The sequence below is a fragment of the Eublepharis macularius genome, chromosome 2 (assembly GCF_028583425.1).
Source record: "Eublepharis macularius isolate TG4126 chromosome 2, MPM_Emac_v1.0, whole genome shotgun sequence".
Lineage (NCBI taxonomy): Eukaryota > Metazoa > Chordata > Lepidosauria > Squamata > Eublepharidae > Eublepharis > Eublepharis macularius.
The window spans coordinates 61040454-61184632 of NC_072791.1; positions in this window are offsets into that span (position 1 = coordinate 61040454).

Here is a 144179-nt window from a genome sequence, read left to right on the forward strand (position 1 = left end):
CTCTGCCACTCTGCACTCTTCTTCATTCTAGCCAGCCTAGCTGTCTAGAGGAATCCAGACCAGGCCACCTGCAGAGCACAGGACAGCTTCTTACACTGGAAATTAAGGACAGACTTGGTATTTTGCTAGTCTACCAGCCAGTAAGCACCCTCTCTGAGTTGGTAGATGTGCTCTCAAGTGTGGTGCTGGAGACACCTTGGACTTAATCTTTTACTCTGAGCCTTAAAGGAAAGGTCTTTTGGGAATGGAGATTTGGCCTGAAACATGGAGTGACCATTATCTGGTGAAGTCAAGGGTGCATATGTCCCTAAAATTGCGTAAAATGGGAGGGGCAGCTAAAATGGTGTGCTCATGGATTCCTAAACGCTTTGGGGGATTTTAAAATTCCAAAACACAGGCTCTGTGTTGCAGTGGAAAAATGGAATGTGAAGCTCCTTCAAGCTATAGACTAGATTGCTCCCTGTTGACCTCTCACACCCTTGCAGCAGAAGCCAGCCTCATGGTTCACTGCAGAGGTGGGTAACCTAAAAAGAGCTGAAGGTGCCTGGAAAGACACTGGTGGAAAATTTATGCTAAATTTGATACAGCCCACTACAGAGCTTATTGGAAGACTTCTGAAGCAGCAGTTAACAACAGTTATAGCAGCAAAGAAATCTTACTTTTCTGCGACTATTTCATCAACTGGTTTTCATCCATCCCAGCTGTTTAAGGTATCTTGACATCTTTTGACTCCTAACTCTGAACCTTTGCTGGCTCAAGAACAATTAGCCATGACATGTTTGCAATTTTTTTGCTGATATAATAGCTCAAATACTCTCTGATCTGGATGCTAGTTGCAATATGAGTGAGGCAGAAGTAATGCTTAACACACCATCTGGTCTGCTTCTGAATCATTTGACCCAGTTATAGTGATGGAATTGACAGAATTCTAGAGTATGAAGACCACTACTTGTACACTGGATACTGCCCATCTTGGCTGCTAAAATCTTGTAATGCCACATAAAGGAGCCCTTGATGTCTATCATAAACCATTCACTAATTCAAGGCATCTTCTTTCAGTCTCTCAAAGAGGTGGTCATCCACCTACTACTTAAAAAAAGCATCCACAGAAAGAAAATAATGTAGCCAATTATCTCTTAGTCTCTAATTTGCCTTTTCTGGGCAAAGTGGTTGAGAAAGCAGTAGCTGACCAACTCCAGGCCTTCTTGGGCAACTCTTGTGCTCTGAATCATTTTCAGTCTGGTTTTAGGCCAGGTTATGGGATAGAGACATCTCTGATGACTCTAGTTGATGACCTTGGTCTGAATGTAAACAGAAACCATGCTTCATTGTTGCTCCTCCTGAATCTATCTGCAGCCTTTGATATAGTAGACCATGCCATCCTATTGAGGCATTTGGAGACAAGACGGAAGTGGTACTGTTTGGAAAAGCAGAGATCTTGAAGGACATTGTGTTTCCGAACTTTGATGGGGTTCAATTTACCCTGGCTGACATTTAAAGTCCCAGGGGTTATACTAGATCCAGCACTACTGCTAGAGAAGCAAGTAAATACAGTTGTTAAAAAGGCCTTCTCCAAATTCAGGTTAGCCTGGAAGATGAACATGCACCTCGACACAGCTGATCTGGCCATCAGGACCCATGCCATGGTAACATCTAGACTACTATAATGAACTTTACATAGGTTTCCTCTCAAAGTCAACTCAGAGACTCCAGCTGGTGCAGAATGCTGCAGCACGTTTACTCATTCTGCAGTCACTCCATTGGCTACCCATCAATTACTGAGCTCATTTCAAAGTCATGACTATCATATTCAGAGCCCTTCATCACCTGGGCCCCTCTTATCTGTGCAACTGCCTCTCTCCCTTTGTTCTGCCATGGCAGCTTTGTTCATCTGAACAGAATGTTCTGCAGATACCACCCTGCAGTTGGCAAATCAATAATGTCCTCTACAAGAGGGTTTTTTTGTGGTAGCCTCCATCTTATGGAATGGTCTTAATCCTGAGAAGGTCAGGAAAGCTCCCACTCTGCTAGGTTTCCACAAACTAAGCAAAACTGAATTATTCAGGATGGCTTTCTACTCAGATTATAGGGTTATATTGTAAGAAATAGCAAAAAGAGATACCGTAGTAAGGCACAAGGACTATGCTATTGAGTATTGTCTTCTAATGTAGATATACTCCTACTGGATAGTTTCTATGTTGCTAAAGATGTCATGTAAATTACTTATGCTATGTATCAGAAAATTTCATCTCTAGCATTATGCTTGTTTTCAAATTTTCTGCTACCATACCCTATTGTATCTGTTCATTGAATGTCCTATTTGTTGACCATTTTGTATTTTGCTCAGTGAATATCCTAGCTGCTAGTTATATTGTATTCATTGCACTGTGTAATCTGCAATGGGTCCCAGTGAGAAAGATAGGCTATCATTAAAGAAAGAAAAAAATATGAGTAGAGATGGACACGAACCAAAATACGAACCAAAGTTTGTGATGAACCAGGCCGGTTCGTGGTTTGTGAACCAGCAGTTTGTCAGAGCCCATTTCTGATGAACCTCCACTAACTTTAGGCTGATTCATTTGGTTCGTTTTTTGGTTTGTCACTGTAGGCAGCCTGGCTCCAATCAATCAGTTTCCTAGGCAACAGGGGATGGACTTCCTGCAGACCTTCTGCTGAACCAGAAGTGGCCTTCTGCTGGCCCAGAAGGGACAATTTGCTGACCTGGATGTGATGTTTTCATGAACCAAATGAACCAGTTTGTGAACCGGGGCAGGTTCGTGAAAGTTCATAATTCATGAAATGCAATGAACCACGAACTGCACGGTTCATTTTTTTCCCAGTCTCTAATGATGATTGTTATAGCCTAGATTATTTTGCCAGTGTACTTCCAGCTGCAGTTTATCTTTTGAGCTTTCTCCTAAAGCAATGAAAATGTTTGGAGATGGCACTTAGCATCATCAAAAAAAATTGTTTTCCTTTAGCAGGGTTAAGAATATCTTGGTGCCCAGTCATAGTTCTTCTGGGACATTCAGTTATTCTAGTCAAAGAGCAGAGTGCATGACATCAGCAATGGGGCCTGAATTCTATCAACAGCATCCACATTCATATTGGTTTGTGAAGTACAGAATGCTATAGAATCAGCTGCTTCCTTCTCTTCACCAGGTTTTGAGGGAGGCCTTTTACCCTGAAGTGATTATCTTCCATTCTGGAGAGAATGACCTGGTCCAAACATGTGGTTTGAACTTCACATTATAGTCCCTGAGGTGTCTGGAAACACTATTAATGTGGACCAAGATTCTCCATAGATAGTCTGAAGGGGACAGTAAACCCCCCATTTAAAGGAATAAAATAAAACCAGTTGATCTGGCTAGGCAGAAGGTCAATGGAGCCCTGAGAAGAGTAGTTGGAAGGAGCAGGAGTTTACATTTCCCATCAACCATCAGACCTGATATTCCACACCTGTATAGGGATAACGGCCCACCTCTCCTGAGTTCTGTGATATCTGTCTTGCCAATCTGCATCAAGATCTACAAGATGATATAGTTGAAAGGTGGGGCTGGAATAGAGTGGGTTCCTTATTACAGTCAGGGTGAAGTGGAGAGCAACCTGAGATATCATGCAATGATGGAAGGATGTAACTGAACAGCCCATTGTTTGGTCTACAGAAGAGTGAGTTTCTAAAGGAATGCGCTCAGTACTGAGCAGCTTCAACTAAAGCCTTAACTGTCTGTGTGACATGTTGAGAGAGGGAGATGAAGCTGGGCACCTCTTGGCACAGCAAACATGAAGGTGAAAATAAACAGATAGCAAGTAAATGGCTGGCTGTATTTGGAACCAGGGTGATGTTCCAAAATATAAATAGCCATGAATGGCTGCTTAGAACACTCTGGCCTTAGGTAATACTTTATGACGCTCATCAGCCCCAAGTTCTGGTTGTCTTTCAGGAAGGGTGCTGTCAACAATTCCCCATTAAGCCAGAAATATGCATGCAGAAGTCTAATTGCAATTCTGTGTGAGTTTCATCCTTGCAAGGATCAGAATATACGTATTTATGCATGATGGATCTGCAGATAGTGTATGTGATAGATCTATGCTATTGATACTCCATTTCTCCTAAATGCTGGACATTTAAAATAAATTGAATATAACCTGTGTACAATACTAGTAATCCAGGTAACTTTTACCCAGCCAGGCCAAACATGGTGATATGTGGTTACTTAGATTGTATTTTGTCTGGAATTAAAGGGGGACAATATCTATGATTCTCAGTTTTTGTACAGTATATGAATGCAGAAACAGAGAGGACTGTACACACAGGTAATTTTTTCACTGCAATTCTTGGAGGAAAATTAATCCATTTTAGAAAGCAAGCAATGGGCATGAGGGGAGTCACAAAATAGGAAAGATTGAATTGTTTTATCAGAAAGTACTTAACATGGATTTTAAAACTGGACACTTCCTCCCTTTCCAGTGAATAATGCAATGATCCTGTGAGGCATTCTAGTTGACAACACCTGTGATGAATTATTTGTAAATGTAATGAATTACATTACTAGGGGCATGTCAAATTATACGTCGATAATGAATTTTTGGATGCATCTGCTGTGTAATTGTTCCCAGCGGACATGTATTCATCTTCACCTGGCATTATTTTCCTGATTTTTGTGCGTTTTTTTTAATTATGCATTTTCATTCCTATCATAATTGTTACCATGATCCCTGTTCCTTTGTTCTAATCAGGTCCCTTTAATGCATTGCATATTCTGAACAAAAGAGGAGGGGAAAACACACACACACAAGGATATTGTCTAAACAAAATACTGGCCTTTATGTGTTACTGTGTAACTGCCTGCTTGGCTTCAGAAGGTTGGGTGGTGTTGACAAGGGGATCAGTTGTTTTCCTGCCTCTATCTGCCAGCTGCTGCAGCCGTGTATTTTGAAGCATACGAAATGAATAAATGTTAAAAAGCTGTGTGCTGATGACAGATATGCTCGTGCTGCCTATACTTGGTCTATCTTTGATTTTAATAAGGCAAATAAAGCCAATTGGGAAGTGTAAACCAGCCCACGTCTCGCCCTGACTTTGTTATGGAAACATTCTCAATGAAAATATCTTTCGTCGGTTTATGGTTACAGGGAGCAGCAGTCTTGTATTAACCATGTGTGCACAAACTTCTCAAATAAGATTGCGGTTGCTAGCCAGAGTTCATACCTACTTGGCAAATTTATTTTATTAATTCATTATCACTAATGTCAGAGCCAACATACTCAATATTCCTTTTGTGAATAATATAGCAGTGTTTCATAGCCTCCCTTTTAAAACAGATATGCATTCAGTTGTTGACAATCTGTGAGCCAGTCTATAAAGAATTGGTGAATATGTGAGAAATGGTATGATGTAGTGATTAGAATATTGGAGTAGGATCTAATATACCTCAGTTTGAATCCCCATTCTGCCATAGGAGCTTGCTGAGTGATCTTGAGTCAGTCACATACATTCAGCCTAACCCACTTCACAGGGTAGGAAGAAAGGAGAAGGAAGTGAATTGCTTTGGGTCTCTATAAAGGCAGGTAAAAATTACATAAATCAATCAGACTGAAGTCCACTTGTATCCCAATTCTAACTCATCAGGTAGAATCTGATTTATACATAGTCCAGTTCTATTCTGTAGGATGCTATCCATGTTAACAATGGCATCCCTGTGCATATTCAATATCTCCTGCAGTGTACTGGAACTACTGAACGGTGGTAATTATGTACAAGTAAGAATTACAGTGCCACAACTACAAAATTTTATCTCTGGATTACAGACATAAAATAGGATCTGCCATGGATTGATAGAATCTGAGGAATGATCAATAAAAGCTGGGGAAACCCCCAAATAGCTGTGTGCTTTTCAAGGTAATGAAAATCAGTTTTTTACTGCTCAGATAGACTGCCCAAACACCACACAGACTGTAATATAAGAAAAGAGAGAGAAGCTCCATTGACTGCTGCTCTCCAGTCACAAGGAGTCAACAAGAATGATATGCTTCTGATTCAGATTGTTGATCTCATTGATTCCAATAGGTATTAAGAATTAACTCCAAGTAAATGTGCAACTTATGGATGCTGATCGCTTTATAAGCGTCTTAACTTAGAAGGCAAGTTTCTTCACTGAAACAAGCGATCCCTGTGAAAGCGAACCCTGTTCTATATACTGAAGATCTCTTTCTTAGTTATATGACACTAGCAATCCTACAAAATTCTATTTGCTTTATTAACTTTACTACCCAGTCACAGTGCTTTTATTTTAAATATATAATTGACATATGAAAATGTCCTGCATCAAATCAGTTTGGGTTATTATTGTCTACTCTGATTGGCACAGATCTTTTCCAATAACTGCAACTCAAAATCCTTTCACTAGAGATTGTGACTCACCCTGCGGCTGCTTGCAGCTCAAGCAGGGAGTCACTCTTTGCAGCCCTGCTGGAGGAAAGGAAGCAGGCTCCCTTCCTTCCCGGGCATCTGGGGCTTTGCCCGGGGGGCGGAGCCAGGAGCCGTTTTCTGGCGGCTCCGTTTTCCTCCGGCCGCAGTTGAAGACACGCTTGGGAGGCAGCAGGAGCGTTTTTACTGCTCTGCTCTCTTCCTCGAACGGCGTCTTGGGCGGTTGACAGTGTCAGCAGTGTTGTGTGGCCGTTTACACGGCCACTTCGACGGCCTTTCTTTCTTTTTCTTTTTCTAAAAAAAAACAAGGGGAAAGGAAAGGCAGCGTCAGCAGCGCTTGGGCAGCCGCTTTCATCAGCCGTGTTTGCACGGCCGCTTTTCTGGCGGTGGTATCGGCGGTGGCATGGGCGCGACGGCTTTCCATGGCTGCTTTTACTGCCTGCCGGCTGGTGGTCTCCCTCGCCTCACTTGCCCCTGCCCTATGAGGAGGTGAGGAACAGGGCATACATAGCGTGCTGCACGGCCGGTGGTAGGCGGCTGTGCTTCTCCCCCCCCCCCACTCCAGTTTGGGATAGTGGGGGGTGGCCAACGTGATTCTCGGCCCATATTAGATGGCCGTTATTCTCCCTTACCAGGCCCCTTCCCCCCCACCTCCAAGTAGGCCTTTGCTGGCCGCTATAGCAGCCTTGGTCTTCTTGAGGCTGGGTTCAGTGTGGGCTTATTAAGGGGACTCGGGGTGTCCCCCCCTTAGTCCAGCGTGGCCGTGGCTGAGGACCATTTAGCATAAATGGCCACACAGGGTTCCCGCCTGGTTCCCGCCTGGTAGCCATTTTACATTGGCTTCTTGGTGGAGGCCAATTTTCGGTATTGGCGCCACCCAGTGGCTGCTCTGTGGCTTGACTGGGCTACTGGGGAATAAATGCCACCTGGTGGCTAGCCAGGGCTGCTGCAGGACTTGAGTTCTTTGCGATTGTAAGTAAGCGCCACCTGGTGGCTAACCGGGGCTGGTATAGCAGTGCCCCATGGTGCAGAGTGGTAAGCTATAGTACTGCAGTCCAAGCTTTGCTCACGTCCTGAGTTACGGTCAGCTGACAGGGTTTTTGCTTTAGGATGTCATGCCACCTAAGAAGGGTAGCGGGCCATCCAAGGGGAAGCAGCTGGTTAAACGGCATGCACCAAAGAGGCCACCCCCAGTGATTTCGTCCTCAGATGATGAGGACAGCGGTCCCACCAGGAGGGAGCTCATGGAGCATATAGCAGCGTTATAAGGTTATAGCAACCGTTGCTGGGTTGTGCCACCGGCCGGTGCTGCTAGCCACAGGCACAGCCCCCCCGCTTTTGGGGGTGGATTGCCACTTGCGTCAGTGGGCTGGCCATATGGGTATGGCTCCCAGTTGGGGCCTTCCCCACCTGTGTATGGCACTGGTCCTGCTTATGGCACTGTTCCGTATAGTGCCTTGCCCCCTGGGGATACGGCATTGCCGCTGGGTGACCATTTGACACAGCCCACCAGAGAGAAAATTATATGGGGTGAGTACGTGGACGTTTTTACCCTTCTCTTCAGGGAACTGGAGAAGAAGGATAAAGATGATCTTGACGACAGGGATAAGGAGAAAATCCGCCGGCGGCGGATTGACAGGTCCTGGGCTCACTGGTTGCCTGGTTGCCTGGCCTATGCGGGGGGTTTAGCCAGGGCGCAGCTGCATAGGGCCCTCCCCCTCTTTCAGTATATGAATATCATATACAGGGGGTATACAGATTTTGAAGGGGTCGCTTGGCTGCACTATGACGAGGAGTTCCGCATGCGTGAGGCCTTGACCCCAAGTTTTCCCTGGGACAAGATCTTAATTCAGCTTTGGGTGCAGGTTATGGGTCCAGCCAAGTCCACCATCGGGGATAGGACCGACAGCGGTCACATGATTATTCGGCCCGCTCCAGGTCTCAGTTCCCGCACCTCTGCGGGGCAGCAGGTTCAATCACGGCTGCTCTGTTGGGACTTTATGTCCAGAGGGGTGTGCAACAGGAGGGTGTGCAGGTTTAGGCACGAATGCCCAGTGTGCGCGGGACCCCACGCACATACGGCTTGCCCTAGGGGAAGACAAGGCAGGAAACGCTTTGGGGGTGGCAGTGGTCAGCAGGGGCCTGGAAAAGGGGCCCAGTCCAGTAAGGCCGAGGGTACTTGAACAGCTGCTTCAAGTATACCCAAGGCGCAGGGACGCTGACTTTTTACTGTTAGGTTTTAGGTTTGGTTTTAGAATCTCTTTTCAGGGCCCCAGAACACCTTTTATGGCAGCCAACCTTAGATCAGTGGCTGGCATGAAAGATGTGGTCCGGCACAAGATTTTAAAGGAGTGTGCGGAGTGCAGGGTCTTAGGCTCTTTGATGCTCCTCCAGTCCCGTCCCTGAGGGTCTCTCCCTTGGGGGTGGTGCCAAAAAAGGCGCCAGGAGAGTATCGCCTCATTCACCACCTGTCTTTCCCCAAAGGGGGATCGGTGAATGATGGCATTCCAGACGATCTCTGCTTGGTGCACTACACTTCCTTTGACCAGGCCGTCAAGGTTGTGCGCCGGTGTGGGGTGGGAGCTGAAATGGCTAAGTGTGATATCAAGTCTGCCTTTCACCTGCTCCCGGTTCACCCAGAAGACTTCGATCTCCTGGGTTTTGCATTTGAAGGCAAGTTTTATATGGACAGGGCCCTTCCTATGGGGTGTTCCATATCTTGCTCTGCTTTTGAGTGCTTCAGTTCCTTTTTGGAATGGGAGTTGCGTCGCTGCTGTGCCTGCCCAGACACTGTTCATTATTTAGATGGCTTCATGGTGTCTGGGCCTGCTGGCACTGGGCAGTGTGTCAGGTTACTGGCAGGGTTCATGGAGCTCACTAAGGAACTGGGGGTTCCTCTGGCTCATGAGAAAACAGAGGGACCAGCTGTTGTCCTGACATTTTTAGGCATTGAACTTGACCCAGTTCACCAGACCTTGAGGTTGCAATTGGAGAAGGTGGTAGACCTTAGAGCCAGGTTGGAGGACTGCTTGAGTAGAGACAAGGTATCTCTCCTTGAGTTGCAGCAATTAGTTGGCCATTTAAACTTTGCCTGTAAGGCAGTTGCGCCTGGGAGGGCTTTCCTTAGGCGGTTGTGTGATGCTATGGGGAACTTGTGGTTGCCCCATCCACTTACAGATTAACAAAGGTATGCGGGATGACTTGTTGGTGTGGAAGGAATTCCTGGACACCTTTAATGGGGTGACTTTTTGGAGGGAGGAGCTTTTTCTAGAAGCCGAACTTCAAGTCACCTCTGATGCCTCCGGGTCTACAGGCTTTGGAGTCTTTTTTAGGGGGCGTTGGTGTGCTGACCAATGGCCCACAGGTTGGGTAGCCCAGGGATTGTCCAAAGACCTTATGTTTTTGGAGTTCTTTCCCTTGTTAGTGGCCGTGTGGCTCTGAGGATCACAATTGGCGAACCAGGCAGTCCACTTTTGGTGTGACAACTTGGCTGTAGTGAATGTGGTCAACACCATGGCATCTAGATCCCCCAGGGTGATGAGGCTGGTAAGGGCCTTCACATTGAAATGTTTGCAGATGAACATTTTGTTTAGGGTCAGGCACGTTCCAGGAGTTAACAATTGTGTGGCAGATGCTTTGTCTTGCCAACAGATGGAACGATTCTGGCAGCTTGCCCCCTGGGCCAACAGGCAGCCAGTGAGGATGCTCCAGGAGCTATGGGAGCTTGGACAGCGGAAGTAAATAGAGCGACCAGCTGTCCATTGCCCCCAGTACACGCCGGGCCTACGACTGTGTGGTAGGGCAGCTTTACCAGTTTAGGGTGTCGGTGGGGCTCCAGCAGTCATGACCCATCCTACTGGAGCACCTGATGCACTTTTGTGTAGTGCAGAGGGGGTGGGGCCTGGCGGTGAAGTCTACCAGGGGACAGCTGGCTGCTTTAGCCTTCGCCAGCAAAGCACGTGGCTTACCTGAATTCATGGGTGTTTTCAGGATTTGAAAGATGCTGGAAGGTTGGGCCAGGGAGATAAAAACTCCAAGTGACCCTAGGCAGCCCATCTCCCCATCAGTGTTGAAGGGGTTGGGGACTGCATGGGTGGAAGTTTGCTCGTCATTGTTTGAGCGGAAGCTTTTTCATGCTGCTTCCTTAACGGCATTCTTTGGGGCCCTGCGAGTCAGTGAGCTGGTGGCCTCATCACGTACGGATGCATCTGGCTGGGCCTTGACTGCCCAGGACATTAAATTTGTCGGGGACAAAGTATCCATTGGGATTAGAAGGTCCAAAACAGACCACCAGCAGCGGGGGAACACCTTGCTCTTCGGCCCCTGTGCTGAGCAGGAGCTGTGCCCTGTTAAGGCCCTCAGGGAGTATGTCACGCTTCATGGGGATGACCAGGGGGTTTTATTCCGCCACGAAGATCAGGCCCCATTAACTAAGTTTCAGTTTTGGGCTGTGACAGAGAGGGCACTTAAGAAAATTGGCTTGTCGGGGGTCAAATTCAGCACTCATTCCTTCCGGATTGGGGCAGCCTCTATGGCACCAGCCATGGGGTACCCTCAGCAGGTAATACAGAGAGTGGGCAGGTGGCGGTCAAGGGCATTTCGGTCCTATATCCGGCCCCTGCCTCAATTTTAAATGGCGAACTAATTGCTCTTTCCTCAGGTGCCATGTCGGGCCATGCGAGGAAGAGGATCCTGATTTGTGGCCACAGCATGGTGTTCTGGGCAGCCCACCAGGCCAGGAGAACGCCGATTGGATCTCAACTGGGTTTGAGTGCTGTGGCCATGGTGGAGTGGCAGGGCAGACATGGCCTCAGATGGCCCAGCCTGCTGCCCCTCTTGTTTCAGGGACGAAAGGGTCCTCCCCTGCACATTTTGGTCATTCACCTGGGTGGTAATGGCCTTGGGCTTATGCGGGGCAAAGCCCTGTCACTGCAGGTCTTGGACTGCACCTATATTGTGTCTGTATATTATAATTGTGAACAAGGCAATTTAAACCCTGTATAGGAAAAGTAGTGTCATAGGATGTCTGACCAGTAAATGCACTTTAATTGTAATAATTATAGCACTTGGAGCACGTGACACTTTAATAGAATAATTACAGGACGTCTGAAATGCCTATATGATTGAGGTTAAGGGGGAGTGCAATATGTGGTGCAGTTCTTGAATGTGCTAAGAGAGATAATTTGAAATACAAGTTGTTTAATATACCCCTTATATATTGGTGAATAAATAATTCTGGAAATAATATTACGTGCTTTATTGTTGATTGTGGAGGCATTATAGTACACGGGAATTGTTTCTTGTCTGATAGCAGTATTACCGTGTTGCTCTATATTTTGGGACACTGCAGGTAGCTGAGGACCTGAGATTTATAGGCAGCCGATGGCCGGGCATGCTTATAATGTGGTCAGAGACGCTACAGAGACGGGTTTGGTGGGAAGCCTTAGATCCCAGGGCAATTGAGAGGTCCCGGCGTAAGGCTAATCACACCATTAAGAGGTTTTTGGGGCAAGGCTTGGGCATTTATTTGCCACACCCCAAGATTAGGGCCAAATTTGCCCACCTCTACAGAGGTGATGGTGTACATATGTCACCAGAGGGCAATGAATTATTCATAGATGACCTGCGGCAAGGGCTTCGGTTGGCTTTAGGCCACCTGTGGGGTGCGAGGGTCTAAGCCGAGGCTTGGCCCTGGCATTGGCAGGAGATTTTGGGAATAGGGTGCGGGATGGTGAGCTCCCAGTGGCGCTTCCCCAAGGGTGGGGAACAGGGTCTGCCATTTATTGTGGTATGCTTGTTGACAGCTACCGTAGCACTGGCAGAAGCCTGCGGGGATCCCCAAACACAAGGCCTCCCCTCATACCGTACGGCTGCAGCGTTAGGTGCTTGATGGGGGGATCCATTGCCTGGCTGGCCGGGTTGCAGCCATTCATGGGATGGCCTACACCCGGGGCGTTGGGGCTCGCCCAGGCAGGTCAAGGCGGAGGTCCGGAGTTGACCCCAGGGCTTGACCTGTACCGCTTAGTTGGCCGTTGCCTTGTTAAGTTATGGTCATGTTAATAAACGGCCCTTTAATCCAAGCCTGTGTCTGCCTCTTCATTCCGGTTGGGGTTGCAAATGCAAAATCTTACCTTTTGGACATAAAGAATGTATGCTATGCTTGAGGTACCTAAGATACTCTTCCCACTAGTATCTGGCTTTTTCTGATGCATGGCTGGAGAATACTAAAAGTAAGTAGGTTTGGGTCTGTGCCTGGATGAGAGCCTTCCTGGAAACCCCTTTTTAGCAGTCTCAACAAATGAAGCATAGGATATGAAATAAAATGAACATTTTTCTGCTGCTTCTTTTAATGTTTTTTGAATATGTTGTTAATGAATTGTTATTTTGTTGGGGAAAACATGTTTTATGCTTTTTTAGAAAATGAATGTTTCTGTGGGTATTCATTAATAGGGAAAACAATTCATACATTTTATTTTCACGCACATATTTTATGCCAAAATTGTTCAATGCAATCCTCTTGATTACAGGAACAAGGCTTCTGCCTTCAGTTTGAAAACTACAGCCCTTATTCAAGGTGGCGTGAGCTCCCCAGCAACCAGCCTCTTCCTTTGCTGCTCAGCTCCAGACACTGACTCCTCCCTACTGGAATACACCCACTAGTTCACTTATGCCCTTTGCTTTTGTCTACTATTTCTTATTGTACAAACCAGATGTGTAAAAAATGCAGCTTCATTGTACTACCACACATCCAAAGCTAACTAGTGAAAATTAATAGGGTTGTGGCTCTTGTGGTGCAGAATAGTTAATCTTTTTGTTCAAAGCCGTGTCAGTTGGCTTTGATTTGCTTACATTCATGTATTCTTTTTAATATTCATAGTTACTTCAAGAGCTCTTATGACATTATATTAGACTGAGATGTTTTGGCTAGCAACTACATCGGTCCCATTATAATTCATGATCCAGCTAGCACTCTTCCTGAACATCACTCTCTTATTTTAATGAAGCTTGAAAACAGGCAGTACTTCATTGATTGCATCCCTAAAGTCAACTTTCTTTGGCTAGAGACATTTGACAAAAGAAATCCATCAGCAGTGATATAAAGCAGTCCATCACGCACGCACCTTCGTTGTGTACATAGAGCTTTCCCCAATGTTGAAGAGAATGGGAGTTATGCTATGTGGAGTTCAGTGTACACCTCAGATCATCTACATTGACAGTGAATGGCTACAGTGACTACTGTGAATGATTACAATCCAGTACACAGCTATTCACATGTCCCACTAAAGTCAACAGAACATGATCCTTATGTGGCTCTGGATTGGTTATCATCGATGGTAGTTATGAGGTTTTGGAAGACAGAACAGACGTGATATTTTAAGGTATATGATATTATACATCCATCGATGCAAGATGGAAACACCACAGGATGATTACATCACTTTACACATGATGATTTGCAATAGAATCAGTTCATACATCCATCACTTAGGAGTCCATGTACAGAATAAAAATATTATTATTTTCTTATTTTTATTTATACCATGCTTTTCTCCACAATCCATAGTAGCTTATTATGTTCTCTCCTTCTCCACCTTATCCTCACAACAACAACCATGTGAATATGCATGGAAATATTTATTTGTTTGTTTATTTATAGTCTGCCTTTCTCAGTGAGATCCAAGGTGAATTATGCAGTGCAAGTGAAACACAATAAAGTCAACAACTAGGGCATTCACTGAGTAAAGCACAATAATGAATAACCATTAGGACATCTAGTGAAAAGATACAATAGGGTGTGGTGGCGGAAAATTTGAAATCAGTAGGCAGTACCTGACAGGGTAGATATAGTCCCTGTCAAGGCACCTCTCTGAGCTATGACACAGCCTTATAATCCTGAATAATTCAGTTTTGCATAATTTGCAGAAATCTATATTATTTTGTTTAGCCAATTTTAGGGAGCTCAGGGCCAAAACAGATGTGATGCTGGAAGTTCATTTCCCAGTATCACATGTGTTTTGGTCCTGAGCCTCTGTAAAATCAACTGGACACAAGAATGTGGAGATGCACTGACATTAAGCCATTCCAGCATTTTCTAAAAGGTAACAGCAATCCTTGTAAGAAAAAAAAAGACTGAGTCTCTCCCACTCCCTTTTAGAGCTGTGAACATTCGGTAGCCATTTCAGTCAGCACAGCCACATGGGAGAGGAAGAGCTAGACCTCCTTTTCCCAACACTAAAGGAACTAACAACAGAACACTGCTGGTTGTCACCTATAGCTCCCAGCTCAAACCCATCCAATGTATCATCACTGAGCTACAACCCATCCTGGAAAATGATACCTCTCTCTCAGAAGCCCTGGGTGGAAGACCTTTCCTTGCCTACAGACAGCCCCCCAACCTTAAACAACTTCTCACTTACAATCATGAATTGGCTAGCAGAGTCACCAGCACAGGTACCAGGCCCTGCAACAGACCCAGATGCCAGCTCTGCCCCTATATCTACCCAGGGAATATAATTACAGGACCCAATGGCATCAACTACACTGTCTCTGGCTCTTACAGCTGCTCATCCTCCAATGTGATATATGCCCTCATGTGCCAACAATGTCCTTCTGCTCTCTACATTGGACAAACCAGCCAACCTCTACACAAAAGAATAAATGGACACAAATCTGACATTAGAAATGGCAACGTCCAGAAACCAGTGGGAGAACACTTTAATCTACCAGGACATTCCATCAAAGACTTAAAGGTCGCTGTAGTTCAACAGAAACCTTTCAAAAACAAAATCCAACGGGAAGCTGCTGTATTGGAATTCATATGCAAATTTGACTCTGTCAAGCTGGGACTGAATAGGGACTATGAATGGTTATCTCATTATCACAGGTAACTGATTTCCTTTACAGAGGCGGGGTCAGGGGGAGTCCAGTGGCACCTGGCGTGGGCTTTCGAGGACCACGGTTCTCTTTGTCAGATGCATCTGGCGGGGAGGAGTGTGGTTATCGAGGGCTTGTGCTGCAGTGCTGCTGAACTCTTTTTGATTTTGCTACTACAGACTAACACGGCAAACTCCTTTGAATCTTTACACAAGCAAACTGATCCCCACACCAAAAGGAGCTGTCTGCATCTCCATATCAAAGGAGTTGTTTACATCCCCCCTCTCCTCCTTCCCCCCTTCCCCCCTCCTCCTCTATATTTGGCCAGTTTCCTTCTGCCCTCCATGCATCTGACGAAGAGAACGTGATTCTCGAAAGCTTATGCTTCAATAAAATTGGTTAGTCTTAAAGGTGCTACTGGACTCTTTTTGATTTTGCTACTACAGACTAACACGGCTAACTCCTCTGGATCTTTTCCCAACACTGCAGCTCCAGTCCAAACTAGGATCCTGCACAAACTAGGATTCCCTTTTTTTAAAAGTCTCACAAAGATCTATGATCCAGAGGAGTTAGCCGTGTTAGTCTGTAGTAGCAAAATCAAAAAGAGTCCAGTAGCACCTTTAAGACTAACCAATTTTATTGTAGCATAAGCTTTCGAGAATCAAGTTCTCTTCGGATCATGCATCTGATGAAGAGAACTTGATTCTCGAAAACGTATGCTACAATAAAATTGGTTAGTCTTAAAGGTGCTACTGGACTCTTTTTGACAAAGATCTATGTACCGGCTTTCTGTTTTAGTTAGGATTTCTTTAAACTGGCTCCTCTATCTGTTCCTTCAATATCACTTTGTTCTGCAGCACTTATCAGTTATTTATCTCTATTTCATAGAAAGCTTCAAGTTCATATTTCTACTTATTAAACAACTGTTAAAAGAACAGAGCAGTTTTTCACAGGTCAGTTGGCAGCCTTAATTTCAGTTCTTACAGTGCCTAGTTTAAGAACACATGGTTTATGCATTATAATTGGACCACTGCCAATTATTTATTGTTAATAAACTATCTTTGTATTTTTTTGGGTGATGTTTAGTATGTCTGCACCCTCTAGACTAAAATACTACATGAGATATGAGTAAGTGCCTTTGAATGTGGATGTATATTATGGGTATCACTGAACACTGCAGACTAACCTTATTGTTAGTTACCTAAACTGAGTGATATTACAGTCATTATATTGTGAGCGCACTGCCTCCTTCTCGAGGTGATTGTTGCTCTTCGTGAAGGAGGAAATTCACAATCCAATGAGGTCTACAAAATATTAGAGGGGAGAAAAGCAGCAAAGATACAGACTGGCTGGTTTTGGTGACAGCCATGTGATCTCTGTAACATCTAATTTCTGCCTGAGATTTTAGTGACACTGCCTCATTTTTTAAATATTCTAATGAGCACTCAAGATTGACAACAAACACATTCTCTTCTTATTTTTCCCCCTCAAAAGTCACTGGCACTTTTGTTGTAAACCACAACAGAAATAGCAATACCCAAATGCATTAGGTAAGGCATTTGCCATTAAAATAAGAAATATTAAAAACCATTGTTTTTAACCCTAACCCTAACCCTAACCCTAACCCTAACCCTAACCCTAACCAGTGTCCCATTGTATCACTGTTCTTTCCATATTGGAGGTTTAAATTGCAGAAAAAGATATGGATAAATAATGGCCTGAAGAAGAAAGTGGGTTGAAATGAGTGAAAGTGAAGGAGACCGGTTAAGCTCGTCGCCGTGGATATTGCCCTTGCCGTGGACACTGTTTTCAGTGAATTTAGTTGCCACAATTGGCAAATTGTGGCATTGCTGCTACCATTAGTACAAATTAAGACTGGAAGAAGAGAGACAGTGCAATCCTAGGAAAGCTTTTCTCAGAATAAGCCACACTGTATAGACCTGAGGAGGATTTTAAGTAGACCTGCTCAGGACTGATCTTTGAGTTAACAGAATGAACAGAAAAATAGGAAGCCCATTTTTAGACATTATTGGTAGAATCAGGGCTTTTTTCCAGCCGGAATGCGGTGGAACGGAGTTCCGGAACCTCTTGAAAATGGTCACATGGCTGATGGCCCCGCCCCCTGATCTCCAGACAGAGGGGAGTTTAGATTGCCCTCCACGCTGCTGAGCGGCACGGAGGGCAATCTAAACTCCCCTCTGTCTGGAGATCAGGGGGCGGGGCCACCGGTCATGTGACCATTTTCGCTGAGGGCAACCCACTGAGTTCCACCACCTCTTTTCCCAGAAAAAAAGCCCCGGGTAGAATCTTATACAAACTAACCAGTGAGTCAATAATATCCTTAAATTAAGTGAACCTTACAATTATGTAAATATCAGGGATGTACAAATATGTCCAATTTCACTTTTATCTGTTGTCATTGTGAGCCTTTTTATTCTGCCCATGTTCATGACTAGAGTACCCAATGTAGCTGTTTCTTTTAAGCCATTTTAATGCCACTTTAATGCCATTTATATGTTATATGCTGTTTATATACAATGGATGGAAATGAAACATTGAAAATATGTAATGGGAAAAAAGAAGAATCCAGAAAATGGCATAACAGATTCATGGGCTCAGTTTGCACAATGTTAAAGCAAAATCTGAATGGAGTTGAAAGGAATAAGTTTTAGACTTTTAGAGTGTTAGACATACTTGTGAAGGATAGGCTCATCAATGCCTACTAGCAAACATAACTAAAGGGACTTCAATATCGAGAACCTCTTAAAAACTTCTTAATACCAGTGCTAGGAGCACAGTTGCCAGGTCCACCAATATAAAAATAAGGGGAGGTGTGCAAGGGCTGCTGGCGTAACAAATACTTACCTGTATTCATGCACAAAGTGTCGGTGCCCAAGTCCCTGGTCAATGACCATTTCCAAGGCAACCCAGAATCAATGGTTCACACCAGACCAATTCAGTGAAACTTGGCACTGGTGTGACCTGTTGCTACTGGGTTGCAGCAGAAATGACATCATTGATGCAGGTACCTGCATCCCCTGCCAAAGTTCTGGCCTGCCTTAATTTTAATTTAATTTAATTTATTATATTTATATTCCGCCCTCCCTGCTTTCGCAGGCTCAGGGCGGATAACAAATACAAACATGTTTAAAAACATTTAAAAACATTAAATAATACATTTAAAAACATTTAAAAACATTAAATATAACAATTCATGCTGCCCAGTGGTTCATACATGCCTCTGTGTTTGCATAGGGGTGATGGTTTAACCCCCCCTTCACGGGGGGGGGGGCGGGCACTGCCCGGCGTTAGCCATATGCCTGGCGGAATAGCTCTGTCTTACAGGCCCGGCGAAATGCAAGCAAATCTTGCCGGGCCCTTGTCTCGCAAGACAGAGCATTCCACCAGGTCGGGGCCAGGACTGAAAAGGCCCTGGCCCTGGTCGACGCCAGGCGGGCCTCCCTAGGGCCAGGGACACTTAAAAGATGTTTTCCGCCAGAGCGGAGAGTCCTCCGGGGCTCATATGGTGAGAGACGGTCCCTCAGATACGTCGGTCCCAGTCCGCGTAGGGCTTTGTAGGTTAACACCAAAACCTTGAACCTGATTCGGTACTCCACTGGCAGCCAATGCAGCTGGCGTAGCACCAGTGTAATATGCTCCCACACCGGTGCTCCAGCAATGACCCGCGCTGCTGCATTCTGTACCAGCTGTAACCGCCGGATCAGGCCCATGGGAAGCCCAGCGTAGAGCGCGTTACAGTAATCCAACCTAGAGGTGACCATTGCTTGGACCACTGTAGTCATGTCACGGGGAGACAAATAAGGGGCAAGCTGCCTGGCCTGCCGAAGATAATAAAAGGAAGACCTGGCAACTGCAGTGATCTGGTCCTCCATCTTCAAGGAGGAATCCAGAATCACCCCCAGGCTCCTAACCCTCGGGGCCAGTGTAAGTGCTGCCCCATCAAGTGTAGGAAGCCGGGGTCCCAAAGCCATCTCCCCACGACCCACATACAGGACCTCCGTCTTCGTGGGATTCAATTTCAGCCGACTTTGTCTCAACCAACCAGCCACAGCCTCAAAAGCACGCTCCAGGGCATCAGGGGCCGATCCAGGCTGCCCATCCAACAACAGATAAAGCTGGGTGTTATCCGCGTATTGGTGACACCCAAGCCCGAAACTCCGCACCAGCTGGGTGAGGGGGCGCATATAGATATTAAATAATAATGGAGAGAGTATCGCTCCCTGTGGCACACCACAAACCAGTGGCCTACGAGATGACACCCTCTCCCCGAGCGCCACCCTCTGTCCCCGATCGTGGAGAAAGGAGACCAGCCACTGCAGTGCTGTCCCCTGAATCCCCACATCGGCAAGGCGGTGGGTCAAAAGCTCATGATCGACCGTATCAAACGCTGCTGACAGATCCAGCAAAATTAGCAGTGCTGATCCGCCCTGATCCAGATGTCTGCGGAGATCGTCTGTGAGGGCGACCAACAATGTCTCGACCCCATGTCCCGGGCGGAAACCAGACTGGAAGGGGTCTAGGGCTGAGGTCTCCTTCAGGAAATTCTGCAGTTGCTTCTCTGCCGCCCGCTCAATCACCTTCTCCAAAAACGGAAGGTTGGAAACTGGTCGGTAATTGAGCAGGTCAGCAGGATCTAATGATGATTTCTTCAGAAGAGGCCGTACCACAGCTTCCTTCAGCGCCTTGGGAAAAACCCCAGAGCTCAAGGACAGGTTTATAATCTCCTCCAAGGAATTCCGAAGCCCGTCAACACTGGCTTTCACCAGCCATGACGGGCACGGGTCCAAGGGGCACGTGGTAGGCCGTACCACCTGCAGAATCCTGTCCACCTCTTCCCCGAAAAGAGGGCTGAAATGATCTAATATGGGTCCCGAAGACGGCCAAGTGGCCTCTAGTTCATTTACTGTATCAACTGTGGCTGGTAAGTCGCGGCGGAGAAGCAAGATCTTATCAGTAAAAAAGCTCGCAAAAGCCTCACAGCTTATCTCCAAATTCAACTTTTGATGGTCTCCACCTGATTGGGAGACCAATGAACGGACCACATTAAATAATTTAGCTGGGCGAGAGCTAGCTGATGCGATGGAAGCTGCATAATACTCTTTCTTCACAGCTTTCACCGCCATCTCATAGGACTTCATAAACAGCCTATAAGATGTTCTTGCTTCCTCGTCATGAGATCGCCGCCACACGCGCTCAAGTCGTCTTAGCTCCCGTTTCTGTTGCCGCAGCTCCTCTGTATACCAAGGAGCCCGGCGATTCCGGCAGCGAAGAGGACGACGGGGGGCGATTTCATCGATGGCCTCAGAGAGCCGGACTTGCCAGCCCTCCACTAGCTCATCTAATGAACCACCGTGGAGCATTGGTTCCCGCAGAGCATTCTGGAACCCAATTGGGTCCATCAGTCTCTGCGGGCGAGCATAAATTTGCTCACCGCCCTTGCAGGAGGGGGGTGGCACGCCCAGCCGGGCCTTCACAACCGCGTGGTCTGACCATGGCACCAACTCTACTTTATCCAGAACCACATCCAATCCCATCCCGAAGATCCGATCTAGCGTGTGGCCTGCTTCATGTGTGGGTGCCGATACAAATTGGGAGAGTCCCAGTGTTGCCATGGCTGACACCAGGTCCGTGGCCTGTATCGAGGTGGCATCATCTACATGGGCATTGAAATCCCCCAGCACCATCAACCTGGGGTACTCCAAGGCCCACCCAGCAACCACCTCTAGCAGGCGCGGTAAGGCGTCTGCTGGTGCGCTGGGCGGTCGGTACACCAAGCAGACAGCCAAACTCTCCTCGGCATTCCACACCAGGCCCACACAATCAATGCCAGAGATCTTCGGGGCGGGAAGCGGCTTGAAGGAGAAACCCTCCCGGACAAGGATTGCCACCCCTCCCCCCCGACCCTCAGTTCGTGACTGATGAAGGACCGCATAACCCGGGGGGGTCAGCTCACCAAGAGCAACTGTTTCTCCTTCCCTCACCCAAGTCTCGGTCACGCATACCAGGTCCATATTAGCTGCCATAAAAGTATCATGCAGCATACTGGTCTTATTATTTATGGACCTGGCATTGCACAACATCAGTGTCGAAGGAGGATTTTTCCTAGCTCCAACACTGGCATGCCTCGGGATGGGGCGTAGGTTAGAAGGGCACCGAGCCTTTCCACATCTCCGTGACCTTCTCCCTTTAAACCAGGCCCCACCGCCATACCTCCCCCGTCCCCAGAGGACTGGTATCCCTGGCCCTATCTCAGATGCCTTCCTCATATCCTCATATCCATCCCCTTATCACAGCATACAAAGTTCCCCTACCAGTCAGGTGAGCAATGGGCCTGGGGGTGGTAGATCCCCCACCCCCAGTGAGAGGCTGGCAACCCTGGCTAGGAGGCAGCCTCAGAGGGATGCCTTTGCCATCTCTTGTTATCTTAAAGTTAACAGCATACCTAAGCACATCTACAAGTGGAATGTTCATCTGTATTTTGGGATAATTTTTACCTCCATCAAAACACCCTGAATATACCTGCAACAAAGCACCAGCTTTGCTGCATGCTTTATTAAAGCATTTACATCCTGCTTCCATATAGTTCAGTATTTCAAGTTAAAACCAAAAATAAAATACAACTCCCAAATCCCTCCCTCCTAGGGATCCCAGGTCCCCTGTTGGGGGCAGGAATCCCCTGCTCCCACCCTCCACACACACCCCCCCACCATTCACCTAGCCAGTGGGGGGGGGAGGCAGGAGAATGAGCCTCCTGGATGTGCTCTTGGCACACCACGATGGCATAACTTCTGGGAGCAATGTCATCGTGCCTCCCCTAGATTGCTCCTGTGCTCTCTAGCAGACCGATTTTGGCCCTCTGAGAAGCGTGTGTACACGCAATAATGTCATTTCCCAAAAGTGGTGTCATCACAGAGGCGCAGGGATGTGCATGTGCTTCGCATGTGCAAGGAGCACACAAGAATCGAAGAGAAGGTAAGCACTGGGTCCCCCCTTCCTGCCTGGAGGGTAAGGGGACCTGGCAACCCTACTACCCCACTCTCTTAAAAGATGCCTGCCTGTTATGACCCCCTTTCTTTCTCTAGTTAGATTTTGCCTTTAACCCTTTTCTTCTTGCCCTCTCTGGGTAGATTGCTGCCACCAGGAATTACATTCCAAAATAATTTAAATTTCCCCTTTAATAATGTGCCCAAGTGTCAGGCTCCTTCTTGGTACTATGTGGTTCTGAGAATAGGAATGGGATACAGGAATAACATACCCTGGGATAAACAAAAAAAAACCCAAAAGAAACTTTTATTTTACAAGAAGCATATCGGTTTCATATTATTTATTAAGCTTGATGGTTTCAAAGAGTATTAACTGTTCTTAAAGTTTCTTTTCATAGACACTGTCACTCAGATCTTCTCTCAGGCTGCACACACAGTTTGCCTGCTTCAGATATCAATTTCTCACTCAAAATACACATAAGACTTTTCCTCAGGCGCACACACAGTTTGCCTGCTTAGGTAGAATGAATGGGTTTCTCTCAGACACACAGAGTTCAGATTCCCACACAGGTTATATTTCTCTCAGAAATGCTTAAACACACTCAGGCAGCACACAGCTTGCCTGCTTTCCTCAGACTCAATATTTCTCTCAGAAATGCTTAGACTTGCTCAGGCAGCACACAGCTTGCCAGCTAAAATCAGACTGAATCTTTTCTCTCCACTCAGTAACTAAAAACTGCAGTTCACTCCACCCACACTCTCAGTCATTAACCAGTCATCTCACTCACTCATCCCTCTCTTTCACTCCCACTCTTCATCTGCACCACACCAAGCATTTAAAGACACACACACACACATTGATACACTGCTATTTATACTCCCTCAAAAGCCCTGGCAAACAAACAGGACTTGCAGCACTCCCTGACTATCTACAAAGAAAGGGCTCACCCCGCCTCTCCTGGGGCTCCATTCCCCAGAGCCGTGATAGAAAAGGCCTGGGCTCTGATTGATGCCAGGCAGGCCACAATAAATGGTGGGATAGCTGCCTGGGGATCATAGTTGTAACATAGTCGTAGTATTCATTTGATATAATTATGGCTTCTTTTTTCTTGTGCATTTTTCCTAGTCAAAAGTATTTTGAATATATTTATTTATTTTACATCTCTATAATTTTCTATCATGCTGTGCGTAGCCTGGGGGCAAATAAAAGCACAAAGAGCACAAATAATCTTGCCTCATCTTTATACAACTTCTTTTCACACCCATGTAACTTCAACTGCTAAAGTTCTTCCTTTTCATAATTTGACCACCATACTTTAAGTCTACAACTGGTGTGTGTTTGGGGGGGGGGTATTTCAAAATGCTCTTGGAAAGCCAAGAGCTTGCTGAGACAGCAAGTTCTTACATTGCTTAGTCTCAATTTTGCATCAGTTATAAATAACAAAGGGTTTTTTTTAAAATCAGTTCCTCATTTTATTATGTTTTCACACCGTTATAGTTGGTATGTCACGATTACAGGCCATTAGTATCAAAACTTTAGAATAAACAAGGTTTGGTTGAGTAAGGTGGCCTCCTTTGAATGAGAAAATAATCCATATTTTGACTCATCTGGGAATTCTTCAGTGCTAAGAGGATGTTGTCTGATTGTGTCTGAAACCAATAAAAGAAAAATCAAGTGGTTCAGTTGACAAAAGCTGTAATGAAATAAATGCTACTTTCTTGATTATGATAAACCAATTAAATCTAATTTCTGTTCTGTTTCCATACATAAGCAACAGCTGTACACGCTATCCATGGGTAATTAATTGCTTCCAACTGCCTGCCAGTGAAAATGATAGTTCTTTACATTGATGACACAACACAACATGTGCCCCTAAACACATTAGGGTGTATCATATGATTACACAATATGCCATAGGGATTTACAGAGTAGGCAACAAATTTAGATGGGAACGGGAAAAAATGCAAGCTTTGTTCAAAGTGACTGGCAAAGGCTAAATATGTTCTTCTTGAGACAACAACAAGCTCCTGCATTTCATCAGTACTGATAAACACTCAAAGATGGATGCCTTTAACACATTTAGGACATGCCTTTGATCCTTTGATATTGCCATTATAAAATGTCAAGAAAATTGAGGGTACTTCCTAAGTTGAAACAGTTTGGCAAAATATGGCCTCACAGAAATACTATTTATTTTAATTCATGCTTTTCTTGCTGAGACTTCATTCCCATGCAGTTCTAGCAGTATCATCACATTATATGGCCACTTGTTTTCATAGAGGCTTAATTGGCCCTATCATCTATCAGCATGTTTTCAAAATGAATAAATGAATAAGTGTATTTGTTTACATGTACAACTTTCTCCCTCCACCTGTATATGATTTCTTCTTCAGCTTTAAAACAGCTTTGAAGGCCTTTCTAATCTCCAGGTGCATTACAGTCTTAAGCCATGGATGCACATTACTGATACAGATGTGGTACTGGCATAGGTAGTTGATATCATACTCTGACTCTCAGAGAATAACAATGGACACCACCCACATGGAGCAGCATACTATTGATGTCCCTATGTCAGCTAGACATGGGCACGAACAGCATTACAAATGGAAAAAAACCACAAATAGCCCCTTCGTCTGTTTGCGAACAAGCCGTTTGTGAGGCTCCATTCTAAACAAACAAGTGGTCATTGCAAGCCTCGTTGGTTGCCTTCCTCAGCCGTTCGTCAAGCCAGACAGTCTGGGGCCTTTCAATCAATTCCCCTAGCAATGGCAGGGACTGAACTCTGTCTAAACTCCTTCTGGCTTTCCTTCTGGCTTTAACCCTTCAAAGTACTTCCAGCAGAGACTCCCGTTTTTGCCACTGTTAAGAGAAAATGACAACAAAGGGATGGACCCATGGATAATACCTTTCCTGGGGCACAATCTCTCTGAAACTTGGGGGGTCTTTGGAGGACAGTGAGGACTATGTCCCCGGAAAATTTGGTGGGTATTGGACATTAAGAAGGTCAGTTTGTAGCCCCTCAAATTAGCTGCCTTCCAACAGGCAGTTCCGTTTTTGCCACTGTGAAGAGAAAATGACAGCAAAGTGGGGTTGGACACATGGATCATGCCTTTCCCGGGGTGCAATCTCTGTGAAACTTGGGGTGTCCTTGGAGGACAGTGAGGACTATATCCCCTGCAAATTTGGTGGGTATTGGACATTGGGAAGGTCAGTTTGTAACCCCTCAAATTAGCTTCCAGCAGAGAGTCCCATTTTTGCCACTGTGAAGAGAAAATGACAGCAATGGGGGACACACATGGATCATGACTTTTCCGGGATGCAAACTCTCTGAAACTTGGGAGGTCTTTGTAGGACAGTGAGGACTATGTCCCATGCAAATGTGGTGGGTATTGGACATTGGGAAGGTCAGTTTGTGGGGTGTTTATAGGGCCCTGTCCCTTGCACTTGGCAGGAAAGGGCCCTTTAAACTATCAGCTGGCAGGCGGCAGGGGGGAATTCCCCCTGCCAGCTGATAGTTTAAAGGGATCTTTAAGGGGCCACAAACAACAAACAATGAACATGTTTGTGAACAGGGTCATGCAGGGCTTTTTTCTGGAAAAAGAGGTGGTGGAACTCAGTGGTGGAACTCAGGACCGCACAATGACATCACTTTGGTCAGCTGAAACAAGGGGGGAGTTTTTTAAAGTTTAAATTGCCCTCGGTGAAAATGTTCACATGGCCGGTGGCCCCACCCCCTGATCTCCTGACAGAGGGGAGTTTAGATTACCCTTCGTGCCACTGCACAGAGGGCAATCTAAACTCCCTTCTGTCTGGAGATTTGGGGACAGGGCCACTGGTCATGTGACCATTTTTAAGAGGTGCTGGAACTCCGTTCTACCGTGTTCCTGCTGAAAAAAAGCCCTGGGGTCATGTTCATTACTGTTCATTGTTCGTTGTTCGTGGATGGCAATGAACAACTAACAGCTTGTTCATGGTGTTTTTTTCCCCCGTTAGTGCCCCATGTCTAATGTCAGCCACACATGGAATCAACCAACCAATGAATTGTGTTGCTGGCATAATTCCCTGATGTTACTTGTCACCACCCACAGAATACTGAATAGTAAAGAGCCCAGTAGCACCTGATGAAGAGAGCTGTGATGAAGAGTGCTGCATCTGACGAAGAGAGCTGTGGCTCTTGAAAGCTTATTCTACAATAAAGTTGGTTAGTCTTAAAGGTGCTACTGGACTCTTTACTATTTTGCTACTACAAACACGGCTAACTCCTCTGAGAATACTGGATGGAAATGATAGCATCATTTCACATTTATTAACCCAACAGTCTTCAAGAATTTCTGTTCCTATGTCTCTCATATCCCCCAAATCAACCAGGCAGATAGCCAAGGCACTCAGAGGCAGGATGTTGCTCATGTTCTTTACCCACAGTACTACACAGGCCACAAGCAGACTCATAAGCAACATCCAATAGGAAGCCATCTTTTTTAGTATGAGAATGCTATGTTTTGGTTCCAGCAGGGCTCCTATGCCTACTCAGAATGAATGATAAACACTAATGTAATGGGTGCAGTGGTGCTCACCATAAAGATGCCACAATGGCATCTCTTGGGAGTATGCTTGTGCCTTGTGTATTGGGTAGGATGACTTCACTGTAGTTTTCCCACTGTCATGACTAATATGGGGAAATTACTGGTGAACAAGATCATTCATGACTGGTAAGTAGCAGTATAGTTGCATAATCTTAGAATCTGGATATCTGTGCATAAAATGGGTTCTGCTTTTTAAAACTGTATATTATTGTAATATGCAAGTGCCATTTGGAGACACTACAAATTATTATTATTACACCTAAAGAGTAATGTAAGATGTTGTTATGAGTTCAGTATGCTGCAGCCCGGATTTGTGTGAGGCCTAACCAGAGGCTTGTGTGAAGTCTTTTTGTAAATCACATGAGACATGTGCTTTCTGTAATTTATCTGAGAATTATTACCTTTTTCATACTGTGGGTACTGTTTATTATTAACCTTGGCCATTAACCCTATATGATACAGATAAGTCTTCTGCTTGCCAGTTTACATTTACAGAGCATTCACTGTCAAGTAAGCACCACTGATTAAATATACTGTGACAGCAAAAATAGAAATATGCAAGGCAAGGCCAGAGCAAGACTCAGATCTGTTCTTTGTCTAGAGGCTGAAAATAGCATTACTTCTTCTATGCAAGGTCTATTCCTGAAGTATGATCAATGGGTCATACTACATAGTTTGCAACATTCCAGCACACAGAGCAATCTATCCTAATTCTATCCCAGCATTTTTCAAAGGGAATTGGGGAAAGGGGGAATTCCTTATGAACAGAGCTTACAAAACCTCAGTTCTGACTTTGTGTGCCATTAGGATTCTAATGGTGAGCTACTAAACAGGTTCTGCCTTCAAGGAAACTCACTGCCTGACCCTCTTTGTGTCCAAGGGTATTATTTAAGCAGAGCAGAGAGAGCAGTCTCTCTTTTTCACACGCTGAATTTCATGCCCTATTCTTAGATTATTCCAAAATATAAAATATAAAAAGTTGAATATATCTAAGAGCAGTCCCATCAAGCTTATTCTGTCTCCCCACAACACTCACATATGCACACATACATCCAAGTACTGAAACCTGGCACCCCTTTTTCATGAAGCTCTAAAAGAATAACTTCTGTGAAATTTAGATCTGGAAGAGAAGCTGTGTTTTGTAGGGAAACAGTGCTGCTCTCCTGACAGCCTATCACCACCACCACCCCCTCCTTCTCCTTCCACTCTGAAGTGATAACACCACATGTGCCTGCTGTTAAACTGTGATCGAAGGAGAGGAATTTGGATACAGAACACTTTGATACTTGTGGAAGGTCTGTATATCCCTTAAAACAGAGGTCCACAACCTTTTAGAGCCTGTAAGCAACATTGGAATTTTGGCAGGGTTTGTAGTGGCTATGGAGGAGAGAAGAGGGAATATAACTCTAAGGCAGCAGCAAACTGGGCTTAGGATTCATTTCATTTGTTCTTACACTCTACTTCTATGCCTCATGTGCATAAGTGGGTATGTGGGCCCTTTTCTCTGAAATGTCCAATTCCACACACTAGCCCCACCATGCCTCTTTTATACCCCCAACACCCACAATCAGCTAAATGAGTGATATGAGCTTAAAGGTATTGGTAGCATGTAAGCTGCATGCCCCTACAGGTCTCTTGCTTGGACTCTGTAAGAATGCTACTGCCATGTTGGAGAACCCTGCCTTAAAACATACATACTACCACCAATAACAAAAACCAATATGCGTGCTTCTGGAAATGTGAATAAACATCTTTCATGAAAACAAAAACACTCAAAGAAGAATACTTTCTGAAGCAAAGAGGCATTGCCCAATAAAAGTGTGACAGTTTGCTCAAGTTCTTCATCCTTTTTCTTTTATTATGTGCCTATGCATTCACTTATATTATGAATATAATGCTCTCCGTGGCCACTTTGGAAAGTATAAGAGAGACAAAAGGAAAAGTCATTAGCCTTTTATTAGAAAGGTCTAACACAATTCATTACTGAGGAGGAGGGTCTCTATCCATTGTCAAATCATATGCATTATCCAATAGGAGTCAAGAACGGTACACAACTGCAGCTGTCCTTAGAGAACAAAAGCAGTGGTAGCACTAACATGGAGGAGAAATGCATTTCGTCTGAGGCCTTCAGTTGCAGAGTGATTGCTGGAATCCCATTAAATGGCAAGAAGACACCTGCAACTAACACGTGATAAATGAGATTGATAAGAGTCAGAAACTGACACAACTACATAAGTCCTCAGCACACAGTAAAGAATTCTATCTCAGTTCCATTCATGTTTATGTGCTTTATGCAACCAAACAGTATTCAGGATTGCAGGCGAGTACCATCATTTTATTGCTCCTTTGTGCCTATATCTCTAAGTATACACATACATGCTAAAAGAACATCCTCCTCTTCAAATGTACGTTTTCTCCTTTGCTCTCTGTAAATTACACTCTGTGTGTGCATATAAGCCACTGTAATGTAGTTATTTACTGTGTGCTACAAATGCCATAAAATGCCACTTTTCAAGAATACAACTGAGGCTTAAGTCAGCATTTTTATGATATCATCTGTACTGGCAAAACATTAAAGGCTCAATATTTAATAAACATAATAAACATCCCCATGAAACAAATTGTTCATAAACTACCTGTTTAATTTTTCAGGGTTCCTGAACCACATATTTTCTTATTAGTCGTGAGCCTGCTGGGTTGCAGGATAGATAGGGCCTGTCAGGGATAGAATATAATGTAGCGGTTTTATGAATTATTTCTGTGAGGAAAAGCCTATTACAGCTGACAAGAGGATGATATTAGCCCATCATCATTCAGATGGCACCACCCTTCCCCCTTTCATCCATCAGGCCTCTTGTATGGAGCTGAAAGCCAGGCAGTCTTTGCATAGCCAATACAAAGACAGATACTTCTTTCTTTTCGGAGTCCATGAAACATTTAGTATTTCATTTTGAATCATGGCAGATGACAGTAACAAATGGCCTAATGAATCTCTCTCATTGTCCCCGGTGAATCTGAAGATGAGAGAAAAGTTTTTTAAAAAGACTCTTTCCTAGGGTTGGATTTGTTTGTTTGTTTACATACTTGGCCTGCATAGAAAGGGTTTCCGCCAGATTTGAAAATGAATTCCTGGGCTGTCGGCAATTAGCAAGCAGCAAACAAGCAAAGCAAAGATCAGCTCCCTTGCTCTGACCTCCCCCTTTCCAGACTGTACGAGAAAACACAATTAGAGGGAATAGATTTCAAGCATCTTTGCAGCAAAATTTTAGAGGGTCTATTTAGGTAACTTCAAAGGTGTAAAAAAACACCCCAGTTTGCAAAAACAAAAAAATAACATGATGTAACAAAGCTGCATATTAGGTAGTACCAGTAATACATTAGGAGGTATTATGAATTATGCACTTCTTTTTATTGCCTTTTTGTTTTATTTAAAGGGAGACTACATTAATAGTGTTTGAATTTTTCAGCATGGATATAGCAGAGCTATACAAGTTTTATGTAGGATTGTTTTCTAAATGTGCCTTTCAAAGGCAGAAGTCCCCAGCAGATGTGTGAAGGAAGGAATTACTCCCATGGTACCACCATTGTTTTAACAGCTTTTTTCTTTGCTAGGACATTTTGTTATCCCTGGTTTTCTACACTGCATGATCACATGGACCTGCTTCATCAAGAGTCAGACCACTGGTCTATCAAGGTCAGTCTTGTATACTCTCATTGACAGTGATTTGCCAGGGTCTTAGATGGAGGTCTTTCATATCATCTGTACTGGGATTTTTAAATTTAAGATACTGGGGAATGAACCTAGGGCCTTGTGGGTGCAAAGCAGGTGCTTTACCACTGAGCCATAGCTAGAGTTGCCAGGTCTTCTTACCCTCCCGGTGGGAGGGGGGAACCCAGTGCTTACCTTCTTGGTGCTTGGAAAGTCTCCTTGCCCACATGCAACCACATGCCAGCATGATGACATCACTTCTGGGAAGTGACATCATTGCACAGGGCTGGGGCGTGTGTGCATGCTTCACTGTGGGCTGATTTGGGCCCCAAATGGGCTGTCTGTTTGGGTCCCAAATTAGCCTGTAGCAAAGTGCAGGAGCACTCTTGGAGCAGAATGATGACATCAGTGATACTGTCATACCTGCTTCAAGAATGCTCCCAGGAGGTCCTTTTCCTGCCTCCCCCCGCCCCCACTGGCCAAGGAAGCAGTGGCAGGGGGAGAAAGATGGGAGCAGGGGATCCCCTGCCCCCACTGGAGGAATGGGACCCCTAGCCATAGGAATCCCAGAGGTGCCACCTCTGATGGCACCTTTTTATCTTACCACATTGTTTGTATTACTTGAAGCACTTCAAATAATACTGGGGAACACCTCTCAAATCATATACTACTTCACTTCTGCTTCTAACAATATTGCTGTTCCAGGTGGTTGCATGAACTGCTTATATTGGCTCTGATTATTATTATTATTGTACACCAGTGAAAATTTACCAGAGGCAAGTGACTGCTAGGTCCATAATGTCATGGATATGGCTAGAACTATAGGGGAAGAATAGCTGGATATGACCAAGAAAATTGTTCAAGACACCTATGCACACAGAAAAAGGCTAACCTGACCCCATAACTAGATAAGCCACAAAGAGAGTCTAGAGGCCTAGAATAAAATGGCCTTGGAAAGGAGCATAAAAAATAGTTACACAGTTGTGTTGTTGTTGTTCCATTTCTATACTGCCCATAGCGTGGGCAGTTTACAACAAATATAATACAATAAATAGGCATTAAAATTAATATAAAATAATGTAAGAACGTTAAAACAGTAAAAGCAATAAAAAACAATTTATGGACAATAGGTTTCTGAACCATCACAACTAAATGGAACCTCAAGGGTCAGAACGAAGCACTATCCTTCTGACTACTTGTTGTTTGTGGAGATGTAAAATGTGACTAGTTTGCTATGAGCTTCTCAGAAGCTGTGTGACTATTCTTGGAAACATGATATTGGACAAGATGGATCCTTGCTCTATCCAAACAGGTTTTAATTATGGTCTCCCTCATTTGCCTTCTTCTGGGAAGTGCTTGAACTGCTTATTAAAATATAATTTAATAATCATTGAAAAGTAAGCAATATTTTTTTTCATGCAATGGCCTCTCAATCCTCATCTACAAATGATGAATCAGAAGCACATGAAACTGTACTTGTCGACTTTTACCCTCTTCTCTTGCCTATCCAATCTACTCCCCTCCCTTCTGGCTGATGTTTTTTGCCCTTGCCTCTTCTCTTCTTCCTTGACTCTCCCAATGCCAAAATAGCGCCTAGAAGCTCTTTGAGCTTTTTGCTTGTTACTCTACATTGCCATGTACACTGATGGTACATTATACCATTGCATACCATAACCAAATGGAAACATTTTATAGAGCTGAAAAAAGCAAAATATGTTTATAAAAATACATGAATTTTGGAACATTTGATTTCCTCACCCATTATTGTTAAGCAAAATTACTCTATACTTCTTTACACCAGTTTACTTACAGCCATAAGATTCAGTGATTTGACTGGGTGGTGCACCTAGATTGCTTTACAAATGCCCCAAGTCCTGCTGGTGTAGGTGCTCAAACAAGTCAGGGGAGTGGGGTGGACAAGGGTGCAGAAGTGGATGGAGCTCAAACAGTGCAATCCTAAGCAGTCTAACCCCTTGCCCTTTTATTATTCTGATAGGTATAACTTGAGTTTCCACCATCAAATCAAGTACCTGCCAAAATATTTACTGTACAACATTGTTGTGAATATAAATATGAAATGATAATGAACATTTCTTTGGATCCTGCTAGATTGGTTGCCGTGGGGAATTCAAAGACTTGAGCAGCACATACTATAGTCTAGCCCTAAAGCATTGGAGGAAACTTATGATCACTGCATCTCCTCCTGTAACATTCAGGCAAGATTGTCTGTGCAACAGACAGAACCATCTGTCCTGTTGTGGAAATGATCATTTTATAATAAACAGAGACAGACAGTGCTTGTGCTTATTCTTTCCCAAAATACTTTCCCCCTCTTTAATTTGTCAACTACAACCCATCTCCAACAGAATAATTTTCAATCAGATGCTTTGCATGTTCATCTTTCATTATATACAGTGGTCTTCCCCCGCCCCAATGCAACATACAAGGTAAGTGATGATTCATTTTAAGTACAAAAATTCTGAATGGTCATGATCAAGAAGTGCCTGCTTTGGCTTTTCTATGAGGCCAAGACAATCCTCAAACACACACATACCCCACACGCAAACACATTCACATTTTTTACTACAGCAGGACTAGAAAGTGATACAACGGCAACAATATGGTGTTTAGATTTGCTAATTTGGGACACAAAATAGAACAATAACTTCAAGATATTACATTGATGTTCCTGCTGCAGATTTTGTGATAAAGTGGGAAATGCATGTTCTTCAGAGGCACCTGAGATAGCTGTTTTATTCATAAAAAAGTTTTGTGACAGCTGCTTTTCTGTGGTTGCATACCACAGTACAGCTGCAATGTTTAAATGCCTACCACCATGTAGGTGAGACAAGTACGCGGGCCTTTACCAACCAGTTGGAGCTCTTGATCTTGACCAGGTTGATGATTGCTTCGGAAGAACCAACAAGAATTGGCCCACCCATGTGGTGCAAAGCCTGTAGGACAGAATTGTGAGTTATTCCATGAGAAAGCAGTTTCCCACAATGCCATTGTAATGTGTAGAGGAATTTAAGGTGATCTCACACCATGTGTCTTTTAATATAATTCTCAACATAAATCAGAATTAATACATCATGAGTTTCCTCATCTCTGCCAGTGAAGCCATTGCACTATATCAAGGCGTAAGAATGGCTCTGAATCACACACTGAGCTATATCATAAAATACAACTGAGGTGATGGGTCTGATACTGTGAGTGATTCCACACACGTTGGATAATGCACTTCCAGTCCTCTTTATAGATCATTTGGAACCGATTTTTTCATGTGCAGAACAAAAAATCCACCTCAAATGATTGATAAAGTGCATTGAAAGTGCATTATCCAACATGTGCGGAATCACTCTATACAGGCATATACCAGCTCAAATACAGAGTCTAACGCAAAAGCCTAGATGGTGGAATGAGAACAAATTCATATGACAAGGTTTTTATTCTTTTAAGATTGGTTTATAGACTCGTGTAAAAGGAAATCATCATGCATCTGTAGATGACTGACTCGCATCTCCAAAAGTGTCCTTCCAGCCCCGCTATCTGGTCTGAGCAATGTTTGAGCAGCCAAGAAATGCTCACAAATCACATGACTATTACTAACTCAGAAGCCCTGTGTAATCTATGAATGGCAGTTTCTCAAGTAACGTATGCTGTAAGATTGTACCTATAGATGTACATTCAGGTATCTCCCATAATGCCTTTAACCTACACACTTTCATGATCAACCATAGTTATCCAAGCTCTGATCACAACGAGGTGAGATTATTGCAGTCCATTTACAAATGGGGCTGCCTTTGAAGACTGTTCGGAAATGTCAGTTGGTTTGAAATACAACAAGATTGCTGGTTGGTAGGGATGATGTGCAACATGTTTCAGCAGTGTTGAAAGAATAGTACTGGATACCAATATATTTCCAGGCACAACTCAAAAGTGCTGGTTCGTATCTTTAAAGCACTAAGTGGCTGGAACTTGGATATCTTCAAATCGATTTGCTCTTGTATGAGACAGCCTGCAGTTGATACCTGACCTATATGCTCCACTTTCCAAGTAAAGGTAACTGGCTACTTACAGACACAGCATCTTCTGCTTCAGGGCCTAACCTTTGGAATCACTTTTCCATAGTGACTCATGAGGCACAAAGCTTCTTGGGTTTTAGGAGGCTGCCGAGGATTTTTTCCTCAGGCATTTTACGGATAGCTGTTTTCGGTTTTGTTTTGTTTGTTTTGCTGTGTTGGTTTTTATATTTACGTCTGTTTTTATTTCTGCGAAAGAGATGATGCACAAGGAAAAATTTATGGTCTTACCTTAGTGGCTTTTATTCAGTTGATTTTCTTACCCTAAACAGGAGATCTGCTTGTCTTTTCTGAAGAGGGAGGCTGGTTATTAAGCTGGAGGGGCAAGGAGTTGGAATGTACAGTGAAAAAGATTCTAATAGCAGCCCAGAAAAAGGAGGGCTAAGAGAATCCCTTAAAGAACTTTCTGTGGAAAGGAGCCCAGCCTGAGTGTGCACTAGGAAGGATAAGAGAAGAATGCAGAGAGGTGGATTAAGAAAAGCTCTGGGTCAATGCCCACAGCACAAAAAGAACTGTTTGAACAGTGAGGCAATGCTACAGGAACTCATCCATCTTCTGTCTGCATCTCCACCCCTTCTTCTTCCTTTGAAATAGCACTCTTTCTTGACCTTTTCATACCTCTCTGAGCTCCTATTTTGCCATAGATTTTTCTAAACTAAGACTGTGTACAAGGTCTCAGACGATGTACCCTGTTGAGTGATAAAAAAAAACCTTGCAAGTACTTAAGACAGCCATCTCTTCTAAGATCAGTGAAGTCAATAGTTTGCATCCTATCACATGGCTGTGGAATTTTCCTGCATTTCTTTCTGATCCTACAGCCCATTCTAACTCTGAGAAAGATGATCCCCAGGGTTGTGGTCCCCATATGGAGGAACAGCCACATAGACTGGGGAGCTGGAGAGAAAAAGGACAAGGTGAAGTTGCACTTCTGTACTGAGGAAATGGGTCAATTTCAGTCCCTTCCCTCCACAGGCTCCTCCTCTGCACAGATTCTACAACCCCAAGAATGATCTTTCCAGGAGTCAGGCTGCAGAAATGAAAAGGAAAAATCTGTACGCCTTCTGTGTATTGATGGCTGGATACATTTTATTGGACTTAGAAACGTGTAATTCTGCTTCAGATATCACCATAAATTTCAAACATCACACTATGATGTAATCCTAATGAATTTCGAAATTCACATAAAGGGTAGCATTTATCCGTTCATTAAAAACATAGCTCTTCAATGACATCTTAATACTAATAAGTTGTATATAATTTTTTGAATGTTCCTTGCTGTTTCAACAGTTTATGTTGCGAATGTCTGTAAAGCTAGCATACGTACCCGGTAAACAGTCCCAAGACATCATAATGATTGCCCAGAATCCCTGTGTGTTAATAATGCCTTTGAATCTCAAATCCAACTTAAAAAGTACAGCTGAGCAGAAAGCTTTTGTTAAAAGTAGCATTTTGAAATGCTGTCAGTAACTATCATAAATATTTGAGAAGTTAATATTTTAATCTTCAGCAATCACACTGAAAACATTTTTAGTGACAGACAGTGCTTCATTAATAGAGTTCTGTATGTCTAATTGCTTTAGGCAAAGAGAGTTGCTTTATTTTGACACATGACATGCAATTAGTACATGGTCACACGGCTAAAGGGAGATTTTACACCTTTTTCCCTTCTACATACAGAGCGAATAATTAGCATATTTTTTCTGCTGAGAATAATCATCAGAGCCTTAGATCAGAAATTGCCTAATGAGGTAAAACTCCAGTTGTTGACATTAATACTTGTGACATATTTTTTGTCGTTACAAAAAGTAAATCTACTGCTTCACTTCATTTACCCTTTCTAAGGTGCTCAGAAGAATTCAGAAGCATTTGCTTGCTAGGGTATAATCTTCAAAAAAGAAGGAAACCAACATTTCTTGTTGATTTGCTATCACATTTCTAAGTTCATGAGGCTTCAAAAAAGACTAACTTTGGCTATGACCCAAATCCATGCAGGAAACAGCTTCAGTTGTTTTAATTCACATCACAAACAGTGATCACAATATTAATATACTTCCTAGGTTTGAGGTTCACATCTTCTTCTTTATAAAGCTACATACATACATGAATTTTGTATTGTTTGCTTGTCAAATGTTAAGCAGTTGATTTCACATTTTGAATGTATATTTGTGCTAGCTGTTTTGCTGAAAATATGCCTTGATTGCACTCTGCCTGTTAAATAAAACAGACTTGATTTGGTATAAGCAGCCTTAATTGAGTAGTTTATAAACCCCAGACACTGGAGGCATCCAACTGAATTCAAGCCTTGAAAGTCAATGCAACCACACCACATACATAAACTGAGACTAGTGCTTGTATACCAGTAATAACGACTATTTTAACAGTTAATTTTTTAATTGATTCATTTTAAAAATTCATTTTGTTCGCCCTTTACATTAGCATTTGAATACTGGTGCAACATGCTGGCTTTAAGATTAGAGATGGGCATGAACTGCAAGATGAACTAAAGTTTGTCACAAACTGGGCTGATTTATGCTTCGTGAACCGGTGGTTCGTGGAAGCCCGTTTTCCACAAACTTCCACGAACTGGTCTGCCAGTTCATTCAGTTCATGTAAAAGCCCAATACCCCTTTCTGTGCTGCTGTGAAGTGGCACGGAAAGGGGCATTTAAACCCCCCAATCAGCTGCTTGTCAGGGAGATCCCCAACAAGCATCTGATCCAAGCCTGCAGGGTAAATTCTCCTTTCTGTGCCACTGCAAAACAACACAGAAAGGGGCATTTAAACCCCCAGATCAGCTGCTTGTCAGGTATTTCTCCGACAAGCAGCTGATCCAAGCCTGCAGGGGTGAAATGCCGCTTTCTGTGCCGCTGCAAAGGCAGGGAAAGGGGCATTTCACCCCTGATCAGCTGCTTGTCAGGGATCTCCACGACAAGCAGTTGATCCAAGCTGGTGGGGAGTGAAATGCCCATTCCTTACCACTGCAAAGCAGAACAGAAAGGGGTATTTAAACCCCTGGATCAGCTGTTTGTCAGGGATCTCCCTGCTAAGCAACTGATCCAAGCTGGTGGAGGTGAAATGCCCCTTTCCATGCTGCTTCACAGCAACATGGAAAGGAGTATTTAAACCCCATGAACCATGAACTGGTTCGCAAACTGGGCAAATTTGTGAAAGTTCGTGGTTCATGAAACAGGATGAACCACAAACCACACAGAGAGTTTTCCCCCCAGTTTGTGCCCACCTCTATGATCATTTCTACTTCCCCTGTTATAGGAAGACATTGCATCCAGCCTCTCAGTTCATAGTGAGATGTTGTGTAACCAAAAGAGGAGCAGGATTGCATAGTGGCCTTCTGTAGGTACCACTCTGCAAACAGACAAAATCAACAGTTGCCAACACTCATACATTTTCTGCCTCAGCCCCCTCCTTATGGAATGGCATGCCTGACAAGGTATGACAAGAAGACTCTTACTCTCCTGGCTTTCCACAAACTGTGCAAAACTGAATTATTTAGGAGTAGCTTGAAAGATAACCTTGCACAGAGTGTTTTGCCCAATGTGGCACAAAAACAAATTTCAAAGCTTTGTACTTATTCAGTGCAATCCTGAGTGTTGTGGAAATTTTGGGGTGGGGACCCCTCCTTCTCTCTCCCCTTCTGGGTCCCCCTGGCAGCCCCTTGGTTCATTTGTTCTGGAGAGCCACTTACCAAGGCTTGTGAGGTGGGAATGGTGTAACCCTTAACCTAACCTCGCTCTCCCTATTGCTGGTCTGTCTTAGTGACATAAATAAGCACCTCTGTACAGAGAAGATCTTAACTAGTACCAAGGTTTATTTTGACAGCAAGAATGTTACATTTAATGTCAAGACCAGGCGCCACTGGGCCTGTCTGTCCTTGACTGTTACAAGTAGTTAGACAAATAGGTAATGGTACAGAAATACAAGCATGCAGTTAGTAATATCATAACCTATGAACCCTATAACAAAGAGAGCTAAAAGAATATTTAACCTTAATGATATAAACCCCTCTGCAAACCTTACATTAATTCTATAGTAAAATCCTTATACAATCCTAATCACTTAATCCTGAACCTATACTTATTTTAATAAATAAATCCTTATACCTATAAGCAAATAATACTTTAAACCCTTAGAGCAAAGTTACTAACCCCACAGGAAGCCTCCTGGCTTACCTTGGAAAGCCCCTGGACCAAAGTGGATCCTTATGGGTTTCCAAGAGGAAGCACAATGGCCACCAGTTGGCAGACATAAACCTCTTGTGTCTTCCCAAGGACTGGCAAGGACCAGCCCCATGGGTACTCCTTTAATAGAGTGGTCACTGGCCTTCTGATTGGTCAATGGCCCTCTGACATAGGTGGTCACATGGCTCGGTGCCATATATGGCCATATAGTCCTTTGTTCTATCTCCGGTCTTCAGGTGGGCCTTGTCCTTGAGCCTACTTATAGCATTGTTTGGAACATTTGCTTCTCATGTGACTTGGAATGTATGCATGCTATAGCTTATCAAATATACATTATTAAAGGGTCAGCATTAATTCTAAGGTCTAATGGAATGTCCTGTTCTGATTGGCCAAGAAGGTCAGAGAGAATCTCTTAACCCTTATATCATGGCTTGGGCCTCTTACTGTCAGTCTTATATGTCAAAGCTGAATACCTTTACCCAATTTAATGCTCTTTTATGGTCCTTGTCTGGTTTGTGTCAAGGGGGGCTGCTGCAGACTTCTGCCAGCTGTCACATAAAATAAGTATACATGAACCAAAGTGGGAGCCTTTGGAAGTTGCTTCTTGGGCCAAGACTGGTTCTATATCATGGGTTTGGGTCCAGATCGATCCAAACTCCAGAATTCTGACCACACTGAGCAGAGTTACATCCTTCTAAATCATTTGAAATTAATGGGTTTAGAAGAGTGTAACTCTGCTTAGCATTGAAGGAAAAAGAAGTATTTGGTATACTTCAAGACTGCTGCTCTTAAACTTTTTTTCAGATTCTAACTTATTATCCTTTTATCAGATTGGTTTTAAAATATAAACATCTTTTTCCTGTTTCAAATGTTAATATCATCATCAGGAAATCAGTTTTGATGAGCAAGGGGTGAAAGGTTAAAACTCCTCTCACCTTCCTACGCTATACAAACCATTTTGTGTCTGTGTGTGCACAATTTGACTTTTAAAGACTAAATGAGATACATAGTTTTTTGTCCCATCTGTTTCCAGGGCTGTTGAGAGGTAGAGGAACACATAGAACATTTTTGTGGCTCTGATCACCCAGAGGACCCTTGGAGTTGGGGAACTCATGTGGTTTGTCTTCCTGTGATTTGGGAACTGGATCTGGATGGTGCGAGGAGACTCTTGAGGGAATAATGGTTTGGGGTCTCATGGTGGCTCTTGGCAGTCATTTTGGACACCCCTATTCGGGTAAAACAACACAGCTTATCCCTTCCAAGCTATTCCATTTTGCTTATATTTTAGGAATATATCCAGTAATAATTACTGAATCCCATTTTACACTGTTTTGCTTAGACAATGAAGTCTGTAGTACGTAACTTTAACTTTATCTTTGTAGGAAAAAAGTAGATATTTTTGTATATTGACTTGAATGATAAATATGTATATATTAAAATAAGGCAAAAAAGAGAGCAGATAATCATGATATATGAAAAGACCACATTGTGTGCATCAGCAGTGAAAAAGACACTCAAATTTGTAGCCTAAATTCATAGTGATATTTAAGTCTGTGGGAGACTCTTTCAAGAAATACATCAAACATTTAGTGTCCCTTGTAACAAAGGGCTGACTTAAGCTTGAACATAGTAAAATACACTTGTATTAATATTCAAGATCCTTCCGTTCATTTACATTCATGTAGGAATGAATTGCATTTGTGAGTGAATATAAGCTCTACTCCCATCTTGAAATGTGCACTGGACATTTACTCAGCTTTGTATAGGATAAAGAAGCACCAGATAAGTAAACTATAGAACAACTGCTTGGTTATATAAGTCAAATCATGAATCAACTGACCCAGATATTGCTTCTTGTGCAAACATTGTTCTTGTCAATGAAGGTTCTCTTCTCTTCATAGTCTACTGATTCTTTAGGTAAGCATAACAACATTCAGAAGGTAGCAGAACATATTGTAGTGAAATGACACCTCACTAGACAGGTATCTATATAAAAAAAAATCATCATTTTGGAAGAGAAATGTTTTATATTCAGTATTATCTGTCTATGCTCAGTAGTTAAGTTAAAACCATTTTTTCTAATAGGCAAAAGACTGCCAAGCAAACGTTGAGGGATTTGGGGGTTGTTACTTTATTTTGGTTTTAATTGCAAATGTTTTTAATCTATAATCCACCTTGAACTATATGGAAAGGCAGAGAATAAACAAACAAACAAACAAACAAACTTTTGCTTTATAGCCTCCGGTTAGAGAACGGGCTTCTATATGCTTAGAAAAGTAGCAAACACAACAGAAGAGTTGTTTCCTGTGGACTCCAAGAAATCTCTTAGAGCAGGTGATTTTAAGTACCTGGGAGTTACTTAATTTTTTGAGGAGGCTTGGGAGCTACTTGTCACAAAATGGCAACTTGGTGGCCAGTTTATACAACAATTACAGTGTTTCAGAGCCAGCTTGTAGTAGTTGGATGAGGAAACCTTCCCTTACATATTCACAAAGCAAATCACCACCATCCCAAATACAAATTGGCCTGCAGGTAGGCTTGCCAACCTCCAGTAATTTCAGTTGATCTTCAGATGACAGACATCAGTTCCTCTTGAAAAAATGGCACACTCTCTGAGGCTGGATAGGTGGCAAACCAAGAAAGGGCCTTCCAGGTTGTGGTGTCCAAACTTTGGAACTCCCTAACCAGAGAGATTTGTCTGTCTTCCTTATCGTTGTTTTTCACCAATGGGTGAAGACTTATTGGGTTTTTTGGCATACCTTCAATAACTGTTATTAGCCCTCCTCCATGTATTTGTAGGTTTATATGTTTTTATTCAATTATTTTATATGTCATCTAAATGATGTTTTTAATGTTGAAATTGTTTAATGTTTTGATGTTTGCTGCCTTGGGAACCCTATTTGGGTAAAAAGGTGGCACAGAAATTTTTAAAATAAATAAATATTAAATAATTTGAAATAAATAGCCTGGAAAATTCTGGAGGGAGGGTCTTCAAGAAGAGGCTTTAAAAAGACAAAAATAGTTTTTTTGCTTCTAGGAGACTAAAACAAAATTTTCTTATGGCAGTAGTGCTAAAAGGAAGCTTACTACTGAACAGGGTGGAATAAGGCTGAAGAGAACTCCACATTAGGGTTGTTTCAGGTGGGTAGCTATGTTACTCTGCAAGAGAACAGCAATATTTGAGTCCCGTAGTACCTCTGAAGAAGAAAGCATTGACTCTTGAAAGTTTATACCCTTAAAATTATGTTGGTATTTTAAGGTATTACTGGTCTTAACTAGAATCCTGCTGTTCTGCTCATGAGTAGTTTGGGATATGGACCAACTGACCAAGTTCCATATCCTCTGTGGAAGAATGATTGACCTGCTGGGTGTGTTTTTCCGCATGTCATCATAATCCAATGGAAACAAAAAAGAGAGAGAAACACTTCTGAAAAACACACATAGAAAGTGCTTCATACTTCAAAGTGGCTTCTAGTATCAAATACTTTTCTGTGTGTATTATAATCCAATTAACATGTGAACATGCCCTAGTTAGTCCTAATTCCAGAACATGGAGTTCTGTGTATGTTTCATTTATAGATGTTTCCCACTAAGGAGCAGGGAGCAATTTTTGAGCAGTTTAGCTGTTCAACAGCAACTGAAGCCTGTTCTTTACATAAATCCACTTTCTGTGGATTTATATAAAGAGTGAGCAAACTAGTTATAAACCCATAAAACAAGCAAACTAGTTATAAACAATTTTTATTATAATTGATTATTTCCCATTTTGTCATATTATTTCAGGTGGGTAGCCATGTTGGTCTGCTGCAAGATTCATGTCCAGTTGCACCTTAGGGAGCTTGGAAGAAGAGAGGTTTGACTCTCAAAAGCTCATACCCTGGAAGTCTAGTTGGCCTGTAATACTGACATTTTGGGGCAGCAAGCTTCTTGCTGCAACTAACATAGATTCATAGGAACGGCAACCTGATTAGGGGGTATGTAATTTCTCATAGCCAGTACGGTGTAGTGGTTGGAATGCTGGAAGGGGATTTGGAGGACCCAGATTTAAATCTCTACTCTGCCATGGAGGCTTGCTAGGTGACCTGGGGCCCACCACATACTCTTAGCCTAACCTACCTCGCACTTTGGTTGTTGTGAGGATAAAATGGAGAAGTAAAGATAAATTCACAATTAATCCTGGAAACCATCAAGTGGACAAACAATAGAGTTTTATTCAAATTAGGTATGCTGACATTTTATCTAGATCATGAATTATAAGGGAGAAAAATAATCTAAAACCTCTCTCCTATTTCTAGTATTTCACTTCTTAATTTTGATTTCTATCTGCCACCATTGCAAACTGAAATTAGGTTGTAGTTAGCTCAACCATAAACTCAGAAGGGATGTGACTTTTTATTTGAAAAGTCACAATTTATAGCTGCAGGGTCTATTCTTCTTTCAAAGTGCACATATTACACTAATTAAAGGTAATGGGAGTGACAGATCTGTTAAGACAGAGGTTTAACAGAAATCGTCTTCAGCAACAGCAGTAGTAAGGAAAGGATGCAGACCCATTCTGAAACACATATAGTAATCCCTTAGTCTAAAGGGCACATTCCATGCCACATGGCATTTTGTCCACAAGAGTCATCTGCTCTTCAGTATTTTTTGGAAGGGAAGAAGATAGGAAAGACCAACCTTCTCAAGCTGCTTCCACTTGCTGCTCCATGGGATCTAGTGCAGTATTATTACTTCTGGCGTCTCTAGACATTCTACTAAATTAAAAATAAAACAATCTTTGCATGCAGGCTTACAATATAAAATTGAAGAACAGAAATACAGTAAAAGCTTTGTTATCTGGCACCCAAGGGAAATGGGGGTTGCTGGTTAATCAAATGTGACAGTTAATATAGCTTTATTCCTATGATTGCTGAATTTTTCTCTGCGTGCAAAAATGAATTAGACAATTAAAACATTATTAAAGCAGTGTATCTACCATTTATAAAAAGCAAATCAGATACTAGCTTTAGACTATCTTTATCTTACTTTACTCTCTGATATCACATGAGGGAAACAGCTCCTGAGAGAAGTGGAGTGCTGTTTTGTCTGGCAAGCCTATTGCTCTGGATCTAGGGAGAGTACATTCATGTGGACACACACGAATTCCCAGCTCTGGACCTCTTGGGACCTGAGCCTTTATATACGCAGATTGTAGATAGGTGGGGTATTTTCCCATAAAACAAGGAAACCATTGTTTGAAAGTGTTTAAATTTTATTCACTACAAATTGATAGATTGGGGCAAGACAAAAAGGAAATTTGAAAGGCAGTTGGCAATCAAAATACTGGTAAATCAGAATAATCTACTTTGGCAAGTCCTAATCATCAAACAATTACTAAAATCTTTGGTTAGGATGTCACTCATGACTTACCCATGGGTAGTCTATGCGAGAGTTGCATGAAGGTGTGCATGTCTCTGGAGAACCATGAGAAAAGGAAGGTTAAATGACAGAGGGAAAGGAAATGGAAGATAATGGGAGGAGGAGATTTGGGGAGCAGAGAGCCTGACAGGATCCAGACAAGCAGGCAGTCTTGAAAGAGGCAAAAGGAGACTCCATGGCAGGAACAAGGAGCAGTGTCAGAGCAAGGGGACCACAGCTCTCTTCAGCAGATGCATCTGACAAAGAGAGCTGTCAGATGTGACACTGAGAGATCTCTGTCTTTTGGTGCTACACCTCTGAAGATGCCAGCCACAGCTGCTGGCGAAATGTCAGGAACTACAATGCCAAGACCACGGCAATACAGCCTGGAAAACCCACAACAACCATCATTCTCCGGCCGTGAAAGCCTTCGACAATACATAGAGCTGTGGTTCATGAAAGCTTATGCTACAAATAAATGGACTAGTGCTATTGGACTCTTTACTATTTTGCAACTATAGACTAACATGGCTAATTCCTCTGAATCTGAGAGCAAGGGGAATGTGTGAACCATGGGCCATTGTGAGACAAACAAAGAGAGTAAGAAAAAAAGAGAAGTTAGGTCATACCTAGCAATCTTGAAGAGCAAGTGCCCTGAATGGCAAATGTAGGTTAGATGGAAAAATCTGATATGTTTTGTGGCTATAAGCCCAGACCTTATATACCTAATTCCCGTGGGGGAAAGGAGGCAGGTTGTGTCCTGTGACCATTCTTTGAGTCAAACTAAATTCTTATTTGCTAATATTTGTTTGGGGAAAAGCTAACTGTGACTTGATATTGTGACTGGATATTTGCAGATGTGTTGGGACTCAAGAGATGAGTTTTTTAGCTTTATAATTAACTTAGGATGGGGACTGTTGATATCTTAGGAGTTGTCTTAAAATCTCTCTAAGTCTTCTTTAAAGTTTGCCCTTTGTTGACACAAATACTGACCACTGTTTGTGATTTGAATCTGAAATCTTAGCAGGTCAGGATTGTTTGCTTTTAGGATGTGCTTTCTTGAGAAGGGTAACTCGAAACCTTGTTCTGCATTTAAACAAATGTTGGTCTTTATTTCCTCTGAGTCTGATCAAGAAAAGTCTGAGGACTTTTGGCATCTTTTCTCTTTGCATGGAATGGGGGGGGGGGGGTAGTTGCTCCTTTTTTCCATTTTCTAGAGTGGCCGGAGGTTACTCTAGACAACAAACTCATCTAGACAATAAAGCCACCCAGATGATCTTGCTGCACTCTACAGCATCTTTAAGGGTGCCAGGTCCACAGCTGCAAGCCACAGCACTATCAAAACGGTCAATTTGTTGCTCAACCTTGGCAGGAGCTTTGGCCTTAAATAAGAGAGTAAATTAGTAGTGGAACTCAAATCTATATACAGGGAGTTTGCAGGTGGTTTTCCATCTAGGCAGTGAGCAGCGAGGCCTTCCATAAGTTCAGCAAGGTAGTTTGAATAGCTATACTCTAGGCCCCAAAAATGTGCTGATAGATTTTTTTTTAACCAATGATTTTAATTATGTAGGCTGCTTTGAGCATATTACTGGGAAAGTGTCCTATACATGTCAAGTCAGTAAATAAATAAATATTTTAAAATAACAGTGTAGTAAACTGAAAATATTCCTTCTAATTGAAACTGAATAAAGTTTTCTTGGATGCAGTTGAATGAGTTTCATGTAGTTTTAATTTAAAAGTTAATAGCCCACAGACATGGGCCATGTTGCACTGAAGTGTTGTGTTGATGAAACTATGGAACATTAATGACCTATCTCAGACATCATTCAGCTTTTGAAACCATTGTGAGCAGCTTTATGATAGATACCACGAAAGACATCCTATTCTATTTAGGAAGCAATTCAAACAAGGTCTACTTGGAAGTAAGTTCCATTTTATTTGTTTGTTTGGAAAATTTCTATGCTACCACTCCTGGGATTCTGCCTAGGATGGCTTGCAAAATAAAGTATAATAATAACATAAAATACCATAAAAGTTATTAAAACCTAACATTCAAAACCAGCAAGAGCATAAAACAACATAAAACACTGAGCAGCTTAAAACTGATCTTAATTTCAAGCTAAAAACAGACCACAAAATGATTTTTTAAAAATTGAACCCCTTAATTAAAAGTCTAGATAAATTCAAATGTTTTATCCTGTTGCCTAAAAGGCTGTAATATAGGCACCAAGCAGGATTGTCAGGTCCTTGGGGAGACAAACCAGGGGATTAGGGGATGCAGGAAGAGTGGCATGGGGGGCACTTATCTTGTGTGCTCACACTTCAAATCACCCCCACATGCTTCTGTGCCATGCCAGGAATGACATGATTCTTGGCTGATGTGGAAGTAATGGGTTGCACAGGGGCTGATTGAGTGAAAATTGGCCACAAACACTAAATTGAGGGGTCGATTTTCACTCAATCGGTCCCCAGCATGACCCATTACTTCTATGTTGTGCCAGGAATGATATCATTCCTGATACAACGTGGGAGCATGCACTGGAGTTCCAGAGAATGTGGGAGGTCGCTTCACCACCTCCACTTTGTTTCTGCACCTATCTTCCCCCTGCCAGCCAGATGAGAGGTGATGGGAGATGGACAGGTATCCCCCACCAGTGGACTGGCAAGCTGAGCACCGAGGGGAAGGATATTGCACTAGTGGGGTGCCACCACTGGAAAAGTCCTGTCTCTGGTCACCACCCACCTCACCACAGAAGGTAGGGGTACCTGGGGCAGGGCTTGTGAGGAGGATCTTAGCTCATGGGTTGGCCAGTATGCATGGAGGATCATTTATGTACCCTGGCTACAAGTCCATTAGGGCCTTAAAAGTAAGAATCAGCACTTTGAATTGTGCCCAGAAAGAGATGAGCAGCTAGTGTAGATCTTTCAGCACTGGAAAGATACAATCCCTGTATGCCCTGTTTATTTAGTTGGGCTTTAGGGTTGCCAACTCCAAGCTGGAAAATTCCTTGAGATGTGAGGATGGAGCTTGGGTAGAGCAGAGTTCGGGGAGGAGAAGGAGCTCAGAAGGGATGTGACATCATAGAATCCACCTTCCCAAACTGCCATTTTATCCAAAGGAACTAACCTCTACCATCTGGGCATCAGTTGTCATTCTGGGAGAATTCCTGCCCTCACCTGGAAGTTGGCAACCCCATTGGACTTACTTCCAGAAACATTTTGTTACAATTGCACCTTCAGTTTCATTTTCACAAGTCCTCGATTACCTCTCTATTGCTATTAATACAGTGAAGTTTTATTTAATATAGAAATATGGGAGTTAAAACTTTTTAAAAATAAAATCTTTGCATAAATTATTTACCGTGCTCATTTTGGAAACCAGTGGTAATTACCATGACTAGTTAATTATAGCTTCTTCAGAACTTGACAACAATGCTAATAAAGCAATTGAAGAGGTGTGTGTAGTTGATCTTAATTGGAGCAGATGACATTATTTACCAGAATAAGCGATGGTACGTAATCTCACGTTCCTAATTATCAGTGACGAACCAACATCAAAAGAAGTGGAGGATTCAATCTTTCGGCTAAAGACCCACTATATGTCTAAATTATTCAAAATTTGTATTAACTACAGCATACAGGTCAGCATTTTCTCTCCTTTCCTGTCCCACTACAATAATTGTATTCATCTTTATAGATACAGTTTCATGCTTAGCCTGTACACTGACACATGAAGTGGCATTTGGGCTGTTCTACAAGCCCTGGTGCTGAAGCCTGGGACTGGATTAAGTATTTTATAGAATACACTAGTATGAGAACTTGACAAAACATCAGGCCCTATTATGATTGTATTTCTCCAACTTTATTATCCTGTGACCTAAAGGAAGGGGTCACTACCTCTAGTTTTCTTCAAAGCCCCAGCTCAGATTCACCTGGGGCCCTGTTTGTGGGCTGTGGGATGCAGGTATATGTAGAACGGTGGCTACCATATCCTCAGGTCCTGGCAGCTCCCAGCAGCTTCCACAGTGTTATGCAGCCAGCCAGCAGTTTGAATTACTCAGCCTGCCAATCAGTGGCAGGCTGGTAGGACTTCTCGGGGGCTGGCCCAGCTGTTGGATCTGGTGGGTGCAGTCTTCACTCTGGTCTACTGGCTGCCTATAAATTGGGAGCTGGCTGAGCCCTCAGTCACCCAGCTCTGACCTGGCTTGGGAGCAACTGCAGCTTTGTGAGCAGAGTTTTGTTGGTGGCTTCAGTGGCAGTACAGTGGCCTTGGTAGCAGTGAGGTGATTTCAGTGGGAGTGGCAGTGGAGCAGCAGCAGCAGCAGCAGAGAAGCAGCACACAAGGCAGTGGCAGCCAGAGCAGCTGATGAGAGCCAATGGTCAAGGGCCCAATGCCCCCTGCAAAGTCTCTTTCCCCCAGCATAGAGGCAGCAGGTGAAGCTGCACTGTGTGCCTTCTGGTGGGGGCAGCCAGTTGAGGGCTGGGTTTACACCAACTTGTGGGGGGGATCCTCCTAGCCAGTCCCTTGCCTGTTTTTTCCTTGCCTCCTTATTTAAACAAATAGAACATAGAAAGAAAAAATAAAGCAAAAGAAGATCCAAAAGAGCTAACTGGGCTCCTTTCACAAACACACCCTTTCTTTTGGGCTGCAGCTGCTCCCTCCTTAAGAGCAGTCAATAAGGAGCATTGAGGGTTATGATTGGCACTAACTACTTTATCATACCCCTTAAGAAATCAACCAGGGTAGGTGCTTATCAAAGGGCTTGCACTAGGAGGCAGTCTGCATGAGCTTGTGTGTGTCGAGGGTTCCTCTTTCATAGACAGGGGGCAAGGGCACCCATGCTTATCCAGCCTGGCTCAGGGCAGCTGGTCCAGAAGCACTAAGAGTAGCTGCACTCTCCAGAGCCTCTCCAGAGCCCCTGAGCACCTCTTTGAGAGGGAGCAGCAGCTGAGAACCTCCTGCCTGGGCAGTAGCAGAGGCCGTGGTCCCAGAAAGAGATGGGCACGAACCTAAATATGAACCAAAAAAACCCACAAACCAGCCTGGTTCATGGTTCGCAAACCAGGGTTCATGGAAGCTCATTTCCACAAACTTCCACGAACTGGACTACTGGTTCTTATTAAAGGGCCCGTTTAAATGGCCATTTCCCCAGGGAAAATGGCCACTGAAATTTTTCCAAACTATCAACTATGATAGTTTAGACTATTTCATAGACTATGAAATTTTTTAAACTATCAGCTGGTAGGCAGCAGGGTTTTTTTCTCTGGTTCATGCCCATGTCTAGTCCCAGATCCCATCAATGCTCACCCCCAGGTGATTAATAAGATCATCACGGGTATGAGGCACCCAGATCGATGCAGGCAGACCCAATTCCTCTCCAGGAGCCTAGAGTGGAGGAGACGATTGGCCAAAAAGATGAGCTGCAGGACTTGCAACAAGATCCAAAGAATGTCCCAACAGGATGAGGATTCAGACAATGTGGGAACTTCTGGTGAGTCTTCTACAGATGGGGAGTCCTGGGATCTTGCAGATGATAACTGAGGGGAGACAGCCCAAATACCTGGCACTACAGAGGGACATAGGAAGAGGGACAATTCAGATCCTGGGATGGTTTGTACTGCCAGTCATTAGGGGAACTGTCCTCCTTCCCTTACGGCTTATGAGGATGAAGAGGATTCCATGGGAGTTCACTTTGCTTGCAAGGTCCGGAACAGGAACTGGGATGGGTACTATATTAATGTCTCTTTCTTATTAAGGCTGGAGGCCAAGGATGGGGTGGGGAGCTCCACTTCCTCCAAAAGGGACAAAAAGGAGGCGAAGGGCAAGAAGGCAGAACATATGTTTAATAACTGTCTTGAGGGCTATAACATTTTTATGGTGGTGGTGCAAGCATCCCACCCTGAGAGGGGCTGGTGTTTATCCAACCTCTTGGGGAATGTCTTGAGGGCTCAGGTCCTCACTGGCAACAACACGGACATGGATTATGACAAGGCTTCCCACAGTTCCAGAGCCAGGTGGAATCTAGTCAACCACAAACTGGCTGATTGACCTCTGACAATCTCAAATCCATCAAGAAAATTGCCAATTAAAAGGCCATGAGTTGCATCATGGGTCCTTCAACAAACCGCCTTTTCTAAACCCAAGAGTTTTTCCCTTAGTGATAGTTCCAAAGAAGACTGCAGGCTAGTACTGCTTAATTCATCATCTCTGTTACTTCTGGGGCTCTTCGGTAAACAAGGCCATTCCCCAAAGATTTGTTCTGTTAAGTACATCTCTTTTGATCAGGCTGTGCGGCTTGTTAGATCCAGTGGCACAGGGGCTCTTTTGGCCAAATGCAGTTGGCTTTCTAGCTGCTCCCAGTACACCCCAGTGACTTTTTTCCCTCTGGGTTTTAAATTTGAACATTGCTGGTACATTGACAACACTATGCCAATGGGGTGCTCTGTTGCCTGTGCCTTTTTTTTAATAATTTTTTTTATTTTTAATTGCTAACATCAAAAACTACAAAAAAAAAGAAAGGGAAAAAGGGAACAGGGGGAGAGGGAAAGAACAACATATAAAAACCACACACTACATCTACAAGTATTGTATTCCCTTCATAATACAATTATTTAAAGTTAAACTTTCTAATATGCTATTAGATTGGTAGATCTTATAAAATACAAACTACAGTCAGGATCAGGTCTTCTTCTCCCCCCCCCCCCCCCGCCCTGGGTCTCGGTCTCAGTTCTCTCTGAACAGCTACAGTAGCTGTGCTCACTCCCTCCTCCTCATTCCCCCCTTCAGATTCTAAATCTTCTTGCTGGAACTCTTGATGATTAAACACAAAGTCCCTCAGCTGTACTTAATCAATAATAATCTCGCGAGGCAGCTGACGCTTCGTTGCATATTTTGAAGATGTCCGACGGACTTCCAGAATATTGCTTTTTAACTCTTCTTTAGTTGCCTTTGCGGATGACGCCAAAAATTCCAACACCAAAACCTTTAAGTTTTCACTTTCCTCCTCCTTCACATTCTGAAGACGCAATACCGTCTGAGCACGATCCACTTGTAATCCTATCAATTGATTCTCCAAAAGCTTTACTTCTTTTTTTGTTGCTTTCATGAGTACTGCATTTTCCCGAGCAGATTGCTCTGCCCCAGACGCTGCATCTTTAATGGTTTTCACTTCATTCTCAACTGAGCCAACCCTTTGTCCGATTTCATTTAGCTTATCAACAAAGGGCTTCATAGCTTCAACAACCGACCGTTTAACCACCTCTTCAAGAGTTTCTCCCTTCCCCTGTAGCATCGCCGAAACCGATTTGCTCACAGCAGGGCTCTGCTTTTCGTCGCCATCTTAGGGGGGAGGGGAGACCGCCAACTAAGTTCCGAAACTCAGTGAAGGGGGAGATATCCGGACCTTCTTAGCTTCAACTCCCACCAATCCTTCGCATACGCTTAGAATAGCAGAAGGGATTCGCTTACTCACAGGTTTTCACCTTAAATCTGCTTGTTGCCGTTCTCCATGGCCCGGCAGCATGCGATGTGCTGCGCAAGTCTGCTGGCCTCCGTAGGAGCAGATGGGCAATTTACCCCCTGCATCGACTTCAGGGGGCTCTTCCCGCAGCGCTCCAAACCCTGACCCCCTCACTGGGAGTCCTGGGGGTTAACCCTCACAGGTCAACCACCCGGTCAGGCTGCTCGGGCCCTTCCTCCTGGACCTGCGGAGAGGAGCGTCCGACATGGCCGGGAAAATGAAACCGAATCAACTTTCACCATATTCCTTGAATGGGCTGCTAAGATTACATGGGATGTTCAAACATCACACATTACCTAGATGATTTTCTGACAGGCACTGTTCTGCATGGTTCGAGTCCTACCTCATGGGTAGGTTTCAAACTGTGGTGCTGGGGAACTGCTGCTCTGTCTTTTGGTCTCTTGCTTACAGGGTGCCAAAAGACTCCATCTTGTCCCTCATCTTGTCAACATCTATGTAAAGCTGCTGGGAGAGGTCATCTGGAGATCTGGGCTGAGTTGCCACCAATATGCAGATGACACTCAGCTCTATCTCATGCTACTAGTATATATCAGGGAGGCTGTGGAATCTGGGAACGGGTGCTTGGAGGCAGTTTTTGGATGGATGAGGGCTAACAAGGTAAAACTCAATCCCAAAAAGATCAAGGTGCTACTGGTTGTGGGGGGCAGGATTTCTGACCCAGGAAATGGGTTACCTCCTGTTCTAGATGGGGTTGCACTCCCCCTAAAGGAGCAGGTTAGCCCAAATCAAATTGATTCTATAGATTCTTTTGGAGTGTCTTGAATTTCTAGATTGGAGTGCTAAATGATTCTTCCTCTTTTCAAGCAGGATTTTATCTCTCTTGAAGCTAAATCTTCTTGGCTATTAAGAGATTAATATAAATAAGTAACTAAGTGTGTGGTTAAATTTTTGGTGGCTGTAGTAAAATCACGTTGTAACTCTGGCAGTAAACTCTATGTTTCCCTTTTAGTAGGTGATGGCTCGCTGTTTATTATTTGGTTGTGGAAACAGTTATTAAGGAGGAAGTAGAAGTAGGAAACCAGCTAGGGAGGCAGTGGGGCCCTTGGATGACCAAGGCGTAAAAGGATTACTAAAGGGTGATAGGGAAATGGCCGAGAAGCTGAATGCGTTCTTTGCTTCTGTCTTCACTGTGGAAGATAAGAAGTGCATGCCCACTCCGGAAGCACTGACTTTGGGAGGGGTTTTGAAAGACCTGAGTCACATTGAGGTGACGAGAGAGGAGGTTATGCGACTGCTAGATAATTTAAAAACTGATAAATCACCGGGCCCAGATGGCATACATCCAAGAGTTCTGAAAGAACTCAAGTGTGAACTTGTAGATCTCCTCACAAAAATATGTAATCTGTCATTAAACTCTGCATCTGTTCCTGAGGACTGGAAGGTAGCTAATGTTGTTCCCATCTTTAAAAAAGGTTCCAGGGGAGATCCGGGAAATTACAGGCCAGTCAGCCTGACGTCAATACCGGGTGAGTTGGTGGAAACTATTATCAAAAATAAAATTAGTGGGCACATTGATGACCAAAAGCTGATGAGGAAAACTCAGCATGGGTTCTGTAAGGGAAGATCTTGTCTCACCAATCTGTTAGAGTTCTTTGAGGGAGTGAACAAACAAGTGGACAAGGGAGACCCGATAGATATTGTTTATCTTGACTTCCAGAAAGCTTTTGACAAAGTTCCTCATCAAAGGCTCCTAAGTAAGCTCAGTAGCTATGGGATAAAGGGCCAAGTCCTCTTGTGGATCGAAAACTGGCTAATTAATAGGAAACAGAGAGTGAGTATAAACGGGCACTTCTCACAGTGGAGGGTGGTGAGCAGTGGGGTGCCACAGGGGTCGGTATTGGGTCCAATGCTTTTTAACTTGTTTATTAATGATTTGGAATTGGGATTAAGCAGTGAAGTGGTTAAATTTGCAGATGACACGAAATTGTTCAGGGTGGTGAAAGCCAGAGAGGATTGTGAGGCACTCCAAAGGGATCTGTCGAGGCTAGAAGAGTGGGCATCCATGTGGCAAATGAGGTTCAATGTAGCCAAGTGCAAAGTAATGCACATTGGAACCAAAAATCCAAAATATAAATACAAGTTGATGGGGTCTGAACTGGCGGAGACTGACCAAGAGAGAGATCTTGGAGTCATGATAGATAACTCACTAAAAACGTCAGCACAGTGTGCGACTGCCATAAAAAAAGCTAATGCTATGCTAGGGGTTATTAGGAAAGGGATTGAAAACAAATCAGCCGGTATCATAATGCCTCTGTATAAATCGATGGTGAGGCCTCATTTGGAGTACTGTGTACAGTTCTGGTCGCCACACCTTAAAAAAGATATCATAGCACTGGAAAAAGTACAGAGAAGGGCAACTAAAATGATTAAAGGGTTGGAACACTTTCCCTATGAGGAAAGATTGAGGCGCTTGGGGCTCTTTAGCCTGGAGAAAAGACGACTGAGGGGAGACATGATAGAGGTTTACAAGATAATGCACGGGTTAGAGAAGGTAGAGAAAGATGTGTTTTTCTCCCTTTCTCACAATACAAGAACTCGTGGGCACTCTATGAAATTATTGAGCAGTCGGGTTAGAACAGATAGAAGAAAATACTACTTTACACAAAGGGTGATAAACACATGGAATTCGTTGCCACAGGAGGTGGTGGCAGCTACAAGCATTGCCAGCTTCAAGAGGGGACTGGACAAATATATGGAGCAGAGGTCCATCAGTGGCTATTAGCCACAGGAGATAGATGGTATTCTCTTTGTGGGGAGGTGGTGCTCTGTTGTCTTGGTGCTGGAAGGAAGGCAGTGGGAGGGCTTCTGGTGTCCTGGCCTCACTGACAGTCCTTTAGATGGCACTGGATTTCTAGCCACTGTGTGTGACAGAATGTTGGACTGGATGGGCCACTGGCCTGATCCAACATGGCTTTGCTTATGTTCTTATGTAGGAGGTTTGTGGCTGCTCTGGTACCTTGGAGGATAAATAGGTGGCAGCAGTTGCAAGGGTTGCTTTTCACCAGTTTCAGCTGATGAGACAGCTGCAGACGTTCTTGAGTGGGAAAGATCTTGCCATTCTAATACATACCCTGGTAATATCTAGATTAGACTACTGTAATGTTCTCTACATGGGGCTACCCTTGACTGTCCAGTTGGTACAGAATGCTGGAGCCAGAATGCTGACAGGAGTGGGTCATTTGGACCATATCACTCCTGTTCTGTTCCATCAGCACTGCTTCCAATTCTTTCTAGGCCTAATTCAAGATCATGGTATTGAACTTTAAAGCCCTGTATGGCTTAGGACTGGCATATCTTAAGGACTGCCTTCTCCCATATAGACGTACACATTCACTCATCTTCATCTTCAGATACCCTGCTTCAGGTGCCTCCTCCAGATTAGGCTAGACGGGTGGGAACCTGGAAAAGGGCCTTTTCAGTTATGTCACCAAAACTTTGGAACTCCCTTGTCAGGGAGATTCTCTTGTCTCACTCTGTTGTTGTCTTCCACCACTAGGTTTTTCTTTAGTTTAGCATACCCACAATAACTAATTGGCCCTCCTCCTTGTTCTTTGTGTTGTGTGTTTGTGTACTGAATTGTTTTTATACTATTTAAATTTATACTGTTAAATTTATACTGTTTTAAATTTAAATTGTTTTAATATGTTGTTTAAATTGTTTGTTAGTGTTTTAATAATCACTGCCTTGGGGATTTGGGTGGAAAGGAGGCATACAAATGTTTTAAATAAATAAACAATTTAGGATTGAGAAGCCCAAAATCATATTTTTTTCAGTCAAAGCATTATCATAGACACAAATTCCCACACCTTCTTACAACAGCGGAACTAAGTTTCAGTACAATCCTTTAGATGAATTTCTTATTTTTCATTTTAGTTTTTGGAATTATCTTCATCTTCGTGTTCTTTATAATATTCAATATTCATTTCAATAAAAACACATTTTCCCTCTGTAATTCTCCACATACACAAACACCCATCCCAGTTCAATTGGATGAAATTCTAACGGGTTCTGTCCCTCAGCTGAGAGATCCTTCATGCCAATTTTCAGGGGAAATGGATACTCAATAGGGTTGCCAGTCCTCCAGTGGGGGTGGGGGATCCAGGAGGGGTGGAGGGTGGCATGCCACCACTCACCTGGCCAGTGGGAGGAAAGGTGCAGGAACAGACCTCCCGGGGTGCATTCCCACTGCAGCATGATGACGTCTCTTCCAGGTGTGACATCATTGCTCAGGCTGTGGAAATGTTCCCACACTTCATGCCAGGCCGATTTGGGCCCCAAATGGGCCAGTTCTTTAAGAATTGCCCTGACAAGAAGCGCAGGAACACTCCTGCGGCCTGTGCAATGGTGTCACTCCCAGAAGTGATGTCATCGTGTCAGCACTGGGAGCATTAATGTGCTTCATGTGTGCGCGATGATGTTCTACAGTCTGGGAGGGTAAGGGCACCCTAGTCCCCAGTTTTATAAGTGATTAAAATTTTCACTTGCATAGCAGTTAGAGGAATACATTTGCAAACCTAAAAAAGGAGTTATGCACAAATACTATTCAATAGTTAATGGAGGATCCTCATTTATGAATCTAGCACTTCATGAGTAATGGAAGATGCTTTGCAGACATAACTGCTGGCATGGCATTACATTGCAGCTGGGAGGCAAGGCTGGATGGGCAGGCTGCATGTCTGATAATCCACCTGGATGAGTTGTGCCAGCTGGGTGATTCACTCCCTTTTCCAGAGTCCCCTTAAAGGATCTGGGGGAAGCCAAAGGGTATGTCATTGCAAGCTTTACCCGGACCACTGGGGTCATGTCTGGACAGGTACTACACCTCTTGCTCTCTCACAGTGTCCAAGTTGTGGCTTAGGACGGAGTGCCATTGGATGGCAGATGGGTTGTTCAGTGGCATGGATCCTGCCCCATTCCATACCAATGTTCAAATGGCTCTAATCAATAAGTTGTGGCTTATTTTCATCTAAAACCTTATGTGTTATATATTCCTTGTCTGAGACACACAGCCTCACACATCACCTATACAACTGCAAGGTGTGTTTTAAACTGAGCACATGGATGAGGCAAGCTAGATCTTTGCTTTTAATCTATAAACTACACTTTTATTTCATAGTAGATTCCCCCATCCCTTTCCCCCCCTTGAGGATTCTGAGAGGAAAAACTTACATGTGAATGTTGTTACACTTTGCTGTACCCACTTTTAAGTAACAAGAAACATAGAAAGTAAATATTTTAAAATACCAATGACTTCCACCTGAGAGTTATGTGTGTACTTCTTTCTTCAAATAAGTCCAGCATATATTAAATTGGGTTGGGTTATGCCAATAGTTTGCTAAGAGAGTATGATAGTTCTCAAATACTTGACTCTACAGCTATTAAAATGCTGGTGACCAAAATCAGCATCTGCTAAGACTTGCACAATACTGTTGCTCTTTGTAAAACACTATTTGTTTAACACTCACATGAATGAAAGGTTCATACCGGAACTCACACATACATGTTCCACGACTAACATTCAAAGAACCCTGGGCAATTATGAGTGCCTCAGCATGCTTTGCATCCATTTCAAGAGATGATCTGTATTTTAGTAGGTGATAGTAACTGACATAATCCTTGCCATTGATTTTACACGTTGAATTTGTATCATAATATATTGACGCTGTACTTTATTCAAGACTTGCTTCAGGGTGTAGCCGCATTCAGCATTGAATAACAAGCTAATAAAAATGGTAGTAGAAAGAGGTTTATGACCCTCCATTGACTTGTGTTTTACATCATATTATCTTATGGCTGACATCTGAATTAAAGGTTAACAAACACTATTTAATAGGTTGTCTGAAAGAACATAACACTACATTAATACATGTGTACCAATTCCTATCAGAAACTATACTGCACATGTATTGTGAAGAGGAGAATAGCAAATGGGTAACGGCTCTAGAATGACTCTTTGTAAGAATATGGCATACCACATTTTGTTGTTTCTTCCAATTAAGTGCATATCTCACATTAAAGCAATCTCTTATCATTTTAAGTGTCATTAATTTCCAATGCTTTGTGCTTCTTTCAAAATTAGCACGCAATACATTTGTACAATAAGAATAAAAAATAAATGATTGAAAACAAATGTAGAAAGTTGTCATCCATTATATAAATAATAAAAGGGTGATTACTGAGAAAATATGGCTTTTATGAAAGGCATGATAAATAAATAAAAGAAAACTAAAAGTACTTACTTTGCAAAAAAAAATCCATAGTGCTAAAAATGTTCTAACCTTATAAAATATAAATTATTTCTCACTCCCTCTGGTAATTATCAGGAAATATGGTATATTGTACTATAAAAATGTTCCAACCCTATAAAAATATACTAAAATATTTCACTATCTATAGTAATTATCAGGAAATATGTTTAAAAATGGAACACAAATGTACTCACCCTATTAAAAATATACTAAATTCTGATTCTATCTCTAGCACATTTTTTAAAAAAATCAATAAATTTACTATAGAGTCAAAACTTTGAAAAAGTAGCTGGACCATTTCACAGTCCATCTTCTAAGTTCCAAATGGCTGAAGTTACTTTTAATGGGGAATAGCTAATAAAAACTCTGTTCTGTAATAAATAGTGAAAAGTAACATTAAATGATATATGAAGGCTCCAGAATATTTGAAATGGATTTATTTATTAATTTCCAATTCAAATTAATGGCAGGATGTCATACTGATAAACTATTTGTTTTGTTCAAGTTGCAGTCTAATACATGTAAACTGCTTTCCTTTTAAATCAAATTCCAAACTATAAATCAAAAATCTCATTTAGTTGAAAACTAGATGACAATTAATTCATTTGCACTCAACATTTTAATTATTTTTAACTGAACTCTAGTAGGGGCACATTCAACACATATTAAAGAAGTTTTAATTTGCAGGATGCATAGGTCTTCCACTGAAATTGACTGTTCTGGTGATAATACATTTTCTACCACTCAAAGACAGAAGTTAACATTTATTTACTTATAAGAATTTTACCTTTGTCTTTCCTCATAATGAGACCTCAAAGCAGTTTATAATAATTAAAATTTTCATTAGTAACAAATATAAAAACTAAACACAGATCAAAACAATGCTGAAAAGGAAGCAGTAGCACATAATCACCAAACAACAATATAAATGACAAAATAGAATTCGGCCCCTCCCAGCCGGCAGCCAAGGGCTTGAGGCCGGGGGCCGCATTTGCCACCGCGGCAGAATAAACGGCAGCTTCCCCAGCCTCGCAGGGCCTCGTGGGAGGGGGCGGGGCTTGGCGCAAGCTTTGCGCAGCCTCACCCTCTGCTCCGCACTCGCCTCCTCGTGCTCGGCTGCAGTGGAGGGTTTTTTCCCTCCTCCGACGGGCCGTGGATGAGCGGAGTGGAAAGGGGACGAGCAGAGTGGAGCATAGCGGTGCCGAGGCCAGCCACGGCTCCCCAAACGGGCTGGTAGTCGAGCGGTGCTGCTCCTGCCTCCATGCAGCCGCGGCTCGGTGGACGGCTCTGGGCGGCAGAGGGTGGCCGAGTCGCGCTGAGCAGCGCACGGCCGCACCGGGCTGCATCAAGCAGCACCGAGTCAGGCAACCTTCAGCCCAACGGGCTGCCTGCGGTGGGGTTGCGGGTGGCGGTAGCAGCGGGGAAATGGAGCAGGGAGCGCCAGGCTCCTTGCTGTGTGTTACCGGTTACAATTTCGGAGTGGGGGTGGTTCGCCGTTTAGGCGGTTGAGCGGCCATCTCAAGGGCGGAGGGGCTTTCATTACACTGGTGGGTGCTTCTGGTCTAGCCTGGTGTCAGGTTGGTGGGTGCCTCTCTTTGCCTAGTGGGGTTTTATCACCACACACACACACCCTTCCCCGGTCCCCCCCTTTTTCTTTCATCTATTTGGCTGTGGTGCCATTTCCCCCTGTTGTAGGGGAAGTTTTGCCTTATAGGAGCCAATCAGGTTTGTCAGTGGCTTCTTGCACTGGTTTTGGTTTGCCCATAGGGGGCGGGTGGTTCAGTTCATTGGCTCTGTCACCGGGCAGAGATTGCCAGTCATTTTAATTTCTGTGGCTCTGTTGCCAAGCAGAGATTGTCAGCCATTTTACTTTCAGTGGCTCTGTTGTTGGGCAGAGATTGGCAGCATTGACAGTACTGCAGCCCAAGCTCTCGGCAACGCTTGACAGTACTGCAGCCCATGCTCTTGTAGCTGCTGTAGCCTAGTGGTTAAGTGGTTGGGCTGCAAATCAGCACTTCTCTGGTTCAAATCTCACTGCTGCCATAAGCTCAGTGGGTGGCCTCTTAGCCCCAGCTGTATACTGACTTTAACGCTTGATAATATTAATTTTGCAGATTACATATATAACTATGCCGCCAAAAAAGGGGTCTGGGCCTTCAAAAGGGAAGCAGCCAGCTAAAAAGCCCCCACCCAAAAGGCCTCCCCCCGCTGTGTCATCTTCTGATGATGAGGAGAGTGCTAGTTGCCAGGCCATTCTGAGCTGGATTGTAGCCCTAGAGCAATCACGGGCTGCGGGGGCTAGTGCCATGACTGCAGCACTGGAGCAATCACAGGGGGTGGGGGTGGGAGGCACGACAACGCCTAGTCGGCGGCCAGTTCGGCGGTTGTCAGCGGCTGCTTTTCAATCTGAGGTACTCAGATGACTTTATGCCCTTGAGGGGCCTTCTGTTTCTGCAGACGCTGTAGAGACCCAAAACAAGGACGGAGCATTGGGCATTGAACCCTCAAGCATTGATCCTGGCTGGAGGGCTGACTCTGAACCCATAGCGGTTGCTGTTGACCCAGTGTGGGACGGTAAATCTGCACTTACACAACAGGGTGATGGATGGCCCTGGGGTCCCCGGATACTGGACCCTGCCCAAATGTCCTTGAGTCCGATGGCCTCTCAGGGCATGCAGCAAGGCCCTGCACTTAGTTAGGTGGATTTTGGGGCAGGACCGGTGTGGGGTAACCAGGTGTTTGGGGGTCAATATGCGCAGCCTGTCCCAGGTGCAATGGGTATCCCAGGAGCGGTAAGGCAGATGGGTAGGCAGGGTTTTGACAGGCAGGGTTTTGACAGGCAGTTCATGCCGGGCTGGCAGGGTTTTGAGGGCCAGTCCCTGCCTAGTACATCCACTGCTTGGCCCAGCTATGCCCCCCCCAGTGGGCGCTACTTTTACTATGACCCCATATGGCCTGGTGCCTTACCGAGCACTTCCGTTTGGAGACACTGCCCTCCCCTTGGGGGACCATCTCACTCAGGGTACTAGGGATACAATTTTGCAGGGTGAGTTTGTGGACGTCTTCTCCCTTCTCTACAGGGAGTTAGAGAAGAAGGACAAAGAGGATTTAGATGATAGGGATAAGGAGCGTATGAAACGGCACAGGGTAGATCGGACCTGGACCAATTGGCTATCTGGGTTCCTTATCTACGCAGGTGTCATTGTGCGGGCTCAGCCATGGAGGGCGGCCGCTCTTTTCCAGTACCTTGATATTATATACAAGGGGTACACTGGCTTCGTCGGTGCTGCTTGGATGCAGTACGACAAAGAGTTTAGGATGCGAGCGGCTATGAACCCTGACTTGCTGTGGGACAAGATTCTGCAGCAGCTGTGGCTGCAGGTGATGGCCCCGGCTAAGGCTAATCTCACTGATCGCTCGGATAGCAGCCATTTAGTGCAGCGGTTATCCAATGCTCCCAGTTCCCGCGGGCCCGTGGGTCAGCCTGTTCAAGCATGGCTGTTGTGCTGGGAGTTAGCGAATCAGGGAACATGCACGCAGAAACCGTGCAAATACCGGCATGAATGCCCAACCTGTGGTGGTTCCCACTCCTTTAACTACTGCCCTAGGCGATATAAGGGAGGTTGGAATAAGCGTGGCGGTGGGGCCGGGGGTAATGCCCAGCATCAGGCTGGAAAAGGGCCCCAGCCCAAAAACTGAATGAAATTAAGTTCCTCTTGGATATTTATCCCATATGGGGGGAGGCAGCATTCTTGTTTGATGGGTTTAAGTTTGGTTTCAGGATTCCGTTTCAGGGTCCCAGGACCCCTTTCATGGCAGCCAATCTTAGGTCAGTGGCCGGCATGGAAGGGATCATGAGGGAAAAAATTGCCAAAGAATGCGCTGAGGGCCGGGTGCTGGGCCCATTTGTGGCCCCCCCCTGTCCCACGTTTGCGGGTCTCCCCCTTGGGTGTGGTGCCAAAAAAGGCGGCAGGTGAGTTCCGCCTGATTCACCACCTTTCTTACCCCAGGGGAGGATCCGTCAATGATGATATTCCTGACCACCTTTGTTCTGTGAGGTACACATCCTTTGTTCAAGTCAAGATGGTCAGGCGTTGTGGGCGGGGAGCTGAGTTGGCAAAATGCGACATTAAGTCTGCTTTTCGCCTTCTCCCGGTTCATCCTGAGGATTTTGAGCTGTTGGATTTTTCCTTTGAAGGCCGTTTCTACATGGACAGAGCATTACCCATGGGGTGCTCGATTTCTTGTGCAGTCTTTGAACGCTTCAGCTCTTTCCTGGAGTGGGCGCTGTGTCAACGGCTTCACTGTTGGGACACTGTCCACTATTTAGATGATTACCTTTTCGTTGGGCCCCCCAGAACTGGCCAATGTGCCAGGCTCTTGGAGGGCTTTATCTATCTGGCTGCACGTCTGGGGGTCCCCTTGGCTCATGAGAAAACCGAGGGCCCTGCCACGGCCCTCACCTTTCTGGGCATTGAAATGGACACCGTCCATCAAACCTCCAGACTGCTGCTAGAAAAGCTAGCCGACCTCAGGTTGCGGCTAGCCTCATTTAAAGAGCGGCAAAGGGTATCGCTGCATGAGTTACAGCAGCTTGTAGGCCACTTAAACTTTGCTTGTAGAGTGGTGGCTCCTGGCCAGGCTTTCCTGCGGCGGCTCTGTGACGCCATGGGTAAGTTAAGGCTTCCCCATCATAGGCTCAGGATAGATGCTGGGATTAGGGAGGACCTTTTCGTTTGGGAGGAATTTTTGCATGCATTTAATGGAGTCTCTTTCTGGAGAGGTAACCTCATGCTGGAGGCAGAGTTGCAGGTACACTCTGATGCCTCGGGGTTCCTTGGATTTGGGGTGTTTTTCCATGGGCACTGGTGTGCCGAGCGGTGGCCTGCTGATTGGGTAGAACAGGGTCTCAGTCAGGACCTTACCTTCCTTGAATTTTTCCCCATCTTAGTTGCGATATCCCTGTGGGGACGGGCCCTTGCCAATCACACCATGCACTTCTGGTGTGACAATCTGGCAGTGGTTCATGTGGTGAACTCACTCACTTCCAAGTCGCAGAGGGTTATGAGGCTTGTCCGAGCTTTTACCCTTCGATGCTTGAAGTTGAATATTCTGTTCCTGGCCAAACATGTCCCGGGGTTGGAGAATGGGGTGGCAGACGCTCTGTCTCGCCTGCAGATGGAGCGATTTCATCAGCTTGCCCCAGAGGCTGACCTGATGCCTGCCCCGATGCCACAGGAGCTCTGGCAGCTTGGAAGGTTGAAGCCTCCAGGGCCATCCAGCTAGCCATTGCCCCCAGCACACAGAGGCCCTATGATCGTGTGGTGAGGCAGTTTGTGGGGTTTAGGACGGAGCAGGGACTGCGACAGGTATGGCCGATCCCTGTGACACACCTTATGCAGTTTTGTGTGCATCGTAAGGTGAGGGGCTTGGCTGTAAAGTCCATTAGGGGACAGCTAGCCGCATTAGCATTTGCTAGCCCGTGGCTTTTCAGAGGCCACGGGGGATTTCCGCCTCAAGAAAATGTTAGAGGGTTGGTCTAGGGAGGCAGTCAGATCACGGGACATTAGGGAGCCTATGTCCCCAGACATCTTAAGTGGTCTTAGTGTAGTCTGGGGTTCAGTGTGCTGCTCAGGGTATGAGGCAGCTCTCTTTCATGCAGCTGCACTCACAGCCTTTTTTGGGGCCCTGAGGATAAGTGAATTGGTAGCCACCTCCATTAGGGATGGCTCTGGGAAGGCCTTAATGGCTTCTGATGTAAAGTTTGTTGGGGACAAGGTCACCTTAAGAATTAGGCGCTCCAAGACTGATCAGTTACAGAGGGGGTCTGTGATTCAGCTAGGGCCTTGTGCAGACACTGGTTTATGCCCGGTCTCTGCTCTGAAGCAATACATTGCACTTCGGGGCGATGACAGGGGGTTATTATTCTGTCATGAGGACGGAGCCCCCTTGACTAAGTACCAGTTCTGGACGGTTACTGGACGAGCTCTAACACAGTTGGGGCTGGAGGATGTTAAATTTGGCACCCATTCCTTTCGGATTGGGGCGGCTTCGACAGCTGCAGCCATGGGCTATCCCAGTCAGATTATACAGCAGGTTGGCAGGTGGAAGTCCAAGGCTTACCAGTCTTACATTCATCCTCTGCCCACTGGGAAACTCAACTGAATTGTTCTCTCTTTAGGTGCTGTGTTTCACCGAGGAAGGCTGCAGATCCTTGTGTGTGGACGCAGCATGGTTTTTTGGGCAGCCCACCAAGCCAAGAGGACATCCATCTGGTCCCAGCTTGGGTTAAGTGAGTGGGCCACCATTGAGTGGCAGGGCCGGCACGGCCTAAGGTGGCCAGGGCTGCTACCTTTGCTGTTCGAGGGGAGGAGCGGTCCTCCGCCTGATATATTGGTCATTCACCTGGGTGGTAATGACCTTGGGCTTGTCAAGGGACAAGGCCTTATTCTGCAGGCACAGGCCGACTTGCAATGGATTAGCAAGTGGTGGCCTGGGTCTTGATTATTTGGTCTGAGATACTGCAGCGCCGGGTGTGGCGGGAAGCTATGAACCCCAAAGGGATAGAGGGGGCTAGGTGTAGGGCTAATAGGGCCCTTCAGGTAGCGTTGGGGAAGGGACTGGGTATTTATCTTCCCCACCCCAGCATTAAGGCCCATTTGGCTGACCTCTACAGAGATGATGGGGTCCACCTATCGGTGGCTGGCAACAACATATTTTTAGATGACCTGAGGCAAGGGCTGCGACTCTCTGTAAGTCACCTGTGGGGCACGAAGGCCTGAGCAGAGGCTCGGCCTTAGCGTTGGCAGGATTTAGCTGGGGGGATGCTAGCGGGATGGTGAGCACCCTTGGCATATCCCCATTGGTGGGGATATTGGGGGCCTGTCAGGATCGGCTGGCATGCTTTGCGGTGGCCAGTTGAGAGGGCAGGCTGCCTGGTGGGAGCCCCTGGAAAAGTCCTGCCTTCATGCTCTGCGGCGGGGGTGCATGGAGCTTTAAGGGGGAAACCATCCACCAGGCCAGCTGGATCCAAGCCATGCAGTTGGATGGCTCGCACCTGGGGCAGCGGGTCTCGCCCAGACAGGTCAAGGCGGGGTCCAGGGCAGTGACCCCAGGGCTTGACCTGTACTGCTTTAGGACCCTTGCCAGGTTTCATGGGTTGAAGTTCATGTTGTTGCCATTAATAAAAGTGGCCCTTTTACCCAAGCCTTGTGTCTGCCTCTTTATTTCAACTGGGTGGGGGGGCAAATATCAGTAGCATAAAAGTGAGCCCAAGGATACAAGTTCAACAGCAAAAACAACACCTTTTTAAAATAGTTAAAAGGTTATAACAACAACAACAACAACAACAACAACAACAACAACAACAATAACAACAACAACAACAACATTCGATTTATATACTGCCCTTCAGGACAACTTAATGCCCACTCAGAACGGTTTACAAAGTATGCCATTATTATTCCCACAACAAAACACCCTGTGAGGTGGGTGGGGCTGAGAGAGCTCCAGAGAGCTGTGACTAGCCCAAGGTCACCCAGCTGGCTTCAGGTGGAGGAGTGGGGAATCAAACCTGGCTCTCCAGATTAGAGCCTCGTGCTCTTAACCACTACACCAAACTGGCTCTAAAAGGATAAGCTTAGACTGTCACCTAAATGACAATATTGATGGACTCACTTCCTTAAGGAGGACCTCCTTCCCTTCATCTGTCCCTTTTTATTACCATTTTCTGCCAGTGGGTAAAGACTTTTTGTTTCATTTGGTCTCCCCTCAGTGATCCCTCCTTTACATCCAATGCTTTTAAATGTTTTAAATGCTGTTTTTATGGCTTTGTATGTTTTTAAATCTGGTTCAGCTGTTTTAATAATATGCCGTTGCTGTTGCTGCTTTGCTTAGTTTTAATGGTTTTTAGTTTTTTTAAAAATATTTATTTATGTCATTTATAGTCTGCCTTTCTCACTGAGACTCAAGGCGGATAACAGCGTGAGATTAGTACAATCAGTATTGGGAACATTTCCATACAGTACCAAGGATATTTCCATACAGTGTTAAGGACATTTCCACAGCAATGTCATAGGATTTTACAAAGACGTAGCATTAGCAAGGATCCAATACAGAGTGAAGAATTGCTGAAACAGAACATAATCAATTCTAGGACTGACATTATATAAACGTGAAGTACAGATAGTATAAGACTACATATTCGAGCAACAGTATTGTTTGCTGTGCTGTTCTAAAAAAACCTTGATGATCATTCCGTGCATATAAGTTTATTAATAGTATTTTCTTTCCCTCTTTTTGGAATTCTGTTAGTAGGAGTCTGCCATCCTCTGATGCATATATTAACTTTGGTTTGGATTCTTCTTTAATATGCGTTACAAGGCCTCTCTTTTTCTTACTTCAATCAGAGGCTACAAAGCTTCTCCCCAGCTTTTTACATTCCAGCAATTTCTGATCACCATTGCTAATATGCATCTCTTGTAGACAAATTATATTTACTTTCAATTTTTTAAGTTGTGTATATGTTCTCTTCCTTTTTTGAGGTGAATTTAATCCATTAATGTTAATAGAGAGAATCTTAATCTGTTTCTTATCCATTTCCAAAGTCTGATTTATTGCCACTTCTTTGTTTTTTCTTCTGTCCTCTTGTTCTCAGTGGGGATAATTTGGCTCCTTCTCCTGAGTCCATTTCTGATTCTCTTGAGCTTTCTTGCAAGGTCTCTTCTTCTCTTAGCATCTTTGTTTTTATCTTCTCCTCTCCTCCCTTCTTAATGTTTCCCCCTTGTCTATCTAAAAAGTCTCTTGCTTTAGCTGTGGAATCAATCTTAAATCTCTGACTGGTATACGTAAAAAGCAGTCCCTCTGGAATAAACCATCTATAGATAATAGAGTTATCATTCAATAGTGAGGAAAGAAAGTGGTATTCTCTTCTTTTTTGCCACTTTCTCCAAGGCACCCCCTTAAGTATCTTCACCTCGTTCCCTTTTATATTTAAGGTTTTATCTCTTATTTCCCTCAAAATTGTGTCTCTTATCCTTCTCTTTGTAAATCTTACATGGACCTCCCTTAGGAGTTTGTTTTTCCTTGTAAAGCTTGAGTTCACTCTGTAAATAATATCCATTTCTTTTTGGAATTCTTCATTTTCCATTTTCAATATTGACACAATCGCTTCAGGCAGTATATCACTCAATACTTCTTCCTTATTTTCAGGTATATTTTGGAGTCTTAGTACATAAGCCGCTCTCTCCATTTCCATTTTCATTATGACTTCTTCTGAAGTTCTCTGTCTATTCTCCACCATTTCCACCTTTTGATTTACTGTTTCCATTCTTTCATCCACTTTAGTGATTGATCGTGCCAGATTAGTCATTTCTTGCTTATTTTCTTTCAGTTGTTCCTGGAATTCATCCATTTTCCCCTTTAGGTCATTAATTTGCTCTGATACTTGTGTAATACTATTCTGCACCTGTGCTATACTTGTTGTGAACATATTCTGTAGATTTTGTTGAAGATCTTTTATGACCTCTTGTGTCAGCATCATCCCTACAGATTTTAATTGTCCTGGAGAAGGATTTGGTTTTGTAGTTTTACTCATTCTGAATCTTCTAGTGGCATATATTGTTAATTGCTTAAGTTTTGACTACATACCTTCTTACCTCAACACAGCCAACCTGGCTACCTGGATACATGCTATGGTAACATCAAAACTTGACTATTGTAATGCACTATGCATTGGTCTCCCATCTAAGTTAACTAGGAGGCTCCAATTGGTGCAAAATGCTGCAGCTCAACTGTTAACAGGAGCAAGCAGGAGCATGAACATCACTCCCATCCTACAGTCACTCCATTGGCTACCCATCATTTACCATGCTCAGTTCAAGGTATTGGTTATTACATACAAAGCTTGTCATGGTCTTGGCCCAGCATACCTACAAGATCACTTCACTCCTTATGTCCCTCCACAGCAGCATTGCTCATCTGAACAGGGTCTCTTGCAGGTGCCGGCCTGCACATGGGCAAGATCAACAGCAGCCCACACACAGGCTTTCTCTGTGGTGGCCCCCACCCTATGGAATGGTCTGCCTGAGGAGGTCAGGAGAGCCCCCCACTCTCCTGGCTTTCCACAAACAATGCAAAACCACATTATTCAAAAAGGCTTTTTACTCAGATCAGAGGGAAGTACTATAGGGAGGGGTCTCAAATTCTTTGCTAATGAGTTAGGGACCATGGACTTCAGTATTATGTTGCAACCCTGGTGTAGGATGTAATGGAGGTGGACATATTACCGAGAACTTTTGCAGACCATAATTCTTTAATGTTGACAATGACAGGACTTCCAAAAAAATCTAGTTGGAGACTAAACATACTCCAGTTGAAAAATAAAAACTTCATAGAAGAAACAAAAAAAGAAATGGAACTATTCTTCAAGCAGAATGTACAACCAGAAGTCACTATATCAACAGTATGGCATACAAGCAAGGCTTTCTTTAGAGGACTAGCAATTAGATTTGCTGCCCAACAAAGAAAAGAAAAAACACGGAGATTTCAAGAATTGACAAAGACCTTAAAAAGAAACGAAGAAGAGATAAAGAGAAACCCTACAATGCAAGATTTAAAACCAAAAATAAAAATATTGCAACATCAAATTAATGAATGTCTGATGGAAAAAATTGCAAAAAATAAATCAAATTTGTGAAACAAAATTACTTCAAAAATGCAAATAAACCAGGGAGATGGTTAGCATATAAAATTAGAAAAGAATTAATGACAAGAATTATAAGTGCATTAAAAGATGAAGTGGGAGTGGAGAAATATGGAAAAGAAGATCCAAAAAAGATTGTAGACATTTTTTATTAAAAAAAACTATATCAGAAAGTGGAAATCTGTCCAGAAAAGCAGAAGAAATATTTGAAATCAACTATAATTACAAAGCTAACAGAAAAACAGAATAAAATATTAAATGATCCATTTACTATAAGGGAAATAACTGAAGCAATTACAAATCAAAACAGAGGTAAATCACCAGGTCCAGATGGACTTCCGGCTGAATATTATAAAACTTTTGAAGAATGTCTGTTGATACCTTTTAAACAGTTATTGGAAAAGGTTTATGAGGGAGCTAAGATACTAGACACATGGAAAGAAGCAACCTTATCTCTAATACACAAAGAAAATACAGAATCCAAAGAAGTCAAGAACTACAGACCTAATTCATTGTTAAACATGGACTATAAAATATTTGCTATATTAGCAGCTAGGTTAAAAAAGATATTGAATCAAATAATTCATCAAGATCAGACGGGTTTTTTTTACCAAGAAGACAGTTGAGAAACAAAGTCAGAATAATATTAAACATTTTAGAGTACTATGAAGCACATGCAGAAAAACAAATGGCTTTAATATTTTTGGATGCAGAGAAAGCATTCGACAATGTTAATTAGCAGTTTAAGGTAGAACAACTAAAGGAGATGAAATGTGGAGTAAAATTTACGAACATGATTCAAATGATTTATATTGAACAAAGGGCAAAAATAAGTGTGAATGGGGATCTAACAGAATCTATTAAAATTGGGGGGGAAACAAGGCAGGGATGTCCCCTATCACCACTTCTATTTATTTTGTCACTTGAAGTGTTAAATAACAAAATTAAAAATGATAAAGAAATAAAAGGAACAAAATGGCTCATTTTGAGGGGGAATGCGCAGGAACGCAGTTCCGGTAGTTCCCCAAAGAGGTCACATGTCAGGTGGCCCTGCCCACCTGACTCTCAGCCATTTGGGGCCCATTTCAGCCTCTTATGGGTGGTGGATCACTCTCTCGCTCAGCAGCTGCCTGATCCTGAACATTTGGGGCCCTTTTTGGATCCAGTTGACCCCCTAGGCTCTTAACCGAGTTCCATGAGAAACTATTTAAACCAGTCTGGGGCACAGCGTTTGATGCCCACTTCTGTTTCTAAATGGCTCAACAGGATGGCACGGTCTACTGTGTCAAAGGCTGAAGACAGATCCAGGAGGAGCAATAAGAAGACATGACCTTTGTCAATATTCAGACAGAGATCATCCACTAACGCTACTAGTGCTGTCTCTGTCCCATGCCCTGATCTGAATCCAGACTGGAAAGGATCTAGAGTAGACATGGGCACGAACGGGGGAAAAACCCAAGCACACTGTACGTCGTTCGTTGCCATCCATGAACAACGAACAATGAACATGGACGAACAAGAAATGTTCCTGAACATGTTTGTTGTTTGTGGGGGCCAGAACAATGAACCCCTGCCGCCTGCCAGCTGATAGTTTAAAGGTCTCTGTCCTGGCAAAAACAGCAGTGTCTGCTAGCAGCTAGTGTGAGGGGTTACAAACTGACCTTCCCAATGTCCAATACCCACCAAATTTGCAGGGGACATTGTTCTCACTGTCCTCTGAAGACCCCCCAAGTTTCAGAGAGATTGCACCCCGGGAAAGGCATGCTCCAAGGGTCTCCCCGTTGGCTGTCATTTTCTCTTCACAGTGGCAAAAACGGGACTCTCTGCTGGAAGTACTTTGAAGGGTTAAAGCCAGAAGGAAAGCCAGAAGGAGTTCCGACAGAGTTCAGTCCCTGCCTCCAGTTGCCAAGGAAATTGATTACAGGTGCCAGACTGTCTGGCTTGACAATGGCTGACGAAGGCAAGAACAAGGCTTGCAACAACCACCTGTTCGTTTAGGATGGGGCCTCATGAACAGCTTGTTCGCGAACAGCAGATTGGGCTGTTCGTGGGTTTTTTCCATTCATAATGCTGTTTGTGCCCATGTCTAGTCTAGAGCGCTAGAGTTTTCCAAGAAGATCTAAAATTGGTCAGCTACTGCTTTCTCAATCACTTTGCTGAGAAAGGGCAGGTTAGAGACTGGGCATTAATTGGCCACAGCAATTTTGTCTAGAGATGTTTTTTTTAATTAGTGGATGGATAACTGACTTTTTGAGCAGCCGGGGGAAGGTGCCCTGAGTTAGTGATTCATTTATAATAGATCTCAGTGTCTCACTTATGTGATCTTTACTAGATTTTAACAACCAAGAAGGGCAAGGATCAAGCACACAAGTAGTGGCTTTCATAGATGCCAGGATCCTGTTAAAGTCTGTCATTGTAATTGGTTCAAAGCAGTCTAAATGTAGGCCAGATGGTGTATTAAGCATTTCTCGTTTGCATTGTATCTAGCATCTAGATCAGAGCATATGCGTGTTATTTTATCAGCAAAAAACTTAGCAAAGATCTCACAGCTAATTGTCTGTTCTTGGGACTGTAAAGGTTCAGATTTAGGGGTTAGGAGATGTTTGGATATCTTGAACAGTTGGGAGGGTTGTGAACTAGCCAGCGCAATGGTTGCTGAGAAATAACGTTTCTTTGCCGCTTTCACTTCTGCTTCATAGGTCCTCCAATGTGTTCTGTAGCAAGCTCTATCAGCTTCCCTGCGGGTTTTTCACCAGTGTCTTTCTAGATGTCTTCCAGCTTTCTTCAGGTCAGCCAGCTCCGTGGTAAACCATGGTGCCGGCTTCCATCCCAAGGATCGGAGGGGTTGACAAGGAGCAATGGTGTTAATAGCTTCAAGGAGCTTTGTGTTCCATGCTCCTACAGCAGCTTCTGTGGAACATGTGTCTGGAGTATTTTGAAATCTGGGAGGGTCTATGAGCCTTTGTGGGAGAATAATTTTAAGTGGACCTCCCATTTTGAGGGGTGTTGGGGCTATATTCACTTTTGCCTTCAGCAGATGATGGTCTGACCATGGTTCTGGCCGAATTTCCTATGTTGAGCCAAGGTTTTCCCTCAAAGGCTCAGTGCAAAATATTAAATCTATGTCCTCTTTCATGTGTAGGGCCTGACACTATTTGAGAGAGGCCCAGGTTTGCAAGGGAAGCTATAAAATCTTGAGCTGGGCCTGACTTTGAACACTCAGCATGGATGTTGAAGTCTCCCAGTACAATAAGTCTGGGTGTCTCCAACACTGTGTCTGCTAGCAGCTCTGCCAACTCAGAAAGGGAAATTTTACTATGTACGTTTAACTGGTGAGCCACTTTCGTAGCCCTTATGAGGGAAGATATAAATGTTGTTAAGTAAATAAATATATAACTCCAGAGACAGGCTGCTGGGATAGAAAAGGCCCCTTTTCAGTAGCCACCAACCTAACCTCAGAAGGCTCAAACTAGCAGTTCAAAGACCGATCAATTTATTGTTCTCAAGATAAAACAGCATCACCACTTTAGCCTTATTGAGGGCCAATTAACACATTAGATAGTTTACGTACCACATTATGATAGAAGAATTCAGGATACTTCGATTAACACTCAACAAGGCCGGGATTGCAAAGAAAGCGTTCTTTCCTGGGAACAGAGTCTTAAAACTCTTCAGGCTGAGAGGAGATGAGTTTCCTTTATGGAGTCAAATAGGCAGGCTAGAGTTGAACTTTTGACTTCCAATCAGGAATGGTTAAGATAAATGGCTATTGAGATATCCTGATTTGGGTCATAAAGGTTTTGGGACATGTATCTTGACTTGATTGGATAAAAGATGCAAAGTATTACACATGGGGACCTAAACCCAATTTTATGATAGGGCAAAGTGTAACCCTCCCAGTTGGGACAGGAAAGGTTAAATGGTTGTTTGATGCACAAGCCATGGTCCGAGGAAGAAGGGGAGGAATAGAATGATGCCTGTCTTGACCAGCAGGCTCATGTCCATTCCACTGAAACACCAGTAACATCTTCAGTCTCATTTTATTTCCTTTCTTAGTTTTATAACAACCTGCATTTTGATATAGTTTTCTAAGTGCCTTGTGTTTTAAATGAGATTATATCTTTGTAAATGAAGATATTTTCTGTTTTAAGATCTCACCCAGGGTCATTGTAACTTCTAGTGTGGTTCACAGTATCTAAACTTATGCATACCAATCTAACAGAAGTTACTTGCTAACCAGCCTTAATTATAGAGTCATGTAACTCTAAACAGCATTAAACTGTGATGACTAGCATGTATTTTAACTGTAAATTAACGTCAGGGTCATGGCCCCTGCCATATTCTGGGGGAGTTGGGATTCACTGGAGTGCTGCACGCCTGATTCTCTTTGGGCTTCTCTGGGAGTGTTATTAGGATCTTTGACACACTTTGGGAGAAGCTCTGGTCTGCAGAGAAGGCAGTTATCAATATTACCAGGGCAGTTATTGCTGTTGCCAAGGAGACAAAGAGGATCCAACTTTGTTTACTTTTCTTTTTCTTTCTGCAGCTTATTAGAAATGAACTTAGAGCTTAGTTTCAGGGGGAGTAGCATGGGCAGTAGTAAAGTGGGTAGTGCCTGAAGGGGTGTGTAGTGCCTGAAGCTCTTAAGGCTTAACAGAGGGAAGGGACAGCTATTCCTATCAAGAAAGTATTTCTGTACTGAACTCTTGGATTATTAAAAGCTTTAACTCATGGATCTTTGGACTCATGCAGTGAAGTTATTTGAGAGCTAAGCTGGCAGTATCTGACAATCAACATGACAATCAACATGTTCTGATGAGCAATTTTAATGTACACTAAATGTACCATCAACAGCCCAGAAAAGTTTAACTGTTAGATTTCTAGCTACTGGGGGAACATATTAGGCCTCAGTTGTACACTGTGTAGTGAGGGGGGAAAGTTGCCCTGAAATGTTAACAGGAATTATATGAGTCTCATGCCATCTGACTTGTGGATTGTGCATTAATTATGACAATGTATGACAAAAGCAACAGGGCAGGTGCCACCACATGAGAAATCCTCTGACTATTCACTACATAAAAAACCATAGAAATGTGGCTTTTAGTAGTAGACGTAAAAGTGATTTTTCAATGGGACTATTATTGTGCAGCCACCCTGTGAAATAATGGGTTACCCTGATCAGATATATTCCTTGTCTCTGCACAATTTATATATTTGCTTTTATACCAATAGGGATGGAGGAGTGGGTGCCAAAGTTGAGTGATAGATGATAAAATGAACTGTGTATCTGAGCCCTGCAGTACTTTTAAAAGTTACGGGACTATAAGCAATCTGGAGACTAAGTGTGAGAACCAAATGGTTCACCAGACATATTGTGGATGAAGTTACCCTATGTGTTAATAAATGTGCTACCCAACATGACAGACTCTGAACCATGACTAGTTGTCCACCCTCACTTCAAGTGACAGTTGGTGCCCTTGTGCCAGCGATAAAATGCTAAGAAACCAGAGTATTATGCTAAGTACATTGTGTCCCAGCCTCTGCCCCAGGACTGAGGCAGGAACAAGAGAGGAAAGAGTAAAGAAGGCATGAACTTGAGCCCCTCTCTGCTAGACAGATTAATGTTACAGATTCCATTATGCTTCAGGAGACTCTGCACAACTCCATACAGCAGCAATCCCATCTCCAGAAAATTCTGAGTAATACTAATGTTAATCCTCCCAACAAAAGATTGGTTGCACACTCTTTTCCCTGCCAGCAGCTTCAGCAGCATTCTCTGCCTAGACATCAGACACTTTTTTTTTTGGTTAGACCATTGACTAGATTTTACTTACGGTTTTACTTATAGGTATTGAAAAAGTAATCATTTTGTTGAATGCTATGCAAGCATGTAAAATGACAGTGACAACAAAATATATGGAGATGAATTATGTTTTTATTTTTATGATTATATGTTATTATCCAATTAATCATATACAGATAGCCCTATAAAGGGCATGTATATCTTCCCTTTCCTCACTAGCTTACTGACGTCAGCTGTTATACAGAGCTCTGCTGAGAATTTGGCAACACAATCAATACCTAAGTAATTTATGATCAGCTTCAAATAATCATATCCTATTGACTGACGTGCCAAACACTTGGCAGCTTAAGAAATTATGGGTCATGCAAATAGCAAGCTTCCCACAAGTTCAATTAAGCATCTTTATGTTGATGTAATTAAAACAGCAGTGGCATCTGAAATTTATCAAGCAAATGGTAGACCTAGGAAGATAGCCTTCTAAAGTGGTAAAAAGAATTCTAAGAATACAAATTGTAAGCATTTATCCACAAACCATTACTGAATTGGGCAAAAGAAAAATGGATTTCGTAATTCTCTTTTCTTATTTCCCATAATAACTAAATGTTTTTAATTAATTGATTTTGATGGTCAGACAATCATTTCAAGGGTTGCCAGTAAATTATATGTGGGAACTGGGTAAAAACCACCAAATTATGCTGCTCCATTCATTTCAACATGCCTTGCACCCACTGACAATACTACAGAGAGAGAGAGAGAGAGAATAGCCATGATTTAGGGCAATGAGCCACAACTTTTATAAGTCATCAGAAGAAATGAGATATACACCATTCTTAGCAGTGTGCTGAACTTGTTAACTAGCATCAGTTTAAAACATTACTGTCTACTATAGTAAGAAACTCAAGTAAATTCACATAACTGTTCAATTGACTTTGAATGAAGAGAGGTCACAGAAGGAATTGGCTCCCAAAACTGTTCATGACAAGTGTAAAATGACTAGAGGTAAGCATAACAAAAATCAGTATTATTTGGATCTGGGTGCCTGGTATATATATATATATATATATATATATATATATATATATATATATATATATATATATATATACCATGGTGTGTGTGTGTGTGTGTGTGTGTGTATACACATACACACACACCATATACCATATACCATATATATGGTATATGGGGGGGTGGGGTTTGCTGGAATATATATAGATATAGATATATATGGTATTCTTGATATTCAGATCCAAAAATACTGGTTTAGTTTTCAGATCTGGGTTTTATTAGGCAATCCAAATACATTTGGCTCTATTATTCCCTATGGGAGAACTATCCAAGGGACTGGGAGAGGGGTATTTTTCAAGCAAATTCCACCAAAAATTAAGGGAACCTTTCTGTCCACTAAAACCCCCCAGGTTTCAAGAAAATTGGACCCAGGGCCCCTGCACAAGGTGCCTGCACCACTTTCAATTGTTCCCTATAGGGAAACATTCCAAGCTGGCATTCCAGCAAACCCCACCCCCCAAACTTCTTAATACACACACACAGGGGCAACCACTGGACAACGGCAAAGCTCAGTCCCAATGTGATAGATAAATCATTACATAGGCCCCAGAAACCTAATTAAAGGATCCCATGTTTTGGCTGTTAGCAGAGTCTATCATTAGGCATAGGAAGCGTGATTATAGGTGGTTGTGAGCTCGTTCTGCTGGCTGGTGTGTGTGCAGGAGTGAAAAAAACAAAAGCATACACTTGGTTTATATTTAGAAAAGAAATAAGATTTCTTTATTGTAGGAACTCTATACTTTGATAGGAAAGGAGGAGAGACAGACCCTATCTTCCTATCTGTTTAAGGATGGGCATGGATGGCAGGGCAAGGCCTGAATCCATGTTGCCAAGATGGAGGGAAGAGAAGAAGAGAGGTGTTGCCTGGAACAAAGCCAGGAAGAAATGGAATGAGAGGAAGGCATTCAGGAGGAGGAAATCCTGAGAATAGTAATCTGCATATTAAAGGACAGTCAGAGCAGTAAACAAAGCACTGAACAGACACCATCACAGCAGCAATCACCCTCCCAACCCAGCAATACACATTCATCGTTACAAAACTCCAGAAAAAAGAACTCCACATGGATACCCCCTGAGGGCCGCAACTCCTCATTGGACTTTTACATTGAATGCTTCCGTCGACGTACCCACGCTGAGATAATTGACAAACAACAACACCTAAAGCAGAACCTCAGCTGTGCAGAAAGAGATGCCATAAACAGCCTCCAAAATAATTCTGGCATCGTAATCAAGGAAGCTGACAAAGGCGGAGCAGTTGTCATCATGGACAAACATAACTACATACAAGAAGCAGAAAGACAACTCTCCAACACAACATTCTATAAAATACTACCTTCTGACCCCACGGAGCAATACAAAAGAGAACTCAATAAAATATTAAAGACTCTCCCCGTGGACATACAAGAATGCATCCATACGGACACACCCCAGGAACCACGACCAGGAAAATTCTACCTACTACCCAAAATCCATAAACCAGGTAACTCAGGATGCCCCATTGTTTCAGGAAAATGCACTATCACAGTAGGAGTCTCGGGATACATGGACTCTATCCTCAGGCCCTATGCCACCAGCACACCCAGCTATTTACAGGACACCACTGACTTCCTCAGGAAAATACAGTCCATTGACAACCTACCAGATGACACCATCCTAGCAACCATGGATGTGGAGGCCCTGTACACCAATATCCCACATGCAGATGGACTGCAAGCCATACGGAATATTATCCCGGACAAAACCACAGCACACCTCGCCACTGAACTTTGTCACTTCGTACTCACTCACAATTACTTCAAATTTGGTGACTACTTATATCTACAGGTTAATGGCACAGCCATGGGCACACGCATGGCACCACAATATGCTAACATATTCATGGCGGACTTGGAGCAACGCTTCCTCAGCTCCCATCCACTGGAACCACTACTATACTTAAGATTCCTGGATGGCATCTTCATCATTTGGACCCATGGGAAGGAAGCCCTTGAGAGATTTCATCAGGACTTCAATAACTTTCACCCTACTATCAACCTAAGCCTGGACCACTCTACACAACAGGTACACTTCCTGGACACCACTGTACAACTACATAATGGACGAATAAATACCGCCTTATACCGGAAACCAACAGACCGATACTCATATCTACATGCCTCCAGCTACCACCCTAAACATACCACTCGGTCTATTGTCTACAGCCAAGCCTTACATTACAACCGTATCTGCTCCAATGCTCTCGACCGAGACTCACACTTAAGAGATTTACAACAAGCATTTTTGAGACTACAGTACCCACCAAATGAAGTGAAGAAACAAATCAACAGGGCCAGACTAGTACCCAGAAACAGTCTGCTCCAGGACAAACCTAAAGGAACTAACAACAGAACACCACTGGTTGTCACCTATAGCTCCCAGCTCAAACCCATCCAACGTATCATCAGTGAGCTACAACCCATCCTGGAAAATGATACCTCTCTCTCAGAAGCCCTGGGTTAAGACCTTTCCTTGCCTACAGACAGCCCCCCAACCTTAAACGACTTCTCACACACAATCATGAATCGTCCAGCAGAGTCACCAGCACAGGTACCAGGCCCTGCAACAGACCCAGATGCCAGCTCTGCCCCTATATCTACCCAGGGAATACAGGACCCAATGGCATCAACTACACTGTCTCTGGCTCTTACAGCTGCTCATCCTCCAATCTGATATATGCCCTCATGTGCCAACAATGTCCTTCTGCTCTGTACATTGGACAAACCAGCCAACCTCTACGCAAAAGAATAAATGGACACAAATCTGACAGAAATGGAAACGTCCAAAAACCAGTGGGAGAACACTTCAATCTACCAGGACATTCCACCAAAGACTTAAAGGTCGCTGTGGTTCAACAGAAACCTTTCAAAAACAAAATCCAATGGGAGGCTGCTGAATTGGAATTCATATGCAAATTTGACGCTGTCAAGCTGGGACTGAATAGAGACTATGAATGGTTATCACATTATCACAGGTAACAGATTTCCTTTACAGTGGCGTGGTCTGGGGGAGCCCAGTGACGCCTGGTGTGGGCTTTCGGGGACCACAGTTCTCTTTGTCAGATGCATCTGGCAGGGAGAGCTGTGGTTATCGAGGGCTTATACTACATAGAAATTGGATGCTTTTACTGCTGCAAACTAACACGGCAAACTGACTACACACCAAAAGGAGATGTTTACATTTACTAGCAAAGGAATGTTTTGGTTGCCTCCCCCCTAATTGCATCTTGTCCCTCCTCTCCTTCTCTCCCCTCTCCCCCCTCCTCTTCTGTATTTGACCAGTTTGTATCATGCATCTGACGAAGAGAACTTGATTCTCTTTTTTTTTTTTTTAATAAAATTTTTATTGGATTAGAATCATTTGATTTCACATTACAATCAATTCCCCCATTTCCCAATTTCTAACCCCCTCCCTTTCCCCCCCTTTTTGTAGACTTCCAACAGTTTTCCAACCCTTTGTCCCTTTTCCCTTACTCATTTTAAATTCATCTGTTTAACAAACATATACTTTCCCTTTATTCTAAGCAATAATTCTTTAACTATCTTTAATACTCTATACCCTATCTTTAAGTCCCTTCTTCCATATTAGACAAACAATTTGTCCCATTTTTCATAATTTCAAATATTTCTATAAACCATAAACCATATAATCCATACATTCATATAAGTCAACCAATTTAACTTATACTCTATATATTACTTTTTCTGCATATCTTATCTTCATTCTACTTTAGTTATATTTAATTATATTATTAATTTCCTTTTACTTTAATTATAATTATACATTTATATAACTATCGTCAAAAGTTATCAATCAATTTGATCCATCTATTTCTTCAGGTAGACTTATTCAATTTAGCATATTATACATTTATACCAGAAATAATATTAATTAATCGGTCCTTATAATTAGTTATTTTCTATCAATATTCTATATATTTTTCTATATATATATACCAATCTAACAAAATAACTGCTTAGACATTTTCATTTATCTCTCTACCCTCCGGTAAAGTCACCCCCCTCTGCATTTTATCACGTTTCAATAGTTCTCAAACTGCCACAGTTCTCCTCCCACCTCCCATTTCTTCACCAAATATTGTTTCAGCTTCTCCCAGTCTGTGTTGAACTGTCCTGGGTCCAGATTTCTCAATTTTCTTGTCATTTTGTCCATTTCGGCCATATACAGCAATTTGTAAGTCCAATCCTCAATAGTTGGCACTTCTTGTACTTTCCATTTTTGCGCATACAAAAGTCTGGCCGCTGCTGTCATGTAAAATAACAATGTCCTGTGTTGGGCTGGAATGTTCTATTCGGGTTATCTCCTTATATGTTGCTCAGTATCGACAGCTCTTGGATCTATTACCTCATATGGAACCACCCACAGGGGGGTTCCTTCTTGTAGAAAATCTCTATACTTCTTCCAAGTTGCAAATAGGCTTTTCCGTATGTAACTTGATTCTCGAAAGCTTATGCTGCAATAAAATTGGTTAGTCTTAAAGGTGCTACTGGACTCTTTTTGATTTTGCTGTTTTTTGTGTTTTTTTAACCTAAGTTAATTTTGGGAACTGCGTGTCATGAGTCAGCTTTGCCCTGTGCTCATTGACGAGTCATCAGATGAAAAGCTGCCTGCAGTTCACCCCCCGCCCCCGCAACTGCAGCTGACCTTGAGTCTGATGAACAGCAATTGCCAGCTAATCAATCAGCAGAGCCTTCAGCTGTAACAGAGTCAGCTGCAGAAGGCCACGCCTCCCCTCTCCTCGCCAACACCCTTGCAGTGCCGGCACTGTCAGAGACGGGTAGAGCTGCAAGAATGCAGGAGGAGTGTACGACTCATGAGTCAGCAGCAACTGTCAAACAACCAGGATAAATGAGTGAGGTCAGGATGTCTGTCTAGTAAGTGGCTGACAGTTTAGCTCATTAAGACTTTGCCATAGAAGCAGCTGGAAGGAGCAGCAGTTTGTGGAAACAACTAGTACATTTTATGGCTGTTCCACTGTCTTTGCTACTGCTCAAACTCTAGTACTCTGACCCTTGGATTGGATCTGACTCTTGATTTCTCTGGAACTCTGACCCCCTTGGACTGGACTCTTGGCTTCTCTGGAACTCTGACCCTTGGACTGAACCTGACTTGCGGCTAGGAGTGTGCAACCCAAAAAGAATCAGGTTTCCCACTTCGGGTTTACCCGAAGTGGGGAAAAGATCTAGAAATTGGGTTTCCAGGTCACTTCAGTATGCTCCGTGAAGATTCAGAACATACTGAAGTGGTGGGGGAGGAGAGAGGGGGAGGCTGCCCCCACCCTTAAACACCCACCCCCAGCCTTTAACCCTAACCCCACCCCCACCCAACTTACCTTGTGCAGCCAGGGCCTTCCCTGCCACCGCCACAGCCACAGCCAGCACAGCCAGCCAGCAGAGAGGGCCTTCCCTCCTGCTGGCGCCACAGCTGGTGTGGCAGGCCAGCAGAGAGGGCCTTCCCTCCTGCCACTGCCGTGGCTGCTGCAGCCACCACAGCCGGCCAGCAGAGAGGGTCAGCCTTCCCTTCTGCTGGTGCCAGGTAAGTGGGGGGTGGGTGAAGAGGAAAGGGTGGGAGGCAATGGTTAGGTTTAAACGGCCCTGCTGCTTGCAAAAGGGCCCTTTAAACCTAACCCCCTGGGTCCCCCGAAGCTTCCTGAAGCATTCAGAATGCTTCAGGAAGCTTTGCTTCGCGATTTTCGAATCGGGGCCTGCATTGGGTCTGATTCGGGGTCCAGATTGGGTCTGATTCGGGTATTTTACCCGAATTGGATTTCCAAAGCACACACTCCTACTTGTGGCTTCTCTTGAACCTTGGACTGGACTCTGTTTATTCTTTGCTCCCAGGTCATGACTTGCCTCTGCACCCAGCCCCTGGCCCCTGGGGGTCTACGTCAGTACGCAGTGTTTCCCACCACCTCATCAACATAGACTGATAAAGGCTGTAGGGCAACAGGGAGCCAGGCACTAGCCAGCTCTTCTCCCTCATCATCAGAACCTTAGAGCCATCAGAGGAGAGCAAGGAGCGCCTCCAAGCCAGAAAGCGCAGTGCCAGGCTAGCAGCACAGCACCAGCCCAGCATCAACAGTGATGTGAGTTTGCAGGAGCAGGGCTGAGGTAGCTGGTAGGTGCATGATGCAGCACAAGTGGCTGAGCAGTGAGGCTTAAAAGCAGCAGAGAAGGTAGTGGCTGTATAGAAACAATGTGTCTGCTTACTACTGACATTGTTGCTTGTGTACAGAACTGATACCCTCGTCTCTGACCTCGGCCTGTTTCTGTGGACTTGATTCTAGAATGCCCCCTTTGGACTCAAAGCTGTGAGTGTTGTCTAACCCATCCCTGAGTGTTGTCTAACCCATTCCTGGCAACTAAGGAACTTCCCCTGCCTGCAGTCTGTGTGAGTCAGTAATCAGGACATACTGCCAGTCTCCCAACCAGGGCTCCAGGGCAGCCCCTTGCCTTGGCCTGCGGGAAGCTCAACAATGAAGCCAGAGAGAGAGAGCCAACTAATGCCACCACAAGCAGTAGATTGATGGCAGTAAAGGTGGTGCCAGGCCACTACCCAACACAGAGGCAGGTAGGGGATGTGCAGCAGCACAGCAAACTAGCAGGCAAGCTAGAACGGGTTGGAATTAGCCATGAGGGGCTGGCAGCAGAGCAACCACAGGTGTGGCTACCTAAGGTAGCCAAGACAGTGGCTAGGTTGTTGGAGGTGGGACTAGGAGGTAGAGTCTGGGAATGGTGAAAGGATAAAAGGGAAGTCCACCCACAAGCAGAGGGGAGAGGAAGTGGTTTTTGAAAAGAGCAAAGAGTGAGACCAGAGCATAGTCAAGAGAGCAGTGAGGGATGTCTGGGCGACATTATCCCACCCCATGCTCTTTTTCTGAAAGCCAGGTCACCCAGTCCAGACCCACCTGGTTGATGACACTACAGCTGAACCCATTAAGGCAGGGCCAGAGCAGGGGAGAGCCTCACAACAAACCTGTTTAGGGGGAAATCTGCTGGTCCCCAAGCTAAAAATTAATTTGTGTTTTTAGCAAGACTTACACCTAACCTATATTAATCTTTAAAATGTTTACCTAGCAACAAGTAGACCAACCAAATAAGATAGCACCCTAAAAGTCCACTACTGGCAGAAACTGCAGTGCAGAACAACAATCCTCTTACAGGTAAAAAGCAGTCTCATCCCCCACCCCACCCCCACACAAGAACAGGAACTTGTAGTAGTAACAAATGCAAGTGTAATCAGGCAGAGCCCTGACAAGTTAGTTTCCTCTCCTAAATCATCTTTTCCAATTGGAGAGTTGTGGGGAGGATTCAAGTCAATAAATAACAGCACCCTTGTGGCTTGGAAAGTAATATGAAATTGCTGCACAAAGAAAACATTCAAATATGGTAGTTTTCAATGTAACAAATATTTATTATAAACCCAATAACTTTACAAGTAGGTATAACTGAATCATCATTGCTGTGAACATAATAACCTTTGTAGAGACAAGATCTGCAATGTCCTTCAGAAAGGGCACTCTGAACAAATGGCAAGCCCTAACAAATCGTGTCCCACAATAAAAAGGGAATGGTAAGTCCAAAATATTCACTTATAGAAGAAATACAGGGCTGCTTGTTCTGCTGCGAGCTCTTCAATGGCTCCTGCTCTTGAGGCTTCCTATCTCTGGCTTGGGTCTGCCTAACTTCTTCCTCCCTGGGGGGTGGGGGGGTGCGGGAATCCAGGGAAAGAAGAGAACAGATTAGAGGAAGCAATCCAGCCAGCTTTAAAATATCTGGTATAGCAATTCCTGGATAAACCAAAATAATTCAGTTTTTTTTTTACATTCTAGTATTCAATATATGCCTGAATATATCCAATTTGGTCCAGCTATATTTGGTATAACTGAATAATACTGTTCAGGTATTATTCAGCTATTTAATTGGTATAGGAATACTAAATCGTATATCCATACAAACAAACCTTGGAATTAGCTTGGGATGCCGTAAGAAGGGAACAGGAAAAATCCTTTCCATTAACTCATTCTATTCACAGTTGATTGTATCCAACCCTCTGGCATTCTGCATAAAGTGAAATCATGCCACCACACATTTTGATAACACAACACAATAACACAGTATTAGAAATTAGCATCCCCTAGAACAATGACATGGATGTAGGGGCTACAGACATGACATTCTGCCCCCCTAAAGATGGCCCTTCTCTCTAAGGACCAGATTTATTAGGATAATGTTTATGGAAGTTTAAAATCAGTCTGGGTGCATTCATATGGGATTGCTCTACCCATTCTCTGTACATTTCATCAAAGTCCTTCCACCTGACCAGGTAAAAGAGTTTGTTGTGCTTAATCTTAGAGTCTAGGATTTCTTCCACTTCGTAGTGAGTATGTCCATCCACTAGCATTGGATGTGGGGGTCCCCTTTCAGCATGCCACTGATCAGGGAGAGGAGCCCTTTTTAAAAGACTGAAGTGGAGCATGGTAGATTTGTTTTAAGTTCTTTGGGAGTTCAATTTCTACAGTCACATCATTGATTATTTTCTTTACAGGGAAAGGACCTAGATATCTCCATCCAAGCTTTTTACTAGGTTGTTCCCCTTTTAGGTTTTTGGTGGAGATGTATACAAAATCTCCTGATTTCAGTTCCCATTGCTCTGAGCGCTTCTTATCAGCAATTTTTTTGTAATCCTCTTTGGCTTTGTCCAAAGTCTTTTGAATGATTCCCCATTAGGAAGTTAACTTAGTCCACCATACCTCCAGGTCTCCTCCCTGTGAGGATTCAGGGGCTGTAGCGAAAGGTAAAGTGTTCCCTTCATATCCATGTACTATTTTTAATGGTGTGACCCCTGTTGAGGAATGTATTGAGTTGTTATATGCATATTTGGCGAAATCAAGAAAATCCAATCAATCATCTTGTTGGTAGTTAATGTAGCATCTTAGGAACTGTTCAAACACCTGATTTGTGCATTTGGATTGTCCATCGGTAGGTGGAGCAAATTCCTTGTTCAATTCCTGCGAGTTGAAGAAGCTCCCACCAGAAGTTGGCAACCAATTGTGGACCTCAGTCGGATATTACCTTATTAGGAAATGAGAGCAATTTTACTATATGCTTCAAGAACAGGCTGGCTAGTTTCTTAGCTGTAGGTATTGTAGTACAAGGAATAAAATGAGTCTGTTTTGAAAAGACATCCACCACTACTAAAATGACTGTGTGTCCTTTTGAGGGGGGAAGATCACTAATAAAGTCCACTGAAATCACAGCCCATGGTCTAGGAGGAGTTTCCAATGGTTGTAACAGTCCAGGGGGTTTCCCCTTCCTTGAGTTTCCCATTATACACACTGGGCAGGAGGATATGTATTGAGATATATCCTTTCTCATTGTTGGCCACCAAAATTGTCTTTGTACTAAGTGTCATGTTTTGAGATATCCAAAATGTCCAGCAATTTTTGCATCATGACATTGGTGCAAGATATCCTTTCTTAAGCTGATTGAGATATAAAGTTTGCTTCCCTTGTACCAGTGGCCATCCCCCACCTGTTTCAGTTCAACTTCTGGCACATGTTCCCCCTTCTTTGTAATTTCTGCTTTTACTCAATTCAATTCAATTCAAATACCTTTAATGGCATACAAAGATCTAAGACAGCAAACAGGTCACTATAAAATTACATAAAATATCAGAAGTCAATATATTTATACAAAACTTGTATGAATCTTAATCACACCCACTCTGTTGACTATGAGGTTGTTTTTTCAGAATTTTCCACTCTGATTAATTGTTGTAATTCTAAAGCTCAACCGATGAGTAAGGTGGTAACTGCTTTTACTGTCTCTCCCCACTCTGAGAGATCAGGTTTCGGGCTGCTTTGCATTTTTGCGGTTTGACTACATGTTGTCATCGCTCCTCCCAATTAAGCTGGTGAAAAAACTGTATCAATTATCTCCTCCCTCTGGCTGTCATGTTGGGGCATGTGCGAAAGGGCATCCGCTAAGAAATTTGATTGCCCAGGGAGGTATTTCAACATGAAGAATTTAGAGAAGGATTCCACCCACCTTAATTGTTTGGCATTCAGTTTCTGGGGGATGCGTAGTGCCTCTAAATTTTTGTGATCAGTCCATACTTCGAAAGGCACTTTAGCCCCTTCTAGCCAATGCCGCCAGGTTTCAAGGGCTAGTTTTACTGCAAAAGATTCTTTCTCTCACACGCTTCAATTGTGTTCAGTCTCAGAAAATTTCTTAGAAATGTATGTGCAGGGGTGTAGTTTCCCCTCATCATTGGGCTGTAAGAGCACTCCACCCACTGCCATGTCGCTAGCATCCACTTGGACTATGAATTTTCGGTTCTCATCAGGGTGCTGTAGAACTGGTTCAGAAATAAACAGCTTTTTTAGATTCTCAAAAGAATCTTAGCACTCTACCGTCCAATTTAACTTAGCACTAGGTTTTTTCCCTTGCAGCCCTTTCCCCTTCGTTTTTAACAAGCCCGTTAAGGGGAGGGCAATTTGAGCAAAGTTCTTTATGAAGTGTCTGTAGAAGTTAGCAAATGCTAGAAACGACTGCAATTTTGGTTGTTGGGGGTTTTCCGGGCTGTATTGCCGTGGTCTTGGCAATACAGCCCGGAAAACCCCCAACAACCATCGTTCTCCGGCCGTGAAAGCCTTCGACAATACATCGACTGCAATTTTCTTCTTGTTTTTGGGGCCTCCCACCCCACTACAGCTTGGATTTTTGCCGGGTCCATTTTCAGTCCTTGGTGAGAGACTCAGTACCCCAAAAAATCCAGCTTCTCTTTATGAAATTCACATTTAGACAATTTCACTAGCAGTTTGTGTTTCTTTAGAGTGGTCAGTACCTTTCTGACCAATTCTACATGTGATTCTTTATCAGCAGAATAAATCAACATGTCATCCAGATAAACAACTACACCTTTGTACAGGTACTCATGCAGCACTTCATTGATTAAGTTCATGAACACACCTGGCGCCCCCTGTAGCCCAAAAGGCATGACGAGGTACTCAAATTGGTCTAGGGGCGTATTGAATGTGGTTTTCCATTCATCCCCCTCCCTTATCCTCACTCAGAAATAAACATCTTTTAAGTCCAGTTTTGAAAAGATTTTTCTCTTGCGCCACCACACTGAGCAAGTCTCTAATCAAGTCTATGGGGTATGCATTTGACATCGATACAGCATTTATCCCTCTGTAATCAGCACACAGTCTTTCTTTTTCCAAAACAACACAGGCGCCGCATGGGCAGAGCTAGCAGGGCGGATGAATCCCCGCTCCAAGTTTTTATCAATGAACACTCTCAGGGCGAAGCTACAAGTGACGCCTGACACAGGTTGGACACTTGTCAGCTTCCCTCAAGTTTTGATGGGAAATGTAGGCATCCTGGTCTTGCAGCTTGGTCTCCGACTGCTGTCCAATGGACTTTTCAACTGTCACTTGTCCAACATTCCGCCAAGCTGCCTACATTTCCCATCAAAACTTGAGGGAAGCTGACAAGTGTCCAACCTGTGTCATTCGTCACTTGTAGTTTGGCCCTCAGTTCTTTTCTCTTGGCCAGGCTCATTGAATACAATTTACCTTTAGGCAACTTCCCCCCCGGGATCAGTTCAATAGCACAGTATTAAATCCTGTGAACATCCAGAGTCTATTAAAACTTGCACCCGCACATGGGTTCCCTTTTTCGGATTTAATAATGTCATGGGCATAAACAGTATGGCCCCTCTTTCTCTCACCTTTGGTGGTTCAGATTCCTTTTGGACCTGCTGGTGGGGCCTCTTTACGGCAGGTCTGTCTCATTTACCAACAGCAAGGTAGAATCTTCCTCCACTTCTTTTTGTGTGGGCTCCTCAGTATATCCAAGACCCTCATCGACATCCAAGCCAGTCTCTGATTTCCCACGTTTCACAACCTGGGTCCGGCCCGGTGGTTTGGGGGGGCCTGCAGGTTTGGGTAGGCTTTGGCTCTTTCCCCCCATGCCAATTTTCCAGGGCATTGCGCTGCAAAATGTCTCATGCCCCCACAATTTAGACATAGTCCTTGTATCCATCGTGCTTCTCTGGGGTAGGGGTTTTTGAACCCAGTGGGATGCGACTCCTGTCTGTGGTGGTGGGTCTCCTTGGCCCTGCCTGTTGTTGCATTCTTACAAGCTTCACTACTTGGGTTCTATTTTAAACCTCACATGCTAGTTGAATCCATCCTAACAAAGTTTGTGGATCATCTTGCATTAATGCATGGTCTAATAGATCAGCATTTAGACCATTTCGAAAGAGTTCAATTTTTACTCCTTCATGATAGCCCAGTACTTTGGTGGCTAGTTGCCTAAATTTGGCAGCATATTCCCTGATGGTTCTGGATCCCTGCTTGATGGTTCTGAGCTGTGTTCTGGCTCTTTCCCCTTCTAATGGGTCATCAAATTGAGCTTTGAGTGTATTTGCAAAAGCGTTTAAGTCATGTAGCTCAGGTGCTCCCATATTGTATAGGGTTACGTACCACTCAGCTGCTGCTCCTACCATTCGAGATCCCAGGTGGTTTACTTGACTGTGCTCCAACAGAAACAAATGCCCCCAGTCTGGAAAAAATTCCACGGCTTGTACTATAAAAAATCCCAAGATTTTGGGGGTTCCATTGAACGTGGCTTCCAATTTGAACCAACTTTGCGGCAACCCCGTTGCGAGAGCTCCTGCTCCCTGGTGCCCCACTGCCTGGTGGATCGGGGCCACTCCAAAGGGGGGTGGTTGAACATATCCTGGTACCACGTAAGGTACCTGGTAGGCTCTGTTTGCTCCATAGTCCATTGGAGAAGCCTGCAGTATCCCTCTATACCGTGGTTGAAAAATTTGCACTTGGATTCCCTGGGCTCTCTGCGGGATATTCACTGGGGGACTCCCCCTTGCCTGTGTCCCATTTGAATCCTCTGAGGGACATTCATTTGAGGACCCCCTCCTTGGGTGTGTTCTATTTGTACTCCTGTACTCATTCCACTGGCAGCAACCATTGCCCCTGTGCTTGCTTGAGCTTGAACTGGTAGGTTCCCTGACACTCTCTTCCCCATTGTGGCAATTGGCACACCTGCACCGCTCATGTTCGGAGGTGTGGTCAAAGGCTGTGGGGCCCCACTTGGGCCCATTTCCTCTCCCCAAGAGGGTATGTTAGAGGCCGTCACTGCAGTGTGAGGTGGAATGGATCCTCCCATCCTTGTAACTATAGGAAACTGTGCAGGGGGGGAATCACTTGAGTTCTCATAAAATGTTCTGGATTCACTAAAATTGCCCCCCCCCTTTCCGTACTTCCTAGTTCTTGTCCAATCTGTGGAGCTCTCCCCTGCTCCCCTAGCAGTAGCTGTGCACTGGTTCCCATCGGTAGGCTCATCATTTCATTCACTAGCTGGGCAGTTTGCTCCAGCTCCTTTCTCCTCATTGCCATTTGAGCCTCGAGGATCTGGTACCTGTCTCCCACCTCTCTTGGTTGCAGCGTCTGGCCCCTGAATGGGACTGATGGCCCAGCTGCACTCCATTCCAGGGTGTAGGTACCATCATTGCTTATGTACTCCTGGTGACTTTGCCAGTTGCCAGGGGTTAATCCATGGTCCCCCTGTATTTGTACATCCTCCAACACCGATTGTGTTGTCACCTCCTGTAGCATAGGTAGCTGCGGCATCTGGCCCCATTCCTGGTTGCTTGGCCCAGCCGCAGCTCCCGGTTCCAACCGATTTAGTGGGTCAATTGTAAATCCACCACACTCTGCAGCATTTCCAGGGGGTATCCAGGGTCCCCCATTACTTGTCAATCCACTGGGACTTGGGTACGTTGAGCATCTGCTGAGCTTTTCATCCAACCCCAGGTAAGTCCTATTAATGCTAAAAGGTCATATCTCATCCCCTGGAGCTGTTCACTGAGGTAATCCAAATGATCCTCTCCTTTCAACTCCGTCCTATCTGTCGGCTAGGGGGAGTCCCGGGTGAGGAACAAGCTCCCTTGGCAAATGTTCTTCCATCGCTGGTAATCCCTTCATGACTCAGGGCCTCTCCCTGGAGGGAGGTCCGGAGGGGGCTCCAGCCCCCACAACAAATAACTCTCCTTATTCAAGGGGAGGATTATGTAATGTCCCAGTTCATCATCCCACTAAAATTCTGATGTGCTTGCGGCTATATTTTTCACTCCTCTCTCTGAAGTGGTCTGGGATGTTCTGAGGGAAAGGTCCCCCATGGGCTCGATTCTCTGATCATTCTCTGGGATGAAGGTCAATTGCAAAACCATGGAGACGTCAGGTGCTCCTGTCTCACTCAGGCAGTGACCAAACAGTGCTCCTCGCTGCCTCTCCTTTTTCTCCTGATTCCTGAGTGCCTATTGTCTGGGAGTTGGTAAATTAATCCATGTAAGATGGGTGACCCCTCTCCTAGGGATCATCCCCAGTTCTGTAGGAGTCCTTCCAGCATCTGCACCTGATCCCAGGTGCAGCACTGGGTGGGAAGTGGAGTTTCCTGGTGCTGTTAATCCTAGGATTGGCTCTAACAGCTGGAATCTGGTAGCCATTCTCCAGATGTTACAGGTAGAGAAGAAAATAAGGATTCCTCTCAATATGTCAGGCCAAGGATGACAGGATACAGCAGAGAGAAGTCTGGACCAGGTTCCTGGTTAAATGATTTTTTATTCAGAAATCAGATCATTTCCATATACAGGTCCACAGCTTACCTAGAAACAAGAAAGCTTCTAAGCAGTACAACTTCCTTGAGAGGAATAGAGGCTTGAGGAAAGTACAGGTCTAAATACTCAAACATTTCCCTCCTCCCTAACCCACCAGTTTTGAGTGGGAAGAAGTCTGGGAAACTTTTGCTCGAGTTTATACATCAGTTAGACAAGACAGAGAGAAAGGGTAACATTTCAGACACCCCAAGGTCATTTTGGTGAGCTTCAAAGAAATAGATTACCCAGCTGTGTTCTTAGGCTGAGAGAGGGAGAAACGAAAGTGATGCATATAGCATTTGCAATATGAAATCAAAACACAGTAACACAGTATTAGAAATTAGCATCCCCTAGAACAATGTCATGGATGTAGAGGCTACAGACATAACACAAAGCTATTACTTGTACAGGTAAATACCAGGGCAAGTATTACATATTGTATACTATGGTGATACTAAGTTCATCATGTGAACTCTCCAAAACCATCTCCAAAAACAGAAGCAAAAGCTGAAGTATTCTTACCTTCACATTGGCTCAGATTTAGCTTAAAACATGGTAGAACGCTCTTGAAACAAGGAATAAATTGAAGATTTGACATTAATATCAAAGGGAAAAGAAATGAATTCTTCTTTGTGCACTGTAGGCATAGAGAAATTAAAGAATGAGAGCTAAACTCTTCATATTAAAAAAATCAAAGATAAAATTCAAAGCTATTTCAAGACAGAGACTGGAGAGAGACAGGAAGAATTTAATGTTCACCTAGAACTCCAGGCTTCTACATACATATTTATTTTATTTTAGAATATTTATATCCCACATTTCTGCCCTCAGAAGAGCCACCAAGGCAGCTAACCAATTAAAACATATACAATCAAGTCACATTTCAAAACAATAAAAACCAGAGCTAAAGTAAATGCAGAACAAAACAATAAACTGGGCAGGAAGGAGGGATCACTGAAGAAATGCCCAACAAAACAAAAAAGTCTTTATCCACTGGTGGAATATGGCAACAGAAGGAGACAGACAAATCTCCCTGGAGAGAAAGTTCTAGAGTTTTGGTGCCATGACTAAGAAGGTTCTCTCCTGAGTTGCCACCAACCTAATCTCAAAAGGCAGAGCACCTGAAGCAAGGTCTCCAAAGATGGCCATACTGGTTGGGTAGATTCATAAGACAGTAGGCAGTCTTTCAGGCATGTTGGTCCCAAACCACATAGGCATGTAAAGATTAGCACTATTACCTTGAATTGTGCCCAGAAACAAAACAGAAGCCAGTGTAGATGGTTTACCTTGGCTGGAGTGATATGGTCGCTACAATGCATTCCAGTCAACATCCTGGCTGTAGCATTGGGCACCAATTGACATTTCCAAACAATTCTCAAGGGCAGCCCCACATAGAGTTCATTGCAATAGTCTAATCTATATGTAACCAGGATATGGACCGTAGTGGCCAGATCTTTTCTGCCAGGAAAGGCCACAGATGGCTAACCAGTTGAAGCTGGTAAAATGCACTCCTGGCCCCAGCTACCACCAGCTTATCCCACAGTGACATTGGGTCAAAGAGTACCCCCAGTTTACAGACCTGTTCCTTCAAGGGGAGTGCAACCCTATCCAGAATGGGAGACACCTTAAGTCCTCACCAGTAGCACTTGCATCTTGTCGGGATTAAAGCCTACATCCTCTCTAAAACTACCTCCTGGCATTGGTTCAGGGTTTCTGCAGCCTCACTGGGATTACCTAGGATTGTGAGATGGGGCTGAGTGTCATCCACATATTGGTGACAATCCATCCCAAATCTCTGGATGACCTCACCCAGCAGATTCATGTAGACATTAAACCAGAGGATAAGATGGAAGTTTACGTGATCCCACAGGCCATAGGCTAAGAACTACCACATAATTGTGCCTTTCCATTTCAACCCAGAAAGGCAGTTGAGAAGAATATCATGATAGACAGTATTGAAAGTCACTAGGAGATCCAGAAGGAGCAGAGCAGAGACTAGGAGCAGACTAGGAGCAGAGTCAAATTTCTTCTGTCCATCTCCCAGTGCAGGTCATTCTTCAGGGTGACTGAGGCTCTGTCACATGATCAGGTCTAAAACCAGATTGGAAAGGATCTAAACAAATCATCTCATCTAGGAAAGCTTGAAGTTGTCTAGCTACATATCAGTGGCAGTGACTACTTCAAGTGGAAAGATAAAACTCAAGGTACTTATCAACGGCCCTGTGGAATTCAGATCACAGTGTTTATATAGCTGGTGTAAAAATTCATAAAATAATAATAATAATAATGTTAAAGTTTTCATAAAGGAAAAAGCAAAGGAAACCAACAATTATGTTCCCTACAAAGTACTCTAAGAAGGATAGCTGTACTTTGGTTTCGTAGTGTTTAGTGAATGCTATTAAGACAAACACAGTAGTATAGAGTTGTTTTTTCAAAAAAAATGGAAAATTATTATCATTTACAGTGTAGGTTTTCTAACACATTCAATAGTGCTAGAAAAGTATGGATGCCAATAGTAAATAATACGTTTCAAATAGGTATAGAAATTGTATAACTCTGCCTTACTTTCTTTGTTTACTCTATATTGTGGGGGAGAGATGGTAATAATGCTGCCCTCCTCTTGCAGCTTATTCTAAGCCAACAGAGTAGACCTCCAGGTCATGGGTAACAATAGAAGTGAACTCGGTACCTGGGGTTTGGATTTGAAATGCAGCAGGTACAAGTCTTGGCTCTGCTGATCAGGCTAGGAGAGGAAACCAGCATTTATGTGTATGTTTATTTTTTAAAAAATTATATGTCCACCTTTCCACTTTCCAAGGCAGATAAAAACAATTTGATAAAACAAACATCAAAATAACAAATATAAAAACATTACCAATTGGGAAAAAAACATATGCCCTCCCCCACTAACAAGATATTTCTCTTTGCTCAGGTGTAGGCTGCCCCCCCCCCAAAGCCTCTGGAATAACTCTGTTTTGCAGACTTTCCAGAAAGCCAGGAGAGTAGGAGGCCCCTGACCTAAGGTTTACAACGCCAAGATCAGACATTCCTGGAGACTCGGGATGGAGCTCATTAGGAATATGATAGAGTCCACCCTTCAAAGCTGCCATTATCTCCAGGGGAATTGATCTCTGTAGTCTGGAGATCGTTTTTATTTCTGGGAAATCTCCAGCAGGGCCGGATCGAGGGGGGGCAGGGGGGTAGTCTGCCCCTGGCGCTGTCAGGGAGGGGGCACCGGGAGCAGCTGCCAGCTGCCAGAGCATGCGGGCAGAAGTGCGGGCAGCCTCTCAACCCCCCGTGCTGCCTTTTGCCTGCCACGCGGGACAGGGGGCAGCCAGCTTGCCACGCACCCCCTGTCCTGCAGGGCAGGCAAAGGGCAGCGCGGCCGCCCATGCCATTCGCCTGCCCTGCAGGAGAGGGGGCAGCTGGCCGCCCCCTGTCCTGCGGGGCAGGTGAAAGGCAGCGCGGGGGACTGCGGGGAGGCGAATGGCGTGGGCGGCTTCCCAGCCCTGCATGCTGCTTCTGCCATCCTGTGTGATGATGTCACCAAAATGACATCATCACGCCGCGCCGGTCAGACTAGGGTTGCCCCTAGATCTGGCCCTGATCTCCAGGCCTCACACTGAGGTTGCCAAACTTACTGTGACCTCTTCTGGGAGGCTGTTCCAGAGACACAGCCCAACCAATTGAAAACTCAAGCCTGTAGTCCTAAACTGTTGTAGACCACACCATATTCAAGAGGGTTATTGACTAGAGTTGCCAGGCATGCACTGTCAGCCAGTGGGAGACCAGGGATGGGGACATGGGGTGGCCATCAGCAACAGCATGAAATCATTTCCAGGAAAGCCTGGAAAGGGCATCACTCTTTTCTTGGAATCATCGGAAATTTTGTGGTAAAACCATAGAGTTTCTTATGATTCCTAGAGAGAACTGGCATCACTTCCAGGTTTTTCCCCAGAAGTGATTTCCTAAAACCTAATTAAATGATTCCAGGTTTGGGTTGTTAGAAGAGTCTATCGTTTGGCATACGAAGAGTGATTATAGGTGGTTGTGAGCTGCAGGCTGGTGTGAGTGCAGGAGAGAAAATAACAAATCATACATTTGCTTTATATTTAGAAAAGAAATAAGAGTGCTTTATTGTAGGAATTCCATACTCTGTTAGGAAAGGAGGAGAGAGAGATCTTAATTACCTATCTAGTCTAAGGATGGACATGGATGCTAGTACAAGTCCTGCATCCATGCTGCTAAGATGGAGAGAGGAGAAGGGGAAAGGTATTGCCTGGAACAAAACCAGGAAGAGAAGAAGTGAGAGGGAGGAAGTCAGGAGGAGGAAGTCCTGAGAATAGCAATCTACATATCAAAGGACAGTCAGATCAGTAAACAGTAAACAGAGTGCTCTGACCTCTCTATCTTTCTAACCCTTTGGTTTGTCCCCCTCTGAAACCAATGAAAGGGAAAGTGCTGAATCCTCCTCTTCCAACAATTTCAGTCTTCTTTAGGAATTACTGGGAACACTATGGTTTTTTCACAGCGTTTCTGGTGATTCCTAGAGAAGTATGATGTCATTTCCAGGTATTCTGGGAAGTGCTGTCATATCATCAACCCAATGGCCATTTTTTAAATTTATTCTCCCAAGCAGCATCAGCAATAGCAGGAAAATGAAACTGTAGTTGGAAAATTCCTCACCCCTCCAGGGGACTGGCAATTCTAGTACTAGTCTTGCTGGGAGAAACTAAGCCACTGTTCCGGAACGTATTGATGTAGTTCTTTAATTATGTGGTCCTCAAGTTATGAAAACCTTGAAGGTGAATATGAGAATCTTGGGTGGGACCTGAAAACTAACTGGCAGTAGGGTTGCCAGCCCAGCCCTGGCAACCTGTGGTAAGCTTGGGGGATATGCAAATAGGCATATGGTTTTACTAGAGTTATGAGAAGACCGAGAACATTGCCCCAACACAATGACGTTATCTAGAGAATCTCACCTGAAGTAATATTGTAGTGCCAGTACTATACCTATTTGTCCCCCATTTTCCCTCTACCACAGCTCCAAGCAGTGGCTAGCATCCAAAGCTTTCAGTGGGAGGTCTGGGAGCCCTAATTGGCAGTGAAGGGACCTCAGAATAAGAGTGATGTAGCCCTGCTGGTTATGATAGATAACAAACAGGCTGCCATATTTTGCACCCTCTTCAGTTTCTAGATCATCTTCAAGACAACCCCCATGCAGAACATGTTTAAGCAATCTAATCTTGAGGTTACTGAACATAAGAGCAGCATGGCCAGGATAGGCCTCAGCAGTTGGGGAGCCAGCTTCCTAACTGAATGTAGCTGAGAAAAAAGAATGTTGGCACCTGTTTTTTCATCAAAGACCAGCATCCAGTGAGTCTCCAAAGTTCTTATCAGAGCTGTAAAAGCCGCATAGCATTTACAGTAAGAATAATCCCTTTGCAAGCAGTAGCCCTTCCACCCATCATTATCTCCATCTTATCTGGATTCAGCTTCAGTTCGTTCTCCCTTAGCCATTCAGTAACAGCAGCAGCTAGTGGCTTAGAATACAGCTAATGGCTTAGAATATAGCTGAGCATCCTCAGTAGACATGGGCATGAAACAGAAAAAGCCAGAAATGAGAGTTTCGTGTTTCATCATGATCCACGAATTATGAATCACGAAACTTCATGAAATTGACACATTTGCTGAAACGATTCATTAGTTTTGTGATTCATCAGACCTTGGGGCATTTCAATGGCTCCCTTCATACCCGTAGATGCCAAACCCGTAGCGAAACTTCAGAAGGCTCTCCACCCACCCACCCACCCAGTTTGCAATATGTTGATCAGGAAGGGTGGGAAGGGAAGTGCTTCCAGAGTGCATGACTGAAATGGGGACCAGGAGTTGCTGGATCAGAGGAGGATGAAGGACCGACTGTGGTGGAGCTGGGCCAGGAAGACAGAGTGAGGGGTGGGGTGGGGTGGAGGAAAAAAGGCACCCTCACCCAAAGACCTTCCCACAGCAAGGCCAAGAGCTGGAAATAAGAGGCTTCTTTCAGTCTCTTTAAAGCAGCAGCAGCCAAACGCACAATCCCAAATCCTTCCACACACTCTCCCACTCTAATCCCAGGGAAATGCTGACATAGATCAGAACAGGAGGTCTGTAGTTGGTTGACAGACCTGCCTAACAGGGTTTGGAGGAGTGAGATTGGTGTGCCCATGGCTACAGAAGGGCCACCTCCTTGGTTGCCTAGGGGATACAGCCCAGCTCCTGGCTGTATAGGGCAGAATGGAAGCTCTCCAGATGGCTAGGAGAGCTGCCAATCAAGGGCAAGTGGGCTATGATTGGGGTTTCCAATGGCAACAGAAGGTCTGGGCCCATTATTGCCTAGGGAATCAATGGATTGGCACCAGCCTGTCTGCAATTAGCAGTAGACATGGGCACAAATTGAAATACAAAGCAAATTTCATCACGAAACAGGCCGTTTCATGTGCCGCAAAATAGCATTTTGTGGGGCTGCAGTTATCATGAAATTATCAAAAAATTCATGACTTTTTGGCCTGTTTTGTTAGCTTTGTAAACGATTCGTAATTGCAGACATGCTGGCGCCAATCCATTTATTCCCTAGGTAATAATGGGCCCAGACCTTCTGTTGCCATTGGAAACCCCAATCATAGCCCACTTACCCTTGATTGGCAGCTCTCCTAGCCATCTGGAGAGCTTCCATTCTGCCCTATACAGCCAGGAGCTGGGCTGTATCCCCTAGGCAACCAAGGTGGTGGGCCTTCTGTAGCCATGGGCATACCAATCTCACTCCTCCAAACCCTGTTAGGCAGGTCTGTCAGCCAACCACAGACCTCCTGTTCTGATCTATGTCAGCGTTTTGCTGGGATTGGAGTGGGAGAGTGTGTGGAAGGATTTGGGATTTTACGTTTGGCTGCTGCTGCTTTAAAGAGATTGAAAGAAGCCTCTTATTTCCAGCTCTTGGCCTTGCTATGGGAAGGTCTTTGGGTAAGGGTGCCATTTTTCCTCCACCTCACCCCACCCCACCCCTCACTCTGTCTTCCTGGCTCAGCTCCACTACGGCTGGTCCTTCACCCTCCTCTGATCCAGCAAGTTCTGGTCCCCGTTTCAGTCATGCACTCTGGCAGCACTTCCCTTCCCACCCTTCCTAATCAATGTATTGCAAACTGGGAGGGTGGGTGGAGGAGAGCCTGCCAAAGTCTACCTGTGAGTTTGGCATCTCTGAGAATGAAGGGGGCTGTTGAAATGCCCCAGGTTCTGACGAATCATGAAACTAATGAATCGTTTCAGCAAATGTGTCAATTTCATGAGGTTTCATGATTCGTGATTCATGAATCATGACAAAACACGAAACTCTCATTTCAGGTTTTTTTCTGTTTCATGCCCCTGTCTAGTTAGCAGCTGTAGTGAAACTTTTCTCCTTATGTTTAGCAGCAAGGATGCCATGGTAGATGTTGTGCCTCTGCTAGAATTCAGCAACTAGAAGAGGGGGAAAGATCAAACTCTTTGTGTTTCATATTAAAAACATATATTATGTGCAATACACTTTCATTATTATTCTCCATTTATGTATACATACAAAGGTCTCCCTTGTTTTTTTCCCTGTAAGCAATAAAGTAACAAGCATATTGCCAAGTGCACTATCAGTGTACAATGTTTAACATTGCCTCATTCATCCGCTTCAGTTTTCTCTCAGTAAAAAGCAGTTACAAAGGTTTAGACTGACTCCACCACCTAAGGTGACATGTGTGGAAAAGTCACCACCAGCTGTCATGGAGTTGATAGCAGGCCCCACTTCTTCAAATGCCATGCTGTTGCTGACAGTGACTGAAACTGGTGGATAGCCTTCTGGGAATACTTTTACTGGACGACGTGACAAGTTGAATTACAGCTGTATAACAAGTTCCACTTAGTACAACAGCATTTAGAAAATTGTTTTTGTCAGCTAAAAGTTATTGATTGAAATGAAAGTATATTAAAAGACTCCTACTCAAAGAAATGGAATGTGTGCAAGGAAGGAAAATTCATATACAATCAGAATTTGGCTTGCTGTTTTCTGCAGCAGCTTTCTCACTGCTGAAGAGACAAGCCACTTCAAACATGGGCTAGGGGCTTTCTTCTGCAGCAATGGCATGTAAAACTGCTACAGAAAGGGGGAAAGCAAGCACAGTGAATATGCTAGGCTCACTCTTTTGCACATAACACATTTTGACTAATTAATAGACTATCATAGAAAGCCAGAATATCTACTCAAAGTACTTCCATAAAAATCACCTGTGGATTTCCAGAAAAAAAATCTCAACTACTCCTGATACTAAATGTTTACTATTTAAATGTTTACTGTTTAAATGTTTACTATTGGTTGGAGGATGATGAGGAAAAAGGGAATGTAATTAAATGTTTTAATAAGCTAGAATGGTATTTGTGAGTTCAGTGTGTCCTTCTGATATAGAAGGCTGCTAATTAATTTGTTAATACAGAAGCCAGGTTTTATATACTATGTCAGTTGAAGCAGTTAAAAAATGGCGTATTTTAGAGTTCTACTAACAGTAGTAAATGTCAGTCTTTTGCAGAGATACAATATCTTTTTCGAACACCCAGGGCAGTACTCATGTGAAAAACCCAACACAAACACAAAATGAAGACATGTTCCCTAAGCACAGCCAAGGGATTGTATTAAACTCCATAAATAATGCAGGCACCAGAAGTTTAAAGCTACTGAACAACTGCAAGACAGGAAAGTCATGGTAGTAGTGCAGATTTACTATCACCTTTTAATTTGGAATGTGGGAAACCAAAAAGAAAAAAAAATATGAGGAAAGCCATAGTGATGATGGATTAACAGGAAGTGGAACCTCTTTAAGGCAGGAAATCTACTAGAAAGCAAGTCCCATTGAATTCAATAAGCCTGGTTCCTGGATAAATGTCTTTCTGATTAGGCTGTAAATAAGATTAAATCCACTGGTTGTGGAAACTGAGTTGATGAAGTACACATTCTTTTTTCCAACATAAATTTAGCTCTTTTACATTAATTGCATATTCAAGGGTCAAAAAATTCCATTAAGGTTAGGTCAATTTAAAGAGCAAGAAAACGCGCGCAAAAAAAAAGTGCAGTTCTTTCCCTCAGTGACTCTTAGCTCTTAAGGCATAAGCATTTAGGCAGTAGAAAGGATAAAGCTGACCTTAATGTTACAGATCATTAATTTACTGGCTAACACCCTGAGATCCACACAGCTAAATAAAATAAAAACTTATTTTTAATCTCTATCTCCTCCTATGCATATTGCATGTAAAAAAATCTCACTTCAATGTAGCCAAATATTTCTCCTGATAGTACGCAGATGTAGTTTCCAACTCTGGGTTGGGAAGTTCCTGGGGATTTGGGGAGTGGAGACTGGAAAGGGCAGAGAATGGAGTATAGTCTGGAGATCTAATTCTGGGATATCACCAGCCTGCACCTGGAGCTTGGCAACCATACAGTTTTGTAATCTGAGTTGAGTCTCAGTGAGAAAGGCAGATAATAAATAAAGTAAATAAATAAATAAATAGACTTCAATGGTCTTAGAAAAGAGGAACACATGAATATATCAAGCTGCCTTATATTGAATTAGACCATCTATCAGTATTATCTATCCTGATGGGAAGGAGCTCTCCCTGTTCTCTGATAGAAGCTTTTCACATCACATCATCTGATCCTTTTAAGGAGAGATGCTGGAGATTGAAAAAGGGACCTTCTAGATGCCAAGCCGATGTCCTACCACTGAACCACATCCCCTTCCCATGACTTTGCACCATAAATCTGCGAAGTGTACAGGCACAAAAAGTGGCTACAAGTTGCATCAAATAAGTTTATCAGTTTAGGCATGGCCCTGTAGCACAAGCTGCTCATGTACAAACAAAAAAGTGTTTGGCCTTAGTATGGTGTTCGAGTCAAACTCTTAGTAAAAATAATGAGGCAATTCAATGTGCAAAGAAATTATTTGCTTATAATAAATTTAACTGGTGATCACATTCATGTTGAAGTTATGGAGGCTCTGTGGCTCAGTGGTAGAAACAGAGTTGGCTGAAATTAAATCCAATGAAGACATAGATCCTATACTTGAGTTGCAGATGTGTGGATTTGGGACCCCGGCTTCCTGTTCTCAATGGGGCGGTACTTGTACCAGCCCCAAGAGTCAGGAGCCTGGGAGTGATCCTGGATGCCTCCTTGAATATAGAGCCTGGGGATTGTTAGGGATGGATGCCTGAATCATGAGCTCTCTCCCTTTCTGTCCCAAACCCCGGCGTAAAGCAAAGAAAAACCAACTTTAAGGACTGAATATGAGAAAACAGGATACAGAAAGAAAAAAGAACAGTGGAAAAGTGGTGAAAAATCTACAGGAGTACTTCCCAACTGCAACAACACAGCAGGAAAGCAAGGGAGACGAGCAGCAAAAAATGGCAGATGGCTAGAGCAACGCAGAGGCACCTAACGAAAATGCATTAGACCCTGCATTAACCAAGTACCTTGCGAAAATGGAGAATTTTTTTTACAGCCAATGTCAACTTTGCTGCAACCTCTGGTAGAGCAACTTAATGATATAAAAACTGAACTCTGTACAACTACACAAAAAGCTGAACAAGCAACGGAAATCAGCTTAACTTTACAAAGTGTAGTTAAGGACTTACAAAAAGACAATAATGACCTGAGGGCAAGAGTACTCAAGCCTAGAGATGGCAGCTCACCAGCAGCATTTGAAATTCCGGGGCTTTGAGGAAGAGAGTACAAATAAAAAGGACCTACCAATGTTACTTGCCGCATGGTTGGTGCAAGTTCTTCATCCGGAAGAAGGCATAGTCCCGGAAATAACTAAAACCTATCAATTAGGAATAATAAAGCAACCAAACTGCGATAAACACAGAGATATAGGCTGATTCCACACACGTTGGATACTGCACTTTCAACACACTATAACAATCGTTTGAGGTGGATTTTTTGTTCTGCACACAAAAAAATCCGTTCCAAATGATCTATAAAGAGGATTGGAGGTGCATTATCCAACATGTGAGGAATCACTCATACTTGCAGTGATCCCAGACAGGGAAATTCGAAGGACTATCTTGGAAATGGCTAGGAACAGAGGAGCAGTACAATACAGTGGAAAGCCTATTCAGGTGTATATCGATCTTCCTAGCGAAGTATTAACAAAAAGAAAGGATCGAAGGCTTTCACGGCCGGGGAACGATGGTTGTTGTGGATTTTCCGGGCTGTATAGCCGTGGTCTTGGCATTGTAGTTCCAGTGTCACTGTGACACTGAGAGATCTCTGTCTTTTGGTGCTACACCTCTGAAGATGCCAGTCACAGCTGCTGGCAAAACATCAGGAACTACAACGCCAAGACCACAGCTATACAGCCTGGAAAATCCACAACAACCAAAAAGAAAGGAGTTTAAGGAAACAACTGAAGCTTTGAGGCTGGCAAATATACCCTATAAATGGGTGAACTTTACAACTCTGCTTGTTCATTACCAAGATAAATCCTGCTATGCAAAGAATCCTGCAGCAGGTCTAGATCTTTTACACTCTATCAACTTAGAAACATCAATGGATGTTGACAAGTCATCACATAAGAGGAAAATGCAGCAATCACCCTTACCACATAAGGGAAGCAAGATCCCAGTGCGAGATGTCTGAGGACAAAGCATATCCTGGTCTCTTTAAAGACACTAGAAGATCACACTAAACGTTTTTCTTAATTACCATGCAACACGGAGACTCTGCCGGAGCTGGGACAGAGGGGGAGGGGAAGTCCCAAACTTTGCTCTCTACTGTTTAACGGCACTAAATTCTGGTGTTAGAACCAGTAGCTGTGAGGTTTTTTTACCTTCAGCTAGGAAGTGCCATAGCTGCTTTACCTAATTAGTAGTTCATTACATATTTTAGTGTTTGGGTTACAAGGGATAAGAGGGAGGGGGTAAGGAGGGGAAGGGTGTGAGGGTGGTTAAGGAAAGGGGGGCAAGGTAGGATAAACATAGCTAATTCTTTTAAAGCTCTATTTAAGATTTAAATCAAAAAGGGAAAATAAGAAACGGGGGGGGGGATATATAAAGGAGGGAAGGTGGTGGGTAAGAAAGGGAAGAACGTTGTTAAAGTTGGGGGAACATAGTTATTTATAGAGCATAGGGCATCTAATTAGCAATATACAAACAAGGAAGAGGAGGAAAGTAGTGTTGGAAAAGATATTTACATTTTATAACTCATGGGAGGAAGGGTAGAGGGAGGGGGGAAAGTTTATAAAAAATTTAAAAGTAATTTATATTCTATTGTTAAGCAGTGTTTATGGTTCAGTAGTTTGTAAGTAATTTAGTAGTTGTTAATATTTTTTGATAGTTCACTTTGTCTTAATTAGATTTAATAAGGGGGAGGGTAGAGGACAGAGAACAAAGAAAAGAAAAGGAAAAGGGAAGATTTATAAGTGTTAACTGTTAAGCAAGTTCATAATTAAAAGTTGATTTGTTCAATTTATTATAGTACTTAAGTTTCTAATATTGTTTAGAATATCTAATCATTCATATATATCTCACCTATTTATAGCACTTTTAAGCAGGTACATTTTAATGGCAGATGGCAAAGGAACATATATATTAGTCTTAAGGTAAACAAATTGTTTGGTACTTCAGTATGTGAAAATCACTGTAAGCTGATATAATCAACTTTTAAAAATATAAGAAAAAAGCACAAAAGAAAACATCTCCTTATATACCTTTGCAAGTGCTAGTCTTAATTAACCTATATAGAAGCTGTCATCTGATATAGATTTATATCACTTTCATTTACAAGTGGAAAGTAAAGTAAAAGTAATATTCCTAGAAACCTAAGCGCATAAGACCAGAGTAGATATATAAACTTTACACTTTATTAATCACCGAAGTAGTATCATGGCATCCACTCAATTTCAACCCAAACCCACGATAATCTCACAGAATGTAAGAGGAATCAACAATTTAATCAAAAGAGAGTTTTGACCAACTTAGCAAAGTTACAATCAGACATTACACTTTTTCAAGAAACACACACTCCAAAAATCAGAATGAATTAAAGGCTCTATGGCTGCAGTACTAATTTAATGCCAAAGGTACATCAAAGGCTTGAGGGGTAGCAGTTCTTATAGCCAAAAAAGTCAAGTTTAACCTCAAAGCAACTCTTATTGATCATAGGTGAAGATATATATTTGTTAAAGGGGAAATAGATGACCACATATACCCAAAGTGTTTCCCAAACACTTTCCAAATTCCAAGAAGGAACAGTAATAGCAGATGGGGACTTTAACTACATTTTAAACCACAATTTGGACAGAACATATTTTAGTAAGGTTAAGCTCAAAAAGAAAAATCAGAATACTGAGTTAGCAAACTTATTGAATAAATACCACTTAATAGATGTTTGGAGACTGAAAAACAAAACAGAAAAGAACTTCACATATTACTCTCCTCGTCACCAAATTTACACTGGGGTTGATTATATATTGATTTCCCCCCAACTAGTTAGGAATGTGCTGGAATCCGAAATAGGAAGTATTTTATACTCAGATCATGCATGGGTAAATTGTACAATCTCGTTAGGCCCAGAAACAGAAAAAGATATACAGTGGACTCCAGATAAAACTTTGCTATATAATGAAAATAATGCAAACATCATACAGACCTATCTCACACAATATTTGAGTGAGATAGGTCTTAACCTGTTTATCGATAACTATATCCACCAAGACCAAATTGGTTTCATCCCTAAAAGGGTTCTAACAGATATTCTATATAAAACTCTAAATGTTATTTCACACTCCAAAGGTAAGCAATTGGAAACCCTTAAACTTTCTCTAGACATAGAGAAAGCTTTTGATTCTATAGAAATTTCATATCTGTAGGCCCTATTACAAAAAATGAACTTTGGGGACAAATTCTTAAGTGCAATTAAATCTATATACTCGCAACCTTGGGCAAAAATCAAAATTAATGGAATTTCCTCAGAAGCTATAAATCTCACCAGAGGTACAAGACAAGGGTGCCCCTTGTCTCCAATTCTGTTCGCTATAGCGTTAGAACCTCTGGCTGAAGCTATAAGACTCAACAAGCAAATCCAGGGTGTACAAATTGGGGAGAAGGTTTACAAAATGAGCCTATTTGCTGATGATATGATGCTTTATATAACACATCGCGTTGTTTCTCTGCCAAATCTACAGAGGGACGAGTCCCTCTGACAGCGGGCAGAAGTGGCCCCACAGTGGCAGCGTCTCTGCCCACTGTCAGAGGGACGAAAAGATTCTCCTTGTCCCTCTGACAGTGAGCAGAAGCGGCCCCAAGGCGGCCCCAGCTCTGCCCGCTGTCAGAGGGATGATGCAAGCCTCCTCATCCCTCTGACAGCGGGCAGAAGTGGCCCCATGGCACCGGCTCTGCCCGCTGTCAGAGGGATGGAGAGAACCTCTCCATCTCTCTCACACCTGGCAGCAGCAGCCCAGTGGTGCTGGGGTGGAGCAGGGGGGTGGGGGCTGTGGGTTGTAGGGTGTTTAAAGGGCCCTGCCAGTTGCACATGGCAGGAAAGGGCCCTTTAAACTATCAGCTGGCAGGCATCAAGGGGGAATCCCCCTCTTGTTAAAGGGATGTTTAAAGGGCCACGAACACTGAACATGTTCGTTAAGGGGACATATTCGCTTCTGTTCATTGTTCACTGTTCGTGAATGGCAACGAACAATGAACAGGGTTTTCATGGTTTTTTTTCCCCCGTTCGTGCCCATGTCTAGGTTAGACTACTTTAACATACTCTACGCAGGGCTTCCCTTGAATCTGATCCAGCAGTTGCTGCTGATCCAAAATGCAGCAGCGTGTGTCATCACCAGAGTGCCGAGAAGGGCACACATTACACCGGTATTGCGCCAGCTGCATTGGTTACCAGTAGAGTACCGAATCAAATTCATGGTTTTAGTATTCACCTATAAAGCCCTATGCAGACTGGGATCTGTGTATCTTCAGGACTGCCTCTCTCCATATGAGCCCTAGAGGACAATCTAGTGAAAGGCCCTGGCCCTGTTTGAAGCAAGGCAGGCTTCCTCAGGGCTGGGGACCACCAGTAAACACTTATCCGCTGATTGAAGCAGTCTCCGGGGAACATACAGAGAGAGGCGGCCCCGAAGATATGCCGGTCCCAACACGCTCAAGGCTTTAAAGGTAAGAACCAACACTTTGAACCTGATTTGGAATTCAACCGGAAGTCAGTACAGCTGGCGCAGGACAGGTGTGATATGTGACTGGTAGGATATACCGGTCAGGACCCGCACCACCACATTCTGGACCAGTTGTAGTTTCTGGATCAGGCCCAGGGGTAGCCCAGCGTAGAGTGAGTTACAGTAATCTAGCCTGGAGGTGACCATCACATAGGTCACTGTAGCCAGTCCCAGGGCATCAGGTAAGGGGCAAGTTGCCTGATCTGATGGAGATGGAAAAATACAGACTTGGCAACCGCCATGACCTGGGCCATGAACAGGGAGGCACCCAGGAGCACGCCCAGACTCTTTGCCAGTGGTGACCCATCCAGGGCAGGGAGCTGGATCCCAACATCTGGCAGCCCCTGTCCCAGATGCAGGACCTCCATCTTCACCAGGTTCAGTTTCAGCCTGCTGTGTTTCAACCATGCCATCACAGCCTCCATATCTCTGGCCAGATCGTCTGGGGCCGTGTCTGGCCGGCTGTCCATCAACAGAAAAAGCTGGGTGTCATCAACATATTGATGACAGCCCAGCCCAAACCTCCACACCTACCAAGTTATCTGTTCATTTTCAGGAATGAAGCATGCCTACATATCAAGCACCTATGTCATTTACAGACTAACATTCCCCCCCCCCTTTCTAGAGGCTGACTAAATCTGCTGGGAACTAACTGTACTGGTGAGGACATAAGGTTCAAGTTTAATTGGACTCCTTTCCCAGCGGCTAGGAGCAAGCATAGCCTAAGATAAGTCAAGAATTCTCATCCTGGGAAACAAATCTGCAACAGATAGTCATAACATCATAACCTCCAGCAAACACCCCCCCCCCCGGTATGGGTATGGCAGATGCTGCCAGTATCTTGACATTCTGCCCCCCCCCCCCGCAACTTAGTCTCCTCCCAGTTTTTCCAGATATTTCTTGTGAAAATTCTTTATTAGTCTGGGAGCTTGGATGTCCATTGATCTAACCCATTCAGCTTGGCTTTTGGGGAAGTACTTCCACTGGACTAGATAATACAAGATTCCTTGCTTTAGTTTAGAGTCTAAAATCAGGTCAATCTTGTGGTAGGGCTATCCTTCCACCATGATAGGAGATGGAACCACCAGTTGAGGGTGCCATTTATCTGGCCCTGGGTCTTTTTTTAGAAGGCTGAAATGGAATAACAGGTGTATCTGTCTCAAATTCTTAGGTAGTTCCTTCCAACTCCACAGTTACATCATTAATTAGATAGACCACCTTGAAGGGTCCTAGATATTTCCACCCCAATTTGTACTTGCTTGGGCCCCCTTGAGATTCTTCGTAGACACATACACACTATCTCTCACCTTTAACACCCAAGGGGGAGATCTCTTTTTGTCTACCTTTCATTTATAATCCACTTTAGCTTGCTCCAGAGTTCGCTTTATAATGTCCCATTGATTTATAATGTCAGTCCACCATTGCTGCAGTTCACCCCCCTCCCCTCCAGCTGGGTCAGGTTCCAACAGTGGCAGTGGCATCCTTGTGTTACTTTAAAGGGGGTGGCTCCAATAGAACTGTATACACTATTGTTACAGCAGTATTCTGTATCCAATTATCTTGTTGATAGTTGATATAGCATCTCAAAAATTGTTGATTTGTGCATTTGCTTTGTCAATCTGACTTGGATGATGAGAGGAGCTTAGTCCCAGTTGCTTTAGGAGCTCCTGCCAGAAGTTGGCAATGAACTGGCTCCTCCTGTCTGATATTATCTTGGTTGGGAAAAAATGCAAACATACCATATGCTGCATGAGCAGGCTGGCTAGTTTCTTTGCTGTGGGTATTCTTGGTGCATTTGGGGGCATACCTGCTCATTCCATTCAGTGGGTTTGCTATGTGCCCACAGAATGACTGCATAAATTTTATTTTATTTATTTGATTTGATTTATACCCCACCCTCCCCACAGATGGGCTTAGGGTGGCTAACAACATTAAAAAAACACATTAAAAGTCACAAAACCATAAAATCAATAATAATATTTTAAAAGTCATTAAAATAGTCCAGGAGCAGGTTATTTAAACAAATATTGGGAGTCTGTATATGGGCATAGCAGATGGCAGAAGGCAGCCCCAGAAAAAGTGGTGGTCTTAGATGGAAGAAGGGGGAAACCCACTGGCACTCAGCCAAAGGCCCTGCGGAACATCCCATTTTACAGGCCCTGTGGAACTGTAACAGGTCCCGCAGGGCCTGGATCTCCAGCAGAGGAGCATTCCACCAGGCAGGGGGCAGGGCAGAAAAAGCCCTGGCCCTGGTTGAGGCCAGACGGATATCCTTCAAGCTGGGGACCACCAGGAGTTACTTGTCTGCAGAATGCAACACCCTGCAGGGGACATAATGGAAGAGGCGGTCCCACAGGTATGCAGGTCCCAGTCCGTGAAGGGCTTTAAACACCAAGGTTAACATCTTGAACCAGATCCAGAACTCCACTGAGACCCAGTGCAGCTGGCACAGCACAAGATGAATGTGTGCTTGGATTGGCATTCCAGTAAGGACATGTGCCGCTGCATTCTGGACCAGCTGTAACTTCCAGATCAGGCCCAAGGGCAGCCCGACGTAGAGTGAGTTGCAGTAGTCTAGCCTGGAGGTGACCGTTGCATGGATTACTGTGGCAAGGTCCCAGGCTGAAAGGTAGGGCGCCAGTTGCCTGGCCTGTCGAAGATGAAAAAAGGTAGACCTGGCAACAGTCGTGATCTGGGCCTCCATTGAAAGTGTGGCATCCAAAGTCACACCCAGGCTCCTCACCATCGGCGAAGGTTTCAATTGTACCCCGTTGAGGGCTGGGAGCCGGGTCCCCAGCTCTATCACCCCACAAACCAGACACAGAACCTCCGTCTTCAGGGGGATTCAATTTCAGGTGACTCTGATGTAACCATACCATCACAGCCTCAAGGCTCTTGGTCAAGGAATCTAGAGCAAGATCAGACTGGCCATCCATCAGCAGATAGAGCTGAGTGTCATCCGCGTACTGGTAACAACCCAACCAAGGTTGTCCTGATTTAAGTCTATCACTGTTCAGAATTATTTTAAATCAACTTTGGGTGGAATATAGGGTTGCTGGATGGAATAGGGAAAACGTGGACCTACTAAATTAGAGTTCTTCATGTGTGAGCAAAGCATTTGCGCACTCCTAGGCCAGCAAATCACTTACTTCTGTAAGTGATGTCATCCACCACCCCATCCCACCCCAGATGCCTTTCGCAGAGTCAGGCTTACTGAGGGTCAGAACAGCAGAGCAAGGCTGGCCCAGGCCATGGTGGTGTCTCCTTCTCTCACTGAGGCCAGGTGGCTGGAATTTTAATCTCATTTCCCCTGGACAGTCCAAGAGAATACCACACTGTCCAAATGAATACCAGATACTTGGCAATCCTAGTTGGATATAGTGAAACCCTTCCTCCAGGACTTCCTGTGAAAGAAAGCCTTCCAGTAACTGAGGAAGATTTCTTCTAATGGAGGTGCTGTAGGAGGAAGACTTAGCAGAAGTAATTGGATCCAATCATGTTTCTTGCTTTAGTGCTTTTTACTCAAAAATACCAGGTTAAAAACACTTCAATAAATTATCTGTGTAGTTCATAACTTGTATATTGCTAATGAATTCAGAGCTTTTGGATTTCCAAAATGAAGTATTTTAAAAAAATCAAATGCTTTGTGTGGGGACAAGGATTGCCATCCAGGGCTGAGTTTTTCTACCTGCTCACCCTCACCCCCTAGTTACCTGCCTGTAAAAGAACTCAAAATCTGGTACTGTTCTGTTAATTATTTGGTGTTGGTATTGTAATAGAATGTTTTACACTTGTTAGCTATTTTTGGTGTTCTTTTTTAACAGAATAGTGGGATAGAAATAGGCAGGCAGGTAAACAGACAGATAAATAAGATAAAAGCCTTCCTTTTTGATCTATGCCATTTTGAAAAGTACTTTTGGAAACCCCTGTATTTTTCACAAAATTCCAAGGAATGTAAGCTTAGGAAACCTGGTACTGTAAAGCTCCCAAGATATTTTGTAAACTATCAATGGAATCATCCCATGTTGGGACATAGCCTCTTGCTCTCCTTGGAAAGTTTGTTCCACCACTCTCTGATGTATTTCTAAAGAATACTAGAGGTCATAGTTGCATGGAAGGAAGCACCTGACTTGGAAAACCACCAATCTACTTCTAGGGATGCAGGTGAAATGAATATACTTAGCAAGGAAGAAAGGGAACCCAGCACATGTTTAGATGCCCTCTAGTATTTATTAATGCCCTCAAATATTCCAGATTGGTACTCAGGCTCTGAAAACAAGCTCCATGACTGATTCCATAAAATTCCTTTGCTTCAGGAATTGCTCTTCCATGTTTCCCAAACCCATTTAACTATTCATGAGGTCTCTTGCATTATTGTCAGGGTGGCATCTCTTGCTGCCTATTTTATTTGTTCTTATCCGGAAGAAATGTATTTAGTTGCATAGTGTATTGCCAGTTTTTTTCTGTTTTTAACAACATGCTAATATCAGGATATCAGTATAAATACACATGCAATTGTCAGTTAATATTATGGTATGATTTTCACAGTGCCTCAGGCAACGGATCAGGATTGTCAGAAGGAAAAATAGCGCAGGAAAAAATAATGCATAAAAAAGGCATTTCCACATTTTTCTCCTAGAGCCATGACACCGAATGGGCTCATTATCAACACGTGGTTCCCTATAATTCAATATGAATAATCTCAAGGCTGTATATATCTGTGCAATACCATACATATGCACTTGTACAGAAAGCATGTAACATTAAATAGAAGTTGTGTTTAAGCACACAAATCACTCCAAGTGTCATTAGCGAGGGGGGAAAGGGTATATGACTCTCAATGGTCTCGAACTCTGTAACTCATGTAATGCCAGACAATTCAAGGCTCAGCAGCACTACTGATCTTGAAGCTTTGAAATGTATCAGGACAGTGACCACATCAGAGATTTCATGGGGACCTACAGAAGAATTCCTCAGCTGTTTATTGGGATACTTGAATGAAAGTAGACCAGCTATCAGCATATTAAGAAACCTTGGCCAACATCCTTTTGGTTTATATACAAGCAGCAATCACATGTACTTGTGATCCATTGCACATACATGTGGTATGTAGGAAGATTTCATCTGCAGCATCACTCACATGCAGCAAATTACATGCGTGGAGAATTATCACATGTGACAATCTACATACAGGACAGTGTAAATTGCTCCACAGAATTGACATTGGTGTTGGAATTTTGTCATCCATAAAGCAAACCTTATAAAGACAACTTTGAGCCATGTAAGCATGCTCTGTTGTGAATAGAATTGCCTGACTGTCAGTCATGTTACTTTTAAGTACCTATGTTGCAAAAGCCATATGTGTCATTATAGATTTAGCAGTACTAGCAACATCCTCTTTTGTTAAACAAGGAGGCAATATGACTAATTAACACTCACTAGGGAACCTGAAATAATGATCCTTCTCTCTTTGGAGAGCCAATTACCCCAAATATTCACATTAGCTACTTAGTGCTTCTTTGAAAGAAATGTCTTGATTTCTTCTTTTCTTTTTAATTTAAAGCATTATATAACATGTAGCATCGCATTATAAAATGTTATGTCATATCCTGACAGGATACAGCTAAGGGTATGCTGAATACACTGGGAGCTAAAAATCTGCTGAAATTAACAAGGAAGGTAACTTTCTCGGGCAAAAGAAGCTTGGGTGATATCTCCAGCTCCTTGTATCACTGTGGAGAACAAACCAGAACAAATCAGTCTGCCACAGTGTGTCACTATTGCATCTTTCAGAGACACAGGACCGATCACAGAGAAAACATAGAAGGTGCACAATATACCCACAGTTTCTTGACTGATTTATCCATAAGATAATTTGGTATTTAATGATAACTGAGAAAGTTTCACTGAAAGCATTCCTAGGTTCCCTTCCTCACAATAATCGTCTCTCTCTTTTATTTTGATTGTCATCTGGGATGGGGGGGCATTGTGATAAATCAAAACAAAATGAGAGAAGTGTGCCCTAAATTGTATAAAAAGTACCATCTGATCTATTAAAGCAGGTAAAAGCAGGTTGGACTCAGATTACAAAGGGTACATAGGAGCTCTTAATAAAAACTAAACACCAGCATTACTACACCTCCTTGATGCCTGGAACCAAGTATGCAGGTGATTGTCTGAGTTCTCATCCCCTATATTTCTGAGAAGCTGTGGACATGTGGCAACATTGACTTTAGTTATTTAGCTGGAGGTGTATTTGTTCATACATAAGTATGTGGTCAACAGCAATAAACTGCCACTTCTCTGCAGGATACAGAAACCATTCAGTTAGCTTTTAAGCACCTATAAAATCACTGATAGTCTGAATCCAACCTCTGATTTCCTGAATAAGTTGCCAATTTTATTTACAACAGCAATTGTGTTTTCAGGGCTCAACTTTGGAGTAAAAGTCCAGGGCCTTGGCTCATAGCAGTTGGGGCTAAATCAGGAGATGGAGCCAGGAACAGAAAAGACATTTCTTTCTACATACCTGGAAAAGCTCCAGGTTTGCAAAAAATTTGAAATCTAGAAACATAAAAATAAAAATGGGAAACTAACCTCCCCCCCTCAAATAACTTTAAAACGGCTACCCTCTTCATTGGCCATTGTGGGGGCTATAGGCAACCACTACAGTATTGCTAGCCTTCAAGCCTTAGTTTCTCTCAATAACAGGGAGGGAGAGGAGGCAGTATCTTTTCCAGGGCAATTTAAGTCTTTGAGGAAGGACTCAGAAGGAACAGGCCTGGCAGCAGCAACCACCAGGTGACTTGATATCACATGACTCGCATAACTTACCTAGGCCTGGCTGCTTTCTACAGTTAAATAGCAGCCTCCCTGTCCCATGAGAACCAGTGATGTGTAGTGGTTAGAGTTTTAAGTTAGGATCTGGGAAACTTAGATATGAATCACCAGTCTGCCATTGAAGCTCACCAAGTAACCTTTGGCAAGTTGGCAAGTTACACATTCTCAGCTTTCCTCACAGGGTTGTTGTGAGAATAACATTTAGGAGAGAAGAATGTTGTAAGCTTATCAGGTACCAATTGTGGAGAAAGGTGAGGTAAAATTGAAATAAGTAAATACTAATATGGGGGGGCAGATGAAAGATAGGTGGGTGGGTGCGACGAAGAGAAGAAAGCAGTAAAAGGTGAGTATATGGGGATTGCCAGGACAAAAAGAGGAAATAGTGTGGTGAAATGATTACAGGGGGAAGTGAGATGTCCCCACAAGTTATTGCAGGTTCCTTACCATGCAACTGAGCCTAGCCTGGCAACCAGCACCCCAAAACTGGGCCATAGTTTTTCTGGGTAGATGCTGCCAGGGGAGGAAAGGAGGGAAAGCAGAAGACAAGGAGACAGATAAAGGTAGATTGGCTGGAGAGTGAGAAGGGGAGAAGGAAACAGGAAAGGGCTATGTGGGCTTGTAGGGAAGGGAAAGAGGAAATTCCAGGGGAGGGGGAAATGAGATGCCTCCCACAAATCGTTGAAAATTCCCTGCTTGTTACCATCTAAAGGAGGATCCCCATAAGACCAGTCTAAACAGCCTTTGACAATTTACAGCACAATTCTAAACTGAATTATGCTTCCTACCATTATGAAGCAGCAAAAAAGCACAGAAAAGCTGTGTGCAGCTGAGAAAGTACAGTGATAGGTACTGTGTGAGACCCTACACAACAAACCAGGACAAAAGAAAAATGAATCAGCTGGGGAAGTTCATTCTTGTTCCAGATGCAGGGTCAAATGAGGAAAGAAGGAGAAGCAGAGTCACACAGGTCTATGACATGCTTAAGATCCACACCAGAGACCAGTCAAAGAGAAAATCTGTGAAAAGTAAGAAATTGCTCAGTTCATTGGCCTCAGAGAACCATGAATCAATGTAAATGAGGAAGCAGGTGGCCATGTTACATTGACTGTGATAAGGGATAAGTAGGGCAGATCCATATTTTAGATTTCCAGGGGTGAGGGGTCCACACTTTCCGTGACAATAGATTGTTCCTCTAGAGGAAGGCCTGTCTCATGTCTTGAGCACCATGGGTTCAATAACAGTATTAAATGCCATGTGGATAATATTTCTTCTTTCTTGGGGAAAAAAGGCTTAGGACCACCAGGAAACATGTGAACCTTCTTCACTTCTGCCATTTCTGCATTCAAACTTCACCTCTAAGAAAACAATTTCCAACTTAAATAGCTTGCATTTTTCTCCATGAAAAATGGCTACATAAGCAAATCGCCAATCCATGTAAAAGTACATCTGGACATAACTTATTGGAGCTCTTGGAAGATGTTTTCGTTCATTTTTTTCCTAGCTCAAGACTTCATCAATACCATCTCAGAGCAAGGGACATTTGATTCTCCTCCAATTATCCTATTTAGCCAAGAAATTTCTATATCATATTCAGTTATTTGCATGGAACAATGGGGGTCTTTCTTTGTTGCTTAATGTTATTCCCTTATTGCTCCAATCAGTAAGAAGATCGGAAGTTCTTCTCAGGGCCTGATCTCCATTAGAACAAGAGCATTCACATTTAATTTGTAAACAAATATTCTCTATTTATATTTTACATCTCACTAGAATTCTATGGAAGAATTCAGCACATGCTGGGTAAATATCTTCCACTGAAACCAAGAACATTTTGACTTGATTGTTCATGTGACAAGAATAGTTTACATGGTAATCATTATGGCCTGAAAGACAAGTAAGTATGGCAGAGTGTAGAAACTGGCATAACAAGAAATCTCAAACAAATGGAAGTGTATCTGAAAATATGAATGGCCTGCAAAAATAGCTGCTTAGTTCCAGGGTGTAAGGCAACACTTCGGAATGATTTTTCTTTCAAATTTTCATCTATCTTTGACTGGGAAAAGAAACTGACGGAGATTGACAGAGGAAATGACACCAGAGTGACATGAAGCTGTCAAGGAAAAAAATGAGCTTTAGATGAAGACCAGGCAAATATTAGGAATGTTCAACTTGTGGATGGTGCTCGAGCCTCTGACTAATGAATGACCCACAAGGCCTTTTCCACTCCCTCTCTGCTGGTAATATATAACATGATCCATTTAGGAACATGGGAGGAGGGGAACACCTGCCAAATAGTTACTAAAAAGTTTACCGCTGCGATGAGAAGGAATACTGCATTGTTTAAATGTATTTGTGTACATTTCAACTAGCGTAAGCTAGGTTTTTTCTGTCCTTTTCACCAGCTTTGATATAGATGGAGTTCATTATATGGGGAAACCATTTACACTCATGATCTTGCAACTGCATGGATTTATTCTACCCATGCAATTGTAAGCAAAGTTACACCCTACTAAACCCATTCACTTTAATGGATTTAACTCAGTTTAGCATTACACTGCAAGTTCCTTAAAGATTGCTGGTACAGCATCATAAAAAACTGATCCTGAGTTTCCATATTGATAACTGACCACAAAAATAAATGGACCTAACAAAGGCATTGTTTATCTTTTAAAACAGTACGTTAGCAATTCCTCATCAATTCTGTTTCCCTTGTACTAAATCGTTGCAAAGATATACATGAATAAATGCTATTCATCTACTCTCTAATAATCTTCTCATATTATAAAAATAGTTATTTTCCCTACTGTATCTATTTCACTATTTCTTCTAGTTCTGAATACAATCTTTGTAACTCAAAAGGTTGTGTAATGTACCAGCACATGTCATTTCAGTATTAGGCATTATTAAATCACCTGATTTCTGTTCACTTCAATTGCTGCAACATTTGATGGGGTGCAAAGGGTTTGGTCATGACACTCTGCTCTAGCTTTATCAGTTAATCCTTCCCTTTGTTCATTAACAAATCCTGTCAAACATGCACACATGCACAGGCACGATACACTAGTACAGTCTTATGCACACTTACTTGGAGTAAACCTCACTTATTTCTGAAGGTGTGCATGCATTGGATTTGGCTGCAAAATCTATGTTCCCTTTGTCAAATAGGCATCAAAATAACATCACTTCTTTTGCAAGTGTTTTGAGACAAAATGATGTGCAATTGGGGGCACCAGTTAGTTTTAGATTTCTATGAAATTGTTTTGAAGCCCATTCAGCAAGTTAATAGTAAAGATAATGGATACAGTCTTTCTAGTAGACCAGTACAGCTGACAATGTGGCACCTGCAAACTGTTGGAATTACAGGTTAGTTGTTGTTCAGGAGGATAACATTCTCTCACTGCAAGCTTTTGTCCATGAGAACTAAGGACAGAAAAGCAAGACAATTCAGTTCTGATTACTGCTATTGCTGAACTCAGTCTCTGCCTCCTCAATCTTTACTGCTGCTTCTATTACTGTACTTGGCCCAGCAACCTTTCCTACTCAACTCTGTTACCTTTACATTTTCTTGGACAGACTTTCCCTGCTGGCACATGCGCTGTGAAACATTCCATTACTTTCTGAGCACCTGTTGACTTTCATAGTCTTTCTTGTGTGAAACAAGATATTATTCAACATGAATCAGTTGTGAGACCGATGGGCCAAATACACAAAAACTGTGAAGTTTTTACCGGCTTGAATAATTTCCCTTCTGTTATCATCACCACTATTATCCTCATGCAGAAACTTACAAACTTTTGCAGATCTGTTTGGAAAATTTGTCTGTATCCATCTGCCTCCAATCCAATTCATCATATGTTGGCCTAATTTAAACATGACCCTGGTGAGGCACTTTGCATAGCATTTAAGCTGTGCTGCCTTTTGTTCAAAGCAGCAATGCATGCTTCATAAAAGTCTACTCCACAGGGCAGGATTATGAGGATAAAATGAGGATAAAAATGGAGGAGGGAAGAATGATCTTGTAATCCTCTTTGGATCCCCATTGGAGAGAAAAGAGAGATTTTTTAAAAAAATTACACATTCCTATGCAATGGCGGGGTACTAAAACGCCCACCAGTTCAGCTCATATTCTGGTCACCTGTCATAAATAGCCAATTTTTTGACAGACTGTTCATTGACTCATTCATAGCTGTTTTGTAGTTTACTGCAGCTATTCCTTCCTAACAGTACTACACAGCACAACTGGCTTTTCATGTTTGTATGTTCTCACAGAACCTAATGGAGTTTTATTTTTCCTACTTGCTGTATTGCTGCTCTGATTAGTAGGCAATTGTTTAAATACTCTGTTAAAACAGTCACAAATCATATAAATCAGTCATAAATAAATGTGTGCCTTAAAATATCCTACCATTGGGTGTTCATCTAAGTGGTCCTTAGCAACATCATCTGTTGCTGATCTGTTTGTAGCACTTTAGTTTTGTAAAATGCTTCAGCAGTAATTTGGTACCAAGCCAGATAGAACCAGTGAGCTCATATCTGACAGGCACATTTGAACATTCGTAACCTGGTATCTACTCAGAAAAGTCATGAAGGAGCATTTTATCCAATTATCACCAAAAATGGTACAATTTGACTTAGACTAGTAGCACAAGAAAGTGCTGACGATTTAAAATACCTTTTTGTTACCTGAGTGTGTAGTATCAATTCTTAGTTGATAAATCTAATACAGAGTTAAATGTTCTGAAGTCAATTTGAATTATTTTGTTAAATTCTGATCAGTATGTATTAGTGAATAGATAAGTTTTTACTTCACCTAATATTCAGTTCTACCGCTTATGAATGATTTTGCACTCATGGTCTGATCTAGATACCTTGTTAGGCAAATGGATCTAACAAGTATCTTTCATTTTGATGGAGGTAATAGTTCTGTGTAGTTTTGGAGTGTGTTGAACTCTATTGCCTCAATTTAAAATAAATGAAACCCACAGAAGCTGAAGTTCCAGATGTAGATACAGCACATTCATGGCTATGAGTCCTTTCACCCTAGGGACTCCCCTTTCCATAGCATCAGATGTTTGAATGAAGGCATCTATGAAATCAGCATAGGGCTGTGCAGTATGTACAACTAGTTTTCAATGATAACATGGCTGTATCCCTTGAGAAAAGATTTATGAGATGCTCCACATGTTACAGACTGACCTCTAGGGGAACATGGACTGCTGCTTTGTAAGTATTCTCTGCTGGAGGGAAATATCTGGAATTTTCATTTGCCATCTTTTTAGTGCATTTCAAGAAATGAACAATTAATGAAATACTGTGCTTTCAAAACAATTGATAGAGCAACAAATAAAACTCCAGCATGCTTTTCAAATGTTAAGCAATTTATCTTGCCGAAGGCTATGTATTTAGAGCAGGAAACCACTTCAAGTAGATTGATACAGTTGTTGTTTCAGTGCTTGTCCAAATAGCCTTTTATGTTGCAATCAAGTAATAGATACAAGATTGACAAGTTACAAAGAAAAGGAGCTTTCAGTCAACAAACAGACTAAAATCCATTATTGCAGTGTGTGCACTGTGTCCAAGACTTGTAAACACATCTCCATTGATCCCATAGAAAGATAGTAATATCTCCCCTTGCATGGCTCAATCAAGATGCTTTTCACAAAGGAAAAGTGCAAACAGTATTGAAAAAGCAGAAAGAGACTGATGTTACAGACAAACAGTAAATAATGGTTGGTGTCGGGAAACCTATCTATAACCTCTCAAACTCCTGTCAACTTGAATGAAAGTTATAACCTCTATATTACACTTATAAAAGATCAAAATGCAAGGAACGTACATTCCTCTTATTGTTGGTCATGTTTTACCAGCTGACCAAATCAATGAGAAAAACAATCATTTTCTAATTTTGCATATGTATAAATGTCATCTTGGAATAGATCAAATGTCTTTGAAAGCTTCAATTATCCAGAATATTTAACAAAGAAAGCCATCATGGATTAAAAACTCCATGTTTGGGTAGATTTGAGATAAAAAGAGGTTCCCTTACTTGGTGGGATTGAACCAACAACTTTTAGGCACACTTAGAAGCTCTGGGACAGTTGTTTTTGCACTTAACATCACCAAAATTGCACAGAACACAGTCCTCCCTCTTATATAAAGAAGCCCTAAGTTTCAAGCAGATTGAACAAAGGGAGATGAGACCTCCTCCCCCCAGAGTAGAACTCTCTCTGAGCAGGTGTGCTAAGTTCTCTGCAAATTATTAAAATTGCTGTCAAGCAGCAGCCAGTTAGCAGGAGAGCTTCAGCCAGCCATTAACATAAAAAAACAAAGTCCTGACTGCATTCATTACATTTTCCTACTCTTACAGTGATTGACAATAAAAAAATTACTGTTCCACTGTTTCATGCCTGTCCTTCAAAGAACTCCCAAGTTTCAAGCAAACTGGGCAAAGCACTCGAATTCTACCTGTTATGGTTGGATCAAAAATATTTGGACATTCAAAACATTGGGGGAAAGCAGAAAATGATGTTTGTTGTTAATGATCTTGCAGTTGTAGAATTCTCCAGTTGGTCAGGTAGACAATTTTTTCTCTGAGACTAAATAACAATGAAGAAATTCATCAGCCTAACATGGAGGAAAAAGTTGGCAACCCTTCCAGTTCAAATCTATTTGTTCTTCGTTAATACTAAAACACAATATTGCCAGGGCTCAGTTATGTGTTTGTGTACATCCTTTGTCTTCTCTACATTTACTGTTGTTTGTGCTGTTGATCTGTGGTGATCTATTCACAGATGCAAGTCTTCACCGGCTATTACACTCTATAACGTGAATTGTGAATCAGACCCAAACCACCAACAGAACAGAAAGCTAAGCTTCTCATTATCAATTTCTTTTTGATGAAAATGAACTCCTGACATGTAACCATCCTAATAAATTATTTAGCAAGAACATGATGTCCTGTTGCCCTGGTGGGAAACAAGCCCCAGCAACTTACAAGGCCTCCAACAGCTGTCATTCTCAAGTTACAGTCCAGGGCCAGGTAACATAATCCAAAGGCAAGTCCAAAAAGCAGTTCAAAGTGTCAGGCAATAAGGTCCCAAGAATTCACCAATGAACAGGGCGGACAACTGGTGGGCTAGCCAGCAAGAGTGCAGTCAAGTTGTTCCTACATTGGCCCTGAAGTGACTTGCCAGAGTGGGTGCAAAGGGTGTCTTCACTTGCTGCATTTAGAAAATGTGAAGACATGAAGCTGCCTTATACTGAATCAGGCCATTTCTCTTTCAAGGTGAGAACGGTCTACTTAGCCCAGCAGCACCTTTCCAAGATATCAACTAGAGGTCTTTCACATCCTGATTCTTTTCACTGGACATGCTGGGGACTGAACTTGGGTCTTCCTGCATACCAAGCAGAGAATCTACCACTGACCCACAGCCCTCTTAAAATCATATAGGACAGCTTTATTTCAGAGGGCATTTGATGGAGGGTAAGCTGTTTTGTCAGTTTTTACTGCATTATTAACTTGAATGTTGTTTTAATTTCGTTAACTGCCTGTAACTGGAACCAACAGCATTAGTGCCATCCTGGACACCACCCAAATGGCCTTAGACACCCAGCGTGTCCCACTCTCACTCTCCGCTCTTGCTTCAGCATTGCCATGTGCCGGGGGGACACCCCTGTAACTGAACCAAACTGTGTTAGTGCCATCCTGTTCACCACCCAAATGGCCTTAGATGCCCAGCGTGTCCCCCTCTTACTCTCCACTCTTGCTTCATTGTTGCCATTGTGCCCCATGCTGGGGAGACGCTATCTGTAACTAGAAAAACCAAATATTAGTGCTGCCCCAGGCACTGCCAGAGTGGTGTTAGGTGCATGCCTGCCGGCGGCCCAAATGCAATCAGCTCACTGCCTCGACTCTGCTGGTGTGGTGGTCATCCCACTTTGGGCTGAGTGGGAGTCGAATCCCCTGCTGGAAGCCCTTCTGCCTGCAAGCTTGCCTACCGCACTGACAAGCAGCTTCCTGTCAGCAAGCAGCAAGGAACTAGTGTGCCACTGAGGGGGGGGCAGGCTCCGGGTACTCTCTTACAGTTCAGGCTGGGCGAAGGGCTGCTCCCCACCGTGTGGCATTAGACCACTGCACCCCACCCCGCTGATCTGTGCTGGATTGCCGTGTGGTGACCCCGTTTAGACTCTTTCCCCAGGCCTGATGTTCCCCCACTGTCAAGGCTCTGCCTGAGGGTCGCCTGAAAGGCACCATAAATGCTACGGTGAAGACTGCCCATGTGCAGTCGGTTGCCATAAGCCTGTACCATCTATGAATTGGACAGCCCTATGCCACAGGTGTGTCATATGGGCGTGTCCTCGGGATTTGGTGCTCATGTGCAATGACAGTCCTGGAGCTGCATCTTGGGGGAAGGCCAGGGTTGGGCATGTTAAGCCCTTGGCCTGTTTCCAGATAATGGAGGCCCTGTTAAGCCCTTGGCCTGTTTCTCAATGATGGAGGCTTTGTGGTGCTCCTCCCATGAGGTTTTTATTCTTGTGATTTTGAGGGGGAGGGGGCTACCCTCATGATCAGAGATCCTGAGTTAAGGTACACAGGGTTCAGATGTGAATCGGCTGATGCTGGGGGAACATCCTGGGGGGGATGGTGAGGGATGATCTCTCCCACTATCTGAAACATACTTCACCCACCGGTAAGCCGACATTTCAACACAAACCTGTATTTGCTGTATGGGGGTGGTCATTTGGCCTGCTGGAGGGCTCCAGGTGCAGAATTACATTGTCATGACCACCTCAGGAGTGCAGGTATCTATGTCACCTCACTGGGAATGGCATCCGCTAATGTGACCAAGGCCAATACATTTTTTCAGCAATGGACCTGCAGTTGTAGCCGGCAAGTCTCCCGATGGGTCCCTCCCATATCCTGGTCACCCTAGCCTCCATCTGATGGATCCTCAATCAGCCTAGGTGATTTGTAAAGTTCTACCTGGCGCCAAGTGAATTCTCATAGCCCAGCTCAGGGAAAAAGTGGTCTCAAAACTTCCTATAGCCAATGACAAGAAGAACCACTATTACCCTTCTGTCGCACCCCGGTAATGGAGGTGCTGGAACCTTTGTCATTCTCGGGGACTGACCCAAGAGCTGGCACGCTCCCCACAAGTCCAGTTGACTCCCTACATGGCTTCCAGGAGGCTCCAGCCATTCCCCTGGTACTCTCTCACCAGATGCCCATCTCTGGACTCCTTGACAAATATGACGGCTGCCCCATCCCCCCCTAGCCATCCAGATTTGGGCCACCTGGTGTTGGTGGCCGTTCAAGTGTTGGGCTTTCTCCGAGTGGCTGCTGGGCCATTCCCAATTACCTGCTGTGGCCTGAGACCCAGTTGATGTTGTTTCAAGTAGTTCTGTCCCTGATCTCCCTCTCAGATGGAGACCACCAAATTGCTAATTTGGTTATTAGCTGTGAGGCTTTTGGGAACTTTTTTGCATATAAAGTCTTGTCCCTCTACTGCGACCTGCCTTCCACAGTAGTTACAGTAAGGGAACTGGACACCCTTGGCTGTCCTCTGGGCTGATCTTAGATCACTTCAGTCTGGTCTCCCAGGAGGATACTGACAGGATCCTGCAGCAGGAAAGGCCTACTACGTGCTCCTTGGACCCTTGCCCTTCGTAGCTGGTGAAAGCCAGTGTGGGTGAGCTGAGGGCTTCACTGGAGGCCATTATCAACTTATCTTTGAGCACTGGGGTTTTTTCCCGGGGTGTTAAAGGAAGCCACAGTGAAGCCTCTCCTGAAAAAACCAACTTTGGACCCCACTGACCCGTCCAGTTACTGCTCAGTCTCGAACCTCCTGTTTCTGGGTAAGGTGATTGAATGGGCCGTGGTGGAGCAGCTGCTTTCTTGGAAGACCCATTCCAGTTTGGCTTCCGCCTGGGCCATGGGACTGAGACAGTGTTGCTCACCCTCACAGACGATCTCCATAGACATCTGTATCAAGGCATATCGGTGCTACTGGTGTTATTGGATCTTTCAGCAGCATTCAACATGGTTGACTATGAATTGTTGACCCATCATCTTGCCGATGCGGGGATACAAGGGACTGCCTTAAAGTGGCTTGTCTCTTTTCTCCACGATTGAGGACAGAGGGTGGCACTAGGGGAGAGGGTGTCTGCATGCCAACCGTTGGTATGTGGCTTCCCCCAGGGGGTGATCCTCTCCCCATTGTTGTTCAATCTGTATATGCGCCCCCTCACCCAGCTGGCACTGAGTTTTGGACTGGGTTGTCACCAGTACGCTGATGACACCCAGTTGTATCTGTTGTTGGATGGACAGCCTGGCTCGGCTCCAGAAGCCCTGATTAAAGCTTTGAATGCTGTGTCTGGTTGGGTGAAGCAGAGCAGACTGAAGTTAAATCCCATGAAGATGGAGGTCCTGTACTTAGGTCATGGGACATTGGAGGGGGGGAATCCAACTTCTGGCCTTCGATGGTGCACCACTTGTGCCCGTTTTTCTGGTCAGAAGTCTTGGAGTGATGCTGAACTCCTCTTTATCAATGGAGGACCAGGTTGCGGCAGTTGCCCAGTCACTAACTCAAGGTACCTTCCCTCAGCCACTCAAAGAGGTCATGGGACATTGGAGGGGGGGAATCCAACTTCTGGCCTTCGATGGCGCACCACTTGTGCTACCTCTCAAAGGTAGGTTCTTGCCCCAGGTTTGTAGAAAAATCTGAAATCTAAAAAAAATGCATGGATTTTTTTTAAAAAAAAACCAAAATAATAAAAGGAGTTCCTGTAGCTTTAAACAGAGACCTCAGTGGCTGTTATTAGTCTTGGGTAGACATGGGCACGAACAGCATTACAAACAGAAAAAACCCATGAACAGCCCAATTTGCTGTTCGCTAACAAGCTATTCACGAGGCTCCATCCTAAATGAACAGGTGGTCGTTGCAAGCCTTGTTCGTTGCCTTCCGCAGCCGTTCAGCAAGCCAGACAGTCTGGCACCTGCAATCAATCCTCTTGGCAACCAGAGGCAGGGACTGAACTCTGTCTGAACTCCTTCTGACTTTCCTTCTGGCTTTAACCCTTCAAAGTACTTCCAGAAGACAGTCCCATTTTTCCACTGTGAAGAGAAAATGACAGCCAACGGGGAGACCCGTGGATCATGCCTTTCCTGGGGTGTAATCTCTCTGAAACTTGGGGGGTCTTCAGAGGACAGTGAGGACTATGTCCCCTGCAAATTTGGTGGGTATTGGGAAGACCAGTTGGTAATCCCTCAAAGTAGCTACCAGCAGAAACTGCTGTTTTTGCCAGGACAGAGCCCTTTAAACTGTCAGCTGGCAGGCAGCAGGGGGGAATCCCCCCTGCCACCTGCCAGCTGATAGTTTAAAGGGATCTTTAAGGGGCCAGGTAAGTGGATTTGAGGGGAGGGCAGGCTAAGTGGGGTGGGGGTGGGGGTGTTTCTGGCCCCCACAAACAACAAACAATGAACATGTTCAGGAACAGTTCATGTTCATCCATGTTCATTGTTTGTTGTTCATGGATGGTAATGAACGACGAACAGGGTGTTCAGGGTCCCCCCCCCCCCGTTTGTACCCATGTCTAGTCTTGGGTTTCCTATGAAGTTTCTGTCTTTCTATACCAATTCTTCTTCCAGAATGTTTTCCAAGAAAATGTGAAGGCATTAATTATTGCTAATCAAAGATATAGCAAAGAAAAACTTCCTTTTTGATTTCATATCCTCTGTGGTCCTTGCTCATTTAGAAAAACAAACAAAAGATGTATGGGAGATTTCCCACCAAGTATCTGATGCTAAGAAATATGTTCATCTGTATAAGGGTAAAGGTATAAAATAAATTCACAGTGTGCTTCAATTTATGACAAGTTGTTGGAAATTTGAAGAAAATTAGCTTGTGCGTAAATCATGCACATTGTCATGATTAAAATAGCCATGCTGCATCTTTTGACACATGGATTTTATTCCCCAAATTAGATACAAACTACACAATGTGACATGCATTAAAATTGCATCTTTAAAGTTTGCTGGAGTCAGGCAAGAGCATAGATGAGGATTAGATTTCAGTCTGCCAAGATTAAGTTTCATTTGAACTTTTATAATATTCTCTCTCTTTTTTGTTACATACCTGAAATCTGAAGAGTTTATATTATGCATTGGTTCTGCATTGGAAATGGAGTGAATGCCAAAATAACACAGGTCAGATTCTGTTAAGTGGAATATAAATCCCCGCTTATTCACATTTCTAGTTCCATTAAAAAAAACCTTCTGAAAAATCTTAAGCATTAGACAGGTTCATTTCATCTCTTTAGAACCAGCCATTGAGCTCTGTTATTAGAATTTTTCTCTGACACTTGGCAAAAACAAACCAGATTTCGGAACTAAGCAAAAATCCTTGATTAAAAGATCCAGCTGGCTATGAGAAACAAAAGCTCTGTTCTAATTTTACAATCCATACATCATGATTCCATTTCATGGCCTATGCTTTCAAGAGATCATCTGAAGAATATATTGATATATTCACAAGGAATTCAGCATTCAGAAATAAAAACAAAATGTAATACAAAAGCACACTCCAACAAGCTAAACCATAGATTCTTACTACAAGAGAGTTTTATGACCATCTAGATCCCTTAATTTACAACTAGATTTATCACATAATCTAAATGTGCATATGCAATGAGTTTAGTGTTTTCAGTCCAAGCCCTCATGGGCAGTAATCTACCATAAAAAGCTATCAAATATAATTTACCTAAGTTGTCAGTCTATTCTCTAAACAGCCTTGCTCTGAACAGATCAACATAAGGATAACATTTGAATTATCTTTACCTCAATTTCAGACTTTTTCTTAGCCCCTCTTGATTGACATTCTGTATTGGCGGCTAATAATACAAGGTCCTACCAAACGAATATAAATGGATAAATGGAACGCTATATAAATTCTTGGATGTGGTTTGTTGTATATGTGAAATAATTGTTTATTTTTCCTGTACTCATTGTCATGCATACCCATTCACACAACTCATCAAATAATATACAAACACTGGGAATGAAGTTTGGCTATTTTGCTCTGACCTTCTTTCACTATAATTTTACTAAACTTAAAAAAAATTGTAATCCATACAAAAAAAATCTTACTTAATTTACTTACTTTTACTTATTATGATTTTAGATCAGCCAGCAATAATATAACAACAACTTATAAATATATAAAAGAAATATGAACAACATACAATGAATAATTTGTGGTATCATTATGAACTAATTTCAGTGGTGTGTGTGTAAAGTGCTGTCAGTTCACAACTGACTTATGATAGACCAGCAATGGTCTGTCACTCACTTATGGTGACCCCAGCAATGGGCTATCAAGATAAGACAGAAGCAGAGGTGGCTTGTCATTGCCTTCCTCTGCAAAGTCTTCCTTAGTGGTCTCCCATCCGAGTACTGATCCTGCTTAGCTTCCAATCTAATGAGATTGAGCTATATCATGCCACCTTCCCTCCCAATTCCAGTGGTACAGATGTAATTATTAAAGGTATAACCAACTGTTTCCTTGTTAAATGAGCCAAAGTACAAAATCTAGCCATCTTAAAGATGATTTCATTAAAATGATCTGAAAGGAGGGAAGTATAAAATTTGTCAGAGCTACCTGAAAAATTGCATAAAATTGGAGTAATACATAAAGAACATATATCCTTAAAAATAGATAATGCAGTAGCACATGTTCAACCATATCCTATTGGCAAGGGCAAACACGTTGAAAATGATGAATACATAAGTATCTCCCTTCAAAAAAGGCCAATGGTAAAACATTTAGATGGGCTAAAGTGAATGTTCTTTTGATATTTGGAAAATTCTAAGGTATAATGATAGTCTGCAGGGGCAAATTTCTTGCCACGATTCCTTGCCGTCAATTTTAAAAATCAGTTCTTGGCTTTTTGGCTAAGATCAAGTGTAGTAAAAAAAATATTCATGGATTTCAGTATTGAACATTTGTAGGTAGCTCACGTGTATAGTCTTCTGACTAGGAAGGCAGGTAATTTTAAAAAAAATAATAATAAAGTGCATAGTGCATGCACATGCTTATTTCATAGTCTATGTAAGATGAAACAAGCCTTTTCCAGGCATCTGTATCTGGGTTGAATAAATAAACATGTGGACAGTGGGATCACATTGCTGAATTATGCCTCAGACCCATATATATTCATTGGAGCATATAGGGCCTAGACATGGACAAGTATGCAGCATTTTTTGCATGCGTAGGAAGAACCCAGCAAAAGCTTCCAAAATCCTGCTTTATGTGGATTCAATTTACCCACACAGAAGATCTGAAAAGAGCTGTAGATATATACAGCAGTCAGGGTTGTAAATCCTAAACAGAGTCACACCCTTCTAAGCTCATTCATTTCAATGTGAAATTCTAGTGAAATTGCATGCCCCCAGGCAAATAAATGTGGAGTTACTTGTCTCCTATTGCCCCATCCTATCTCTCAATTAACCTGGAGAAAAAGGCAGCTTTGGAGAGTGGAATTTGTGGCATTATACCATGCTGAGGCCCCTCCCCAAACTCTACACTCCCCAAGCTCCACCCTCAAATTTCCAGGAATTTCCCAACCAAGAGTTGGCAACCCTAGGTTGTCATTCACTATTCTATACATCTTGCAGGTAACACAAGATTTCATTTGTTGTGCTGCAACTTTAAGCTTGGTGAGTCATTGCCACAAATTGAACTGATGTCTAATGTGAATCTTTTTCTAACAAGAACAATATTACTAAAATGTGGCCTTTATCTTAAGTATAACAGTTAAGATGCAGATACCACCATTGTTATAGTCATATGAATGTCACAATCAGCATTAAATGCTGATAGAAATAAAATCTAATGTAAAATAATAAAACTGAACCTGCAACCAAGAGTTCCAAAATGGTGAATTAAATTAATAGAACAAGGAATAGTATATTAGTTCCTGCAGGACAGGAGTGGGCAGCACTTAAAAACATTTGGCAGTACCAGGTATGTACACCATTCATTTTCACAAGTGGAGTCTGTTTCAATTCTCAGCTGTTGTATGATGATTTGACTTGGAGCAAAGGCAGCATAATTGAGTAGCAGCTGAAATGAGTTTCATTTGAGAAGGGCTGAAAGATCCATTGCTGGATTTCCAGGAGTGTGAATTACAATTCCAAGAATATATGAAGCAACTAATTCAATTCTTTAGAAGTGAAAGGCATAAAAGAATTTTAGGTTTTTCTTATTTCAGGCTTTAATTGAGGCCTAGGTTGTAACTCATTTTCATCCTTGAATGGGTGGTAAAAACATACACAGCAGGTAATTCACACCACCTGAAAAACTGTTGGTGCTGTAAGAAGACTAATCAGGATAAGCTTCCAGTAGCAAATTATCAGCTACAAATTAAAATGTTGGCTTATGTCTGCTAAAAGCAACCTTTTATTTCCCACCAATACACATATGCCAATATTAGTAACAGTTGGATTACTCCACAATATAGAGATGGAGAGGGAGTGATGGAGTACAGGGGTGGGGATTGTCCTGTTCTGTTGCCATATTGCAGACAATACCAAAGCTGTCTGAAATGAACAATAGTTCAAAACAAGATTGGATTCAGGAACAAAACGTAGAGCCAGCTTTCTTTTTTGTTAACGTTCAAAATTAGGAATTGTACATTGGGAAACAGAAAACTGTTTGCAAATTCTAAAGTAACAACACAAACTGACAAAAAGAGCATGAATTGGTAATGATGTATTTACAGGTCGTGAGGATTTGAAGAATTATTGGTGGGGAAATTTGGAAATCACACTCCACTTTCCAAAATTTCCCCTTCCAGGATACTATAAACTCTCAGGGTATTGAACAGGCCTATTTCCTATTTTACCTCTTTTCTGACCTTAAATAAGTTGCTTTGTGCAGGACTCTAGGGAGACAGCATAAAAAATATCCTAAACAAACAAACTGATTCTCAATTGCTGTCAACATTAGATGCTTATTCAGTTCTCAAGACTCCTCATCAGGCCATTTTGGAGTTTTCTTCTTTTTCTTTTGGTTAATTTTCAAAGCCATGTTTTTCTGTATATCTTGAGAGGCTCCCCCCTCCCCTGCCCAAGGATATAGAAACTCCTACTTTGCCTATATGTGGCTTTGTTTAGCAGTTTTTGTTATCATAATGGGCTCAACCACTTTACTATTAGGAGTGATTTCCCTTCATTTGTTGAAACGGAAGTGTGTAAAGTCCCCTATGTGCATCACGTTACATTTACTTACATTGAATAATATTTGTGATGTTGCCCACTTATCCAGTTTGGAGAAATTTTCATGGAGTTTTCAACAATTACTTTATTTTGCACCAGGTTCTTTACTTACACCCATTTCCAAATTATTTACGAACAAGTAAAACAGCACCAGTATTAATACAGAATCCTGGAGAGATACACTGCTCTTCATTGCAGAAATTATCCATTTATTCCTACCCTATGCTTCTTGTTGTTTAAACAGTTATTAATCTATGAGAGAATCAGGCCTCTTATCCCATCATTTTTCACTTCATACAGAAGCACTTGTTGAGGGACCAAATCAAAAGCTTTTTGGAAGACCAAGTATTTGGGTATTACCATAATAGACAAAGACATCCTTTACAAAATGAAAATCTTAAGCAAACAGCAAAAACAGTAATGTGCAAAGGCAATGGCAAAGTAAGCACAAGTTGATGATAAGGCAAGTAAAACAAGAATTTATAAAACAAATATATAAAAACATTGGTTTGTATCCTGCAAGATTCTTGTAACATTAGACTGTCACAATTAGACATGGGCACGATCCAAAAAATAATCCCGATTTAGCTGATCGTGATTCTGCAGCGCCACCAAACGCAGGTATCCGATTCTAACCGATCAAGTCTCATTTCCGGTCCAAAATTGGATCCAAAATCGGAAATTGGGGAGGCCAGCGCCCAGAGCAACTGTAGTCAGGCTGTTGCACATGCACGCGTTCCTGAGTCACTCCCACCCACTCAGCAAGCCAGGTGTCCCGGTGCGCTGCGGAGCTGGCAGCAGTGCGAGTGGCTCGGAGGCTGCCCACGCCGTTCACCTTTTGCCTTTCCCCAGGACAAGGGGCGGCTGGCTTGCCCACGTGCCCCTTGTGGGGTGTACTAAAATGAATGACAGAATTGCCCATTGAAAATAATGGGAGAGGCTTGAATGCCCGTTGGAAATCATGAGAACCTGGAATGCCCATAGACTTGCATGGGCTCCATTGAAACACATTAGAGCAAAAAAAAAAAAAAAAGGTGCAAAGAAAACGTGGAATGGATTTTGAAGGAAACTCTCTGGGCCCAGATAGACTGTTCTGGGACTGTATTGACAGGCCCCTGAGTGCAATGACGGCCCCTGGGTGTCTCAGAAGGGCTCTGGGACTGGAATGACAGGCCCCTACCTGGAATGAGGGCCCTTGGGTGTCTCAGATGGGCTCTGGGACTGGAATGACAGGCCCCTGACTGGAATGACGACCCCTAAGTGTGACAGAAGGGGTCTGGGACTGGAATGACAGGCCCTTGCCTGGAATGATGGCCCCTGGGTCTGCCAGAAGGGCTCTGGTACTGGAATGACAGGCCCCTGACAGGAATGACGGCCCCTAAGTGTGACAGAAGGGGTCTGGGACTGGAATGACTGGCCCCTACCTGGAATGACAGCCCCTGGGTCTGCCAGAAGGGCTCTGGGACTGGAATGACAGGCCCCTGACTGTCACCCAGGGACCATCATTCCAGTCTCAGAGCCATTCTGACAGACCCAGGGGCCATCATTCCAGCGTGGGGCCTGTCATTCCAGTCCCAGACCCCTTCTGTCACACCCAGGGGCCGTCATTGCACTCAGGGGCCTGTCAATCCAGTCCCAGAACAGTCTATCTAGGCCCAGAGAGTTTCCTTCAAAATCCATTTGAAGAAATAATCTGAGATAATCTGGAATGGCTTCATAATTTATTTAATGGAATTTCCAGAATATAGCTCTTTTAAAAATGTCCTTTAATTGGATGGAGACCCTTATGTGAAATTTGACTAAGGTATTGAAAAGTTATTTTACATAACATTATTATTTAGAAATTGATTTAAGGAATGTGTGTGAAATTACAGCCAATTTGGATGGATGCTGTACCACCACTACCAAATAATACTACCAACTAGTAATTTATCTGAATGTATTTCATAAGGCAGTTGTCTATACCATCATGTAAACATTCTGGATAATTTCAATATACAGACATTTGTATCTGCTAAGAAGCTAAGATTCTGCATCATATCAGGAGATTGCAGATCACAAGTTCCATCATACGTTAGATTCTTCATATAACCTTGTTTCAAAGTAGTTGTGGCTTGTTTATACATATCTGCATATCAGGATTTCTGCTTCTTTTTAAAAAAATGTCTGTTATTTTATATTTTACCCAACAACAAATAAGCGACAAGAAGATAAAACAAAACACAAGGAGAAGACAAAAACGGGGAAGAGGGAAACAGCATCCATCCAAATTGGCTGTAATTTCACATACATTCCTTAAATCAATTTCTAAATAATAATGTTCTGTAAAATAACTTTTCAATACCTTAGTCAAATTTCACATAAGGGTCTCCATCCAATTAAAGGACATTTTTAAAAGAGCTATATTCTGGAAATTCCGTTAAATAAATTATGAAGCCATTCCAGATTATCTCAAAATCATCATTTTTACTCCCCTGAATTAATCTAATCTTATTTGATAGCTTTTCAAGTGCCACTATATTTCTTAATTTAGCGCTCCACCTATCCAAGGAATTCTCTTTAGCATTTTTCCAACATTGGGCGATAAGCATCCTAGCTGCAACTAAGAGAAAATTAATCAGGTTTTTTTTACATAGAAAATTTTCATTGGTAAATAAATTGAGCAGAGCTCATTCAACAGTTGGTTTTATTCGTTTCTAGGTTATTTGAACAATCTCTCTAAATGTAGATTCCTAGAAATTTGCTATAACTAGACAGGGCCACCACATATGTAGAAACATGCCTAATTTGCCACATCATCTCCAGCAATTTTTATTCTTTGCTTTAATTAAGTGGGCTATCCTAATCGTTGAAATATTTGTTTCTAGTCCTTATCATTAAATTTAATATTCAGTTTTGTTTCCCAAATCTTTTAAATCATCTGCCTTGGAACTTGTCCCTGATTTAATAAAATGATTTCTGCTTCTACTGCATAAAATATGCATTGAGTGAAGTCAGGTCTAATGCTCAAAAATTATGCTAGAATAAAAATGGGTTAATGTCCAAGAAAACACAACACCCCTGCTAGTTTTTACTCTCTAGTGAATTCCATTCTTTTCTAACATCTTGTTGACACTTCTCACAGCTGTTAAAGCTAGCTTTGCTTTTCATGACTTATATAATGAGAATGGCATCATGCAATGTAGTTCAAGTACCTATCCTAAGGATAAGACAGCCCCTTCCTGGCCGATAGTGGAGCGGCTTGACCGGGGGGCCACATTTGCCGCCCCATTGAAGGAAAGGCTGATTTTGCTCTTCCCTGCCATCTAGGACTTTGCTGAGGGTGGGCAGAGCTTAAGGCATATAAGCCTGCTCCACTCTCCCCGCAGCAGCAGTTGTAATGTTCGCTCCGGAGGTCAGCGCTTTCTTTGCTCTTCCCTTCCCGAGCATCAGGGCTTACCTCACTGCTGCAGCTTTTTGGAGGGTTGGCCTTCCTTTTCCCGCCGGTTCCCCAGTCGGCTTTGGAAGAGGTGCTGTTTCAGCGTGGCTTCCTTGTCCCTGGCTGGCTTGGAGACCAGTGGTTTTGGGGCCTGCGCTGCCGTGGCTTAAAGAGCATTTGATTTGTGAGTCTGCAAACTGCTCTGGGCTGCTTTCTTTCTACCATGTCTTTTGATCATCTTTTAGGGATGCGCTGCTTTAACACGGCTCCTTCATTCAGGGCATTGAGAGGGTGGTTTGCAGGGTGCATTTGCCCTGCTTGAGGCTGATGCTTTATATCACTCGGCTGGCTTTATATCACTCTCGTTTGGGATACTTTATATTACTCTCTTTGATTGTGGGTTGGGGGCAGTTTCAGGGCCTGTAATTTAGCCAAGACACAATTGGTGGCCATTTTAGGCCTGCCTGTCTCAGAGTCAGGGAGGCCTTTTGATTAAGTGATTGTGTTGTGAATCAACAATTGCCTGAATTTACTACTCTATTTTTGGCAGGGTGGTATTACTTACCCTGCTTGGAGGACCTAAGCAGTAGCCAGCTTACAAATGCTTGGTAATCTGTTCTTGCAGGTTAGCACAATTGCAGTTGCTTATGATGCTCTCCTTATTGTAGAGTACTATATCTGGCAGCCCACCCATGCTATAAAACTTCCCTATCTTTGTAGAGCTACTTCAGCCCTCCATATGGAAAACATAACATATAATCTTTACTGGAAGCTCTGGCTTTTAAAGTACGGGGTGTATGTCTGTATCATTACTCAGTGTTAAAGTTCAAACTCAAACTAAGTTTTCAACCAAATATATGTCCTTCAAAGCCCTTCCAATTTCAATATGAAGTATTATGCACATAGTTAAATCCTTTCCATTGAAAGCAAAGGGATTTGGATGTGGTGGTTTATTTTTAAGGTGTTTAATAACTAGTGCATAGGATAAGGTAGAAGCAAGCCCTCTCAAATTTTGACTAGCAGATCAAGTACATTCCTAAACAGTTTGCAAAAGTAAGGGGCTGCGAGAGGCATTATTTGCCCCCCTGGGGGGCCATGGGCAAGCATCCATGCTTGTGCAGCACCCCAACAGGGCAACTAATGTCTCTGTCTGTTATGACTCCAAAATAGAGCACAGGAGAAAGGCACAAACCCCTCTTCCCCCAGTAACACAGTCCTGATCCAAACTGGCCCCCTGTGGCATTTTTACAGAGTTTTCCCTGGAGACTCATAGCTGCAGTATGGCTGCAGGTACACATGGTGAACTCATGTAAAACATAGCATGTAGTTTGGTCTTCGGATGGAAGAGATTCATAATAGAAGTTCAGGTTGAGAAGACAGATTTTATTCTCAATTTCATGACTTTATCCTGCTTCCTAATTATGTATTTTTCCTATTTTTTCACACATCTCATTTCTCCCCCTTTAACCTACCCTTTCCCTCTTTAATAACATTGCTCATATAAAATCATAATTTCTCTTGAATTATGATAGAGAGAATTCAGAGTAGCTTTGTTTCTTCCAAAATGTAATTTGTCTGTGTATTTCAGTAAAGGGATCATTAATTGCTGCTTCATGAGGTTATATTCCTTTTCACTTTTATATTCATATATACAGCCAACTTCCACAATGGTAATATAAATGTATATTCAAGCAAAATATAGGGATGCATTTGCAGCTTCTCAGATATTAATCTTTTATATTTCTTAATTACAATACAGAATCTCATTATTGTGGATGTATGCTTTCAAACCATGGTCTTAGAAAAAGCAAACCTAACTTTGAACTGACAGATCAAATAGAAGGGATATGTTTCAAAATGCGGGGCTTGGAGGTTTTTTTTTTTAAAAAAAACTTAACTGCTGAGCATTAAGAGTTTCATATTTATTTCCCATCATTATTATCACAGCTACTTTTCTTCATGGTAGCTCCTACATTTGAAGTTGTTAGGCCTTTTTAAAGCTTTCCACCACTGTATGGCCTAAGCTATACTTACACTAGACATTTGACCTGGATTCTCTTGAAACTACAGTTGATCTCCAGACTACTGATATCAGTTCCTTTGGGGGAAATATCAGCTTCAGAGGACAAACTATGGCATCATAACCCTGACAACTCCCTCTCCTCTCCACACACTGCTGTCTCCAGACACCACCCCCAAATCTCTAGGAATTCCTTCAGCCAGGGTTGGCAACCCTAACTTGTGACAGTCATTCTAATATCAACTTCATTTAACAGCATGAAGAAGTTGCCTGTAGCCTCAGTTTCTTTCATATCTGGGTGACCTTGTGCTGAGTTTGCATCTCTACCTCCACTATGCCTGGAACCCCAGGAAACTTTGGGAGGCAGGGCATGAGGAGGAAAGATGTTGTTGAAAGATGAAGTCAGCGTCACCTCATGACGCCAATCATGTCACCAGTGCTCTAGGATTTCACTGATTTCTGTGAGAAATCAGTTAAAACCCAGAAGCAATGGCACCAATAGGGATGTGCATAACAACAACAAAGAAGCCAAACACACACAGAGAAATCTTTGGTTCAGCTCTTTAAAGTGGTTTCCAGAACAGTGGAACAAATTCAAAAAATGAGGCTGTCTCCCTACTCCAGCCAAAAACTTTGTGTTTTGTTTCAGTTCTTATCTGCACAGCGGCCACACAGGCAGGCCAAGCAGTGTTGGACCATTCAGCAGAAGCTTGTTTTCCTTAACAGCATGCCTGCCTGCACTCATCATGCAACCAATTGGATCCAAAGGGAGAGACTGGGAAGGGAATGTGCTTGGCACTCAATGTGCACTTTTTCTTCAGAGCTTCCTGGGCAATGGCATTGAGTGGCTCGTAGGGATTGAACAACAAAAGGTTTGCTTTGTACTGGGGAGAGGAGCAGCAGACAGCATGGTGCCGACAGTGCCAGTGTCACCACCATCATCCCTTTGTGTACATTGTTAAGCACAATGCAAAGAAAGCCTGGTGACATCCATGTTGGCGTGCACATATGGATTTGAGGAAGGAGCAGTCTCCTTCAGCCTCTGAGTGCCCAGCTGCCTCAAAGGCTCATGCCACCACTTCCAAAGATAGTAGATCAAGAAGCTCCAGCAGGAATTTCTTTTTGCCCAGAAAGCCTTCTGTCTTTTGGGGCTTTTCTGATTAAAACTGTTAATCCAACCATAAATGATGTGGAGGTAGCAGGTGTGTGCATTGCATATTCTCGCACACATGCTCGCCCAAGTCTTTCCAAATCAGTATTCCATGTGGAAGGGCTGATCTGCTCAGATTTTTTATTTTTCAACATACCAACAGGACTCTCCTGTTCAGCTCTGCTTTTCATTTTGTCCTCTCTGTTTTCATTCACCTCTGGGTTAACGGTATTAGTCAGGAAGTGAGACTGGCAGCCAATAATCTATCCAGTATACCACTTTTACTTGTAAAAACTAGAAAAAAAGGAGGACCATCCTCCCTTTACTTACCTTTCCATGAAGGAAAAAACATCTGGCCCTCCTTTTCTGTGTGCTTTTACACACAATGCAAGGACAGGCCGGCAGCCAGCAGTATCTTCATGGGTTTAATTTAAACAAGGAATCCCGGGCTCCTACTAAGGCTCATAGTTGTTCAGATAAGGATGAGAACAAAATTACAAGGTACAGGGAAACATGGCATAACAGCATGATTCAAAGGTAACAATTTATTGGCTTTGTCACTATCATAAAGTAGGATTTTTTTTAAAAAAAATTCTTTGCACTGTGCTGTTTGGCAATGGATCACTTCCCTGTTTGCACTGTGCCAGAGCACCATGCTACCACCACTTTGCCAGTAAGTTTCCTACCATTGTGTGCACCCAGCAACACTTGCCTTCTTTGGGGTCCATTACTGTGTGTTTTTATGTGCTCATTGAATTGATGGGTTTTTGGACAATACCAGTTTTTGTTAAGTGTAAACAGAGCCTCATTCCCACCTGAAAAGAACAATGTGTACACAGCTGCCCAACAGTCGCCTTGATGCACACCTTCCCCAAGTATTCTTCAGGGTCTGTAAACTCAGAACCCCACTGTTGTGTGCTCTCAAACTTGGTTGATGGTTTAGAGGGAGGACTGTGTTCTGTGAGATTTCAGTCCCATTGCATGTAAAAACAACTGCCCCAGAGCCTCATTCCTCATCGTTGAAAAGAACAGCATGAGTTTGCACATGGGCAGCCAATACCTGCCTTGCATGCATGCAATGGGCCAAAACTCATGAAAACAGAAAAAAAATTATCAGATCCAAGCCAGCATTAGCCCACCTGGAACAAACTAGTAATGGAATGGAAGTATTCCGGAACGCCTGGAATCAAAACTGAAATGAAAATTTTCTCTGTGTGCACCTCTAGTCACCAACACTCTAGGATTCCTTTGATCTTGAGACTGGCAAAATCCTAGAGGGCTGGTGATGTCAATGACATATCACCATCTATTCTTCCCCCACTACTCTGTCAAGCAGCAGCTGAGCTCAAGAAGTGGCAACACGAGATCACCTGCCATAGGGTTAAGTTCGCAATCCTATGTCCAGTACAACTTAATTGCAATGCTGCCATCAGTTTGCTGTGCATTTCCCTGCCCCCATTCCACAACTGTGGCCAGCAGAATTGGGAAATACATAGCATAATGATAATAGGGCACTGAGTAAATTGTAGAAGATGCTGCAGAGGGGAGGAAGAGCTCCTGGTTTAAGTAATGTGCAGCGTTCTTTCGAATATGTAGCTCTGCCCTAAGTATGACCAAGCTACCCCACACACGTCTCTTCCATTTTTAAACAGTTACCATGTGATTTGTTTCTGCCCTATATTATTGAACATCCACTTCCTTAATCAAGATTTTTTTCACTCACTCACTTGTTCACTTACCCACTCACTTATTTTTATCCTGCTTTTCTCTCCAGTGGAAACCCAAAGCAGCTTATGATGTCCAGGCCTTAAACTGGCTGAGACAGAGAGTCTCTCTACACAAGACATCTTACACAAGTAGGATCAAGTGAAAGATCTTACACTTGTTCTCCCATTGTGGATACACATGCACGGCTAGGGAGACAGAGTACACTTGAATATAAGACCATGCAGAATGTAAGTCACTTGAGAATCCCCAATATAAGATGTCTTGTGTAGAGAGACTCTCTGAGTGAAAGAGATCTTTGGGTTGTAATGGATAGCTTGATGAAAATATCTACTCTGCATACTGCAGCAATGAGAAAGGCAAATTCCATGCTGGAGATAGTTAGGAAAGAGATTAAAAATAAAATGGCTAATTCCCATGTATGGTGCAGTCTCAAATTTGTGTGTATAGTTTTGGTTGCTGTATCTCAAAAAGAATATTGCAGAGTTGATAAAAGTACAGAAGAAAACAACCAAAGTGATTGAAAAATTGGATTTAAAAAGCTAAAGAGACTGGAACTTTTCAGTTTAGAAAAAAAGATGGCAAAGGAGAGAAATAACAATGTTTCGAAAATTACACACAGGATGGGGAAATTGGATAGAGAGTGGGTCTTCTCCCATTCCCATAATACTTCAAGTCAGGGGCACCCAATGAAGTTGATGAGCAGTAGGTTCAGGGGAGCCAAAAAGAAATACTCAGTGAGTAATTAAGCTTTTAGAATTCACTGCCTGCTGGCACAAATACAGATGGCTTTAAAAGGTGGTTAAACATATTAATGGGGCATAGGTCAATTCATGGCTACTAGCCATGCTGAGGCAGAAAACCTCTGAATACTAGTGCTAGAAGACAGCAGCCATTTCCACACTCCCGTAAAGGGACTGCCCACTCACAGAACACTGGTGTCATCTCCAAGTATTAGAGACCGAGCTTTCACATTTCAACAATCGTCGTTTTTTTTTCCTTTCTCAATATAGGGTTCACATATTCAGCTCTGAGCCATTAAGAGATGGGATATTATTCATGTATGTGGGTGGGTGGGTGTCAGTATGTGTGTGTGAACTGCCCCAAGAGAAAATTCTTCTGTACCTCCTACAATTGTTGCACTGTCAAATTAGTAACTAGTAAATGAATGTCTTTATTCTAAGGCTATTAGGTTGTGGATATTTTGGTCCATTTCAGCTTTACAGTGCCCAGGTGACACTTAGCTTTAAGCAATTCTGACCTTAAATGTCTTTTCATGGGCTTCATCAGAGTCTGGACAACTTGTGCTAGTTTTGCCAGCATTTATAGAATGACCCATAAATTGACTAAGATAACAGTTGGATATGTTATATAGTAGATGAAACATAAAACTGTTCTTTAAAAATCAGTTAAATTGCTTGGAGGAACAACAAATTCTCACATCAGCCCATTCTTTGTGTTCTGAAGTGCAATTTACAGGGCTAAACCAAAGCATGTGTCATACCTTTAATTTTGTAAAAAGTTATGTACAAGTCTATTATTCAAAATAATCACATAACTGGGAAATTCACTGAACAGCTACCTTTCTCCTCAGCAGGGTGCCATTTTATAGACTTTAAAATTCACTAAGTTCAAGCAGCTTTCGTTCTAAATAATACATGTGCTAAATATGTCACATTAAAAGTGCTTTTGGCATGTAAATGATCCGTTTTCACCTAGAAATGCTTTTAAAAGAATCTGAGCTCACTTTTTGGGAAATTATAAGTGCATTGAATTTCATTGTCCTACAGAACCATGCAGAGTTGATAGAAGTGAACTACAATGACAAAGCAGCCCTTGTCAGCCCATATACTTATGTATCATTTGAACTGTCAGAAGTAGATGCAGTTCTGTTGGCTTCTACATATTTTCTACCCAGCTCAGGAAAAAATTTATTGTGGCTGGCCCTTCATCTCACCAAATGTTTTCTTTATCCTAAGGGTTAATGAGCCATTGTACAGTGGTGGAAAGTTTGAATTTTGGGGTGCCAAACTCATTGTGCTTGGGGAAAAAAGGAATTTCTCAAGCTTTTGCTTACAACTACTAGGTAGTGTTTCTGTCTGCCATTGCTTCAGCCTTAATGCACAGTGTAAGGTTTCCTTCTGGCCCTTTCAGATGCTTTTCCTTCCAGGAATAATTTGTATAATATGAATAAAACCAACATTAAGCTTTCATGTTCTCTTTACACTATTACATACTAAACAGCATCCTGATATACCACAGTGAGGATCCTTCACAATAACTTCATTGTACATTTCTACTACCTTTCTGACCCCTGGTAAAAGAATTTAATAATATTAGGCTATATCCTGCTTTTCTGACTTTTTTCCTTTCTTGTTAAGAAATATAAAGCAACCAAAAACTCCATTCGGAATCTGTTGCTTTACATCTCCAGCTTACTTTGATAAACAGCCAGAACCTGGTGGGTCCACAACATATTTGGCAAGTAAAATAAAAAATGCTGTTAAAAACACTTGTTTCTTATCACATAATATAAACCAAAATCTGTTAAATGTCTAAAAGTAGATGAAAAGGAGTGGATACCATCAAGTAACAAAGTTTAAAACTATAAATAAAGTACATTACATCACCCCCTGATGCAGTGTCCTTTATGTATTACCTAACAAGTTCCCCACTTGGGTCAACAGAGGGATGTACAACTTGTGTGACCCACAGGACTTCTTACTCCTATAAAAAGAAAATGTTGGAAGTTAGCATTATTTGCTCAAGTACATGGTTGCCATTCATTCCGTGTAACAGACACTACTGCAGTGCTAATGCATATATGAAACTGAAGCACCAGATAAAGGTGACTTTGTAAAAACTGGAAGAATAGAAATAATAAGGAGCAGGAAAAATAAGGCCGCTAGCAAAAGTGGCTTTAAAAGGAGATTAGCCAAATTCTCAAGTGGCTTTCAAGTAGGTGTTAATCTGCACTATAGAACAGCAGGATCCGAGTCCAGCGGAGATCAACAAGGTTTTCAGTGTATAAGCTTTTGAGAATCAAAGCCCCCTTGTTCAGATACCTGTACTCTAAAAATCTTGTTGAGGGATATATCCATCGATGGCTACTGATGACTATAGACCATATCCAGAAGTAGAAAACCTTTGAATACCAGCGCTAGGAAGCAACAACAGGGGGTGGTGTTGGCACTGTTTATTGGACATCCAGGGCCTCTTGTTGGCCTGTGACCACTTTGTGAAACAGGAGACTGGACCACTTGTTTGATCCAACAGGTTTAGATTATGTTTTTATGTTTTCTTAGTATCCCAATTGTAAAATGAATCTGGGGAACAGTAATGTCTGTTGCTGCCTATGCTGAGAGTGGAGAGGGAATGCTGCGCCGCCCCCACCCCCCGAGATGGCAAAGACCGGTCCAAATGACCTGACAGACACCGAAGTTGGGTTAAAAAACAGGCCACAACTTTATTAACATAACAAAGGAGCATTGGCGCCGCATGAGGGTCAGATCCCGGATCGAGTCGGCTGGCCCGCCTGCCAGCCGAAGAACCCACCCCCCTCAGCCATGCTGAGGGGGGGACCTGAGGAGTGGCCTTATCGGGGAGTCACCTGGGTGTACACCCCTGAGTGGCCTCCCCAGCCACCTGGGAGTGAGTTTTCCTAGCTGCCCCCGAGCTGGGCATGCTCCTCCGCACTCACCCCCAAGATTCCTTATGGGAATCCCCTAAGGGAGGGGCCTGGGCGCGCAGGCCCTGGCCCCCCCAAACGAGATCTGACCCGATGCCAACCGCCACAAGAGCCCGGCCCCCGGGCTCCCCGCCAACGCTCCTAAAACCCCAGCCAAGCCAGTAAGCCGTCCCTGATGTCCTGCAACCATAGGTCTTGCCCCCAGCTGGATAGGTGGACCCCATCTGGCCGGAAAAGAGCCTCCAAGCGGTGCGAAATGTCCAGATGCTGAATCAGGTGACCCCCCTTCTCCAAGACAAACCGCTCCATGGCACGCGCGAGCCTCTGTCTGATGCCGTCCACTTTCCTAGGGCAGCGTGCCCCCCGCCAGGCCCGCCTTTCCAGCAAGTCCGACCAGAGGAAGGTCGTCCGAGGGAAGAGTCCTTGCAGATGTTCCAAGTCGGCACACATGGACCGCTTCAGGTCGGGACACTCCCGCTTGCCGATGTTATTCTCTACTAGCTGAATAACGATGGCGTCCGGTGGGCCCTGCAGCCAGGCCTGATGCGTAAGCATGGGGACAAGGGACTCCCACAACATTCCTCGGATCCCCATCCAGCAGACACTGAGTTGGCCCTCCAGCCCCAGGTGTTGGCCCCAGCCCGAGGTGGCTGCGTACTTGCCCGCCCAGTGGACAATACTGTGTCCGCACACCCAAACGCTCCTCCTCCTGCCTGAGATAACAACAAATCAAGACGTTAGTGCAAGGCACCCCCCGTGGGGCGAATGTAGGAACGGAACGCGCTGGAGCACCAGCGACCGATGGACTGAATGACCGGCGCCGGGAGCCCCAAGTCAGCGGCCACGGTTGCCGCCCCAATACGAAAGGAGTGCGAGCCAAACTGCATGGGGGGTAGCCCCGCGGACTGCAGGCAAGCCCTGAGCACCGAGGAGAACTGGTACCGGGAGAGGGGGGAACCGTCCTCGTGTATAAAGAGAGGCCCGGGGTGGGGGGGACGGCACTCCAGAAAGGCCCTGACAGCCCGGACCGGGCATAGTAGCCGGCGCCTAGCTGCCCGCAGAGTGACGGTGGACCCCCGGCCGCGCTGGTCGGTCTTGGAATGCCGCAGGGTGATGGTCACCTGGCGGGGGGAACAGGTCAGGTCGGAGGATGCCAGGGCCCGGCCTGACGTGTCGGAACGGGACCCCGCCGCAACTTCACTGACGCGGAAGGCGCCGTAAAAGGCTACCACGAAGGCGGCACGGAAGAGCCTCGCCTCGCCTCGCCTGGGGACCAACAGAGGCCGGGCAGTGCCCGAAGCACGCGCTCAAGGATGTCCACGTGATGGGGTGCCTGCGGTCAGGAGGAAGGGGGGTGAGCCTGGCCCAACCCTCCAGGGCCCGGCGGACAATGAAACCGCAGCAAGGATCGGGGAAGCCCTGGGCCTTGCTGAAAAAGGAGACGGCTGCCAAGTCCCTCCGCATGGAACGCGGGGAAAGCCCCGAACCCTTGAGATGCACCAGGTACCGCAGGACAATGTCCTGAGAAGTGGGCCAAGCCCCACCACCGCCAGCAGCTCCAGCAAAGGCCAAGAAACAGGCGAGCGCTGCTGAGTACGCCCGGAGGGTGGACGGGGCCACTGAGCCCAATACTCCCTGCATCACGGCGTCCCTCCAATCTGCCACAGCTCCTCCGGGAAGGGGTCGGGGGTGCGTTGTGCCTCTGGAGCCAGAGCGAAAAACCTCTCCATCTGGAATCGAGATAGTGCGTCGGCCAATCCGTTATCCACACCTGCAACATGGCGGGCTGAGAAAGTAATGTTAGTGGCGAGGCATGTTAGTACGAAGCGGCGGATGAGGCACATGACCCGCTCAGAGCGAGAGGACTGCCGGTTGATGACTTTGACCGTGGCTAGGTTGTCACACCAGAAGGTGACCCGCCTGTCCCGCAGTTGAGGCCCCCAAATGACCACCGCGACTACAATGGGAAAGAGTTCCAAGAAAGTAAGGTCCCTGACGATCCCCGAGCCTGCCCAGGAGGGAGGCCAGCGCTGAGCGCACCAGCGCCCCCTGAAATAGACCCCGAACCCCAGGCTCCCAGCCGCGTCCGAATGGACTTGCAAGCTCGGGCCCAGGTCCAGGGAGTCCTGCCAGAAGGAAACCCCGTTGAATCCTGACAAAAACTGCAGCCAAACCTGGAGGTCAGCCTTGATGCCTTTGTTGAGCCGAATGCGGTGATGGGGAGCAGTAACCCCCCGGCATGCCCTAGCGAGGCGGGAGCAGAAGGCCCGCCCAGGGGAGACCACCCTGCATGCGAAGTTAAGGTGACCTATGATGGATTGAAACTCCCTGAGAGTGCACTTTTCCCGGTGGAGGGTGGAGGCTATAAGGGCCTGAAGCCTGGCCAGCTTGTCTGCAGGGAGCCGAGACTGGCCGGCAACAGAGTCCAGCTGGATACCTAGGTATGTGAGGCAGGAAGAGGGGCCCTCCGTCTTTTCCTGCGCGAGAGGGACCCCCAGCTCCCGGGCCAGGACCTGGAATGACCTGAGATGGTTGGCGCACGCCGAGCCACCTGGGGGGGTCATTATCAGGAAGTCATCCAAATAATGCGTGATGAAAGGGGACCCCAAGCGTTCCTTGGCCGCCCACTCCAAAAAGGTGCTGAATGTCTCGAAGGCCGCACAGGCCACAGAGCAGCCCATGGGCATGGCCTTGTCAATATACCACCTGCCCTGGAACTTAAAGCCCAGGAGACAGTGGTCGAGTGGGTGGACCGGAAGCAGGCAGAAGGCTGACTGGATATCGCACTTAGCCATGAGGGCACCTGGCCCGCAGGCCCTGACCAGCCGGATGGCCTGATCCAGCGAGGCATACCTGACGGAACAGCACTCAGGCGGAATTTGGTCATTAACTGACGAGCCCTTGGGGTAGGACAAGTGGTGTATCAAGCGGTACTCCCCGGGGGTCTTCTTAGGGACGACCCCCAGTGGCGAGATCCTGAGATTGGGCAGGGGAGGGGATTCGAAGGGGCCAGCCACGCGGCCCGCAGCCACCTCCTTGGCGACCTTAGCCGCGACTACCTCTGGCAATTCCCTGGTGGACTTTAGGTTGCCCGCGGTGGTGGCAACATGGGGGCCCATAAAGGGGATCCGAAAGCCCACTGAGAAGCCCTCCCTCAAATACTGGGCAGCTTGCCTGTTTGGATAGCGCGCCAGGAGGGGAAGGAGGGCGGCCAGCCGGATGGGGGTGCTGGCGAGGCCCGGCAGAACCTGAGCGGGACTAGGAGCCACCGCTGGCAGCTTGGGCAGCTGAGGCGGCCGATCCTCCGTCCCTCCGAGCTGCTGCAGCGGAGGACCGGCCCCCTCGAAAGGGCTGGGATGGGGCAGAACCCCGGGGGCAAGCTGGGCGCGCGTGGGAGCCACCGCAAGAGTCACAATTGTGATC